Source organism: Lygodium microphyllum, chromosome 17 (genome assembly GCF_053477565.2).
Source record: "Lygodium microphyllum isolate KBCC chromosome 17, Lygodium_microphyllum_v1.1.10, whole genome shotgun sequence".
Taxonomy (NCBI): Eukaryota; Viridiplantae; Streptophyta; class Polypodiopsida; order Schizaeales; family Lygodiaceae; genus Lygodium; species Lygodium microphyllum.
The window spans coordinates 68,932,941-69,077,119 of NC_141151.1; the positions used below are offsets into that span (position 1 = coordinate 68,932,941).

Sequence of the window (144,179 nt, forward strand, 5' to 3'; positions counted from 1 at the left end):
CAAAATTGCATATTGTATCTTATTGTTTAAGAGAGAACTATACTAGTGTAATGTAGGATCTTTGAGAGTAGAGTCTTCAATCTATGTGCCAAAGCCTTAGCTACAAGCTTGTATAACATGTTAAGCATCATATGTCCCATAGAGAGACCTTTGGTCATGCAATTGACTTAAGAATCACCTTAATTAACCTAACATTAGCTTCCTTGGGTATCTCACCTTTCTAGAAGCAATGATTGATAAAATATATTAAATCATTGCCACACATGTCCTGTAAGGCTTTGCAGACCTCAATAGAAAGTCCATCCAAACCTGGTGATTTATTATCATTCATCTTCATCAAAGCAAAGTGGAGTTCATTCTTTGTGAAGGGGTGGCTCAAACTTGTATCTTTTTTGCTTTCAATTGCACTCCCATAACTTGTCAAGAAATCAACCACCTTTTGTTCATAGTTTGCCGGCTTTGAGAAGTCCTTACCAACTATGGGTAATGCTATATGAAGGACGTTGTTGTCATCCTCTGTACAACTTATAGTTTCTTGCTATTTCTTTTCCCTCAATGTATTGAATAAAGCTACAAACAAATCACTACTTTTCTTTGTTGCATGTGGATGGGGTAGATTACAAACGGGTCATCGCTTTCCTTTTTAGTTGAATTCCATATGCACTTTAGCTCATGGCACATATTGAATCCTAACAATGAGGTTTCTTCTTTTGATCTATTGAGTATCTACTACATACAAGCATTTGGAGGGTACGTTAAATAGGGAATTATGCGATTCTACTATCTTTATTAGAAAGCATAGCTTACCATCAAAGGACCATTGTGATTGGCATATAGCCTATCCAAAAGCAAAACCAGCTAGTTCCTTCCCACCTGATGATTGTACTAGGTGAAGGACAAATGATAATCATATCTGCATATCTTTGTTGTGACTTGGATGGCATGATCTACTTACAAGACACTCCAACTTTCCTTTTCTTGTTGACCGATTGTTAACCCACCTTGAGTACTATTGTTAGGTTCCTTTGTCATAGTCCAATCACCCATCAACAGGATTGGTTTATCATTTGACAGTGACTTGATGAATTCCCATTGGTTAACTCTTTCCCTTGAAACATTTTTAGCATAGATAGATATCATTGTTAATTTCTCCCCTCCCCAACTTGTTCTAATAGCCACAATGGATCCATCTTCTTTAGCCCATAAAGGTTTTGACTCCAACTCAAATTCGATAGGTAGCTTTGTGCCACCTCATACAACCTCTAGCATAGGTAATTCATCCCGATGCAAGAAAACATTGTGCCTTTTCCTCCCTAAATTTGATAATTTGTAGGGCTAATATTGGGGGTTTCTTCTTCGAATTTGAAGCTCAAGACTTCTTACCACCTCTTAGAACACAAACCTTGGATGTTCCATGTTATGGTAGTAACCTTTCTTGACTCGCAATCCATTCTATAAGTAGCATTCTTCATAAAACTCCTTATTGCCTTCAATTCTAGCATAACAACTTTTGTCGATCAACGACCATTGAGAAAGTTGCTTGATTGAAAAATTGGACTCAGTTTTCTTCCTCTTTATTTGTGATTTCTTGGTGGTAGGTTCTCCTTCATTGCTTCAGAGGTACCTCTTGCTTTTGAACTAGTTTGGTTAGTAGCTTTCTACACCTATAAGAAGGAAGAGTCACCACCTTCGTTCTTCCTTTCATCTATACTATTAGTTAAAGGGAGGTGGGGGGCAGGTGCCACGCGTCCAGCACCCGTCCTCGCCGCGAAAATCGCGCTTGCCCCGGTGCAAAACGCCAGGCGAGTCTAGGCGCGGAGAGCCTAGTCAGCCTTACTAGGAAGAGCTTTCTCTTTCTCTCTAGTTTTTGAGAATAAATCAATTCTAAAAGCCAGAACGAGCAAAGGTTTATAAGACCGTAGGAGGGAACCTTTTGAAGTGGAATGGTGTATTCAGTCCTACGAGCATGAAGCGCTTCTTCCCTGTGCTGGAACGCGATAGCTCCCTGAAGAGGCAGCTCGTCTCTCAGGAGGAGGCCGCCATTGGCTCGCTGAACAAGAACCTCGTCTCTCAGGAAGCGAATGCTGGCCTTTTCTCAGTCTCTGACGTCGCAAATACGGCTGATCCCCCGACAAAGGAAGATGATGACCCCCCTCCTCGCAAGAGCCCTTCCAAATTTATGTCGTGGAACGCTAACAGTCTCATCCTCAGGCTTAAGAACAACCTCCAGGAGATTATTGGCTTCCTGCAGCAACACGATCCTGATGTGATCGCAATACAAGTCCGTTTCTCCGAAATCTTCTTGTTTTACTGGCATTGTTGTAATGCAGATATATACGTGGCTCTAACAAAGGCAATGCATGCATACAGACATGTCGGATTATGTTTCTCAATTGTCTACCTATGTGATGAGATAATCTTGTGCAGTTTTGTCCTCGCATGTACCAAATTGCATATAACAAGTGGATACAGATGAGCTTATTTAACTAGATGAGGTATAAAGAAAATGCCATTTATGGACTTTTTCAACATAGTTATTGTGTTATACAGAAACTGGTCACAAATGACAGATCATGCCCTGTTACTACATGAGAATGGCTTATCAACTGCGATCGTCAAAAGCACATGAAGATGATTTATCATTTGAAAGCAGCTGATTCCATCTAGCTTCTGAAGTTGATCTGTTTACAACCTGTTTGATTTGACGAATTAGGGTGAAAGCCCACTTGTGCATAAAGATATTTTGACATTCTAGAAAAATTCCATGTGATACTATAATATTATATCATATTGGAATTGCAATAATGTCGAGGGTTAATGCACTTGAAATAAGCAAATTGGAAAGGGAGAGGGATAACCTATCTAAGACCATAGTATAACCATATACATAGGAGAGAGTGGTAGAGGGGAAGGCAATACACAGGTGGAAGAATGAGACAAGAATAGGTTGAAATGTGGAAGAGGGATTAACACTTGTAGAACATGAGTAGTGTGGTGCAAGGCATGTTAAGGCTTGAAGCAAGCCCCTTGAGCTTGATATCATCTTGTCGACTTTCTTCTTTTCATAGGGATTCATCCATAGTAATTTGGATGCCAAACGATTCTTTACTTTGCCCTTTGTCTTCTTCTTTTTCTTCTTTTTCTTGTTGTTGGGTGGTGGTGGTGGGCTCTTTTTGCTATCTTGAAAAAGGCTCTTGTAAATGATGCACATTCTATTTTTTTATCAGTAGGAGTTGCACACGTAATTAGGAAGCACAATGATAAACATTGCTAGGATTGCTCAAAGAATATTGTAGCATTTGATGTTGATCTTAGGCTGTATTGCTCTTGTCATTAATTTAAATATCGTATGAGCTTCAAGAAATGATGATGTTGAGCATCTAGTCCCTTTGGGGGTAAACTGATATATCCAAGATTCCAAGCTACTCAAAAAGATTTGAAGGAAAGAGATTGTATGAGATAACGTTTGATCATGACAAGGAAGACATGAGGTTGGCATTTTTACCATGAAATCTTGTGAGTAGTTAGAAGAGGGCAACAATTGACAAAGTATATCCGAATTTTGTGCAGTTCTATCATGGGAGCATGCTTCTATAAAAGCAAAATTTTAAAAAGCCCTCATAAGGCTAATGAGTAACACAACATGTTGATTACCCTTCATGTGATTTTGGTAGATATATTGACATCTTCCAAGTGGCTAAATCTAGCATCTTTGATCCATTCGATCGACTAGGCTAATAATAGAAGGCAAAAGGAGGCTCATGGGGGAGTCTATGGAGCATTACATGGATCAAACAAGCCGGGAAAATCATCTTTTTGACATGTGGAACAGGTCGTGTGATAGTTGGGCATACTGGTGTAGCTCCCAAGGATTGGGAAGAGATCGAGAGAGAGTAACTGCCAGCAACATTATAAAGAGAAGGTGAACACAACAACGAAGGGTACAAGTTGTCAGAGTGAAGTAATATGGAAGCGAATGACCGAGACAAAGAGTGAATAGAGAGAGGAGAGAGAGAGAGAAAGAGACAGTGAAACACAAAAAATCTGCAGTGAAGAATGTTGTATAAGGATGTGGAATTATACACGGGTGTAGAGAGAATATTTGCGTATGTCTCCGCCTCAAAAGATCTCGGTCTCCTTCAGCCCCGAGGGTAGTCTCTACGGTCTGCAGCGTGAAATCTGTGAGACACAACTAACTGAGGTTGTTGAAGACAGCTTATAAATAGGCTGAAAATAATGGCCAGAAAAATCCAGGTTGGCTGCAATTAATGCAGCCGATTGCTGCAGTCTGATTGCTGCCACGTGGCACCTAGTTGGTTGCTTGCCACGTGGCCTTGCCTGTCCAAGTGATGACTAGCTAACATCCCCTCTCAGATCCTGGACAAGGCATAAGGCGGAGGGATCTGGAATGTCGGCGAAGTAGAGCTTGGGGAAGTGCCTTCATAAACAAATCTGCAAGATTGTCCTTGGTCTTATAGTATTTCACATTGATGGTCTCATCCAGAAGCTTCTTCCTAATGAAGTGGTACTGGATCTCTACGTACTTTGTTCGGACATGGAATATGGGATTTTGTGCCAAGGCAATGTAACTCTCTTTGTTGCATCGCAAAATAGTAGGACTAGTTTGGGGGCAGCCAAGCTCCTTCAACAATTACCGAAGCCACACAGTCTCACATGTGGTAGAAGACGTGGAACGATACTCTCCCTCAGTTGTCGAAGATAGGGCTATTCTGGGCTGCTTCTAGCTACTCCAAGAGATAACACTTGTACCCAAGGTAAAACAATAGTCTGTAGTAGACCGTCTATGGTCCACATCGCCAGCCCAATCCGAATCACTCCAACTGTAGTATCCTTTGAGCAGCCTACCAATGCACCTGTTGAGGTGCACTCATGAACCCGGCCAAGAGACGTATAGCGAAACATAAATCAACTTGTGTGTTGAGGAGCCAAATCAATGATTCAATCAACTGATGGTAGTGGGTAGCATCCGCCAGAGTGTGAAGTGGCCTTCTAGTTTGGATCCATAGGAGTAGAAATGGACTGACAATTCTCCATCTCAAAAGTCACCAAGAGCTCCTGTACATATCTTTGCTGAGAGATGAAAATCCCCCTTTGAGTTTGATAAATCTTGTGGCCCAAAAAGAAATGGGGAAGTCTTATATTCGTCATCTCGAACTTTTGATGTAAGGTTGCCTTCGTCTCTTTGACCTTCTAGACATGGTCATCTGTAACAATCAAGTCATCAACATTCAAAACAAACAACACACGACCACCCTCGGAAGTGTGCACATAAAGTTGCGGATCGGTCCTAGAGCGTCGATATCTCAACTTTGCTTGGAGAAATGAATCAATCTTCTCGTTCCAAGCATGCGGAGCCTGCTTCAGGCCATACAAGGCCTTCTTCAACCTGTAAACCTTCCCATCCGAGGAACCAAAGCTAGGAGTCTGCTTTACATAGATCTCCTCTTTCAAATCACCGTTCAAGAAGGCCGACTTCACATTCAACTAAAAGATGAGCCATCTTCTATGACCAGCCAAGGCAAGAACAGCACGGATAGTTGCCATATGAGCAATGGGGCAAAAGTATCATGGAAATCAATACTTGGGCATTGAGCAAAACCTTTAGCAACAATGCGAGCCTTGTGCTTGTCCAAAGAGCCATCACTATGGTAGTTGGTCTTGAAGACCCATTTGACATCAATCACCTTCTTATGAGGGGGATGAAGCATAAGGTACCAAGTGTCATTCCACTCAATAGCCTCCAACTCGGCTTCCATCGCTTTCCGCCAATGATTAGACTGTAAAGCCTTCTTCACGGAGGTAGGCTCTCTATCCTGCATAACACGGGACATCAAACAGTAGTTAGAGCAAACAAGCACCATAGAATGTGCCTGGTGCCTTTGTGACCTCCGTGGTCCATCTTGCGGCGGTTGCCACTCCTTAGGGACCCCCTTGATCCCTGAATCTTGGAATGTGTCATGGGCCCAACGAGGGGGAGGCCGGATCTCATCTCAGTGCTCTTCATCTGCTGAAGTTTTTGGAAGGTCCACTGACAGCAGAGGACCAATCGGTGAATTCGGTGGTTGGGTACTAGGCTCCTCATTCAAAGTAGAGTCCTCAAGAGACACAGGCTCGAGAGGAACAATCTTTGGAGCCCAGCTATCGCAGGGATCTCCAAGAACATGGTGGTCCTCACTCCCTTGTGGGGTTGGAACCTCCATGAACCGAACGTTACGGCTCATGTAGACATCCTGCTTAACAGGATCAAACAATCGGTAGCCTTAAGATTGTGAGCTATAGCCTACAAACACCTGTCTTTTGGAAGCCGCTTCAAATTTCTCACGCTTGTCTTTGGGATGTGAACATAGGCATCACACCCAAAAACCCTGAAATAAGAAACATCTGGCTTTGACCCAAAGAACGCCTCATAAGGAGTCATACCAACAACAGCGGAAGTAGGGGAACGATTAAGGATGTGAACTGTAGTATCCATGGCCTCAGCCCATAGACACTGAGGTGTCTGACGATGCTCCATCATGGTACGGGCCATTTCGATCACATTGCAATTCTTTTGCTCCAAGATGCCATTCTCCTGAGGGGTATTTGTATTGGCAAACTCTTGGCAATACCACGATTTGCACAAAAATGAGCAAACTCATTAGAAACAAATTCTCCGCCCTTATCCGATCGTAAGGTCTTTAGCTTTCGCCTCGATTGGCTCTCCTCAAAGAGCAACCAATCCTTAAAGCTGGAGAAAGCCTTCGACTTCAACTTCAAGACATAGGCCCATGTCATCCTGTTGTAATAATCTACAATGAGCATGAAATACAAGCTCTCTCGAAGGGATTCTGTCCTCATCGGTCCACAAAGATCGATAGAAACAAGCTCCAAGGGTGCTGAAGACTGCCTCGAAGCCTTGCTGGGAACATCACGAGTTTGCTTCCCATGGATGCAGGATACACAAGGATGCTGGCTCACCACAATATTCGACAAACCTTGAACAAACTGGTCCTTAGACACCTTCCGAAGGTAATCATAATTGAGATGGCCAAACCAAGCATGCTAAAGCTTGAACTGAGTTTGAGAGGTAAGAAGAAGAGAAGTCAAGGCAAAAGAAGACCACAACTTGTAGACTCCATTCTCCTCATAACTTAAAAGAAAGAACCTGTCTCGATCCTCGATCCTCGATCAAGAATCCGAAAAGAATCCACATCAAATTCAACCAAAAGGCTGAGGGCACAAATCTTGTGCACCGAGAGAAGATGATATCCCAAAGCCGGCACATAAAGTACCTTGGATGCATGGGCACCACCACACTCATCTCGAATAAGATGCATGTTGTCCCATCCCTGAATAGGAATAGACGAACTATCACCAATGAGAAACTGACCATGAGAAGGCCGCAAATGAGTAACACCTGCAGAAGAAGGGGTCATGTGTTGAGAGGCACCACTGTCAACAATCCACTCCTGAGTGAATGGGGCCGTCGACGCAGCATCAAAAGCTGTCAGGGTCGAATCCTCAACCTCCTCCAAATGGAGGAAAGTAGCTGATGAGGAAGCAGCCACCGCTTTAGATTCCTTTGAAGATTTCTCATTCTTCTCCTTCTTCTCCTTGTTGGGGCAATCCTTCTTTCAGTGACCTGTTTTGCCACAAATGGGACAAGCAGACTCCTTGTCTTTGTCCTTTTTAGATTTGTCCTCCTTCTTTTTCGTTTGGTCCTTCCCCTTCTTTTGAGAGGATTGACCTACCAAAGCCTCAGATTTCGAAGCATTGGTTCCTTTCAGTTGCTCCTCTTGGTCCAAGACCATAGGAACTAACTCTTTCCACCAAAGAGTCTCAGACCACCGTGAAGCAATCAAGGTGGAACAAAAACCATTGAAGCGAGGCGGTAAGTATGAAAGGAGAGTTATCACCATGTCTTCAGAAGTGATCACCTTCCTTTTGTTTTGAACTTGCATCTAAAGCTGCCTTAGCTTGTTGATATGCTCCCGCATGGATGATGACTTGTTGACACTCATGGTCTGCATTTGCACTTCCAAAGAGACTCGCTTCATGATGGTCATCCAATTATACATTTGATCCAACTCTTGCTCCACCTTAGATTTTGCAAGTGGATGTTAAGATTGAGTTCTTGGAGTCTTGGTATACTAGTTGATGACTAATTTGCTCTTTCATTGATCTTGTGAGCCACCTAAAAGTGTATTTGTTGTGGGTTTTATCTTTATGCAAACCTATCTATGTAATGCAAGCAAGTCATATATTGGATAATTTGCCTTGAATGCTAGATTGAGTCAATCCATGTAGAGGGTTTTGTGAAGTTATGCTAGGGTTTGCATTTAGAAAATATAGAATCTACAAACACAACTAAAACACAAGAACTCAAAAAAAGACGCAAAATGCAAAAACACAGGCACAAACAAAGGAAGAAAGGGAACTTTGAAGTGAATGAATCAATGTTGTAAATGATGGAAAGAGAACTTTGAAGTGAATGAATCAATGTTGTAAATGATTGAAAGAGCATACAGAATGCTCAAAGGCAGAGTAATGGATGTAGTTGGAGTGTGACGTCCATTGGAGATAGATCCAAAGTGCTATAACTACCAGTTGAAGTTGAAAGAGTGTTGTACCACCCATCGGAGGCTAGAAACTTGATCACCAATGTTGTAAACAATACGCGATAGCTGAATGAAGGTATGCTAATGGTAGATATAGCGTGACCTACATAGCCAAAAAGTGCAGGCTGAAAATTGACGCTTGATGATGATAGGAAGTCTTGTTGCAAATTTCAAAACCCAATTGTTTGGCACCCCTTTGCAATAGGATGGCAGTAGGAAATTGGGCACTAGGGATTTGAACAGTCTTGGTTGTAGTAGGTAAGGTTGGACAACATATTGATGTGGGTTGAAGGCTAAAATGTGGGTGCCAGTAGCAGAGTAGAGAGGGTGAGGACTGATGTGACTTGCTAAACAAGGATGGGCTGAATGGTGGGCAGCCTGCCTATTTATAGATGAGTCGATCCTCGCAAATTAGGGTTTGGCGTATGGACATAGAAACTTTCTAGGAATGCACTAAAAAAAGAAGGAAGTTTCAATAATTACATGTTTTATGGTTGTTCAAAAGAGCTAATTAGTTCGAATGCATTTTTAGCTTAACGTCCCATCTTAGACCCAAAACTGGAACCAAAAGGGACAATTAGAAAAGCTCAAGCCCAGTTTTGTCCCAAAGTGTCCCACCCCAAAGCAGCTAGGGTATCGGACAAAGGGCCCATCTTAGACCCAAAACTGGAACCAAAAGGGACAATTAGAAAAGCTCAAGCCCAGTTTTGTCCCAAAGTGTCCCACCCCAAAGCAGCTAGGGTATCGGACAAAGGGTGCACCTTGGCTGCTTAGTGGCCTACCAAGACTACAGACGCCATGGATATCTTATCAAGGGAGCCCAAGTGATCACCCCAAAGAGGCCAAGGCAGCAGACAAAGGGTGTTCGTCGGCTGCCCAGTGGCCTACTAGGACTTGCAAAGATTGATGGAACCGTATTGAATCTAAAGAAAGAGAAATGGTTGTGAATAAGGTTTTTGTCTTGTTAAGTAACTATGCCCCAAGGGGAGAATGAAAAGGGATGGTTAGATCCACCACATCACAAAACAAACAAACTATCCCCACCATCTATGGGTATCAATGACAAAGGAAAAGGGTGAAGAGATAAAGGGGTGGAGAAGTATGGTGTGGTAGTGAGGTGGTAAAAGAACTGCTGGTGGAAATAGCTAATGATTTGCTCAGGGGATGAGATGCAAAGAGTAATGCTACATGATGAGAATGCGTATGCAACAAGGTGACACTTGGACAGTGTCCCTCGTGGGAAAATTGTTCACTTGCCCAAGAGTCCTTTTACAAAGATGATTATGATCATGCAAACCAAAATTTGAGGGTTTTTAATTGTGGTCCAAAATTCTTAAAATTTTAATAAAATTTGGGGCTTTTAAAATCCGAGTGTGCTTTCTTGAAATTTCTTCATCAAAATTTGGCCCTTTTTCAAGTTGAGTTCTCTCCATGGCATCTACCATTGGGATATCAAGATATAGCATCACAATTGAAAAATTCTCGATTGTTGGGTTTTCCATTTTAAAGATAAAGATTTAGCTCATACCTATGTGAGAAGGATCATGGAGGGTTGTATCCACTAACGATCCGGAGAACAATTGGGAAACCCACAATTTGGTCAGGAATGGCTCAAGAAGAATGAGAGTACGCTCGCCATCATCAGCTTGGCCTTTTTGACAACCTTCTTCATTACCTTGATCTCACAGAAAAGGCAAAAGAGATATGGGACGGCCTTCAAGTCACATTTGGGGTGATATTAATAAAGCCAAATTATTTTTGAAGATGCAAATGTTTAGTGTCTCCTACAATCCTTCGGAGACTCTTAAGCAACATCTTGATAATTTAAGTCTCCTTTACCAACAATTGACTACTCTCAATAGTCGTTTGGATGATGACAGGGTGCAGAGAGAATATATGCGTGTCAGCCCTGAGGGCATTCTCCATGGTCTGCAGCCTGAAATCTGTGAGAGACAACCAAGAGAGGTTGCTGAATAAAAAGCCTATTTATAGGCTGAAAATAATGGCCAGAATATGCGGATTAATTGCACCGGACTGGACACTTGGAGTTGGAGAAAGCCTTCGACTTCAGCTTTAAGAAATAGGCCCATGTCATCCTTCTGTAATCACATACAATGAGCATGAAATACAAGCTCCCTTGAAGGAATTCCGTCCTCATCGGTACACAAAGATCAGTAGAAACAAGCTCCAAGGGTGTTGAAGACCGCCTCGAAGCCTTGTTGGGAACAACATTACGAGTTTGCTTCCCATGGATGCAGGATACACAAGGGTACTGACTCACCACAATATCTAGCAAACCTTGAACAAATTGGTCCTAAGACACCTTGCGAAGGTAATCATAATTGAGGTGTCCAAACTGAGCATGCCAAAGCTTGGACTGAGTTTGAGAGGTAAGAAGAAGAGAAGTCAAGGTAGAAGAAGATTGCAACTTGTAGACTCTATTCTCCTTATAACTTGAAGAAAGAACTTGTCTCGATCCTCGATCATGTTGCGACCGGTGGCGTGAGGATCGAGACACACACTGCTTATATACAGCAGAGAGACAGAGAGAGAGTGTAGAGTAGAGAGGAGAGTGAGCACGACTTGTGGGTACAATGACGAGTGTACCTCTTTAGGTTACCAAGAGTACGTCATTTCCACCATCATTGTCATGAGTGACTACATTCACCTCTTCAATTTCGACACTGCTCTTTTTAGGTTGACTCTCTTTCTTCTCTTCCTTGCTATCATCTGTCTTCTTGCCCTTTCCTTTCTCTTTCTTCCATTTGTAGCAGTCACATTTAAAGTGGCCCTTCTTGCCACAATGATGGCATTTAATATCCTTACCACGTGATTTACTCCGTCTCTTGCTATCAAATTTGCCTTTCTGCTGTGATTTGCCCCTAGTATGCAAAGCACTGGAAGACTTATTGGATGCATTGTTATGCCGATTCATTTCTTCCATGAGTAGAGCACTCTTTACATCATCATACGAAAGGATCGTATTAGAATTACTCTTAGCAGTCCTGAATGTATCCCAACTCTCTGGCAGAGTGCAAAGCAAGAACGTAGCCTCAAATTCCTCATCAATCGAGAACTTCAAGGCAACCAACTGGCTGAAAATGGAGTTAAACTCACTCAAGTGAGTAGACATTGCTGTACCCTCTTTCATACGCAAATCCATAAGCTTTTTCAGTCAATACACTTTGCTTGCGGCACTCTTCTGTGCATACAATTCTTCCAGTTGAGTCCAAATAGCATAGGCAGAATCCAAACCTTCAATGTTAAACAGCAAGGCATTAGAAATTGATAGCTCAATGGTTGAGCGTGCAAGCTCATTTAACTCATCCCAATCTTCCTGTTCCATATGTGCGGGCTTTGTCCCTTTGGTCTTAATTGGCTTTGCCTGCTTCTTCTGCAACAGGATTTCATAGCACTGTTTTTGCCAGAATGCAAAGTTATGTGCTCCTTCAAGCTTCTTAATGTGCATGAGATTACTGCTGTCATTGCTGCCAGCCATGATTTTCAGCCCAAATGTGACCAAAAAATTCAGCAAATGCAGGCCCAAATTGTCACAAGCAAGTACCAACCAGCAATAAATAACTATGTAAAAGCAGAAATTTCAGATCTGCAAATAGATTTTCAAAAGCACCAAACCTTGTGCTACAGCACTCCACAATTGATTACAATTGTTCCAAGGACAAATACATCACATTACATGAGAAGTCCCAAATTTTGGCTGCAATTTCTGTTGTACACGTACCCACGGGCACAAAATTTGACATGTACGGTCAAAAGCCCCAAAATTTTTTGTGCTCAAAGCATCAACCATACATCTGCATTGTCTTTGACATGCATAGAATGGACCAACTTTGCCAATAGAGCGATTTCAGCAAAACCCCAAAATTTTCCAAGTGCTAGATGTCCAAATTGCATGGAATTAAACCCGCATGTATATAAAATGACCAAATGGCGCACAAATGTTTCCCAAACAGCAAAAGCCCCAAGTTGCGCGGGGTCCAATGTGTATCGATGTCGAAAAATTGGGTAAATTTCAGTCCAATTCTTGCATGTACATGAAAAGCTTCAAATGTCGGAGGCAAAATGTCACAAATTCCTGCAATTTCTGAGACAAATATAATTGTTGTGTCTTGCTTGCACCAAATCTGGACAAATCCCCAAATTTCTCGGGTTCGGTGTGTACAAATTTCAGTGAAATTGAAAAAAATTCACTAAAATGTGAAAAGTCCCAAAATTCGCAGGCAAATGTGCACTGATTTTGCAAATTTGTGAGTCAAATTTTTTAGTTTTGCATTAAAATCCCTAAATTTGAGAAAATTTCCAATTTTCTGGTGTAATTTTACACAGATCTAGGATTTGTGCCTCCAGCGTGTGAACTCCTGCTAAGACAAGGGATAATTGAAGGGATCAAAAGAAAAGTTTTGATTTTTAAAAAAACACTGACAGGGGTTTGTTGACCCGCCAGATCGTTTGTTGCATCGTGCGCCTGCAGACTTGGTTTAACTCGGCTTGCCCGCTACATCGCTCCCGCGTTGGGCGATGGTCAGTGGCTTGGTTGCTCGTCAGCCCACCGTCCGCTTGATCACGTCGATCTACCTACAGTATCCACGACTTGCCGTATACCCTGCAGTGACGATTACAAACTATTGTCTGCTACTCGTCGAGCCCACTTGGGACTCCTGCAGCACCTGCCCGCTTGCAACCCTGCAATACTTCCTCCTCCCCCGCGACACCTCTCTTGCACCTACCAAATGTTGACAACTGGTTCCAGCTCCGGAAAATGTGCACAACCTGTGAGCTCTGATACCAGTTTATTGCGACCGGTGGCATGAGGATCGAGACACACTGTGCTTACACACAACAAAGAGACAGAGAGAGTGCAAAGTAGAGAGGAGAGTGAGCACGACTTGTGGGTACAATGATGAGTGTATCTCTTTAGGTTTTTAGATAGATATATATATGAAAGTTGAAGTGTGCTAAGGGTGTGTTCACACTCGAGCACATATAAAAGGCACGAGGGCCCTTTATTCCCAACAGATCAAGAATCCACATCAAATTCGACCAAAAGGTTGAGGGCACAAATCTTGTGCATTGAGAGAAGATGATATCTCAAAGTCGGCACATAAAGTACCCCTGATGCATAGGCACCACCACACCCATCTGGAATAAGATGCATGTTGCCCTGTCCGTGAATAGGAATAGATGAATTATTACCAATAAGAATCTGACCATGAGAAGGCCGCAAATGAGTAACACTTGCGGAAGAAGGAGTCATGTGCCAAGAGGCACCACTCTCAACAATCCACTCCCAAGTGCATGGGGCCGTCGACGTAGCATCAGAAGCGGTCGGGCTTGAATCCTCAACCACCTCCAAATGGAGGAAAGCAGCTGATGAGGACCTTTTTTCGACTGGAACTACAATTTGATATGATAGCCCTAATCCTTCTCTTTTTTCGCACACTTTTCCTTTTTTTATCCCCTCCTCTCGATGCATGGATTGGCCGTTATTTATTTTTGCGTATTTGTCGATTTATTTTTACGTAACTTTTTCATTTTACCATATGAACACGATCTTCTCTCGTCGGAATGGCATTCTGGCTGTGGACCACAGGCGGTCTACTACAGGTTACTGTTTTACCTTGGGTGCAGGTGTTATCTCATGGAGTAGCAAGAAGCAGCCCACGGTAGCCCTTTCGTCTACTGAGGCAGAGTATCGGGCCGGTCTTCCACCACATGTGAGGCTGTGTGGCTTCGGAGATTGTTGGAGGAGCTTGGCTGCCCCCAGCCTCGTCCTACTTTGCTGCAATGTGACAATGAGAGTTGCATTGCCTTGTCACGGAATCCTGTTTTTCATGCCCGGACGAAGCACATATTCTGGATGAGACCATCACTGTGGAGTACTGCAAGACGGAGGACAATCTTCCAGATTTGTTTACGAAGGCACTTCCCCAGGCTCTACTTCGGAGACATTCCAGATCCCTCAGGCTTCTGCCCCGCCCAGGAGTCCAGTCGGCTGCATTGAATGCAGCTGACCTGCCTGATTTTTCGCCTAGATTCTGGCTATTTATAGCCGAGTTCTTCAGCAGTCTCCCGCACTTTTCTGCTCGCAAATTACAGACTGGTGGCACGCGCAGATTCCGTCTTTGTTCGCCCTTCTGACAGGAGACAGTGTAGACTGCAACGGACTTCGAGGTGAACAGCAGGTTGCATCGTCGAGGTGGAGACACGCAGTCTAGTGCACTGCGCCCGTGTACATATCTGCATATCTTTGTATACAGCACACTTTATACAGCAGATCTTCATCTTCCACTGTCTCTTTCTCTCTCTTCTCTCTTTGCGTTCTCTCTCTCTCAGTCCCACGCTTCCGCACCGCTGCACTCTGACACGGGCTTGTAAATTTACTCTAATCGTAGTTACATCTCATATGTGCAACATTTACTTAACCATGTGATTAAAAATTAATCCACATGTTAAGTAAGGTTTCAAAAATACATGTCCTCATGACATAATCCTCAGCAAATGTGAATATATAAAAAACTGGACTAAAAATAAATTGCATGCTCTAGAAAGAGCTGCCTTCTCCATAAAAACACATGATAGACTTACTGCAGTTGAAGATAGCCCAAAGTTGCTCCAATCCATTTACATCATCATCCTCCACTCCTCCACCATCAAATACCCCCATATTTCCTCTTCTTTAGGTGCTATTTTACAAGACAATAAACTTGTAGATTTGTTATAGCCCTTCCTCCTCAAGCTCATCTTTCTTTCCAAGAACAAGAACTAAGCCATATTCATGTATTGTTGATCAATGATGGAGAAAGGTTGATTTTTCCTTTCTCTACTCACATCTTGTAAAGAAATCTCTTGTTTTTATTGCATAGTAAGAGATGCATGCGAGTATGTACATCTTTTTATGATCTTGTGAGAGTGAGAATTACTTCATCTTGTGAGAGTGAGAATTACTTCTCCTCACTCTTTGGTTGATTGTAATTGAGCTCTTCCATGAAGGACTTGGGTTGAGCAGAAATAAATTCCTTGAGGGTAGGGGGGGTTTGCCCAACTTCAATCTTGTCTCCATTACATTTACATTTCTATGGCTATAAATTGTCGCATTTAGCTTTAAGTATTTGTTCTAACTTCTCTCTATTTCTTGAAACGTTAAGTCCTGAAAACAAACAAATATTATAATTGTTGAAACTTGAGCATACTACGTTGTTCAGGGTGTTTACACAGAAGGGCATTGATTTGATGAGACCTTTGCTCTTACTTGCCATATGACAAAAATTCTTAGCATTTGTGCACTAACACCTCATAATGGTTGGAATGTACATCAATTGGACATTAAAACTATATTTCATATTGCGATTTGGATGAGGAAGTATATGTATTTTAGTATCATGGTTTTCTTTAGAGACTCTAACTAGAATAGCCATCGTCCAGGTCCAAGAAACCATTATTGCTTCCCCGGACTCTAGACAGATTTACCTTTCTCTAGACAGCTCCACCCATCCTTGAAATCGCCATGATTGGGCCAAGACAGCTCCATCTTGACCAAGCACAACATGAACAAGAAGAAGAAGATCCATGATCAGCAACTATAAGTGCTGTGGGAGGCGTAACCTGCCCAAATGAAGGCCTCCTAATGAAGGAAAGTTGCATTTCATGCTTTTCTACAATTTCCAGCTTGTCCTCGCACTTCTTTTTTTCAAACAAAAGAAATATTCTATCAATAAATCCCTTGTGACGAAGTATCTCAAGGCAAGACGCAAAAATAACCTTGTAGGGAACTTTCAAACTAAAAAATATTCAACAAAGGGGAAGTTAATTTTAGGTGATATCAACAAGGCTGGGCTCTACTTGATAGAGAATCCTGTATGTCCCTCTCCACACCAAATTGAGCTGCTTCACACCACTATAGACGATGCTTTGGGGTCCCCATGCTGCCGTGGGTAATGGTAGTAGACCCCATTCTGTTGCATTTGTACCAACTGGTTATTTGTTGCAAGACGCTCATGGGCCATGGTGATCAGCCATAGCTATAAGGATATCCTCCTCTGTTGCTAGCTGTCCTATAAGTGCCTCTAAAGGTATATTTGAAGGGGTCTGTGATGCTCTGGTTTGTCCACTGTTGGTTGCGAGGAACGGGCCTAGTTCATAATACGTATCCTGCATTAGGATGTTTACCAATCCACTCTCTTGGATCCTAGTGGGTTAATGGTCCTCAAGCAGGGGAAATTTGGTGGCTCTATAGGCTACAATGTAGCTTTTCCCTTCCTCCATATCCTGTATCAGATGCCACTCTTTCAAGGAGCCTGGAACTCTTGTTTTCTTTTCATTATTGTACCAAAGAGGGGAGTCTTTAAAGGTATCAGGAACCCAAAACAATAGACAGATCTTACGATCTAATATCCTGAAAACTTATAATTTTGGAACTATATTCCAAGGAGAAACATAACATATTTAACACCAATGTAGGGTTTTGGCATTTGATTACTTTTTGTCTTTCTGATACTGTAGAGTTCACATCTAATCACTGTCAAATTGGTGTTTGTAGGAGGTACGCATCCCTGCTGCTGGTCGCAAAGGTGAGCCCAAAAATCCAGGGGAGATGAAGGATGATACTAGTGCTGCAAGGGAAGATAAGCAGGTAATGCAAGTTCCTTTCAAATTTTTGTACTCATAGAGAACTTCCTGAATGCCTTGTTTTGTGGCTCTTGGTCATGAATCCACAATCTGCAAGGCACATAAGTTTCATTTTTAGGCCTTTTTCATTTTGATTGAGTTTATATTACAATCACGTTAAGATGCAGTTTTCAATTGAGCCTTTAGTTCCAGCAGGTTGAAACTTACTTGGTATGCATGCCTTATCCTGGTCACCCTCAGACAGGCCTCATTAGCAGTTTATATTATAATCAAGTTAAGATGCAGTTTTCAATCAAGCCTTTAGTTCCAGCAGGTTGAAACTTACTTGGTATGTATGCCTTATCCTGGTCAGCCTCAGACAGGCCTTTTTTAGCACTACTCTAACTATAGTAATTGGACCCTGTCTATTCCAAGGTCTGCAGTGGAGGTGAATGTTTTGTGTGGGTCTTGCAGGAAAAAATAAAGGATGTACACATTGGCCAAGCTGTAACAGGTGAAGCCAGAAGTTGGATGGTGAATTTGTGCCAAGGCAAACAGTTGATTTCAAAAACTCACTACTTGGGCTTCAAAGAGTTTCTTCAGGCCATGCATCAGATAAGCTGTCTTTTGATCAGTCTCCATTGCACAAGATATGATTGCAGGCTTTCTGAAGAAGTGGAATTCCCTCTGCTATGCTAATGCAATTGCTGGACAGGGCTGCATGCAGGGAGGAGGGGGCCTGAGAGGTGAAAAGGGGAGATGAGAGGTGTCAGACCTCCTCCCCTCTCCTCTGTCTGCTCCATCTTGTCCTGCCCTCTTTTTCTTAATATATGATTACAGGCTTTCTGAATAAGTTGAATTCCCTCCACTATGACTCCACTACTGCAATTCTCAGCTTAAGATTTGTCTTTCTTGTTATGATTTTTCAAAGACAGCTAGACAGGGCTGCATGCAGGGATGAGGGGGGACTGAGAGGCAGAGACGGAGATGATAGGCAGTGGACCTCCTCCCCTCTCCTCTGCCTGCTTCATCTCATCCTCCCCTCTTTCCGCTTGCCTGCTCACTATTTCTTTTCACAATCCGATTCCAGATCCCTTGTGCTCACATGCTCCTTTACAGTTCCTCCATTGTCCTTCTTCCTCTGCACTGCAGCCCTCCAGCCTCTGCTCCTCTGTCCTTCTCGTCCCCCTCTCTACTTTGTCCCAGCCTATTTCCCTATGACCCTGTTTAAGCAACCTTTTTTTCTTTTGCAGAGAAGAGAATAAATTCTATTAATAAGACTCCTAAAAAAGGTATATCCCAAGGCAAAATGCGAAATACAGAGCAGCCCTGTAAGGGACTTCCATATAAAAAAATATGTAACAAGGAGGAGGTCTGTTACAAAGCCTGAATGAATAACCAGTTGGGAGGTCTATAATGCCAGACCATGTGTGTTTGGAGAAGGAAGAAAGTGCCGGAATCCCATGTTCTCAGAAAAGCATCTCTCCTCCTCCTCCTCCTCCTCATATCTCCTCCTCATATCTCCGAACCTCCTTCTATTCTCTCCCATCTCCCACAGAGAGTATGCACAATCTCAGTCCAGATTCTGGAGAACATCTTTGCAGTATATATGTCCAAAAAATCAGTACTGTGGCCTCATCTGGCTGTTCATGTGTACCAAGCTATAGTGCCAGCTATGAGCTCCCATTGGCATGATAGTCCTGCTCACAAGCTGACCTGAAAGAAGATAGGCATGATACCCTTGTACGTCCTCATATCCAAAAGTTGGGCCTGTGTTTGTTGACTGTAGCAACCATCCTCCATATAGAAATCATAGAGCTTGCAGTGCTCTGAAACACCATCCTAAGGGATCTTCTCTGAACCTCTTGATCCCTTGGGCAATCCCATATGCCGTGCCTTTGTGCCTCCTCTTACTGCCCACATTCAGGGAGAGGATCTCCACCATAGCCTAGCCATGTTCCGGTTAGTAGACTCGTGTGCTAGTAACCAAAGAAAGAGAGATCTTTCTTGGATTGAAGCTATCCTCCAATCTCCTCCAGAAGTTTGCCAAGAAAGGCTGTGATATGCCTTGAGCAACCCAATGCTCAGTTGTAGCTGTCACCACTCTGATCCTGCTCATCTGTATATAGGGCTTATCATTCTAAATTATGGATGGGTAGTGGTTGATTTGTGGGCAGGGTCAAGTAAATTTTTACTCCATGAATAATTACTGCTGGAAATTCATTTCTAGAGGTTGAGCTATGCATGGGTGGGTGTGCCACTTGGCAAAATGAGAGAGAACATGCAATGCAAGGCTAATACAGACTGTTGGGAGCCATTTGGGGCTGGCTGAGGGTCACGGTCTTGAGCTAAAACAAGCATTACATGCTGAATTAGCCTCTTAAACAGCCCCAAAAATGCTTAATTAATAAAAATCATAAAATGGTGCACAATTTGAGAGAGTTTTAAAACGGTGCATTGTAGGAGGTCCTAAAACAGGTTTCAAGCCCTCTAGCTTCGTGGTGTTCACTACCAAGAGCTATCGCCAGCTATCGCCAGCTATCGCCCACCTTTCAGCACCTTGTGTTTCAGCTTGGTGGCATCATACTTTGCGTTTGCTGCTCTAACGTCATGCCCATCTGCAGGCGACCTCTCTAGAAGGCTGTGTTTTGAATCAACAAGTTGCGTTTGTCACTATTATCACTCCTTGGTGCTCTCTTGCATGTCGCCCTGCTCTTGGAGGCTGCAGTTGCAGTTTTGCTCTCTTTATTACTTGTCTGCCACCAAATCCAACATCCTTTGTTGCATTTGCTGGTGTGTGATACTTAGAGGTTGCCCTGCTACATTTTAGGATCCATCAGGAGTATGACACACTCTTTTGCTCATCACCTTTGTCTCGGTCCTCAAGACATGAGAGTTGAGAATACAATTTTCATACCTTGCATGGTTTGTTTGTTGCATGAGCATTGTGTATTCAATATTCATGCATTCATTTAGATTTCCACTGTGTTCATTGTCTCTAAGTTACCCTGACCTTGACTGTGTTTTGTTGAGTTTATGCTTTGTCATACGCTTTCATTTATGTTTTTGCATTAGGGTGTTTCTTCACATGGTATTAGAGCAAGGTTCTCTTCCACGAGACCCTAGCCTTCGATTTGAAAGCCTTTCACAAAAAGCAGGAACAACAAGAGACCGAGGGCAAGATGACTTCGAATAGAACTTCACCACATTATCATGATGTTTTCAAGCCTAGCATATCAAGACACGAGATGGAGTGGGCTTCATAGCTTGCTTCTCCTTCCAATATGGTTGGAGAGTCTTTGGACTACTATGGAGTCCATAGACTATATGAGATCTCACAAGCTAAACACGATCTCATCCTCGTATATCGAGCTCAACAAGAGATTGAAGGTAAATGTGAGTTTTCCCCTTTAGATTCAATGCATAGGTCTAATTTTCCTCAGCTAGGTAGTGCCTCCATGATGGAGGTTCATCCTTTCATCCCCATACTTTTGGATTCTTTACGGCTTGGGAAGGCCACCTAGCCCTCACCGAGTGTGGATCAATTGGCCCCATAGTTTGCCTCCATGGCATTAACTAGTGGATCTTTTGGTCGTTTTGCTGTGCCCTAGCTAACCGTTGGACAAGGCTTACATGTCATGATGCCTTTATCTCCATTGGCACTTTATGGAACATTCTTGTTCCAATGCCTTTGCATCAATTAGTACCCATTGGGCATTTTTAGCCTATTTTTACCTTCCCACCTTTCCCTCCTACTTATCCTCCTCCACCACCTCCTTATCCTTCTTATTCCACTTATCTGACACTTCATAGTTCTTCCTGATTACCCATATATTCTTTCAATGACAGTATTTGTTTTAATGGGTTGAACTCCACTATGTGGTCAAACTTGATTAGACATGCCCTGAACTCCCACCTATGGGATCTTGTGTAGGGGTTGGAACTCCAACCTGATCCCGTACTTGTTTCATATGAGGCTGTTCGCTCATGGAAGGTTAGGAATGCCTTTGTTATTATCGAGTTGATGCAAGGTCTATTACCTGAATTTCATTCATAGCTTTACAAACCCAAGGAAACTCCCAGTCATCCCCTAAACCCGGGTGGCAGAATGTACCATAGAAAAATCAGTATTGTCAACATTATGAAAAGGTTGGCTACGTTGGCTACGAGTGTCGATCAAAGGCAAGAGACACAACATCAAAGGCTAAGACCCAGACCCTTGTCCTTGAGCCGGGCAATCCCAAGTAGGGGAGGTGGGGTGCTGGCAATCCTCAATAGGGGTAGTGGTGAGATCAGACCCACACTACCATCGGTCAACCATCACAATCGACAACGTTCTCAATGACAGAGGGCTTGTTTGACAGGTTTGCAGAGGTCCACATCATCTCTGTAGAGACATTTGAGGATGTGAGTCTCGTCCACATTTGCGAGTTGCCTCCTCACGAGGTGACTATAGAGGCCCACTCATCACAACCAAGTTCTTTAGGTACTCCTGAAATTGTGGATAGTGGAGCTATCCACTATATGACCCCCATTGAGGACATTTTCATTTCCCAAGCCCTTGTAGCTAGGCGAGTCCGAGTTGGGAATAATTCCTCAGTCAAGATTTATGCCCACGATCACATCAATTTCGCCATCGACCAGGACATGGATCGTGCTACATTGGATGATATATACTATGTTCCCCCATCTTAGGAGGAACTTATTATCCATTCAACAACTTTGCTTGTGGGTTGGGTAGTCTTCTTCATAGTGACCATAGTTGAGGTCCTTGACTCTCAGACAACCAAAGCTGTCCATTGCTGTCTACATCCATCAAGCATGTGTTGCTAGCCTCATCTTCGCAGTGTTCACACCCAACATTTGTCGCCAGCTGTTGCCCACCTTCCAGCACCTTGTGTTTCAGCCTAGCAGCATCATACTTTGTGTTTGCTGCTCTAGCATCATCCCCATTTGTAGGCGACCTCTCTGAAAGGCTGCATTTTGAACCAACAAGTTGTGTTTGACACTGTTCCTTGCATTTATTATGTCATGGTGCCACCTTGCTCCTGGAGGCTGCGTTTGTAGCTTTTCTGTCTCCTCGCTGCCTGTTTGCCACCAGATCCAATGTCCTCTGTTGTGTTTGTTGGTGTTTGATACTCGGAGGCTGCCTTGCTACGTTTCGAGACTCGTCAGGAGTGCAACAATCTCCTGCTCATCACCTTTGCTTTGGTCCTCCAGACACGAGAGTTTGGGGTACAATTTTCATTCCTTACATAGTTTGTTTGCTGCATGAGCATTGTATATTTAGTATTTAGGCATTCATTCAGATTTCCACTGTGCTCATTGTCTTTGAGTTACCCTAACCCTAACTGTGTTCTATTGAGTTTATGCTTTGTTGTATGCGTTCATTTATGTTTTTGCGTTAGGGCATTTCTTCACACACAAGAGGTGCTTTGAGGCTATGCCATGTGGGCTGAAGGCTGCCAGACATAAATTTGCTGTAGGTGACATAATTTTGGTGATCATCCTTAGTAGACAACAATATTTTGATTCTCTAGATCAGCAAGAGACCTAGTTGTTCCCCTTTTGGACAGCAAATGATAGCAATTTTTCTTGTCAAGGCAGTAAGCTATTGCTGTTGGTGATCTCCTTTGGGAGGCTTTGGCATCAGACCAATCATTACTCTCTCTTCTATTGTTCCTCTCTCTCTTTTCAGCAAAATTAAAGATATTCAGCATTGTTTTGGTTTATAGATCTAGTTTACTACTATAATTAGGGTTTCTCAGCAGTCTTGGGAAGCGTGACCACAAATGTTAGCCTTACTGTGGGCAATAGGGACAGCATACACTTCATTGTCGGAAGGATTTGCATACAATTGTTGGAGACCCAAATTTTGCCCGAAATCTTCAATTGATAGCATATCTTTAAGGAAATGCCCATCTACAATTGGAAGGGTTTGCATGCAATTATTGGAGACCCAATTGTTGAGCTAAAACATGCTGCACAACTGATTAGCATCATTAAACAGCCCAAAACACGCTTAATTAATGAAAAATGCAAAATTGATATGTGGTTCAAGAGAGTCTCAGTGGTCCCCCCAAAACCCTAATTTTTTGGGGCACCCTTCAATATCTATAAATAGATAGGCTATCCACCATTCAGCCTTATCCTTTTGTGTAGGTTTCTCACTCTACTGTGTAGATTTCAGCCATCAGTCACCCACCATCTGCTGTCCAGCCATCATCGATTGCAGCCCATCACTATGCGTTTTTAGCATCTAGTGCCAGGCAATAGGCTACTACTGTGTCTTCCATTGGGCGGCTATTGCAGTGCTTGCGTTTTTGCTGTCCAGCAGGCTGCCTACATTAGCACACACCTTTCATATTGTTGCTTAACAATTCTCTTTCTCAGGTGATCAGTTTTCAGCCTTCTCTGGTGGTACAATGTTGTGTTTACCAGATTTCAGCTTTTGATTGCTATGTTTTGGTGACGAGCCATCTACCCTTCATTATGCAACACTCTCCCACACTCCAGTTGATAGTGATAGCACTTGGGATCTGTCTCCGGTGGATGTTACTCTCCAACACTCCATTGCTTTGTCCTTGGGCATTCTGTACACTCTTGCATTCATTTACAACATTCGTTTACTTCAAAGTTTCTTCTCTCCATGTTTGTCTCTATGTTTGAGTTTTGAGTTTTACGTTTGTGTTTTGTATTTTGCGTTTAGGGTTTGAGTTTTGCTTGTCATTGTTTGAGTCTTTGTGTTTTAGTCTTGGTCATACATGGTGTGTTTTCTAAGTGAAAACTCTAGCATATTTTCACATGGTATCAGAGTCGGTGCTGTTCTAAGGAGTATCCTATGGTGGTTGTGGAGGCTAGTCATTGTGCGAGGCTCACACGTGACTCGATTTTGACTCATAATGTCTTAGGCACCTTTTTCTGGGGATCCCATAATACCCTATCAAGCTTCTTCAACGTTGGACGTTCTGAGAAGGCATTATGGTCATCTTATAGATGAAGAGTTTGAGAAGTACGTGCGCATCACATATGGTCAAGTTTATACCTCTCCAATAAGTGCTCCTACTCTGTCCAGGTTGATTAGTGAGACTAGCCATCTCTTTGAGCTTGGAGAGACCACAACATTCGCTGTGCGTGGCTATCTATCTCCTTCATCTCAACTAGGCCTTATGTTAGGTTTGTATACCCTTTTGAGTTGTATGACCCAAAACCCTCTTGTGTTTCTTCTTTTGGTGTGCGGGATCTAGATGGTTTTTAGTATGTTAACTTTGATAGAGGAGGCTCTCAAAACAGATATCCTTCATCAAGTATATCTCTACTATCTCTAAAGAGTATCTTGTGGTGATTGTGGAGGCTAGTCTTTGTGCAAGACTCACACGTGACTTGATTTTGACTCATAATGTCTTAGGCATTTTCTTTTGGGATTCCATGATGCCCTACTAGGCTTCTCCATCATTGGGCGCTCTAAGAAGGCATTATGGTGTCAAGGAGGAGGTAGATACACCTTTATCTCTACCATCTCCTTCTTCACATTTTGGTCATCTTACAAATGAAGAGTTTGAGTGTACTTGCGCATCACGTACGGTCAGGTTTACACCCCTCCAATGAGTGCTACTACTCTGTCTAGATTGATTGGTGAGACTAGCGATCTCTTTGATCTTGGAGGGACCATGACATTCGGTGAGTTTGGCAATCCATCTCCTTCATCTCAACCAAGCCTTATGTCAGGTTTGTATAACCCTTTTGAGTTGGATGAGCCAAAACCCTCTTTTTGTTTCTTCTTTTGGTATGCAGGATGTGGATGGTTTTCAATATGTTAACTTTAATAGAGGAGGATCTCAAAGTAGATATCCTTGATTATGTATATCTCTACCATCTATTTCATTTGAGCTAGTAAACCATACTTCTCAGCTCTCTTTTATCCCACCACTACCTTCGCCACATTTTGATCTATTCACATTTTCATTTCAAAACTTGGGATTATACTCCACTTTCGCTTAATGCATACTAGGGGTTAGATCCTCCATCTCAGCTCCTAGTATTTTCTCATTTTCCATCCCACCTTCTATCTACCATTTATTCACTCCACCTCTTGGTGCATCGTTAGGGGGAATGCCACCCCTTAAGACTATACCTTCCACATACCCCCAGTTTACCGCATTCTTATACTCTGGGACAATTGTGATGGGCATCCTTCTCACTACCTTGGACACTCACATCTCCTCCACACGACTTTTCAGATGCAGGGATATCCATCTTTTGCTATAGACTATCGTCGATCCCTTTGGTAGCAAATTCCTAAGAAAAATAGGTTTTGCACATCCTGCTAGAGGTCAAGCCATGTGGATGAGGAGTGTCATACCAAGGGCCAAGGTCTTCCACCTAGAAAACCATAGTAGAGTGTTATTGCTGCCTTCACTCCGACTGGTCAAGTCCAATAGGGCTACACCTCCCAGTGTTGCACCCTTTGCTTCATCTGCCCCAATGGCTACTGGACATGTGGTACGCGGACAGCCTTAGTAGCCTGTATCTTTCACTACTCCTAAAGGATTAGCTGATTGGTTTGCTAGTGGCTCACCTATTGCTCTTTATGTATCTATTCCTAGGGTATCCATTGCACCTTCTAGGATTACTTTCCCACCTCATTATACACAATGGTTGCCCCACACTTAGCCTTTTCCTTTTTAGTCTTCCGCCGCATACTTACATACTCATTGCATTGCACTTAGCTTTGTTTTCCTCTACTTTCAATCTTTTTTTTTGGAGCATCTCACTACTCACCTCTGTGCTTGCAGATTTTGAACTCTTTTGCAGGGTTTTGTATTTCATTGTAGGGCTAACATGTAGGTTTACACCAGTCCTTCCTGAGCTAGAGATAGGAGTTGTGTGTTGTTCCTTTCATGATTCTATCTACTTGGAGTTTTGCTCTTCTACTAGCATGGAGACTTTCCCTCCCGTGGTGGATTGTGCAACATTTCTCTTGATGCTATCATGGCAGTGACTCCTATCCTTGCTCTTCTTGTAGGGATGCTTCATTTTCTTCAAAAACGTGGTTCCCGGTACCACACGAAGACCGACATCCTCAGGCTCCTCTTCCTTCTTCGGCATCGACATCTAGGTTGAGAGGGGGTTCTTACTCTTCTTGGTATTCTATAGGTTTTAGCACATGTCTTCGACATTGACCTTTCTCTCCCAGTTGTACCTTCTTCTATGCATTGCATGATTTTATCATCTTTGTAAAGGGCGCTTGGGCAAGTGAACTATTGTATGAGCATTCTTCAGCATGTAGCATTTTATGCATCCCATTGTGTTGAGCACCACTGGATAGATTCTAAGCTATTTCCACCGGCGGATTACATCACCCTCCTTCACATGATACTTCATCATCTTTTTCTCGTCATTGACATCCTTGAGGTGGATGGGTAGGCTTGTATTGTTTTGTGATGTGTTAGGCGTACTATCCCTACTCCCATCTTCTGGATCATTGTTACTTAATTGGCCGCTACCCTTCAAATTAACTTTCCAAACAAAAACTATCATAAAAAAACACAAAAAAAAAAAAAAAAAAAAAGGTCCAATGTGGTTCCATTCGCCTTTGTAGGGCGTGGTAGGCCGCTGGGTAGCCAACAAGCACCCTTTGTTCGATGCCTTGTCTTGTTTGGGCTGACTACTTGGACTCCCTTGGTGAGATAACCATTGCCTTTGTAGTCTTGGTAGGCCATTGGACCATGGACTCTTTATTCGATGCCCTGGCTGGTTTGGGATGGGACGCCTTGGGGTAAATATTGCTGGCCTCTCCTTTTGGCTTAGTTTTGGGCTTGAGAGGGGTGTTGAGCTAAAACATGCTTTACAGTTGATTAGCATATTTAAAGAGCCCCAAAACACGCTTAATTAATGAAAAGCACAAAACTGGTGCGTGGTTCGAGACAGTTTTAGTGGCTTCCCAAAACCCTAATTTTTTGGGGCATCCTTCAACATCCTTCAATGTTTATAAATAGATAGGCTGCCCACCATTCAGCCTTATCCTTTTGTGCAGGTTTCTCACTCTAATGTGTAGATTTCAGCCTTTAGCCACCTACCATATGTTGCCCAACCATCATCGACTGTAGCCCATCACTATCCAGCCTTAGGCGGTTTTCAGCTATCGCCTTGTTGTTTGGAGCTCTCCATCTATTGCGTCATCATAGTATTTGATCAATTTGCGTTTTCAGCATTTGGTGCCAGGCGACAGGCTGTTGCCATCTCTCCCAGTAGGGACTATTGCAGTACTTGCATTTTTGCTATCCATCAGGCCACCTACATCAACATACACCTCTAATGTTGTCACTTGAAAATTCTCTACCTTAGTCGATCTGTTTTCAGCCTTTTCTAGTGGTACATTACTACATTCAGTCTCCGACTGTTGTATTTTGGTGACCAGCCTGTTGGCCTTCATTATTCAGCACTCTATCGCACTCCGATTGGTGGTCACAGCACTTGGGATCTGTCTCCGGTGGATGTCACTCTTTGACACTCCATTACTTTGCCCTTGGGCATTGTGTACACTCTTACATTCATTTATAGCATTCATTCACTTTAGAGTTTCTTCTCTCTGTGTTTGAGTTTTGCGTTTTGCATTTGGGTTTAGGGTTTGAGTTTTGCTAGTCACTATTTGAGTCTTTGTGTTTCAATCTTGGTTGTACATGTTGTGTTTCCTCAATGCAAATCCTAGCATATCTTCACACCAATTTTTGCTCGAATGGCATAGAATCAAGGGGTAATTCAGGGATTTGTAATGTCCTCATTTGACTCAAATTGAGGCTCTCGAGGTAGATGATTGTGCAAGAGACACATGATTGCTAACCCTTAAAGCCCAGTTTTCGTTTGTCATCCGATGAATGGAGTTGGTCTTTTGACACTCTTTATCATGAGGCCATTGAATCTCTCAATTATTTATGTCACACCAAATCAAATCTTCAATTTGTAGTATCCCAGCTGAGCAAATTTATGCACAGTCCTTTTGTTTATCATCGATGGGTAGTGTAATGTGTTCTTAGACACCTTAAAGGCACCCAAGATTTAGGCCTTTTCTATAAAGTTCATGCTTCACTTACTACATATGGATTTACAGTGATTGGTTGTGCCTCTCACATTGGCAACTGTTTTATGTTGGGTACGTCTCTTATTTTTTGGTTCAACAAGTAGACTATAATTGCTATTTCTAGTTGTGAAGCTGAGTATTGAGCAACTTGTACAGCTACAATGGAGTGTGTTTTGGCTCTGCAAGTTACTTGCATATCTTAATTGACTAGATATCTTTGACCATTGATTCTTCAAAGTGCTTTAGCCATTGCATAGAATTCATTATTCCAAGCCCACACAAAGCATATTGAAAGCAAACACATCATTGACTTTTCTACTCATTGAAGATTCTTGGTAGATTTGTTTATGAAGGCTCTTCCTCGACTAGAGTTCCAGGATTTTCCGCAAGCTTTGAACTTGATTCCATTTGTAACTTGATTTGTCATTTTTGCACAATCATAGGTTGCTAGATCATATGGATGAACTTGTGCAACAATGACCTTATATATGTCTAGGTCTTGGTATATTTTCCTAGATTTATCGGTCATACCATGGAGGGGAATTTGTTGGCCATCTCATGGGCTCCTCAATAATGCCCTTTGTGCCTTGGTATGGGCCTCCTAGGCAGAGTAACTGTCACTTACGACAGTCAGGATAATTATTAGGCTTAGGGCTACGGTTTTTTAGGACAATATAGTTAGTCCTAGTGTTTGTGCCATACACAGAGTCTGATGACATCAGGAACAACAGGGTGGAGTATGCTGTGGCTCGTACTGATCTTGGATGTAATAGCCAGACTAACACTTGGTGCCCAACTATGAGGATGGATGCTGATGATGATGATGAAGTGTGTTTAGGCTACAGTCTATTGCCCAGGCAGCACAAGGTTTGGCGACACAGGCTGCATTTAGCGCAGAAGGATGCTATGTTTTTGCTGCAGGCAGCAGCGTGGGCAGCAAAGTACTCTAGTTGATGAAGCAGTCTAAGGTAGCAGGATGCTGTGTTTGGGGCTGGAACCTCTGGTAAGCTCGAAAGATGTTGCAGTAGCAGTTGGGATGATGTGGCAGATACATTTGAGGCTAGAACAGCAGTGTGGCACGTTTGGAGCAGTTGTGGAAGGCCTAGACTTTCATGGCAGGCTGAAATTTCTTGGAGGCTGTTTGCTGATCAGGAGAGATGATAATATTGTTGGTGCTTCGGGATGATGTGGCAGATATATTTGAGGCTAGAACAGCAGTGTGGCAGGTTTGGAGCAGTTGTGGAAGGCCTGGCAGGCTGAAACTTCTTGGAGGCTGTTTGCTGATCAGGAGACATGATAATATTGTTGGCGCTGAATGATTAGATGGGATCAATGGGCATGAAGTGTGGGCTGTGTGGCTGTCCCCTTTGGCCCCTTTTTATGGAGTCTGTGTGGCCATTTGTTTCACCAAAACTTAAACTGGAAAGTTGTTAAATATGGTGCTTTGGGGGCTGTTTTTACTGAATACAGTTGGTGAACAGGTTTGTAATTGATTAGCAGTAAATTTGTAGCAGTGGGATTTTATGTTACTACAATAAGCATTACTAGGTCTCTGTTGGTCATGGCTGGTGACAACATGCCTTATGCAAGTCAAGAAACATGCCTTTCACAAGGGTCTTATGCAAGTCAATAAACATTGCTTTTATATGGCATTTGCTTGATTGGATCATTTCCACCTGGTCATGAAGGTTTCAAGGTGCATTAGCAAGTTGTTTGTGATTTTTCTATTTCCAATTCTACTCATATTTGCCGCTTCACACTTTACAAAGCTCGCAACATGATTTCTGTTTTGAAATAACATATAACTGTCTGATTATGAGTTCTGTTTATATCTAAATGTCAATTAAATATGTGTGCATTTCATAGGTTATGATGCGGATCCTGTCACGTTCACCTTTTAACAATTACAGAGTTTGGTGGTCTTTAGCTGACACTAAGTATGGGGGAACAGCTTTATTTGTCAAGCAATGCTTCCAACCATTGAGTGTTAACTGCTCGTTAGATAAGTGCGGTAATAAATTTATTACTTTGTTTTTCCAAGGAGATATATGATTGTTAATCTATTGGATCTTGACCATCCAGGTGCTAAGATGACATCTAATTGTGAAATGGTTTAGGTGTTAAAATCTTTTATTTGGTTCAATATTAACCACATTTGTATATGTTTCAATTCTTAGTTTGATTCTGAATTCTATCATCTGCATGGCTCAAAGAGCTTATTGATAGTCTGGTTGCTAATTATACTATTTTGTACCGGTTTTGTTCTTTCATTTTTGTGCTTTAAGTGAACATTCTTTTTGGTTGTTAATTTGCATGAGCAATCCGGTTTCAGTTAGCAATGAAAATCATGCAACCTCAAATGAGGAGCAGATGTTAGGATGAACCTAGAAAAGGTGGGTTTTTGTAACAGTATTTTGAGGCCTTTTGCAGATTCTCCCAATAGGTTACCTTGTCAAAGCAACAAATAGCATCTTTGCATTGGTCTTGTGACCTGTCCTTTTGCTCATTAAATTGTCTCAATGGAACATCACAAAGTGTGGTAATGTGTTTGATTACAAATTTGTAGACAGCTTTGTTGTTGTTGGATTAAGAGATGGCAAGGGTTTGGCTGTTACATTCCAGAAAGTATGTTAAGGTTAAAATTGTCAAGCGAGATCTGAGGAAGTGTATTCGACAGATTGGATTACAAGGTGTGTGTGGCAACACCTACTTCTGGCATGGGATGTGTATTTGACGTGTTTTGTCAAGAGCAATAGTTTTTCATCGAGCTAAAATAAACAAAACAATAACTTTCCCTGCAAAGCTCTCCTTTTGCTTGCGTCTTTCAGTTCTTTCTATAAGTTTTTAAAGCATAGATCCACAGGGAGAAATGGCTGTTGGTGCAGGGGCCAAATGGGTTTTCAGAGATTCTGTTTCTCTTTGGATGATGTTTTCACTATGATGGGGGTGATCATTGGGGAAGCCTGAACCAGGCACGTTGCTGCTTTCTTACACACCATATGTTAATCTTCATTTGGTGGATCCTCTAGAGCCACCTACCACATTCCAGTTCCCCAAAGAGGACCGACTTCCTAGAGCACACTTCAGAGTCTTAAACCTACAAGACTCACATACCTACATAGATATATATCACATTACTTGTGGATCTGTGTCTAGGGTGACTCCCCAGGTTGGGGCCACCAGTTGGTCCACGGCCCCGGAGAGAGAGAGAGAGAGAGAGAGAGAGAGAGAGAGAGAGAGAGAGAGAGAGAGAGAGAGAGAGAGAGAGAGAGAGAGAGAGAGAGAGAGAGAGACTTAGATTGTCGTCATGTATCTTGTAATCAAGTAATCATGTACTTTTTTTCGTAATTAATACAATTACCTTTTACGAAAAAAAAGAGAGAGAGAGAGAGAGAGAGAGAGAGAGAGAGAGAGAGAGAGAGAGAGAGAGAGAGAGAGAGAGCTTTTACGGAAAAAAGAAAAAGAAAAAAAAAGAGAGAGAGAGAGAGAGAGAACTGTCGGGCGATGGCACTTCCTGGTCGCGACCTGCCGCCGCCCCTCTTTCACCATCCGTCGCTCGCCACTAGTCTGCGCTGAGGGCGGGGATCCCTGTCGTCGCCTTTCAGGCCCGTGGGCCTTTGTCTTCGTCTGTCCCAGTCCGGAGCGCCGCCGTCTCCTGTTCCGCCCCCTGTCCCGTATCCCGCCTTCTGTCCCGTGTCCTGCCGCCTGTCAGAGCGCCGTCGTCTCCTGTTCCGCCTTCTGTCCCGTGTCCCGCCGCCTGTCCCGTCGTGTCCTCTGCCCAATCGCGCTGCCACGTCACCAGTCGCCCCGCTGCCTTCGTCTGTGCTGCTGTTTGCGGCTCCGCCTGCCTGTGCGTGTCCTTTTCTGCCGAGGCGTCCAGCTGCCGTGAAACCCTACGTCCGTCAATTGTCAGAGAGACAGCGTCTCAGCCAGAGTGCCCACTGATCTGTACAAAGATAAAGAGAGAGAGAGAGAGTGCAGCTCTTCACTTGGCCTCTAACCGGCATACGCAGTGATACAATATGGCTGGTCTGGATCTGGCTTTTATAGACCAAACGGTGGCAGCTCTTGGTCCGGATTCGGATACCGAGGAACCAGAGGATATCGTTCCGTGCACAAAAGAGATGCCCCCTGGTCGTGACTTCCAGCCTGCGGGCAAACGCACCAAGCATACTTCGGAAGAGACAATGGATCATCAGGATCGTTCCTATGCTTAGGTTGCTTCTGATTCTGTGGACTCTCAGGAGGCTGACTGGGAGCATTTGCTGGATTTTGCCAACACTCTGCTTGGCGATTATGTTTAACATAATCAGGAAGTCTTTTCTGATTCTGCAACTGAAGATGTTCTGGATGCCACTGTGGACCCGAAAAATGTCTTGCGCTCCTTTTCAGTGTTCTATGAACGCGCCGTGATTCTCTTCTTCACTGGTCGGATCCCATAGCTTTCCCGTATTCGCCAGTGGCTGCACAGTCTGTTACAAGGGGAATGTGTGGAAGAGATTTTTGTTGGGCCTCGAGGCTTTTTTGAGGTGCTGTTGAAATCCGAGACGCACTGTGCTGCTCTCCTGTCTAAACTGCCTTTGTTCTTAGATCGCCGTTTGGTCCATGTTGTGCCATGGCGCCCAATGGCGGATTTTCAGCGTCTGTTGCAACGTGAATGCCGTGTCTGGGTTGAAGTGGAAAACTGTCCGGCTGTCTATTGGCCACTGTTAAAGGACGCCATGGCCGCTGTGGGCACTGTTCTGGTACCCCCAAGCCTGAGGGCTGTTAATCGTAACCGTTTGTGTATGTTATGGGACACTGCTATAGGAAAAGGCCTGTGTGGTTACGTCTTAATTGTTCCGGCATGCATCCTTTACACTTTCGTTTGAAATGGGGCAACTTTGCAGGACATTGCTTTTCGTGTGGTAAATTGGGCCATTTTATGGCCGAATGCCCAGAGAAGCCCCACACTTCAGAACCTGAGCATGTTGCGTTGTCCATGGAAGATATGGTGTGTGATGCTCCGTCGCAGGATGCCACCCAGCCATCTAAAGTGTTGGATAAAGGTAAACAACAGGTTTCGGGTTTGGATTCCCGTGCCAATGACTGGATCGATGTACGCGGGAAAAAAGGCAACAGGCCTGTTGCTGGCATGGTGGATACTATGCCGACTGCCTCACAAGATTCCATGCATACTTATATGCGCAGGAAAGAGATGTCTTCAGAACACTCTGCTCCTGCTATGGTTTCCGCTGCTCCCCGTCAACAGCCCACAAGGAGAGTGTATTCGGATGGTCCAAAGGGTCCACCTGCTAAGCTGGCTTTTGATTCTAGAGGTAACGTCATTACCCCACGGGATCGTCGTTATCCCCGTTCCATCCCCAAGACAGCGGATATGCCGTCTAGCTCCAAATCTGGTCTTCCGAACTCTTTTGCTGTGTTAGCTGATTTTTTGGACGAGGGAGTCTTGGACATTCTTGCAGAAAAGGTCAAATCGAGGCAAGCCGTGCCTTGTACCTGATTTTCTTTTTGAATATACATGAAAATAGCCACGTGTAATGTGCGAGGAATTTGTTCTCGCCACAAGCAATATGCCATGTGGATTGTCTTGTATGAGAATCAGTGGGATGTTTTGTGTGCTGTTGAGCACAAGAGTCACGGAGAAGCAGGAAAAGTGGTGGATTGCCATGGCTTTCGTTTGTTCTATGCAGGGACACATGCCATGCATTATTCTGGTGTGCTCATGATTGTCCATGAAAAATATCAGCCTGCTCTTATTAAAAATGATGTACATGGCCGCTTTGTGGTGATTGAAATTTTATTCGAAGGAGAGATCTTATGGTTACTTGGGCTCTATGCTTCGAATGATCCTTTATCTCGCCGGGAGCTTTGGCATACCTTGCAGATTTCCTTGATACTTGGCAGACGGGGTTTTTTGATGGGGGATTTCAATATGTATGTCGATTCTTCGCAGTCCACATCGGAGCATTCGGTAATGGACGCGCCGGAAAGTCGTATGTGGCATGAGTTGGCTCTTGCCGTTCTTAAGCAAGATCTCTGGTCTTGGCTACACCCTTCTTCTACAGGGTTTACTTACCATTCTGCCCAGTATGCAACAACATGGTCGCAGTTGGACCGTATATACATCATGCATAATGATGATTTCCTTCTTGAGATGCTCGAAATGAAAGTGTTGCAGCAATATGCCTTGTCGGACCATTTCCCTCTACAGCTTGAGCTGCTTGCACAACCCATTGCACCTTATAAGCAATTTCTGGAGAAACTTCCTTTGCGTTTCAAGTCGTCTTATTGAAGCATGCAATCTTTCAGGGCTACATGCAGCAATTGATTGATAGATTCTTATTGGACTTCTCCTCTCAGGGCACTGCTTCGTTTGAACGATTGCTTTCTAATGTGCAGCGGATTGCTCGGCAGTATGGGATCCATCATGCATCTCTTTGTCGCCGGCGTCGAAAAGCAGCGGAGGACCTGTTGGCTTTGGTTCGTTCATTGCTGGTGGACACTCCAGATGATGAATTTCTGCTGTCACTGGCAATGCGTGTGGCCGATCTTATTAAAGAGTTTCGGTTGAAATCTTATCAGCAAGCCAAATTGCAACATCTGACGGAGACTTTGCAAGATAGTGCTTATGAGACTCATAAGTTCTTTTGAGCTCTCCATGCCTCTCCTGCTCGAGAGAATATGACTAGACTCCAGGATGCAGAAGGTCAAATGGTCCTTGATCCGCAGACTATTGTGAATATGTGTAGGAATTATTTCATCGACCTTCTTGGTTCCACTTCTTCCCCTTCAGGCCAAATTACTCATGCCCGTTCAGTTTTTAATGATCTGGTCCGCAATCAGGTTCCGCAGGACATGCAAGCTACTATGGAGACATATATTTGTGAGGCGGAGGTTATGGATGTTTTGTTACACTTGCCCAAGGATAAAAGTCTTGGCTGGGATGGTCTCACCAATGAGTTCTTTGAGGTTTTTGCTACCCAACTGGCGAAACCATTGACGGCTCTGTTTCAGCAGGTGTGGGAAACGGGGATCATGCCTTCCTCCTGGAAAGAAGGGCTTATTAAACTGCTTCCAAAAGTTCCTTCGCCGTCTATGTTGAAACATTGGCGCCCAATTTCTTTGATGGGTTCTATGTATAAAATCTTTTCCAAAGTAATGGCGAATTGGCTCCATAAGCATATTCCTGCCATTGTGCATCCTCTCCAATATGGATTCATTAAGGGCCGAAACATTCTGCACAATGTATTAAATGCGCAACTGGCGATTGATTATGCAAAACATTCTAATCAGGAGGTTGTACTGATTCAATTGGACCTGGAAAAGGCTTTTGATTATCTGGACTGGTCTTTCATTGCAGAACTTATGTCTATTATGGGCTTTGGTGCTCGGATGTCTCGTTTGATTTACACCATCAGTGCTGCGGCGTCTTCGCGAGTCATGCTGAATGGAGACGTTACCGAGCCATTTGTGCTTGCCCGCTCTGTCAGACAGGGGTGCCCTTTGAGTCCTCTCTTCTTTGCCCTTGCGACTCATTCAATTCTTTCGATGTTATCTCATATGACAGCTTCTACTTAGTTGGCTGGATTGTCGCTTCCTTCTGGACAGCAGTTCATTAGTCAATCCTTGGCTGATGACAGCTTTATGATCCTGTGTGCGGACAAGGATAACCTTTGCAAAGCATGAGATGTTTGAGCTCTCTTTGGTCAAGCTTCCGGTCTTCGCATGAATGCTTTGAAATCAGCCATTCTCAGCTGCATGTAGTCGGATTTGCAGTCATTGGACTGGCAGGGTATGGTTATTCCCCGTGGCTCCATTGTCAGGTATCTTGGGTACCCTTTGGGTGTTGATGTTCCCCCAAAGCAGCTACTACAGTGGATTTCACAGAAACTGTCAGCTAAGTTTCTGTATTGGAAGTCTCAGGCCTGGCCCTTCCATGTTTGCCTCAAAGTAGCCCAGACAATTATGTTGCCAATGCTCATATACTTCTTGCCATTGCTGCCCTGGACTGCTACTACACTGAATGCTCTTACTTAGTGTATTCGTTTCATGTTATGGAAGAAGGATTCCCTGCACGTAGGCATTTCCTGGATTTCTTGGTCGCATGCGTGTACCCCCAAACGCATGGGTGGAGGGGCTATTTTAGATGCCCAAACTCATATGCTGGCACTCCGTTGGTCTCTTTTCCGCGCCATGTGCTCGATCATCATCTGTGGGTCCTTATAGCCCGTTATTTTCTAGAGGATCACGGGCTTCTACATGGTAATACCCAAATCCGGAGTTCTTGGTAGCATGTTCTTAATGCCGATTCTCGGTTCTCCAGTCCTTCTTCATCACTGCTTTCCCATTTGGTATGTTCCTAGAGACTGGTCCTTCGGAAGGCTCAGTGGCATCCAGCAGAGAATCGCCTGGCTACTAATTCTTTTCAATTGGAATTATTGGCGGTCTCGCGGTTGCTTTCGTGGGAAGGTAAACATGAGCTTCGACCAAAATTCAATCGCATGGCACGTTTGGGATTAACTTCAGTCGCGGATGCCACCCTTGCCAGTCGCAATGTCTTTATATCCTTTCGTACAGCTAGGAGGCTTTTCAGGATTCCTCATGGATATAGGCATTTATGGGAACAGCTTTCGATGGTGCTCGAGAGCAGACACCCCTTTCCTGCCCTTGCTTCGGATCGTCCCTGGCAGGACTGGGACTTGGCAGGCCGACTGAATTTAGAAAAGGCTTCAGCTAACCAGGTGTATCATCTTCTGATTAAAGATCATCAATGGCTGGTTACTAAAGCTAATACTCTATGGGGATTGGGTAAATCCCGGTCATGGTGGAGGGCAACTGTGATGGACGGCTGGTTGAACAAGACACCCTTCAAATATAAGGTCTTTCTTTGGAGGATGATGATTGGTGGTCTTCCGCTTGCTTCAACCCTTTCCAAGCGCCGAATCTCCAACGGCAACTGTTTCTTTTGCACCACCAGTGTGGAATCCGCCCGTCACCGATTTATTTCTTGCCCCATCGCTAAGAAAATCTGGTCATTCTTGTTAGCCATTTGGCGAGCGGTGGTTGGTTTATCGCTACGTCCGTTTGATTGGGTTTTTGTGCAGCCCAAATACCCCACACCGACACAGCCACATATGAAGATCATGTTTCACTTTCTACGATATTGGGGCTGTTGGCATAACTGGACCTTTCGGAATGCTTTTCTTTTTGATTCCGCCTATAATGTTCAGCGGCATATTGCTAGGCTTAAGGGTCTCTTGTACTGGCATATAGATCTTCTCCGACACTCTGACATGCTCTCTTGGGATGGCGAGCGGTGGTTGGTTTATCGCTACGTCCGTTTGATTGGGTTTTTGTGCAGCTCAAATACCCCACACCGACACAGCCACATATGAAGATCATGTTTCACTTTCTACGATATTGGGGCTGTTGGCATAACTGGACCATTCGGAATGCTTTTCTTTTTGATTCCGCCTATAATGTTCAGCAGCATATTGCTAGGCTTAAGGGTCTCTTGTACTGGCAGATAGATCTTCTCCGACACTCTGACATGCTCTCTTGGGAGGACTTACATCCCTGGCATATGGCAATTTCGTCTGCGTCTTTGCCATGCCTTTGTAACTCTTAGGTCATCTGGTTCTTGTAAAGAGATAGTGTCCTCTTTACACACGATGGGGTAGACCCATCGTGTATCTTGTAATCATGAAAACTTGTACCTTCTTCGTAATTAATACAATTACCTTTTACGAAAAAAAAAAGAGAGAGAGAGAGAGAGAATGGGTTTGCTTTGGGATACAGGGAAACCTCGCCCGACCAAAATACACTTTGAGGTTCCAAGGCTGTAAATGTTGGTATATGAGTTGAAATGGGGTACTTTTGCTGGACATTGCTTCAGATGTGGCCAATTGGGCCATCTCATTTTTGAATGCAACAAAAATCGTGAGGTATTGCAGGGCTCTATGGATCCTGATATGGTTATGCAAGACCACCATCCTCAGCAGATGCTTTAGGAGCCAGAAGCTGATCTTGAGCAGCTTCCCCAACATGGTCGCGATGATGGAAAAAAGGACGTTCCAAGTTGGTGTGGAGCATGCGTCGCTTGCGGTTGGGTGGAATTTGTTCCCTTAGTAGGATTCTTGGGTCACTGTGGTTAGAAGTAAGGCGAGATAGGATTCTCGTTTGACTCTTGCCCATCCATCGTCGCATCCAATCACTCAGACCTTTCAACACAGAGGTAGGGGGTTTTATATGAAATCTCAATCTTCACATACACCGACAGTGGATGATAAAAGGTCTTCTGATCTTGCTTTGCGCTTTGATGCGCGTGGGAGGCTTGCGCCTCCTCAAGATGTTCTCCGTTCACAGCAACAACAGTTTCCTTCCTGTACTTCGATTGTTGGTTTATAGAGGGTAGATCTTGTAGATGTAATTCGAAGTGAAATGGAGAGATTCCAAGCAGCTAAAGCCATTGATATAAAAGGGAAAGGGAAAGCGGTGGTTCAGTAGTTTGTCTCATTTGTGATTTATCATGCGAATCGCCTTGTGGAATGTGAAAGGTATTTCTTCGGGCAGTAAGCAGTATCGGTTGTGGAAAGTTGTGTTAGCTAGAAATTGAGCATAAATCTGGAGTTATGTTGGTTGTCAAATCTTCCTTGCAACCATCGTTGGCTTCTCAGGACCCTTGCGGCCGATTTTTGATTCTGGAAATACTTTATGAGGGAGAGGTTTTGTGGTTGGTGGGCGTATATGCACCTTCTACTGCAAGAGAATGTTGTCAACTTTGGGATGACTTGCACTGCCTTGCCATGGCTCATCAAGGCTTTGTCATGGGTGATTTTAATGCATGTGTTTTTGGAAATCAAGCAACTTCTTCGCATTCAGTCATGGATGCCCTTGAGAGACAGGCTTGGGATGCTCTTGCAGTTGTGTCTTTGAAACAGGACACATGGTCCTAGATGTATCCATCACAATCAGGATATACTTATCGTTCTTTTCAGCATCTAAATACCTGGGTCCAGATTGGATAGGATCTACATTTGCCAATCTGATTCTTTTCTTCCTGTAGTCATTGACATGTGGGTGGAAAGATAGCACGTCTTGTCAGATCATTGCCCTTTGGTCTTGGAAATGAGTCACAAACCTGTTAATGCTTTTAAGGCTCTTCTTGCTCGTTTGCCTCTTCGTTTTAATCAATCTTTTCTGCAACAAAATCAGTTTTCGGATGGTGTTCAGCAATTGATTGCTTCTTTTAGCTTGAGGGTCCTATCTGGAGGGATGGATGCATGGACGGTTTTTAGGGACAATGCCCGAGCGTTTTCTAGACAATATGGTATTCAGCATGCTTCCTCTTTACGAGCTGAATTGCAGCATGCTCAATCTTTATTGGCTCATTCATTGTCACTATGTTAGGCAAGAGATTAGAATGATGACTTGCTCACATGCATTGAATGGTTGAAAGGTGGGGTTCAATCTCTTCAGGAAGAGGAATATGCAAAATACAAATTGCTGGCCAGGGCTGAAGCTTTACACGACAATAACTGTCAATTCCTTCAATTTTTTGCTCGTCTGCACCGGAAATATGCCCGGGAAAATATAGTGCGTTTAATGGATGGACAAGGTATTATGGTGACCAATCTTGCTTCCATCATTCAGATGAGTGTTGAATTTTATAGATCCTTATTTGGTCCGCAAGAGATTCTTTCTGATGCTATTCATTCTACTCGTAGATATATTTGTGGGTTGGTTAGTAATCAGGTCAAACCCGAATGGGTGGACTTAATGGAGGCTAATATTTCAAAAGATGAAGTGGAAGAAGTACTGTCCCACTTGCCTCGAAGGATTGGAAGCTTCTGTAATTACTGCATACACTGGTTGGGTCGATCCAAAGGGTCCTCTGTTCTGGTTCTGATTCAAAGCTCCTGTTGAGACTTGGGGTTGTTGATTCTAGTTGGTAGGATTCCCCTGTTGTTGAGTCGCCATTGGAGGAACTATTTGAGGCCACTGTTGTTGTGATTGAACCATCATTTGAGGCACTGTTGTCTGTGGTGACCACAGTGGGTTAGGTGCATTATATTGCGGCACCGTTTGCATATGGGAATAGGAGTAGGGAACTGTCCCTGGGACTGCATTTGGTGGGTATCCCATTCCTGGCATGGGAGGAGGTAAAACTCCTCTTCCTAGAGTCATTGACAGCTTTGCTTCAACTTGTAGATACCATTAATTAGGGTGCTATGGCTCGTATTGCACTTAGTGGAGGGATCATAGAGGAAATTGCCTTATCCCGGTCTCTTCGGCAAGGCTGCCCTGTCAGCCCTTTGCTGTTTGCTTTAGTCACTCACCCGATGCTCTCATTGTTGGATAAGTTGGCTGATCAAGGTGAGATAGTTGGCTTGTCTCTTCCTTGTGGTACCCAACTTGTGGGTCAATCTTTGACAGACGATTCTTTTATGTTTCTCAAGGCGGATCGCACTAATGTTCATCGGGCAATGGTGGCGTGGAATCTTTTTGCTTTGGCATTGGGTCTTCATATTAATACTCAGAAATCTACTCTTCTCTCTTGTACGGAGAATGATCTGTAGCATTGGGCTAGCGTGGTATTGTGATCTCAAAGGGAAATATAACTAGACACTTGGGATATCGTATTGGTGTGGAGGTAGCCCCTCGTGCCTTGTTGGATTGGATGGACTCCCAGATTCATGATAGGTTTATGTACTAGAAATCTCAAGGCTGGCCTCTACATGTCAGACTTAAAGTTGCTCAGTGTATTATGATCAGTATGATTTTGTTTTTTCTGCCATTGCTTCCTTGGACTAAGAAGTCCCTTTTGGAATTGGTTTAGCCTATCAGATTCATGTTGTGGAAAAAGAAAGGCAATCGTTTGGGAGAGGTGTGGATTTTGTCGCAGCATGATGTCGTTTGGGAGAGGTGTGTATTATGATCAGTATGATTTCGTTTTTTCTGCCATTGCTTCCTTGGACTAAGAAGTCCCTTTTGGAATTGGTTCAGCCTATCAGATTCATGTTGTGGAAAAAGAAAGGCAATCGTTTGGGAGAGGTGTGGATTTCGTTGCAGCATGTGACTACTTCGAAAAGGATGGGGGGTGCAGCTTTGTTGGATGTTAACTTGCATATGGCTACTTTGAGGCTAACCCTTTTGCAAGCCCTGTGTGTACAGAGTCATCCTTGGTCAAATATTGCTAAAATTTTCATAGAAAAGACTGGCATATCTCATGGTAGCATGGTTATTCATGCCTCTTGGTGGCATGTGCTCAATTCCTTGAGGCCTATTAAGGTCTCTTAGTCTTTTCTCCTTTCTTATTTGATTGTATCTTGGCAGGAGATGTTATGTTTTGCAGTTTGGCACCCTTCTGATAGTCATAAGGAGGAGAATTCGCTGCAAGCAGAAGTATTGGTCTCCTCCAAGTTGTTGGATTGGACGGATAAAGATTTGCAGAGGGACAAGTTTAATCGGATAGCTCGTTTGGGGTTGCAGACTGTCCTTGATGGTGTTATTCCTGGGCAGCCTCATCTTTATTCTTTCAGGCGTATTCGTCAGTACTTCCGGGTGCCTTGTGGATATAGTGACATTTGGTCGTCCATATAGAACAGACTTTAGAGGATCTCTCCCTTGCCTGCATTACAACCATTGCAACCATGGTGTGACTGGATGTTTGTGCTTCTTGATGATTTCAAGAAGAGGTCAACTAATTAGATATATCTTCAGATGGTGGAGGCCAAGAAATGGGTCACTAGGAAGGTTAATAAATCATGGCATATCCGGGATAGTAAAAAGAAATGGCAAGAAAGATTTATCCAACTTTGGAAATCTAAGGTTCCATATCAGGGTAAAGTGTTTGTGTGGAGGTTGCTCATTGGGGGTCTTCCAATTGGGGATGTGCTATGTGCCCGAAAGATTTCTGTTGGTCGTTGTGTATTCTGCACTACACGTGATGAGACATTGCTTCATGTTTTTGTCTCTTGCCCTGTTGCTCGACAGATTTGGAGTTTTATTTCCCACGTGTGGTCTTCAGCGACAACACATCGGATGCTTGCTTGTTCATGGATTGTGGGAAACATGCCCTCTATATCTTCTTTGCATTCAGATTATTCTTGCCTTTTCCATTTCCTTAGATGGACAGCCCTATGGCATATTTGGTGTACTCGTAGTGCCTTTATTTTTGATTCGGTATCAGGCATCCATGGTCATGTGGCCCGTGTTCGTGGTTTAGTGCTATGGCAGATCTCTTCTATGATATCAGCTGACCTGGTTCTTCCTGACATTGCTGCTCCCTGGCTGGCTATTGTTTGCTCTACTCCTGCTGTCCTTTCTGTGTGATCTCTTTGTGGTACTCATGTAGAAGGTTGTTCTGATAGCCTGATGGCTTCATTACAGTTGTTTCCTTCCTGTTTGGTTGGCCTGAAGGCCTGATGTAAATATTTCCATACATTAATATACTCTTATTCACGAAAAAAAAGAGAGAGAACGGGTTAAAACAAGTGGCTTACTGCTAGGGTAGCCACTTCATTGTGGGGGGGAAAAAAACATTCTTTTGCATTACGAGCGTGGAATCTTCTCACCATAGATTTATTTACTGCTAGGGTAGCCACTTCATTGTTGGGGGGGGGGGGGGGACATTCTTTTGGATTACGAGTGTGGAATCTTCTCACCACATATTTATTTCATGCCCCGTGGCCAAAAGAATCTTGTCCTTCCTGTCTGATATTTGGAGAGTTGTAGTTGGGCCATCTCTATACTCCACTAACAGGGTCTGTGCTAAGGAAAAATTTCCCACTCTTGCGCTGAAGATATTGTTCCATTTTCTCAATTTTGGGGATGTTGCCATAACTGGGTCGTCCAGAATGCGCTTGTTTTTGATTCAGCCTCTGGTGTCCAGGGACATATATCTAGGCTCAAGGGCCTTCTATATTGGTAGTTAGATCTCATTCAGCATGCTGATATTCTCACTGGGGAGGACTTGGTTTCTTTGTATATGGCAATTTCCTCTGCTCCTTTGCCATGACTTTTGTATTCCTCATGTAATTTGACATAACCCATTATGAAAAAGAGAGAGAGAGGAGTCATGGTGTGGTGGTGGAAGGCTAGTGTAGAGGTAGCAGGGTAGTGATCAAGGGGTTGTTGGATGCAGGCCCAGACTGTGACTGGGGGCAGCTGCATGCCCAAAGTAGGACAGGTATCATGCAGTAGGCTACAGGATTTGGGCAGGCAGCACCGGCCAGAGGAAGGTGGCCATGCAGCAGGCAGCAGACGTGGTGCTGGCAGCATATGCTTGGGGGAGTGTGGGCGAAGAATCATCATGCAAAATATTGAAATTAGAGTACATAAATATTCAAGGTTAAGCAAGTAACAAATGAGAATCCATACATCAAAGATGGCTTGTCTACTATGGTGGTAGAATCTAGATGAATGTGTCCATCATTTCTTTCAGTCACTCCATCCTTTGGGAGCATTTGTACTTCGTCTATGCTGATCGGACATGGTCGAGGGCTATATCAATTCTCCCCTTCTCTTCACCCAGCTTGTTCGTCCTCGTGTCCTTGTAGAAAATGCTGGTCCATCCCTCACATGGACCCACATTTGTGATTGCTGTTACCATCTTCTTCTATTGCTCTTGCTTGAGGACATTGAATGTGAGCTTGCACTCAATAATGGTGCATGCAATCTCAATGTCCCCAAGCAGTTGCATTTCTCTAAGAAAGACAACCAACTCTCTCATGTTATTGGGGCTTTGGAGAGGGTGGATTGCCTCTACTATTGTGCATGAGATGCTATCCTTTGCCTTTTGTCAGAGTGGATATGGGTGCTGATTGGGCATCACCAAAGGTGGAGGTGTTAGTGGAAGATAAGTCAATATTTGAGGCTTCATGATGGGTGGACATCAATGTCAACGTGTGCCTACTCTACGAAAGGTGAGAATCTCAGCGAGATATTGTGGGGAATCTCTTTGCATGGAGCAACTTGTTTCTTGTTCTTTGAAAGGTGTTGAGGTTGAATGACCCCACTTATGTAGGGTTTACCACAATATTTGCATGTCCAATGGTGTGAGTTGGACTAATTTGCATCCTTCTTCACATCGATGGCATTCTACCCAGGTAGTTTCAAAAATAAATCTATCATGTTTTTAAAGATATGGATTGTGGCATAGTAGATCATATTGTAAGATAGATTATGTATATTTAGCAATGTGCAAAAAGAAACTACTCCGTACAATCAGTAAAGTAGGACTTGATGTATTCCAAGGTATGCTAACATGAATTAAAGGTTAAATTCTAACCTAGAAATTGAGACTTGGCAAGGGAAAATTGATCTTCAAAGGTTGGACATTTAACAACAAGCAGTTAAGGGAAGCATAAAAAATATTCAGGAATGCAAGTAAAAATCTATGTATGTTAGTAAACCATTAAGAGAGAGAAGAAAGAAAGAAAGTTATATTAACGTCTACAACAAGCCAAGTTGGCGTATGAGACCAAAATGTTGCATACAAAATGTCTGGGAGGTTTCAAAAGTCCCAGTGAAGCTAACGTTTATGCTATGTTGAACTAAATTGAGTAGGTACAAAATGATATCTAGACTAGATACAATCTAGAGGTACTCCCAGTGCGGTGTGGAACTGCTCCTGGGGTGTTCATCCTAGGATGTCCCGCATGGGTCGGTCTAGCATGGAGAGACTAAAGCGGCGGGGCAAGGCCCTCTGATGGCGGCGTAGTATCCCTTGTATCTTCGACATGTGTCTTCTGCGGGGATGGGGGCCGGCGGGGCGTGGGCGCCGGGCTTTGCCTCTCGCTGTGGCTATTTCTAAGGTGGTCCCCCGGGGTCGGGAGGCCGGTTGGGCTGGTGGGGGCTCGGTGGTGGGCAGGGTAGCTGGTATTTGGTAGAATTCGTTGAGTGTGCGTTGGTTGGTGGCTCCTTGTCTTTGCTCCGTGGTTCGTAGGAGGTGGTCTCTGTGGCGTCGTATTTCCAGTAGAAAGAGCCCCAGGCATCTCTGGTCTTTGAATTCCATCACCTTGGAGAGTGATCCGAATCCTTCGCTGAATAGGCAGTGGAAGCGTCCCCGGATTTCATAGTACCCTGGGCATCTACAGATATAGTGTTCCTCTGTCTCTGGCTCGAGATGGCAGAGTTGACAGATCCGGTCTATTGGGGGGAGGGGGTTGGCCCCGTATTTGCCCGTTTCGACCCGTAGTTTGTGTGAGGACGTGCGGATCTGTCCGATGGCACTTCTGACCCCGTGAGACAGGTGTGTGTCCATGTAGCTTGGGCGGGTGATGAAGCCATCCGGGGAGATGTGCAGGAAGTGCTCTCGGTAGAAAGCCTTCTTGGTTCCGACATGGGGGTCACCCATGTCCTGGTTGTGTCTGTCTGGATGATATCCATTCTGATGATGTGATTCACCTCCTCTCCGCTGAGCTCCAGGTGTGGGCAGTCTAGGCTGTATTGTAGCGGGGGGAGGTGGTCCATGTGCAGGCCATGGAGCCGTAGCCAGGTCTCTGTTCGGGCATACCAGCACTCAGTGTCCCCTTGTGTTGCTAGCTGTTTGGATGACTTCAGGGCGAGTCTGGGGTATCGGTGCCGGGGCAGGTCCCATATTCGGCGCAAGAAGGTCACGGTCTGGAAGAGGGCCTTAGCCACGAGGGGCAGTGCCCCCAGCTTTGCGCGGATGATCTCGTGTGGTATGGAGGGCTTGCTTCGGATCATCCGTGAGGTCATAAGTATTAAGGGTCTCTCCATCTTCTCCCATCCCTCATAGGTGGCCTCCTCCTTAGGCAATTGCTGATCCTGTGGGGCCCTCCGCGTGTGGTAGAGACTGGACCCCCATATGGGAGCCCCGTACAGGAGGGTTGGTGTGACCAAGGTGTCAAAAAGCCAGAGCTTTGTCCGGGGTTCCTGGAACTGTATGCAGGCACATTGGTTCTCCATTGACCCGAGGGCTGCATAGCCTCGGGTTAGTCTATCTTCTGTGGCTTTTCTCAGGGTAAATCTCGGTCTAGAGAATGTAATCCCCAGATAGACGTATCTTTGGACCACGTCCACTGTCTCTCCGCCGTATGTGAAGGGGGGTACCGACCGTCGGAGCCATTGGGTTGACGTGTAGAACACCATGACCTTGGTTTTCCCCAGGTTCACAGTTAGGTCGTTGTCTTGGCAGAAGGCCTGTAGTGCGTCCAGTTGGCGCTGTAGCCCTTCGGGTGTGCTGGAGATGAGGACTATGTCGTCCGCATATAGTAAGATGGGTATCAGTGTCCCTCCCAGGCTCGATCCCTCCTCGCCCAATCTATCTATGTACTCTGAGATCTCATCAATGTAGAGGCCAAATAGGGTGGGTGAGAGTGGGCATCCCTGCTTGACTCCGATGCTGCTGATTATCTCCTTTGACAGCCCTCCTGGTGCCCGAACTCGGCCCGTTACCGATTCGTATAGTGCCAGTATCCCCCATCGCATTTCGGCAGCCAATGTTGGTGTTGCTCTGCCCACTTGCTCAGCTCGTGGTCCAGTATGGATCCATAGAGCTTGGGTAGTACATGGCCAACCATGACTGTTCGGTAGTTCGTGGAAACCATGGGGTCTCCGGCCTTCAGGATAGGTATTATGGTGTTGGCTGACCAGCTGGCAGGGAAGCCTTCGCATAGGGCTCTGTTGAACATGTGTGCTAGGAGAGGTGCCAGTATGTCTCTGGCATGGGTCAAATGCTCTGCTACCAAGCCTTCGTGGTCTTGGGCACGGCCATTTTGGAGTCTATCAATGGCGTCTCGAACCCGCCCCGTGCTGAAGAATGTGGATGATCCGGGTTTGCTCCCTGGGGGATCGGGGTAGCTGGGGCTGCTTGGGTACTTGGTATAGTGAGGTTGCATATGCGTGCCAAGTGTCCGGGGAGGTGATGGGCGTCTGGGCTCGGGGTTCCTGAAACGCCTTCCATGCCTCTTTGCTATCCTGTCCTAAGAATAGCTGGTAGAATTCGTGTTCCACTTTGGAGAGGTAGGCTCGTTTCTTCCGTTGCACTAGACGACAGAAGATCAAGCGTGCCTGTTTATGCGTGTGTACTCCTCGTGCTTCGTCTTGTTGAAGACGGAGCTGGGTTTCCCTGCACTCTGCGTCGTACCAGCTATTCTGTGGGACATTCTTGTTCGGAGGGGTGGAGTGGGGGGATGTGTGGGGAAAGTATTCGGCAGTCGAGGTGTGGAGTGTGCTCGCCAACTGTGCTATGACCTCCTCCAGGGGTGCGTGGGGGTCCATTTCCTGCAGGCTCCAGTAGAGATGGTCGGAGTATGCGCTCGCAGTTAGCCTGGTAAAGTGGTACCTGGGGAATCTTGGGGGGTTGCTTGCTGGGGGGGGTTAGGTCATACCTGCAGGTTATGTCAAATTGCAGGTAGGCATGGTCAGCAGCCACTGCGAGTGGGCGAGGTGATATTTTAAAGGATTGGATGTCGGGGATAAGTGATAGAGGGCGGAGGATATAGTCCACTGTGCTTGCTTCCAGTTTCTGTGTGGGTGCTCCATGTGCCCCCCGTCCGATGCAATTGGCCGCGTGCTTGTGTGGGAAGCATGTGAGGGCATCCGACCCGGGCCATCTGTCGAGACCGTTGAGGATGGCTAGTCCGTGTGCCCCCCCAACGCCAGTAGGTGTTCACCATATTCGGTGCATTCAGCTGTGTCCTGTGATGCCCGGTTGAGTCCTATCTCCTCCGGTGCGATCTCTTTGTACATGTGGTCTTCGCTCTCGAAGAAGGGGGTCTGCCTCTGTGCTGTGCGTGCGTTGAAGTCTCCGGCCAACATGACATCCCCCAAGCTGGAGTAGTGCATGATATCTTCGTACAGTGGTAGGTATGATGACTCGCCCTTCGGTGGTGCGTATGGGGAGTGTGCTGGTGGGAAATAGCACACTGCCATGTATATGTCTCGGGGGCGATCTGTGTGTATCCGGATCCACATGAACTGGGCTTCCTCATCTTTCCGCATGACTTGTACCATGGGCTGTAACTCCTCCCTATACAACACAGCCACCCCTCCAGACCCTCAGGTCCCTCCTTTTGTTCGGGCTCTAGGGCGGCATGCCGTCTCCCATCTATATCCCCTCACTTCTGGTAAGTAGGTGCCTGGGCTTTGGTGGATTTCTGTGTAGAGGACGATGTCCTTGCCACTGAAGGTCTCCTAGAATAATCCTGCATCTGTTTTCATAGCTCCGTTGCAGTTCCACACTGCAAACCTCAGGTGGGTCTCATAGGTCGCGCCTCGTCATTGGCGTTTATCTGTGATGATGACACGACCATCTCTGTATACTGCCCATTTTCCCGCTTTGCGAGCCTCCAGGATCTGTGGCATGCATTCTTTACGGTGTGCCACCTGTGCGGGTGTGAGGTCATCCTCCAGGTAGACTTTTTCCCCTTTTAGAGCTGTCCTTTTAAAGAGGAAGGCTCGTCTGGATTCTAAGTTGGCAAATTTGAGGATAAGAGGCCTTCCCTTGGTGAGGTCTTTCCCTACGCGCCATGCATTCTCCACTATTTGAGGGTGTTCTACTCCCAGCTTTTCACATATCTGCTTGGCGTCTGCCAGGGGGCTATCCCCTTCCTTCCATCCGACCACCCGGATGTGGAGCGCTCTAAGCTTTTTCCTTTTCTCCTCCTCCAGTGCTGCATTCACAAACTCCTCCTTCTTTGTTGGTGAATTCTTGGCTACCTCAATCCATTTGGAGTTCTCGGCCACTTCGGCTTGTGCTTGTTTCACTATATTCGCCCATGTGTTGAGCTCTTTTGTTACTTGTGTCTTCAGCTCGTTGATCTCGGTTTGCACCTCGGTGGGCGTTGTTTCGGTGATTTCTCCTTCCTCCTTCTTGAGTAGGTCCAGTTGGTTTCTATATTCATCGAGCTCGTGCCTCAGTTCTTCGATCACCCTGTTTCTCTCCTGGAGGGACGTTTCAATGTCCACCTTCCAGGAGGTGAAGTGTGATGTGATCTCGGCATAGATTTCGTTCTTCCATTTCCTCCTTGATTTGGTGTGCCGTTTCCGCGCACATTGCTGCCATGATTTCCTTGATGTTGCTGATGTCTTGGTCATGCGCCTTGCATACATCTCGGAGGGCCTTCATGCCTTTCCTTGTGTGGTAGTCTGTCACCTTGTCAATGCTGCTCCAAATCGCTGAGTATTTCTCATTTTTCTCCCCTCTTGTGCGGTTGCTTGGTGACGGGGATGTCTTGCTCGAGCCCATCCCTTGCTCAGTGGATGTGTGCATCTGGCCTCATTGTGGTGGCGGATGCGTGATGGGCGGTGGTGGGAGGTGGCGGAAAAGTCGGGTATTGATAGGGCTAGTGGCGGTGGTGTGATATGGGTGCCGAGTCCGGGGCGTGAGGGAGGCTTGTAGCAGGGCGGGGGAGAGGGGGGGCGGCTGCTACAAAGAGAGGAGGGATGGTGACTGCTCGGACGAGGAGCGTGGACACGTGGAGAGGGGGCGTCCGATTGTGTGGGGACTCGGACGAGGGACGTCCGGTTGTGGGGACTCGGTCAAGGGGTTTAGTCCACGTGGCAGAGTCGGACGAGAGGGCGTCCAATTGTGAGTGGACTCGGACGAGGAGTGTCGGGGATTTGGATGAGAGGTTTGGGGGCTCGGACGAGCAGTTGGTCCGAGTGGGCGTCGATGGCGTGATGGCGGAAGCAGGTGAGTAGGGCGATGGCGGGAGCGAGATGAGCCGTGGTGGGAGCAAGTCGCCACTATTATCCATAGACGGGGCAAGTGACGAACAGGTCGGGCAGTGACGGAGAAAGAGAGAGAGAGAGAGAGAGAGAGAGAGAGAGAGAGAGATGGCTAGCGGGGCTGCCTGAGACCCCGTCGCCTGAGCCCCCGTCGTCTGCCTGCGCCCCCGTCGCCTGAGCCCCTGGGCCCTCGCTTGAGCCCCCGTCGTCTGCCGGAACCCCCGTCGTCTGCGCCCTCGTCGCCTGAGCCACCGTCGTCTGCCCGCGCTACCTCAGTCGCCGTCGGCCTCTGCTCGTCTGCGTCCGCAGGTACGCGTCTTCGCCTGGATGCCTCTGCGCGTGCCCGTGAGCGAGACAGAGCTCGACAGAGAGGAGTCGCCTGTGCCCTGGAGCCATAGCCTGTAGTCCCGTTGCCTGTTCCGTTCGCTGTCATCTGCAGTCCCGTCGCCTTCTCCTGCAGGCCCGTCGCCTGCATCTCAGAGGCCCGCCAGTTGCGTGCTTTGCCCTGCTGTCGCCCGTCGGATCTGCGGCCTCCGCTAAGACAGCAGTATGGCCGGCCTGGATATGGATTTTCTCGATCGGACGGTGGCAGCCCTTGGCCCTGACTCCGACGCAGAGGAGCCGGAGGATATGGTGCCATGCACGGAGGAGCTGCCTCCGGGTTCTGAACTGCCGGGTTCTGAACTGCCGCCTGCCGGCAAACGCTCCAAGCATACTTCTGATGAGCCAATGGGTCCTCAGGACCGTTCCTATGCGCAAGTGGCCTCTGATCCTGTGGATTCGCAGGACATTGACTGGGAACATTTGCTAGACTTTGCCAATACTCTGCTTGGCGATTATGTACAGCATAATAATGAATCTTTTTCTGAAGCAGGAACGGATGATGACTTGGAAGCCACGGTGGACCCCAAATCAGTCTTGCGATCCTTCTCGGTATTTTATGAGCGTGCAGTTATACTTTTCTTCACTGGCAGGATCCCAGTGTTGTCGCATATTCGCCAGTGGATGCACCATGTATTACAAGGGGAGTGTGTTGAGGAGATCTTCCTTGGACCTCGCGGCTTTTATGAGGTGCTGTTGAAATCAGAAACGCATAGAGCTGAGCTCCTGTCCAAGTTGCCACTATTCTTTGATCGCCGCTTGGTCCATGTTGTGCCATGGCGCCCCATGGCCGACTTCCAGCGTCTGCTTCAGCGAGAATGCCCGGTGTGGGTGGAAGTCGAAAATTGTCCGGCGGTCTATTGGCCAATGTTGAAGGATGCGATGGCGGTTGTGGGAACAGTGCTGGTTCCCCCCAGCCTCAGGGCAATGAACCGCAACCGTTTATGCATGTTATGGGACACGGCCAGGAAAAGGCCTGCCTGGCTTCGCCTCAATTGTTCAGGCATGCATCCTTTGCATTTCCGCTTGAAATGGGGCAACTTTGCGGGACACTGTTTTTCATGTGGTAAATTGGGGCATTTCATGGCTGAATGCCCTCAAAGGCGACCGTCTTCGGAGGATGCGCAAGTTGTGCTGCCCAAGGATGACATGGTGCTGGATGCCCCGCCCCAGCAAGACCTTCAGTCACCTCATGTCATGGATAAAGGCAAACAACAGGTCCTGGGTTTTGACTCCCGTCACACTGACTGGATTGAGGCACGTCCCAAAAAAGGTAAACAGTTGGATGCAGGCCTGGCGGATCTTGGGCTTACTGCTTCCCCGGATTCCGTGCGCACGTATACGCGCAGAAAAGAAATGGTCACTTCACAGCAGGCTGCGCGTACTACGGCCCCCTCTGCCCCCCGTAATCAGTCTCCAAGGAAAGTCTCTACCGACGGGCCCAAAGGCCCTCCTGCTAAGCTGGCATTTGATGCCAAAGGTAATGTGATTACACCCTGGGATCGGCGTTATCCCCGCCCCACTCCCAAGGCAGTGGATTTCCCTTCTACCTCTAAAGCAGGTCGCCAGAACTCGTTTGCAGTATTGGCTGATTTTCTGGATGAGGGCGTCTTGGATGCTCTCGCGGAAAAGGTGAAATCGAGGCAACAGGCGCCTCGTTCTTGACTTCCTTCTTTGAAGATATATGAAGATAGCTACGAGGAATGTGCGAGGCATTTGCTCTCGCCACAAGCAACATGCCATGTGGACCGTCTTGCATGAGAACCAGTGGGATGTATTGGATTCTGGGGATTTTATGAAAGAAAGAGATATACTGGGGATGCTGGCACAATTGGACCACTCGGAATGCCTTTCTTTGGATTCAGCCTCTAAAGTCCCGGCACATATTGTGAGGGTTAAAGGTTTCTTGCATTGGCAGATAGATCTCATTCGGCACTCAGGCGTACTCCCTCGGGAGACCTTACTTCCCTGGCATATGGCAATTTCCTCCGCGGCTTTGTCATGACTTTTGTAACTCTTTTGTAGTTTAGTACTGGAGCCTTTACACATGATGGCTTAGTGTCATCATGTATCTTGTAATCAAGTAAACTTGTATTTTTTTTTCGTAATTAATACAATTACCTTTTACGAAAAAAAGAGAGAGAGAGAGAGAGAGAGAGAGAGAGAGAGAGAGAGAGAGAGAGAGAGATCTATGCTAGGATGGCCTGTGAGACCATAACCAATACAACTGGTATAAACGTATGAGAGATATATAAACGTCTACAAAATGCGAAATCAGCCTATGAGACCAAAATGTTACATTTGAAAGTCAAGGAATTTCCCAAGTCCCAAAATAGCTATCATCTAATGCTATGATTAACTAAATGGAAAATAAACAGTAAGCAATACATAGGTCATGAGCGCAAAATGATGTTTAAGCCAGATACAATGTGGAATTGCTCAGGAGGCACTCTTATCCCAAGATATCTTTGATGGGTCTATCTAGCATAGAGAAGTTGAAGCAGCGAGGTAGGATCCCCTGATTATGATAAACAGTAAGCAATACATAGCTCATGAGTGCAAAAGGATGTTTAAGCCAGATACAATGTGGAATTGCTCAGGAGGCACTCTTATCCCAAGATATCTTTGATGGGTCTATCTAGCATAAAGAAGTTGAAGCGGTGAGGTAGGATCCCTTGATGACGATGTAGTACCCTTTGTATCTGCAAATGGCGCTTCCTACAGGGGGCGTGGACTAGCTCGGCATGGGCAATGGGCTCTACATTTCTGTGTGGTTGTATGTATTGTGGTTCTCCATGGTGGGGCCGTTGGCTGGTTTGATGGGGGCTATGTGGTGGAGGGAGTAGTTGATACTCTGTAGAACTCTGTAAGTGTATGTTGGTGTGTGGTTTCGTGTCTTTGCTCTTGGGTGTGTAAAGATGTTGTCTATTGTGACGTAGCTCCAATAAGAAGAGGCCGAGACATCTTTGATCCAAAAAATCCATCACCTTGGATAGTGGCCCATATCCCTCGCAATGGAAGCACCCTCAGATTCCCTTGTATGTTGGGCATGTGCATAATCAATGCTTCTGTCTTTGGCTTGAGCTGACAGAGCTAGCAAATCTTGTTTTCCAGGGGGAGTTTGTGCCATATCTACCTGTCTTGATCTGGAGTTGGTGTGAGGATGCATGGAGTTGTTCAATGGTGCATTGTACACCATGAGATGGGTACATATCCATGTATCTCGGGTGGACAACATAGGCATAGGGGATGTGTGTAGAAAATGCTGCCAATAGAAAGCCATCTTCGTCCCTAGATACTTAGTTGGTGTTACCCATGTCCTGGTTGTATGTAGCTGAATAATGTCCATCTTGATGATGTGCTTCACCTCCTCTCAATTGAGCTCCAAGTGAGGGCAATCCAAGCTATACTATAGTGGTGGGAGGTGATCCATGTGTAATCCATGTTGTTGTAACCATGCCTCTATCTGAGCATACTAGCACTCAGTATCCCCTTGTAACGCTAGTTGTCTAGACGACTCTAGTGTGAGCCGGGATTATGTCTGCTGTCTTAGCAAGGTTGAGAGCCTATGTAGGAAAGTCACTATTTGGAAGAGGGCCTCTGCTACTATGGGTGGTGCTCCCATCTCTGTTCTGAGAATGTTGTGTGGTGCAGAGGGCTTACTTCGAATCATTTGTGAAATCATTAGTACTATGGGTCTTTCCATCTATTCCCTCCCTTATACACCTCCTCTCCCCTCGGTAGTGGCTGATGCTATGTGGCTCTCCTCATGTGGTAGAGGCTCAATCCCCATATGGAGGCCCCATACAGAAGTGTTGGTGTGACTAGAATGTTGAAGAGCAAGAGCTTCATTCAAGGCTCTTGAAATTGCATGTGTGCACCCTAGCTCTCCATTGACCTAGAGCCGCATATCCTTGTGTCAATCTATCCTTTGCTGCTCTCCTTAAAGTAAATCTCAGCCTTGAAAATGTAATCCCCAAGTAAACATATCTCTAGACCACCTCCACTATCTCCTCTCCATATGTGAAATGGGGTATTGATCACCGAATCCGTTGGGAGGAAGTGTTAAACACCATAACCTTGATTTTCCCAAGGTCCATTGTGAGATCCCTATCCTCACAGAAGGCTTGTAGTGCATCTAGGTGGTGCTACAATCCCTCCGTTGTGCTGGAGATTAGGACTATGTCATTGACATATAGTAATATGGGTATCAATGCTTTTGCTAGGGCAGCTCTCTACCCTCCAAGTCCATCAATGTAGTCTAATATCTCGTCAATATAAAGGCCAAATAGAGTAGGTAAGAGTGGGCATCCTTGTTTCACTCCAATGGTGTTGGTGATCTCCTCCAAAAGTCCTCTTGGTGCTTGTACCCTTTGGTGCTAGTATCCCCCATCTCATCTCCATGGGGACCTCTAGCTCTTATAGTCTTTGCATGAGCCTAGCATGTGGTATTGTGTCAAAGGTCTTATCGAAATCCACAAAGTAGCAATATAGTCACCTCCCTTGTGCCTTGCTCTCCTCGATGATGGCTTAGAGCATGAGAATATGATCAAGAGTGGAGTAGCTGCTCCTAAGCCTTGCTTGTCCACATGTTCAATGTCGGTGCTTCGTTGCCCATTTGCTGAGCTCATGCTCTAGTATTGATCCATAAAGCTTGGCTAGCACGTGGCCAACCATGATTGTCCTATAGTTCGTAGGAACCATGGGGTCTCTAGCTTTCAAGATTGGTACTATAATATTAATTGACCAACTATTAGAGAAGCCTTCACAGAGGGCCCTGTTGAATAGGTGGGCTAGAAGGGGTGCAAGGATATCTCTGGCATGTGATAGGTGCTATGCTACCAGTCGCTCATGCTCCTAGGCTCGGTCATTTCAGAGTCTATTGATGGCATCGTGAGTAGATGATGTGGGTTTGTCCTTTGGTGGTTAGGGCAATGGAGGCTGCCCATGCACCTGATATAATGAGGTAGTATATGCATGCCATGTGTTCGGATGGGTATATGGGCTTGGGGCTCTTGGAATGCCTTTCATGTCTCCTTGCTATCCTGTCCCAAGAATAGCTGGCAAAACTCGTGCTTGAATTTGGATAGAAATGCTCTCTTATTCCACCGCACTAGGTGGCGAAAGATCAAGCATGTCTGGTTGCACGTGTAGGTCCCTTGTGCTTCACCTTGCTGTAGATGAAGACGGATTTCTAGACACTCCTCATCACACCAACTATTCTATGGAACATTCTTGCTTGGAGGGGTGGAATGGGTGCGTGTGTGGGAAAAATACATGGCAGTTGAGGTGTGAAGGGGTCTAGCAAATTGCGTTGTAAAATCCTCCAGGGGTATATGGGGATCCATCTCTTGCAAGCTCCAATAGAGATGATTTGAGTAAGCACTTGTTGTCAATTTGGTGAAGTGGTATCTGGGGGATCTCGGGTGGCTGCTCATTGGAGGGATTACATCATGTCTACAAGTGATCGTGAACCGTAGGTATGTGTGGTCGATTGCCATTGCTAGTGGACAAGGGGACACTCTGAAGGACTGTATGCTGAGAATGAGGGACAAGGGCCCTAGGAGAGTGTCCACCGTGCTTACTCCTAATCTTTGTATGGGTCCTCCGGAGGGGGCTCCTCTTGTATGTTTGGATACATGCTTATGTGAAAAGCATGTGAGGGTCCGATTCGGGCCATCTATCCAAGTTGTTAAGGATGGCTAATCCATGTGTGCCTCCCAAGGCTAGGAGGTGGTTACTATAATCTATGCACTCAACTTTGCCTTGTGATGTCCGATTGAGTCCCATCTCCTCTAGTGCTCTCTGTCTGTACATGTGGTCCTCACTCTCGAAGAAGGGAACTTGTCTCTGTGTTGTGTGAGCATTGAAGTCCCCAGCCAACAGGATATCTCCAATGCTAGAATTAGAATAAGGCATAATATTCTCATATAATGGTAGATATGGTGACTCTCCCCCTTGTGGTACATATGGAGAATTTGCTGGAGCAAAGTAGCACACTGCCATGTATATATCACAAGGGCGATTTGTATGTATTCAAATTTTGGATCCACATAAAGTGAGCCTCATCTCTCCACATGACTGCACCTCAATGTGCTTTGTTCTAGCATGATAGACTGGGTTATTTGCCAAGTGTATACTGCTCATGTTGTCACAATAAATACCATATGCTGTAATCCCTCCCTATATAGCACAACTACTCCTCCAGAGTCCCAGGTCCTCTGGGCGGCATGCCGTCTCCCATTTATAGTCTCTCACCCCTGGCAAGTGTGTGCTCGGACTTTGATGTGTCTTTGTGTATAGGATGATGTCCTTATCAGTGAAGGTCACGAAATAGCCTTGGCTCCATTGGAGTTCCACATTGTGAACTTTAGGTGCATCTCATAGATTGCATCTTGTCATTGGTGCTTGTTTGTGATAATGATGTGCCCGTCTTTGTATACTGCTCATTTGTCTGCTTTGTGGGTCTCCATAATCTATGGCATGCTCTCCTTGTGGTGGGTTACCTAGGCAGGTGTGAGACCATCCTCAAGGTATACTCTGTCTCCTTTGAGAGCCTTCCTTTTGGAGAGGAAGGCTCCTTGTGACTCCAAATCGGCAAATTTGATGATAAGGGGCTGGTGCTTTTCTAGCCCCTTCCCTACGCGCCATGCGTTTTTCACAATGGAGGGGTCATCCACTCCCATTTTTCTACATATGCTCTTGGCATCTTCTAGGAGGCTATCTGCTTCATTCCACCCGACCACTTGGACGTGCAAGGCTCTAATTTTCCTTCTCTTCTCCTCTTCAAGTGCTGCATTCACAAAATCGTCTTTCTTTGTTGGCCTCTTCTTTCCCATGTCGATCCATATGGAGTTTTCAGCCACTTTTGCTTGTGCTTGTTTCACTAGGGTTTCCCATGTATTAATCTCCTTCATTGTATGTGTCTTCAGCTCATCTATTTCAGTTTACACATTGTTGGGCATTGCTTCAGTGATTTCCCCTTTCTCCTTAAGGAGTTCAAGTTTGTTCCGATATTTGGTGATCTTATCTCGGAGTTCTTCAGTTAGCCTATTTCTCTCTTGGAGAGAGGCTTCAAGGTCTGCCTTCCAAGAGATGAATTGTGTTGTAATCTCCTTGTGTATTTCCTTTTTCCATTCTTGCACCTTCTTAGCCATCTTCTCCTTGATTTGCTGTATGGCCTCAAGAGATTGAAAAGGACGAGAAAAGGTCTTAAGATGGTCAAGACATGCCAAAGAAACTTTCCATTGGATGTGCGAAAGCAAGAAGATTTTTATTTTCACCATCATCTGATAATCCTTGTCAAGCAACACAGTTCACTCAAAGAATTTAATTCAATAGGTGGAAGTGTATCCATAATGTAGTTGTTGACCATGTTGGTACTGGTGGAGCATGATTATGCAAGGCAAACGTTTGGAAGTCTTTAGGTATGATCTTTAAGTTTTGTGATATGTGGGTGTGAAACTCACATGACTATCAAACCTTCAAAATAGCATTGGAGGAGTTTACTTATTTCGTACCCTTGCTTCCTTGGACCAAGAAGTCTCTTTTGGAATTAGTGTAATCTATTTATTTTATGTTATGGAAAAAGAAAGGCAATCACATGGGTAAGGTGTGGATATCTTGGCAACATATTACTACTATGAAATGGTTGGGAGAAGTTGCTTTTTTGGATGTTAATCTTCACATGATAGCTCTTAGAGTTGCTTCATTGGCTAGATGAAGATTTGCAACGAGATAAATTTAATGAGATGGCTCGATTGGGGTTGCAATTGGTACACGATGGTGTCATTCTTGGGCAGTCCCATCTTTATATTTTCCTGTGTATATGCTAGCACTTTCGGGTGCCTAGAGGCTATAGCCAGATTTAGTCGACCTTGCAGGACCAACATCAACAGTATAATCCATTGCCTACTTTTCAGCCTGCTTCACCATGACAGGATTGGATGCTTGTGAAACTAGATGATTTTCAGAAAAGGTGGGTTAATTAGATCTACCACAAAATGGTAGGGGACAAGGTATGGGTCATTGTGAAAGCAAATAAAGTCTGGCGTGCTTGGGATAGCAGAGAGAAGTGGCGGGATAGATTTCTTCAATTGTGGAGGTGTAAGATTCCTTATCAGGGGAAAGTTTTTGTGTGAGGCTTTTTATCGGTGGTCTTCTTATGGCATGTCCTGCGTGCCTGCAAGAACTTGCAGGGTCATTGTGTCTTTTGCACTAGTGATGAGACACCGATTCAAATCTTCATCTATTGCCCTTTGGCGAGATAGATTTGGAGCTTTGTTTCCTGTGTGTGGACCTCGGCGATTCGTCAGCAGTGGATGCCCATCCGTTCTTGGGTCTTGGGCAATATGACTTCATTGTCTTCTTTGCACTTGGATTATGCCTGCCTTTTCCAATTCCTCAGATGGACAGCTCTCTGTCACATTTGGCATACTCGTAGTGCCTTTATTTTCGATTCAGCCTTAGGTATGCTTGGTCATGTGGCCCATGTTTGAGGATTACTCTTATGGCAGATTTCCTCTGTGTTTTCAGCAGACTTGGTCCTCCTTGAGGTGGCTGCTCCTTGGCTGGATATTGTTCTCTCTACTCTGGTTCTACAGCCTGCATGATATTTGTGTGTTATGTTGTACTGGCCTTTTTGCTTTAGCCTTTGACTACTGCTTGACGGACTTTTCATGGCTGGCTAGAAAGCCTGATGTGAGACTTGTATCCTTTCTGTTTGGTTGGCTTGAAGGCCTGATATAAATATTTCCATACATTAACATACACTCATTCACAGGAGAGAGAGAGAGAGAGAGAGAGAGAGAGAGAGAGAGAGAGAGAATGGGAGCTCGTCGTCGGACCTGCGCAGGGTTCGTTCGGTGCCCTGCCGTTGATTTCTCCCGCCCGGTCATGTCGTCGGTTTGTTTGCGTGCCCCGTCATGTCCGTTCGCCTGTTCGTTCGTTCGCGCACCCCGTCAGTTCGCCTGTTCGCCCGCTCGCCCTATCACGACTGTTCCCTCGTCCGCCTTTCCCTGAGAGCGCCTCCCTGCCCTGTTCGTCCGTCCGCCTAGTTCCCTGACAGCGCCTCCCTACACTGCCTGCGACCTGACCCTGCGACCTAACCCTGAGACCTGACCCTGCGAATCTGCTTCCCGCACGACGACCCCGACCATCTGTATAGCAGGCGGCTGCACTGTTGACTCCACCGTCAGACTTCACCGTCAGTCCCCCATCTCGTCTCGCCTTCGAAGCCCTTGTACTAAGAGCGACTGGCACGCAGTCTTCTAGGTTTCCGGCACAGCAGAAAGAATTCTGTGATACAGCAGAGGGTCGGCCTCCGCCGTGTGAGAAACCAGCTTTCAGGGGTGCAGATTTCTGACTCAGCAGACAGAGACCTGTGCTGCAGCAAGACACACAGAAAGAGAGAGAGAGAGAGAGAGAGAGAGAGAGAGAGAGAGAGAGAGGAGGGAGGGAGGGAGGGAGGGAGGGAGGGAGGGAGGGAGGGAGGGAGAGAGAGAGAGGCCTGTGCGCCCTGTGTTCCACCCTCCTGCCCCTGCACTGTTAAGGTTGTGCCCTGCCGCACGCCCTCTTGGGACAGGTCGTGACAGCGGCGCGGACAAGGTCGCGTCTCCCGCTCTTCACCGCGCATCAGCCTCCTTCGGGTTCCAATCGTGATACAATATGGCTGGTCTGGATCTGGATTTTATAGACCAAACGGTGGCAGCGCTTGGTCCGGATTCTGATACTGAGGAAGAGATGCCCCCTGCTCCTGACATCCAGCCTGCGGGTAAACGTACCAAGCATACTTTGGATGAGACAGTGGATCATCGGGATCGTTCCTATGCTCAGGTTGCTTCGGATTCTATGGACTCTCAGGATGTTGACTGGGAGCATTTGCTGGAATTTGCCAACACTTTGCTCGGTGATTATGTTCAACATAATCAGGAAGTCTTTTCTGACTCTGCACCTGACGATGTTCTGGAAGCCACTATGGATCCGAAAACTGTCCTGCGATCCTTTTCGGTGTTTTATGATCGCGCTGTGATACTCTTCTTCACTGGTCGAATCCCACTACTTTCCCGTATTCGCCAGTGGCTGCACAGTCTGCTACAAGGAGAATGTGTTGAAGAGATTTTTGTTGGGCCCCGAGGGTTTTTTGAGGTGCTGTTGAAATCTGAGACGTATTGTGCTGCTCTCCTGTCTAAATTGCCTTTGTTTTTTGATCGCCGGTTGGTCCATGTTGTACCATGGCACCCAATGGCAGATTTTCAGCGTCTGCTGCAACGTGAATGCCCTGTCTGGGTTGAAGTGGAAAATTGTCCGGCTGTCTATTGGCCACTGTTGAAGGACGCTATGGCCGCTGTGGGCACTGTTCTGGTTCCTCCAAGTCTAAGGGCTGTGAATCGCAACCGGTTGTGTATGTTATGGGACACTGCAAGGAAAAGGCATGCTTGGTTACGTCTCAATTGCTCTGGCATGCATTCGTTACACTTTCGTTTGAAATGGGGTAATTTTGCAAGACATTGCTTTTCGTGTGGACAATTGGGGCATTTTATGGCCGAATGCCCGGAGCAGCAACACACTTCAAATGCTGGCCATGTTGTGTTGCCCATGGAAGATATGGTGTGTGATGCTCCGTCGCAGGATGCTATCCACCCACCTAAAGTTCTGGACAAAGGTAAACAATAGGTTTCGGGTCCGGATTCTCGTGCCACTGACTGGGTTGAAGTACGTGCAAAAAAAGGCAACAGGGTTGTTGCTGGCATGGAGAATACTGTGCCTACTACCTCACAAGATTCCATGCGTACCTATATGCGCAGGAAGGAAATGTTGTCTTCCTAGCGATCTGCTCCTGCTATGGTTTCCTCTTCTCCCCGTCCTCAGACCACCAGGATAATGTATTCGGATCGTCCAAAGGGTCCACCTGCTAAGATGGCTTTTGATACCAGAGGTAACGTCATTACCCCGTGGGATCGTCGTTATCCCCGTTCCATCCCCAAGCCAGCAGATATGCCATCTACCTCCAAATCTGGTCCTCAGAACTCTTTTGCTGTGTTGGTGGATTTCTTGGATGAGGGAGTCCCGGACATTCTCGCAGAAAAAGTCAAATCGAGGCAAGTTGTGCCTCGTACCTGATTTTGTTTTGAATACACATGAAAATAGTCACGTGGAATGTGCGAGGAATTTGTTCTCGCCACAAGCAACATGCCATGTGGACTGTATTGCATGAGAATCAGTGGGATGTCTTGTGTGCTGTTGAGCATAAGAGTCACGGGGAAGCCGGAAAAGTTGTGGATTGCCATGGCTTTCGTTTGTTCTATGCAGGGACACAGGCCATGTATTATTCGGGTGTGCTCATGATTGTACATGACAAATATCAGCCTGTTCTTATTAAAAATGATGTGCATGGTCGCTTTCTGGTGATTGAAATTTTATTCGAAGGGGAGATCTTATGGTTACTTGGTCTCTATGCTCCGAATGATCCTTTATCTCGCTGGGAGCTTTGGCAGACTTTGCAGACCTCCTTGTCACTTGGCAGACGGGGCTTCTTGATGGGGGATTTCAATATGTGTGTTGATTCTTTCCAGTCCACATCAGAGCATTCGGTAATGGACGCGCCGGAAAGTCGTGTGTGGCATGAGTTGGCTCTTACTGTTCTTAAGCAAGATCTCTGGTCCTGGCTACACCCGTCTTCTACAGGCTTTACTTTTCATTCTGCCCAGTATACAACAACATGGTCGCGGTTGGACCGCATATACATCATGCAGAATGATGATTTTCTTCCTGAGATGCTCGAAATGAAAGTGTTGCAGCAATATGCCTTGTCGGACCATTTCCCTCTGCAGCTTGAGCTGCTTACACAACCTGTTGCACCTTTCAAGCAATTTCTGGAGAGACTCCCTTTGCGTTTCAACTCGTCTTACTTGAAGCATGCAATCTTTCAGGGCTATATGCAGCAATTGATTGATAGATTCTTATTGGACTTCTCCTCTCAGGGCACTGCTTCATTTGAAAGATTGCTCTCTAATGTGCAGCGGGTTGCTCGGCAGTATGGGATCCATCATGCCTCTCTTTGTCGGCGGCGTCGACAAGGAGCAGAGGACCTGTTGGCTTTGGTTCGTTCTCTGCTGGTGGACACTCCGGATGATGCATTTCTGCTAGCACTGGTAATGCGGCTGGCTGATCTTATTAAAGAATTTAAGTTGAAATCGTATCAGCAAGCCAAATTGCAACATCTGATGGAGACTTTGCAAGATAGTGCGTGTCAGACTCATTAGTTCTTTCGAGCCCTCCATGCCTCTCTTGCTCGGGAGAATATGACCAGACTCGAGGATGCAGAAGGCCACCTAATCCTTGATCCGCAGACTATTGTGCATATGTGTAGGAATTATTTCCGCGACCTTCTTGGTTCCACTTCTCCACCTGCAGCCCAAACTACTCAGGCCCGTTCAGTTTTTTATGACCTGGTCCGCAATCAGGTTCCGCAGGACATGCAAGCTACTATGGAGTCAGATATTTGTGAGGCAGAGGTTATGGACGTTTTGTTACACTTGCCCAAGGATAAAAGTCCCGGTTGGGATGGTCTCACCAATGAGTTCTTTGAGGCTTTTGCTACCCAACTGGCGAAACCATTGAAGGCTTTGTTTCAGTAGGTGTGGGAAACGGGGATCATGCCTTCCTCATGGAAAGAAGGACTTATTAAACTGCTTCCAAAGGTTCCTTCGCCGTCTACGTTGAAACATTGGCGTCCAATTTCTTTGATGGGTTCTATGTATAAAATCTTTTCCAAAGTAATGGCGAATCGGCTCCATAAGCATCTCCCTGCCATTGTGCACCCTCTCCAGTATGGTTTCATTAGGGGCCGAAACATTCTACATAATGTATTAAACGCGCAACTGGTGATTGATTATGCAAGGCATTCTAATCAGGAGGTCGTACTGATTCAACTGGACCTTGTTCAACCCTTCAAATATAAGGTCTTTCTTTGGAGAGTGATGATTGGTGGTCTTCCTCTTGCTTCAGCTCTTTCCAAGCGACGAATCTCCAATGGCAACTGTTTCTTTTGCACCACTACTGTGGAATCCGCCCGGCACCGATTTATTTCTTGCCCCATCGCTAAGAAAGTCTGGTTATTCTTGTCAGCCGTTTGGCGAGCGGTGGTTGGTTTCTCACTACGCCCCTTTGATTGGGTTTTTGGGCAGCCCAAATACCCCACTCCGGCACAGCCACATATGAAGCTCATGTATCACTTTCTTCGATATTGGGGCTGTTGGCATAACTAGACCATTCGGAATGCTTTCCTTTTTGATTCCGCCTATAATGTTCAGCGGCATATTGCTAGGCTTAAGGTTTTCTTGTATTGGCAGCTAGATCTTCTCCAGCATTCTGACATGCTCTCTAGGGAGGACTTACGTCCCTGGCATATGGCAATTTCCTCCGCGTCTTTGCCATGACTTTGCAACTCGTAGTACTGGAACCTCTTCACATGATGGCGTAGCATCATCATGTATCTTGTAATCAAGTAATCTTGTATTTTTTTCGTAATTAATACAATTACCTTTTACGAAAAAAAAAGAGAGAGAGAGAGAGAAGGGGAGGGGGGGAGGCTTGGGAGAGAGAGTGGAGGTTGATGCTTGAGGAGGGGAGAATGTTAGAGCTTGCTTGCTTAGAAGAGGGAGAGTGACAGGCTAGAGCTTGCTGTTTGGTGAGTGAGGATTGAGTGAAAAGGGTTGGAAAGAGGCTGGAAATGGACAGAAAAGGGGGCACAATTGGCAGAAAATGGTCTCCCCAATGCCAGTCTATGGTTGACAGGTGTGCAATGGTCAGGAGAAAAAGAGAGTCTTTTTGTGTGAAACCTTACAAATACATTTGGTATGATCTGTCCGTACCACGTACGAGTGCAACCATGGTACACGATGACATATACTTCAATTTCTTTGACATAGCCTTTAAATTATCAACTGGCAGTACTGATAGCCTTCATCATGAGCAACAGTCTTCTGATCACCAAACAGAAAGCATCACTGTGGTTGTGTTGCTCTTAGCACCCTGGCCTGGAGGGCAATTCCCACCGGTCTTTTGGCAATTGGCCATAAAACTAACATTGCATGATTGTGCTGATTTACTCTTTGATCCCACCCCTTTGAGGAATGAAGGATGCTCTGCAAGTTTAACTGGAACACATAGCTGCTCTTGCATCACTGCTCTCTCAAACTCAGCCTGCACTTCAGACCTGAAGTATCTGTCTCCTCAGAAATCCTTTATGACAGACCTCACCCTGACTTTTTGCCTCAAAATTCAACAGGCTCATTGCTGCCTCATACATGGGAGCAACTCTTTCAACTGGCAGCTACTGTTATTGATCTTCAATGCTCCATAAGATGTGATGAGGGAAGAGAAGAAGAAAAAACCTTCTTTGATCTCCACGACCTCCACTTCCTACAGGCATACACATGCTTGTTTCACCTCGATTTTCCCCTTGCAACATCAGGGTTGTCTTCCACACGTTTTCTGTTCTCTTCCATCCCCTAAGAAAACCTATGTGATCTTCTATATTTTATCTCCTCTCTCTTTCAGCCTTATGTACAAGCCTTTATTCATAGTCTTTTATTGCGTAACTCCCTTTGCTTACTTAAACGTTTACTGGGGGGTAAAACTTTTACATCCAAAGAGTTCTCTTTGTCTAGCATCAATTGCCTATCCACGGCCCATGCCCATATTAAGTGGTCAATGATCTGGTTTACAACAGACTTAGTGATGAGGTAACCAGGATGTACATAATCAATTATGTGAACCAAGAAGATAGTAAGTTATGAAAGTGCAAACTTGAACTTCAAAAGTGACTAGCATTATTGAGATGGTCTTTGATGTGGTCCAATGCTGTATTTCTGCATATGGTGTACTTAAATCAAATACACCCCCTTTGAGGTTAACATATAGAAGGTTCACATTGAAACTCAACTTCTTGCTGTAAAGGGATGCAGGGAAGCATGAAACTGATGGAAGGGTGATCCTTGTTGAATTTGAAAATTTTCGGCTTCTGAATACATATGCTCCAAACAATGGGTGGAGAGAAGAGGAACTGTCATTCCAGCGAAGGAGAAAATGGGATCAGAAAATTTTGGAGTTTGTTAGGAAACCAAGTGACAAGCCTCTAATATGGTGCGGTGACTTGAATGTGAGGTAATTAGAGCATCTTTGCTACCATCAGCCACAACTTACTGATTCTTTTCCTTAAAGTTTTGGATTCTCAGCAATTATTGCCTTCTTCTCCTTGTTGTTGATGTCTCAGTCATGAGGATATTGATGTAAGCCATCCAGAGTTTTTTAAGAATGCAAAGCTCCAAGGATATGTACCTCCAAGGATTGAGGTAGAGTTCTGTTCCTATTTTACTTTCCTTATTTGTTTTTTTTTTTGTAGAGGAGCGGGTTTTTAGCTATAGTTTCTTGCTTGGGCAAGGTATTGTGCTTTGTGGGCAATTGATGCTGATCATAATTATAGGATTTTGAGGTTATCAGATTTGACAAATAACCTTATTCTTGTCAATCTTTGCAGCAATCCTTGCATGACTTCGTTAGAATTTAATAGATAGACGAGTGTCAAGTAGATTTTTTAAAAGCTGAAGTCTATGAGTTTGCTAGTGTTTATACTCTTCAATGTTCTGTGGAATAGAATCTTTATGGAAATCACCCTCTTCTTTTCAGAGAAAACAAAGAGTATATTAATCCCCTTGGGACAAAATATCCTAAGGAAAAATACAATTAGCCCTGTAAGTTCCAACCTCCCAAAAAGCCCACTAAATGTGTGTGCACTCCCCAAGCTACAACCTGTCTCTATCCCTTACCTGCAGGTTTCATGAATGGCTGTAGATAATCTGCTCCTGACAACATGGGGGCCTCTGTTCTAACACCTTCTGCAGGATCTACCAGACATGTAGTGAATTGCAAAGGAAAGATGATTTTGTGGGGGGGTGGGGGCTGCTCGGGGTTGTGGTGATGATCCATCTCAGAGATGGCTTCCATTCTCCTCTGAGATGGAGATGACATTTCTGAAAGCCCTTGTGAAGGAGAAGCTTCCAGGTCTGCCCACTTGGTGTGAGCCCTTGGATCACCAACATGCCCAAAAGGACCTAGCTGCGTGCAGATTTCATGAATGGCTGTAGACAATCTGATCCTGACAACATGGGGCCCTCTGTTCTAACACCTTCTGCAGGATCTACCAGACATGTAGCGAATTGCAAAGGAAAGATGATTTGTGGGGGGGGGGGGGGTGCTTGGCGTTGTGGTGATGATCCATCTCAGAGATGGCTTCCATTCTCCTCTGAGATGGAGATAACATTTCTGAAAGCCCTCGTGAAGGAGAAGCTTCCAGGTCTGCCCACTTGGTGTGAGCCCTTGGATCACCAACATGCCCAAAAGGGCCTAGCTCTAGTACTCTGGACAAATCATCCCCAAGCCTCCCTCTGAGCAGTGCTTGATGATGGTTTACCTGGCTGCTTTTGGCTCAAGGATCCCTGGAACCATCTGAACTGGACCACAGGAAGTTTCGAACTAAGTGTCATAACCAAAAAAACACAAGACACATACATGAAGCTACTGGCAGCAATTGCAAAAAGGGAATGCGTCCTAGGCCTCCTGCTCTCCATCTGCAATCCCTTGGAAATCCGTGCCTTTGCCTTGCTGGTCCTCTCAGGTCTCTAGTGTCAGAATATGTGAGCAACGATGATGCAGAGAGACAGTAGGTTTTGCTGGGAGAAACAGTGTGTGTGTATGGCAAACACTAAGAGAAGTGAAACCCAATAACACAAGAGAACAAGATGATGAAGCATTGAATCATGCTATGTGAAGAAAAGTTGATATAGTGGAGCCGAAGCTCAGAAGATGACTGCACTGTCCTGTTTGTATCAGGCGGCAGCACCTGTGGGGAATTCGCATAGTGAAGGGAGTGAAACACAGTCCTCCGGGCAGTGGGCTATCAAAGTAATCATTGGAAGGTGAAGGATAGCTATGGAGGGAGTGAACCACAGTCCTCAAATGCCGTCAAGGAGGAAGAAGATGATCATCGGCTATTGAGGGAGCAAAGCGTAGACCTTTGACACCAAGAGATGGGCCTAGTAGCAAAATACAAATGCTTGGATGTGTGGGAGTTGTCAAACGCAAGGAAAGCAGTCGAGATGTTGAGACCTAGAAGAAGATACCGATATTGGATGAGTGGAGTGTGCCCAAGCTGCAAACACAAATGTGTGGGAAGGTGTGGATGACACTAGTTGTGTGGAGACTGATGCCTGGATGGAGAATGTCGATGCCTAGTTGGAGATGATGATGCCAAGTTGGGTGAAACCAGCCTTCCTTCTTGGAATGGGTGGTGATAACCTGCTTTAAGAGTTAATTACAGCAATAAATAAATGCACATAAAATGGAATACACACTTTACCGTAACATTCTTGGACAATAGACACCCTATTGGCTCCAAAATTGGCGCCCCTTGCGGTATTTCTTTAGCTTTCATTCAATTGGAAGGATTACAACTTGAGATTCTTCAATCTCCTCCTGCTAACCAATTGCTCTTGCTGTCATAAATGACCAGCAAGCCTTTTGGGTCATTTGCCCCTTGATTCACCCAAGACTTCTTCTCCAATTTGACCTTTGGCTGGCCAAATGCTGTCCCAAATCAATTTGGAATGGGCTGGCTCTTGAAATCCCTTGATAATGTTCAATTATCAGCTGTTGATTTCAGTTCCTTAATCCTTCAATCTCTGGCACGGATCCCAAGGTGGCTGCTAAACCCTTATTTCTGCTGTAAATTAGGGTTTACTGCAGAAATTACAGATCAGCCCACCAAAAATGGCTGAAATCTCCTCCAAATGGCTGAGAATTACTGAGAATGGCTGAGCATAGGCTGAAGGAGATGAGAGAATGCTGTAAAGAGAGAAAATTTTGAGATTTGTCGCGAAGAACTGATCAAAATCAACTGCTGCCCTGCTGTACCAGCCCCAAACGAATGCACCAACAACAATAGGAGCATCAGAGACTGTGATCTTCAGGAGAAAGTGCATCAGTAGCAATTGCCAGCTTCCCAAGGTTAAGAATATGCAATCTCCATCACCAAAATGGTCTCCAATGGCTGGGAATTGGCCCCAAAAGCTGGCAGGAACAGTCCAACACCTCTTTCCAACAGCTCCAAAAATGAAAAAACGAGATTTCCCTCTCCCTTTGGCCCTATTTAGCCTTTCCCCCACTTGCATGGGAAAGTTTTGCCAAGTGGCAGCTTTCTTAATCCATTTTCAGCAATTTCCAGCCATTTAATTAATTTTCAGAATTAATTAATTCTGAAAAATAATTCAGCCCTTAGTCCATGCCCAGAAAATTGACCTTGTCCATCCAAAAATTAATTGGCTAGGCCATTTGCAACCCAAAGTGATCCCATGCATTAATTAACCCTTGGATAAGCATTAATCCATTAATTAATGCCTAGTCCCTAGTGTCACCAATTAATGGTCCTAGGGGTAAACTGACACCAAAATTCACTTAGAATCTAACAAGTGTAACTTGTTACAACTTTTGCCTTTAACACCCATTTTTTTCACAGGGTCCTTGGACCTTCAACTGTAAAAAAAGTAGCTTGCACCTCACATGTGCAACACGTGCATCTTTTAATTGCACATTTGATTAATCCTTTAATCAAATGTCAATTAAATATAAGCAAAACATCAAATTTTCATGTCCTTGTGACATTGGGAGAGGACCTAGAGACTATCAAACACAAAAGTTGAGTGACGCTTGAAAGGGAAGGAAGCTGACGCCAATGTTGTAGATGCTGATGCTAGGTTGGGAGAGCTGCAAATGCAAGAGCTGATGATGAGAAACAGGGTGCTTGAAGCAAAGGATGAAGATGGTGTGAGCCAACCGTGAGCCTCAAATTGCAATGTCCTCTTCAAGGGGTGTGAGCAACAGGGGAGAGGTTGGAGAGAGAAAGGAAGGTTGTTGGAGTGACGAAGAAAGAGTGCCAAATGAATGAAAGGGATGTGTTGAATGAATGGAGAGGTGGTCTACTTATAGGCCTCAACTATCTAGGGTGGTGCAGCATTGAGTGGACACCTATCGATGAAGTGCTCAAAATGAGGACACTAGTCCTTTTTGGGGCTGCCAGTGCGAAACCCTAACTGAGGTGGATACATGGAAGAAGTGGTTTCTCAACACCCCCTCTTAGGCCCAAAAAGGGATGAAGAAATAGGAGTGAAGAGAGGTAATGAGAAGAGGTAGGGGATCCTTGGGATCCAAGATTGCCACCGGAAAAGTAACATGTAGTAAGAAACGGTAGACAAGATGAATTGGAGATGCGGCCATTTTTAGGTGTTCACAAAGTTATATCTTGGGAGAGAAGCCATTAGCTCCATAACTCCATGTTTGAAGGATTTCGAAGGCCTTGTTACCAAGTAGCGGTTGAAACTTGAAGGCCGTGATCTAGGTGTACTTGAAGATCTTGGGTATTAAGAGGAGAAATGACGAAGATAGCCATCCCCAAAGAGTAAATGGTGGGTGAAGGACTTTATGATTTGGAGAGATCTCCTCTGAGGGTGGAGGTGTAGGGCCCCCCCTCTGACGCAGAAGTAGGAGAAGCCCCTGCGAAGGGCAAAGAAAGTACACCCCCCTTTGAACCCCCTCTCGAGAGGCGGGGAATCTAAAAACTCATGGATCATGGATTTTGAATTATCTGATGGCGAAGAAAGTGCCACTGGTCGTGTCGAAGAAGGGATTCGGGGTGCTAGAGATGTCGAAGAACTCCTAGAGGTGGCCTCTCGAACTTGAGTGGTCAAGGGTGGGAAAAGGGTAGAGCCAAGGGTGGATAACAATTGCGGTCTTTCAATGGAGTGGATTGTGGAGCCGAAGTAATGGAAGGTGTCGAACAACCACTGTCTCTCAAAGGAGGGGACTGACGAGCATACGGTTTCCAACAATCACCATCTCCTAGTGGAGCGGATGGGGAATCGGGGGTTGTCGTAGGGGTAACCACTGAACCCTAGAAGTAGTAGAAGGAACCTTTGTAGCCCATTGCAGTGGTCTCATAGAGTATTCTGAGTAGGTGAAGGAGCCTTTTGGGAGCACCTTCCCGATTTTTTTGGTGTGAGAGGAGGAGAGCTTGTGCTTGTGGAGTAACAAAATATTGCTATCAACCAAGGGTTGGTTGTAGCTTGTGCCAAATTCTTGGTACTCACTTCTCCACTAAAGTGATGGCTATTATGTTTCATGATGCTAGATTGTATACTCATGGGGAGACTCTAAGGCTTGCTAAAGAGATTCCAATTCAATGGGATCAAATATGAGGAAGAGCAGGAATTGGATGCCATGCGTTGATGGTTGGTAACTAGTTGAGAAGACAACCTCCAATGACCTTTACTAGTCTATGGTTATAGTAGGGGTGTGATGTTTGCCCCATGAAGTGAGTGTGCTTTCATTAGCCAAGCTATCAATGGAGTCTCTATTAACATATAGTATTGAGTTGCTTGAGCGAGCAACCACTCCAACATGTCCAAGGGAATGTGCCATTGGTACGTGGTATGTATAAGAATATTGAGGTAAGGAAAATCTACTCTAGATCTCCAGTTGGTGTCTAGATGCATCTTAGCTATTGTTTTGAAAGCATCTCTAGTGCAACACCTTGTAGCCATTGGAACACATGGTTGCGGATGAGCTTTAGCACCTTCACCTCAAATCATTTACTAGAGTGTGTGGTCTATGGAAAGGGCTAGTACTTGGGTCTAGTTGGAGGAGCCGATAGGTGTGCCTTGCTATTGTAAGATTTGCAAATCATGAAGATTCCCATCTCTAGTGGAAGTGAGAACTCCCCATGGCCTGTAAGTCTCATGTATGACTATGGTCCATAATGCTAAGAATCTTCTAGAAGAAGCTTGGTGTGATAGGGGAATTCCCAAGCTGCTAAAAGGAAGACATGGAGTCTCTCGTTGGCCAAGAGAGGTTGCTTTGTTGCTCTCGAGAGAAGTCATCAGAGAATGGTACTTATTCCCTCTTGCAGGGAAAGTACTAGGGCTAAGAACGATTGGGGGAGGGGGGGTGGAAAGGGGTGACATTTGGGTGGGGATAGGATAGAGGAAACTTGGAACTGAGAAGACAATGTTGAGTTGGCTGTGAGGGAGGGGGTGGGGATAGAGGTGGGGTGGAAGAGGAGGTGCAGAGTAGGAGGGGAAGGTAAGGGTGGACGGTGACGATGTGTGTGATGAGGGGGCATACTAATGTTGGGGGAAGGGGATATGCTGGGAGAATGCATGGTTGTAGGGGATACTAGACTTTAATGAATTCGTTAGGTGGTCTAATGTTTGAAAGCATGGCATGCAAGACACTAACTAGGTCGTCCTTGCCCTCCTGTAACAATGATTTGTTGACTAATTGAGGAGTTATCGACCACAATTTACAACTCTTTGCGTATTTCTTACATCTACCTTTGTTAGCAGGATTATCAGCTCATGTGTGAGTCTGTGCATGCCTATCAAGACTGGGGACATTATCATTATTTTAGGCATTATTGTAGTGATTTATTTGTGGCCTTTGTGGCATTTTATGAAAATAGACAAGAGGGGAGAGAGGTGAAGAGACTAAGAGTACACACACAAAGCAATGGAGACTTGAGCACATAGAGAGATAGGGTTGAAATCTTCTTCAGTTTCTTTCTTCTTCACACAAAAGAACTAAGTCTACAACATGATAAATACTAATATGAAAGTACCACAATGTATGTAGATGCAGTCACCAAGTGTGAACATGCTAGGAAAAAAGAGATGGCACAATAAGTATGCCATAACCAAGGATGGACTACGTGGGTGTAGTCCAGTTGTAGAGTCACTAGTGTATTCTCATGTTGGTCACCTAATACACTAGTGAATAATATTGTGCCATATCACCAAGGCATGTAGTGGATGTGAGATCATGTAGAGCTTGACATCTCAACACTCCTCCTTGAACTCAACATGAGCTTATGAACTCCAAGCATAGTCTTGAAATGTTGAAGCTTCTTAGCTACCAAGGCCTTGGTAAAAATGTAAGCAGCTTGATTCTCTATGCTAATATAAAGTCAATATCACCCGCTAGGATCCACTCCTGAATGAAATGTAGTAGACCTCTATGTGTTTGGTTCATGCACGATAGATTGGGTTCCTAGCCAATTGAATGCTACGAAGGTTATCATAGTAGATGATAACCTTCTTATCCATGTATATCCCCAAATCACCAAGTAGCTTGCGTAACCAAGCTACCTCACATACTGCAATTGTAACGCCTTTGTAATCTGCCTTTGTACTAGACAAGGTAATTGTTGGTTGTTTCTTGTTGCTCTAAGTAACAACGGCACTCCCAAACGAAAACATAAAATCACTAGTAGATCTCGTGTAAAATACTATTAGCTCAATCTGCCTATGTAACCATGCAACTCTAATGGTACACCTACATTGTAGAATAAGGCATAGTCTAATGGTACTTGACATAGCGCAATGTGCGCTGCACTGCATCCAAATGTGGCTTCTGTGGAAGCTGCATAAATCGATTCTTCAAACCAACCGTGTAGTTTAGGTCTGGCCTAGTGATCGTCAAATAGATAAGGCTGCCCACAATCTTCCGATACATAATAGTGACATCGTCAATCAGGTCACCTTCATGTGTACTAAGCTTAGCATTAACATCCAAAGGTATAGAAATAGACTTGTAATCAGCCATACCATACTCCATTATCCAATGCATACTATCTTTGTGACAACCATATACCCTTTGAAGTCCTGATTATCTCTATGCTGAGAAAGTAGTACAACTCTTCTAAGTCCTTCATCTCAAATTCAACCTTGAGAAGACCCTTCACATTGTCAATCTTTGTCTCACTATCACCCACAATGATAAAATCATCCACATATATAGCAATGACCACAATACCTGTATCACTCTCACATACATAGAGTGAGTGATTAGCTTGTGCTTTGCGAAATTCAATGCTGACAGTGTATTCTGCAATCTTGTTATGCCATGCCCTAGGTGCTTGCTTCAGCCTATACAAGACCCTATGAAGCTTGCATACATAATTTGGATGATTCTCATTCATATAACCAAGTGGTTGTTGCACATAACTTTCTCTTGTAACTCCCCTTGCAAGGAGGCATTCTTAATATCAGATATCTCTCGAAAAGAAGTTGCGGATGCTCGCTATTGATGATAGTCCTTCCATGAAGGACCACATCAACAGATTACAGGATATGAGGGATGAGCTTGCATCCCTCGGTCGGTGAGAAGCTTCTATGGGAGGAGCTATCCCCGCTTGTCTTGGAGCATGACGAGCGACTCAGAGAGGTCAGTGCTAGTGGATCCGACTCCACTAGAGCCTTTGTTGCAGGTTCGGGAGGACAGAAAAAGAAGAAGAAGTCAAAGGCTAAGAAGAAGGATAGTTCTTCAGGCTCTGATGCAGATTCAGAGAAACCGAAGTGCCCACACTGTGGGAAAGGGACACATCTCGAGGAGAAATGCTGGAAGAAGTTCCCTCACCTTCGTCCGGGAGCGAAGGGTGGATCCACATCGGAGCCTTCTTCTACCTCTACACCAGATATTACCCATGAGTCAGTGTTCCTTCATATCCATGCTTTGGAGGAGGATCCTTCTTCCGTGCATGCAGTTTCTTCTGCGCAGCCTTGGTTAGTGGACAGTGGTGCTTCGAGTCATATGACTCCCCGAGGTGATTTGTTACAGGATCTCCGTCCATCAGAGGGTTCAGTCACTGTTGGTGACATTTTATCGGTGCCTATTAGTGGTGTTGGCACATTGCCTTTGTTTACCGACCGACCTTCGAGCTCCTTTTCATAGGCCCCACATGTTTTGGATTTGGGCCTTCCCCTCCTCTCAGTTTATGGCCTTACGAGGTTGGGCACACGAGTGATCTTCACCGAGCATGCCGTTGTTATTGAGGATTCTTTTACAGGAGCTGTCTTATCTACATGTTGGCAGGAGCGCGGGCTTTACAGGCTCCATTCCCCTTCTTTGATGCAGGGTCCTCCGAGGCAGTCTATTGCTACACCCGTTCCCGCTTGTGCACTTTCTACTCCACAGGTTCCTTCCCATCCCCCACCTTCTCCTCCGGTGGTTCCCTCGTACCCCCCATCCCTTTTAGCGGGGGACGGTTTCGGTGATGCGGCTGTGGATTCCCTGGCCCCTAGTGTTTTAGAGGGGGATTCCCAGGATCGTGAGGAGCTCCTTCAGTGCAGTCTACATTGATGGACTTCATCGACATTGGCATTTGCCACCCTAGGATCTATTTCTTCTTCGGCCTTTAGCCACATCCAGGATCTGAGAGGGGGTATTAGCAGTCATGTTTGTCATGCCTTGTCATCTCCTGCCTGTGAGTCTCAGTCTGAGTCAGACGAGGATGTTAGGAGCCCTGACATGTCTGTCATGTGTTATGATGGGGGAGGCTAGTCACTCTTGACTGGCTGTCTTAGGATGTGTATTTCTTTTTGGCCTCTTTTAGTGGGCAGCCACTGGCTGCCCGGCCACTTTTTGGTCACTGTTGTGGGGCGCTCATTTTAGGGCATTTTTAGGGTTAGGGTCAGGGTTTGTCCTTTTGCCTATTTATAGGCAGCCCCCCTCCCCACTTGATCACTTGTCTTCTTGCAGATTTCGACACTCCTTCTCTGTGGTGGTGCTGCCATCATCATCAGCTTGATCTGGTGCCCTCACTGACACTGTGGGCTGCGTGCAGGGACTGATCAGTCTCCTTCCACCTTCCCGTTTGTATTCAGCATTCATTTCAGTCAGTGCAGATTTCTCTTCCTTATTTTCTGTTTTCTCTCTCTCTCCCTCCGTGTTCGTATTCCCTCTTCCGCAGCGCACTCTCACACTTTGTGCATCCCATCAACTCTAAACTTAGGCAAGCTATCCACAATCTGTTTTGATTGCATGTCTTTTAGCCGTTGCACATTCACATGACTAAATCTCTTATGTCAAATTTCAATATCAACCACAACACCTAAATATTGTGCAAACATGATAGTATCCATTTTAGGTAGACTTACATTAAGAGTAAACAATGTGTCAGCACGTTTTCCTTTTGCAATTAACTTGTAGTCATTTTTTAGATATTCTACATAACAATCATCAAATGTGAACCAAACCTACAATCCTTATTTTACCATTTGATTAATATAAACCAAGGTTTTTGTAATATTTGATACATATAGCACATTAGCCAAGTACTTAGTTTTGCCATCTTGCATACTCAAAGAAATATTTCCAACATGAGTAATGGAATGAGTGGTATCATTCTCTGTCTTCACATAGCTTGAAGACTCTGCACTGCATATCTCTCTAAACCACTCTCCATGAGAAGTTATGTGGTTATAGACACGTGAATCTATATACCATACATCATTCTTTAATGAACCATCAACAATCATAGTATTCATAAAGTGCTGCATAACAAACAACTGTTCACTTTTGTTATCTTGTTATTGGATGCATAGTTATCTTGTTGCTTTTTTCCATTTTTAATTTCAGTCTTCTTTTTGAAGCAATTTTTAGAAATGTAGTCTTTTTTGACCACAATGCCACCATTCTTTGTTACCACTAGAATTTTGTAGCCTATTAGAATTTGCAACTTGTCCTCTTTTGCTCTCATTTCCTCGGGACTATCCTCCTTTATTTTATTGTGCATTATAACTTTGACCACGACCACCACCTTGACCTTTGCCACGGCCTCTTGAGTAAAACCTTGTTCAGACTTGTTCGTGCTTTAAGAAGAAGAGGAATCCAAGCTAGGGTTCTTCTCCTCCAGTATCAATATAGAAATCAAATCTACAAAATCAAGAATATCATCCCTTGTATTCATAGATAATGCGAAGCTCTTCTATTAATCACCAAGTCCATCTAAGTATGCACGCATATCATCATCATCAACACTTATGGATCTAAGAGCTTCCACAATACTCTTGATCTTCAAGGCATAATCATCAATGGACAAGTTCCCTCTTTTCACTTGATTGGGCTCTGATTTGAGTTGCAACTATGTGGCCTTTGTACTTGAACAACCTTGCGAAATTCTTTCACGCAATAGTGGGGGTTTCAAATTCCCCAAATAGCCCATCATGTTATCTGGGACACGTACAGACAGCTAATACATGACTTTACTTTGTGTCTACTTCCAATCTTTCTCAGCCTTTAACTGTTTTGAAATAGCATTTTGTGCAAAAACTTTAGGTGCTATTGCCATAGTATATACATTGTTCTTTGTACTCACAAAGTTTCATTGCAATCCGAGATTGCAGTCGAGCCAGCCTCAGGAGTCTCCCTGCAGCTATATCCTAAGGTGAATCGAGTAAGGTGGAACAATTTCTTACTCATTGCTTGCTTGCTTGCTTGAAGACAGACAAGAGGGAAGAGAGGTGAAGAGACCAAGAGCACACACATAAAAGCAATGGAGACTTGAGCACATAGAGAGATAGGGTTGAAATTTTATGCTTCTTCTTTTTGTGAACCCAACAAAGTTTTAGAGCAATCCAAGTATATCTGAATGATAGTTTGAGGCTTAGTAACTATAGCCCTCGAGTGTCTAGCAAGTGGATAATATTTTTGTGTGCATATTTTTGAGGGAGAAAAAGAATCATGAGTCTGGCAATTGTTGTCACACAATTTTTTTAAAGACCCCAATAGTTTGTATTTTGCATATGGCTCAACTTAAAGAGCCTAAACTCTACATTTCAACCACTTAGTATAAGTGACCAATTCATCAGAATTATCCCCAGTCTGCTGCAAAGTTAAAGAATGCTCCAACAAAGATAGCAGCTGGAATTCAGCTCTAACAGCTGACACATGTTGAATCCCATATTCTCGGGACAATGCACATGCATTCTCCGGAAAAATCAACCATGCATGTGTACCCTCAGAAAGGACCTGCCTACCAAGTGAAGCAATCAACTACAGCTTATACTCTGAAAGCTTATCATGCAACAAAAAAGACTGATAGTATCACAAAAGAAACAGCCCAGCAGGGTGTTGAAAGCATCCACTGCTTCATGTTGACCTTTGAACCTTGGAATGTTTTGGCTCTTAGCTCCTTTATTGTTACATGTAGATAGGATACTATGCTTTCCAGTTCAATTTAGTCATGTTGTATCTTGAAAATTTGCAGTTGTGATGTATACAGCACCACCACTTTTGAATATTTTCTGATCTTTTAAGAAAAGGACCACCTTGAGCTGTCAAATATGTATTGCAGCTCTTGAATAGTGCCATTTCCAATTTCTTAAAAACAATCTTTTTGCAGGATTATGGACAGCCCGGCTTTACTCAAGCTGAAAGGCAACGCTTCACAACTATTTTAAAGGAGTATGCTGCTGTATTCCTCTTGCATTTGTGCACACAAAACCACACATCATCAATTTTTCTGTAGGCTCTTGCAGTTGTCTTTAAAAACTGTTAGACATGCAATATGCTTGACTTGTGATGTCAAACTTTATAACTTACTGCGTTTGCAAAATTAATGCCATGTTTGTGAGATCAGTTTGTCAGCCCAAGAGAAGAAACACTGAGCCATTAAGACTCTTGGAAAGTGTGCTCACCAAACATGCATGAAAGGCTTCACATAATATATGAACATGCCTTGGCCATGAATCTAGTTTTCCTACAGTACATGTTGAGCAAAGCAATCTTGGTCTATTGTGTTAGTAGTTTTATCTACTGGGTTTGTAGTCTGTATAATGGTTTATGAACCATCATCCACTGGATTGTACAAAAATACCACTTTCTATATTGAGAGGTGTCAATATGCTGTCAACTTGCTCACGATTGGAAGTATAGTATAGATGGATACAGCAGGGCTGACAGAACTATGAGGCAACTCATTATCCATCCCACCTTTTGTTCAAGAACATAGCACCTTGTGCAACATCTTCACCTTTTGGGAGTCCACTGCTTTTTCTCAGTCTAGGAACCAAGGCCTTATTGTGCTCCTTGAGTTTGAGAATGCTTTTGACCATGTGGATTGGGAGTTCATGGAGGGGATGATGTTGAGGATAGGATTCCCAGAGTAGTGGGCTAGGGAGTAGCAGCTCTCTATGCATCGGCACATAGTCAGGTTATGACCGAAACAGGGATGCTCATTACCTCCTCCTTGTTTCTATTTGTTGCAGAGGCCATGAGCTTTGACTCGAGAGACAAATGCATAGGTATCAGAGGCCTTAGGTTTCCCGTCCTTGAGTTTAGGAACTTCTTGATGTGGAATTCATTTATGACACAATAGTTTATTTAGACAAGAATGGCAGTTTGAGGAATTCAGATGGGTTCCCCATGAAACCGTGATGAGATATCTTGGATGCAATGTGGAGATTGACATGACCTCAGAGTAGAAGTTGGCACCTCTTCTTCCGGGCATCACAGAGAAGCTCATATATTGGAGTTAATGAGAGTCCAATGTTTACTGGATTTTTAGGAGATTAGGACCAGAGACTTAGGGAGGAGCTTTGAGATCAAATTTGCAAGTGCCATTATCAGAGCATGGAGATTTGTTTCATGTGGCCTTCACCAGCTAGCACTGACTACAATGGAAGAGAAGCAGAGGTTGCCCCTTCTCTTCAATCACCATTTGAGATTAGAGTTGGGCCCCACTCTTGGAAAGAGGATTTATCTATCTTGGGAAAGATTCTTTGTATAGGTTGCTGCCTCAATGGGAGAATCGTCCACATTTTGAGAGCTACCACAAGAGATTCAGAGGCAAAGACTATAGGGTCTCAAGGGATCCAGGGTCACGATTAAGGATGTGACAGAGGGACTACCTCCTGATTGGCAGTGGATACAAGCACTTCTTAGACTTGGGTTGGTCCCTTTTCCAAAAGTGCCATCCTTCTAGCAGTCACTATGACTAGCGAAGATACGATATTCACTTTTCTGGTATCTTCAATCACTATTTGAGATTAGAAATGGGCCTTACTCTTGGAAAGAGGATTTACTATCTTGGGGAAGATTCTCTCTATAGGTCATTGCCTCAATGGAAGAATGGTTTACATTTCAAGAGCTACTACAAGAGATTTAGAGGTAGAGACTATAGGGTCGTGATAGAGGGAGTACCTCCTGATTGGCAGTGGATACATGCACTTCTGTTGTGACACAACCTCATGTTTGCGCTTCAAAAAAGAGCTCTGTTGGACATGCCGCTGCCCACTCCCCTGCCATTGCAACCGTCGAACCCCCCCTCTCTTGTTGACTGACATCGCGTGCCCCCCCCGCCCCCGCCCCCCCCCCCCCCCCCCCCCCACGCCCCCAATCATCGCCATCATACCTCCCCCCCCGTTGCTCCCTCCACTTGCAGCAACAACACCCCCTCCTTCGGCAGTACAACAGTGTGTTTGGTAGGTTCTCAGAATGGATGCGCAATGAAAACCTTTGGCTAGACGTCGGCGCATTCTGCGAGTGCCCTCCAGTCAAACACCTTGCGCGTAGTCCTCTCTGAGGAACAGATCTTAGCAGTTCGTGCCACAGAGCTGGAGCAAAAAGAAACACTGATCTTTGGTCAGGTCGTAGGACACTTCCCCTCCAGGGCTCGGCTTCGGGACTGGCTTCACTCCATGCTGTGCATCGGCACGACGCAGATTGTGGAGGTGATTCTCATGGGGCAAGGGATCTTCATGGTACAACTCACCTCGGTAGACGCAACCCAAGAGTTAGTGGCCAGTTCACCCTATGCCTCCACGAAGGGTCCCTTGGTACAGTGGTTTTACAGTGGAGGCATTGGCGCTCCACAACAATTTCCTTAGACACCCGGTCACCCTACTCTTCCTCGGGCTAGCGATAGAGTATCATCAGCTTGTGGAAGACTTTGGACAGCTCTTGAGCACTGTCCTTTCTGCCTCTTTTGCGGACGCGGTGATAGTTGCAGGAGTCCCAAAGGTACGAGTGGCAGTGAAAGAGACAAAGAACATACCACAATTTTTAGAGATTGAGGCAGGTGCATACTCCTTTAGGCAGCAGGTTATTGTGACGGGGCAGCGCGGACAGTGCCTGCGTTGCCATGATTTTGGGCATTTGGCAGCAGAGTGTACGCGCTTTGGAGCCAAGGCAGCTTTGCCGACAGGTCCACGGGTGGATGCGAACGGCTTCACACGGGTCTAGAGAGGGCAAGGAGGACCACAATCAGCCCTTTAGACACAATCACATCATCAGGGAGGAGGAGGGCGAGCGTCGCCCCCCCAGCAGAATACCACACGGGCCCCCCGCCCGCCCTCGCCCTACCCAACAGGACCACATGCCTACACATCCACTCCCCACAGAGGCGTCACAGGCGACCTCACCCGAGCATCCTCATCTCCCACCCCCTCACCCTCCCCATCCTCCCCATGGTCCCCCTCCCGACCCTAGTCCACAGTCGCCACCCTCTAGAGCTACCGACCCTCCCCTACACATGCCATGTACCTCGGACCATCCCACCACCCCTCAATCCTCCTCCTCTCCAGCACCACCCTCGCTGACGAGTACCCTTGATCCCCACCCAGCACAAGTGAACCCCCCTCACACCCCTCTCCCCTCCCCACAGGAGGTGAGGACCCCCATACATCGACATCCTCCACCCACCGGCAGTCTAGCCCCCCCTCCCTCCCCACACAGCCACTAGCTCCTCCGTCCATGCCGCCCGTCACACTTCCTCGAGACAGGCGTAGCTGCTATCACAGTTCTTTCGCAGTGGGCCGTGGTCTTACTTGAGAGTTGCGGAGCGTGGAGAATTCGCACTACACCTGGAGGTGGGAATCTTCGTGGTACGCAAGTCAAGGAGCGGCAAGGTCCATCTACTAGCACCATTGGATGCACCAAACTACGCTTTTTTCCTTCAGATGTCTCACACAAGAGATTGGACGTCGACCAGATAGAGGAGGAGGTGAAGAGCGAGGTGGCAGAACACATCTCCCAGTGGATGGGAGAAGGTGGATTGACACTCTTTTCCCAACAGTGGCTAGGGTGCATGATGGACATTAACTGGTGGGTGGGGGCTGAGGTCCCACATTTGAGCATTATCTTTCGAGCCCCTCCGCAGTGGAGAGCCTTGATGGATGTGATTGAGTGGCCCTTGGCACAGGCGGTCTGCTTCTACCAGTGCATAGAGCCTCGCCTCTCAGCTTGGCTGATAGATGCCCTGGTGGTACCACCAAGCGCATCCATCAACCCCATGGTCCGCCCGAGGGCTACCATGGGGGAATGGAGCTCACCGTCCAGGCCCACTGCGAAGCGTATCCGCCTGCCTCATAGCTCCTTTTCCTCGTTAGCAGCTTCCACACCGAACAGATATCTATTTGGTGAGTCACAAGTATCCCCATGAGTTTACATCTTGCATCCTGGAATGTGAACAGCCTCCACTATAGTGGAGCATGGTTCCAGGAAGTTGATTGTTCGGCAAGAGCTGGAGCTTGCTCTTGTCGGATGGATTGACATCTTACTTATATAGGAGCACAAGCTCACTCCCGCTCAGGCCCAACGGGTAGGAAAGGTACTCTCGGGCTGTTCACACACTTACTGGGAGTACGCCATCGGTGCCCATGGTAGGAGTGGAGGCGTATGCATCTTTATTGGCCCGAGCCTCACTACCTGTGTATGAGACCACGAGACGATCGTGGCAGGGAGGGTTCTATGGATCAGATTGGATATCGGGGACTCGTGCCTTGGAGTCCTCAATGTTTGTGCCCCTATGAGGTTAGGGCACGTAGTAGGTTTTGGGTGGAGATCGCAGTAGGACTCCTAGAGGTGGACTGCTGGATCGTTGGAGGAGACTTCAACAATTTGGAGGTCTTAGAGGGCCAGCAGAATAGAGGAAGAAACTACCAGGGCATGGCTAGGGAGGAGTAGGAGGCATGGGAGGTCTTCCTACTGGTAGTAGGGGCATGTGATGCTTGGAGAGACCCATCTTTCCACAGGAGGGAGAGATTGTTGGATTTCTCTTGGGGATACATGCGGCTAGGCAGAGTCCTATTGGAGTAGCTAGACAGGTTCTATGTGGGAGAGTGGGGATGCTCTCGCGGAGGCGAGGTAGGACAGTTGGTGGGCACCACTTTGTTCGATCACTGCCCGGTTCTCCTGATACTTGAGCCCCCACCATTTGCCCTAGATACGTGATCCTGTCGGATCCTTGACTCGATCTATAGGAGGGAGGAGGTGAAGAGACAGATTGAATAGATCTAGACTAGGGAATGGGGCAGGAGGGACCGGATCCGCAGAAGAAGTTGTAGAGGTCCTAGCCGAGTCGAGCAGTATTTGCCAGGAGGCAGCCTTATAGGCTAGGCAGCAGAGCTGGGAGGAGGAGAGAGCACTTTGACGGGACCTAGCAGCCACGCAGAGATTACTACAGGAGGCACTAGGGGATCCCATCCTCCACGCACAGGAGGTGTGCGCACGAGCAGCCATTGTCGGCCTAGAGGCAGGCGCTCGGAGTTCTCATTCCGTGCCTCAACAGCATTCTGGGTGCGGAAAGGAGACACAATGTGCAAGGAATTTTTCCAGGTGTATCAGCCCCGCACTTCAGGAGAGTAGATACGCAATCTTCGGGATCAGTATGGGAAGACTCGTTCTAGCCCAGACGAGGCGATGGAGATTGCCACCAACTACTATAGGTGCCTGTTCTAGCAGGAGACATCTTCGGCTAGTGGACAACGATGTAGATAGCAGGTTTGGGATGACATCCCGTCCCTCATCCATAGAGGAGATGGGACGCTCCTTCTTAGCCCCCTTCGCAGAGAAGGAACTAGAGGAGGCTTTCCATTCACAGGACGGGCAGAAATGCCTGGGAGAGGATGGCCTCTCTAAGGCCTTTTTCACTACCTACTGGGAGGTGGTGAAGGACCCCTTACTGCTGGCCTTCCAAGAGATTTTCACTTCTGGACTGATGCCAGGGAGTCTTTCTGCAAGTCTTATCAATCTCCTTCCCAAAGGGGGAGACCGGTTGGAGCTATCCTAGTGGAGATCGATAACCTTGTTGGCAGTGGCCTATAAGGCACTGGCAAAGATGATTGGTAGGCGACTCCACCCTGTGCTTCCAGACATCATTCATGACACACAAACAGGCTTTGTCCAGGATAGGAGCATCCTTGACAATGTCTTTACTTTCTAAGGTGACATAGTGGGCCTAACATAGTAGTCAGGGACTGGTTGTACTACTCCTGGATTTCGAGAAGGCCTATGAGAGGGTGGACTGGGACTTCTTAGAGGGCACTATGGTGAGGTTGGGCTTCCCCGAGGCATGGATCCGTGGGGTCTTAGCACTTTACAGATCGGCTACCAGCAGGGTTCTCATAGGTGGTAGGCGAGGGGAGGAGTTTCGACTGGAGAGATCGGTCGAGTAGGGTTGCCCCTTGGCCCCGTACTTGTTCATACTCTCTGCAGAGGCGATGTCTCACTTCCTCAGGTCACGTGTGAGCAGGTTATGCGGCCTTCACTTTCAGTGAGAGAGGAGACGGAGTTGTTAGACTCAGAGTATGCAGATGATACAAGACTCTACGTAGAGGACGATGAGTTGATGCTGGAGAGACTGAGACTAGCTCTCGAGGTGTTTTGTACTGCAGCGGGAGTGAAAATCAACTGGTGAAAGTTGGTTGGTTTCCTTACTACAGACCCAGACTCTAGCACAAAGTGTGGTGTTCACTTGGGATTTAGATGGGTGTGCAGAGGGCAGACCGTCCGTTATCTAGGGTTCCAGATGGGACTTGACATCACTCTCGCCCAGTAGTTTCTTCTAGTCCTTGATTCTATTCGGAGGAAGCTAACCGACTGGAGTACCGCTCGCCTTTCCCTAGCGGGCCAAGCCCTGGTGGTTAACCAGGTCCTCCTAGCGACGGCCTGGTACATTGCCTCGTGTTGGTGCTTCGCCTTGTCCTGTGTAGTACAGCTTCATCGCCTAGTGTGGAACTTCCTCTAGGCTGGGTTAGACGGCTCCAGGGATTCCTGGGCCAAGGTGGCGTGGGTGATCATCATCCGGCATCGGTCAGAGGGAGGGTTGGGGATCATAGATCCAGAGTATCAGAGTATGGCCCTCTTGGGCAAGCTAGTAGTTTGCGGCCTCACACCAAGAGGGTAGACCTAGAAGGTCCTATTGCAGGAGGGTCTCCAAGAGTGTAGACCGAGGCTTGGTGGTGAGTGGAGGCCATCCTTGAGATGGATCTTCACGACAGCCCAGATCACCGCCCCCCCCCCCCCCCCCCCCCAAATCCCCCTTCCCACGCAGTTTGCTTTCGTGTGTGGCAGGGCCTCTGTAAGGCCCTAATTCAGAGCCCCCCCCCCACCCCAAGGCTGCCAGGAGCCTTAGGAGAACTCTGGACCTCTATCATCCACTCCCTCTACGGCCAATGGGACCAGGTGCAGGGTGAGTCTAGAGCTCGTCAGAAGCTCCGTTCTCATTTCATGCGCACTTGGGGCAGCCAAGACCTGTTTTTTGTATTGCAGGCAGGCAGCTCCAAATAGGGATACACCCCCCCTCCATGGCTTCTTGCCCCCATCCCTCCTAGACCGCTGTGAGAGGCTTGTACATTTGATATATGTGTGACTCTGCATCAGCTCTAGCTAGTCTCTTGAGCAAGAGCACTTCTTTTTACTGAAGTAATTTAATTAGCCACACTTTATTTCCCAAAAAAAAAAAAAAAAAAAAAAAACATGCACTTCGTAGACTTGGTTTGGTCTCTTTTCTAGAGGAGACATCCATCTAGCAGCCACTGCGACTAGCAAAGACAAGATATTCACTTTTTCAATAGAGGAGAATGGATGCCTTCACTGAGAGGACTTGGACCTCACAGAGTTCATAGGATGCTCCATATAGGATTAGGGTTGTGGTGCACTTTGAGAGGAAGTGACACATTGATTTAGACCCGATCACCTATCTTGTAGGTGGATGGAGATTTTGGGCTTGTTAGAGGAGTCCCTATAGGGATTATTGTGTGATCTAGGAGAGAGGGTGTGGAGGGATCCATTTCTTGATTGCCCATGTGACGTGGCCATCTTTGGCTACACTAGGCTAGGAAGGAGAATGCTGATGAGCAAGGTCAAGGCACAACCAACAACTGCTTCCCATTGGCATATACAAGGCCATAGTTGCCTATGTACGTAGCACGGACCTGTTCTTATTGACCATATGGTACCGTATGTATCCATACAAATTTGTACATAAACAGGCATGTTTTGGCTGCCGCGTCTGCATGCATCCCCATGTGATCTTGCATTTTGGCCGCATGTTTTCTGCCTATTGTTGCCTGCATGGCACTTTTGGCCCCCCTTGGATGCCACAGTCCGCAACCTTTTCCAGCTGTGTGCACCTTCCCCAGCCCCTTGGATTCCAGCCAGTTTTTCAGCCTTGACCCTGTTTCAATTTGGACTGTTTGATTTCAAACATTTGAAGCTCCAGTGTTGGTCCTTGGATTCCATCATTTCAGCCCTTCAAGCTTTGAATCCAGCTATGATCCATCTTTTCTATTGGGTCTTGGGTCCCTCTCTTCTCCCACACTCTTCTCTAGTCTATAAAGGGTGCTTCTCCCCTCCATCCTTCCACACCAAATCAGCAAGCATTCTCATTTCCCTCTCCTATAAATATCACTTGAATCTTGGCAGTCAAGCTTTCACACTCCTATAAATATCACTTGCTCCATGCAAGGAAATCCCTCAAAGCATCATGGATGAGATTCTCACAAAGTTGAGAGGGGGATCCACTAGGGGAGGCGGAAGTAGGGCATTGGCACCAACATCTATGGCCACTCATGAGGAAGCCTCGAATGTAGGCTTATCTTTGATCGATGCCTCCACCATTGGTGGTGCATAAGACAAAGAGTGGAGGCTCATGCAACATCAGTGAAGCAATCCTCTCTCTCAAGATCCCTATCATGTGCTTTGGTTAATTGCGTTTCTTGGAGAAAGGCAATGACTTGTGGACATTGAGATTGCATGTACCATGATTGAGTTCAATCTTGCATTCATCCTAAAGCAAGAGCAATTGAAGAAGATCATAAAAGCCATTGCCAATGTAGGTCCATGCGAAAGATGGACTGGTGTCACCTATAATGACATGAGGGCCAAGAAGATTGATGAAGAGAAGTGGATTGATAGAATCGTCGATCCTATTCGGGCCGCATGGACAAAGTATGGTTGCTTCATTCACACCATTGGATTGAGTGACCGTAAGAAATGGGCCATCATCAACATACTCGTTTCATGTCTACTTGGCACATACTTTGTGTGGACCGTAGACACCGGCAAGAGGGGGAGTAAAATGATGGGCATGTTCATCTACCGCCACATTTGACAAGTTGTCTTCAACTTTCATATTATAATTTGTTAAATGATCATTATTCATGAAGCCTCTCTCTCTCTCTTTCTCTCACTCAGATGCCTTTCTATTGAAAGCATCTTCTGCACATATCCCTTGATGCCTTTGTTATTTGTCCGAGATACATGGATGCACACTTGTTTCATGGGGTACAATGTGCCATTGGATGGCTCCGTACATCCTCACACGTGCTACGGATCGAGATAGGTAGATACGACGCAAAGTCCCTCTTCTCAGAGGACAGGATTTGCCAACTTTATCAGATTGAGCTAGAGACAGAGGAGCACTACTTATGTAGATGTCGAAGTGTATTATGAGATCAGAGTGCGCTTCCATTGCTTGTTTAGAGAGGGTTTGGGCCATTATCCAAAGTGATGGATGCAAGGAGGCCATATGGTTGGGCCATTTGGTTCATAACCTTGGGATTAATACTATACCTACACTGCACTCATTTTGATGTACTTTTGGGATAGTTGGTCATTTTAGTAGTTTCTCTTATTTTCAGCTTGTTTTGGTAATGGTTTTGTAAAAGGTGTTATAAAGGCGATATACCAATGAAACCATTTAGATAGAAAGATGAAAAAATGGAGCCCACAAATGGCCCAAGAAGTGTGAGTGAGTGGAGATTCAACACAAAAAGTCCATTTGTTTTTAGTGATATAACTAGCACAAGCTTCGCAGAACATGAAAACTCAAGTGAACATTATTTTTCTAGCAATTTGAGGAGGAGATTTTGAAGAAGCGCACCTTTGGATCCATCTCGACATTTGGAATGCCAAATGATGAGAGGTGTCTCGGCCTCTTCTTAGTGGAGCTATGCTGTTATAGAGACTACCTCTAACGAACCCAAGAACAGAGAGAGGGAGCCATATGCAAGTATTCACTCATAGTGTTCTATAGACTATCGACTACTCCCTCCACTACAAAGTCCTCATTGGATCGATTGGCAGCCTCTCCATAGGGGATCACCCTAGACACAACCATAGAGAGATGTAGAACAGATGATAGATGATAGAACAGATGTTTAAAGTCTAAATAGCAATGCTATTGGAGTATATAAGATGAATACTTGAGGGTAACACGCCAAAACCTCTATGGTATGAGGATGCTCAGTGGAGCCTGTCTTCCCTCATTATTGGATAGCATTTGAGTAGGGTCCCCACACTAGACTACTCATAGGTACAATGGACCAAGGGATACTCTCTTAGATGGGAACTGATTGCCATGCCATTGACCTCCAGGATGTATCCATAGCTGAGACTTTGTTGAGGATTTAGATAGAGATAATTCACACTCTCTATGGTAGATGGTAGAGGTTAGACAATCTCGTTAGAGTTCTTTGTACTTTGTATAGTACCTCAAGAGGATTTTCTTGGAGGTGCTATTAATAGATTTTTTTTCTTGGAAAAAAAAAGAAGATTTCTTTCACACGGCCAAAATACTCCAGACATGGTGTATAGAGACTCAAGGGAAATGATGGATCCATTGCACAAGACTCTGGAGCTGGAATTGGGATTGGGATCCTATGGAGGGCACAATGTTGAAGATGAGATTCCCTGAGCAGTGGATCAAGAGAGTTGTGGCTCTTTATTCCTCAACACACAACCAGGTTATGGCTGGTGGGGCTAGAGAGAGATTCAACATCATGAGATCAATGAGATAGGCTGCCCATTATCCCCATTGTTCCTTTTTGTAGCAGAGACCACGAGCTCCTTCTTGAGAGATGATGGCATTAAAATACCCTGGAGTCCAAGGAGATTCTTTGTTTAGAGTCTGCTGATTACACAATGGTTTATTTAGACGAGGGTGAGAGTAACGTTAGGGTTTTTGTAGTGGCCATGGAGATGTTTTGCTAAGCAATAGATGCCTTAATTAATTGGCACAAGTTCTATGGATTTTGGGTACATGACATTAGGCAACCAAAATGGTGACCGCATAAGGGCTTCAGTTGGGTTCCCCAATTGATCACATTGATATAACTTTGATGTGGTGTGGGGATTGACATTACATCTGACTGGTAGTTGGTACCTCTTCTTCTGAGTGTCAGACATAAGCTCCTTTATTGAAGCTCGACAAGACTTTCACTATCATGGAGAGTGGTGGTCACCAACCAGGTTCTTCTTGCGACCATGTGGCTCACTGTACATCACTTCTTGTTGGGCATTCTTGAGGCCATATATTTGCCAAGTCAAGTGTCTTATTAAAAACTTGCTTTGGCAAAGAGGAGATGGGAGGTCAGTGAGAGCAAAGGTGGCTTGGGATGTCATCATATGGCCCAAATCTAGAGGAGACTTGGACATCGTGGACCTAGATAGCTAGAGCAAAGCCTTATTGGTTAAGCTTATTATCAAGGGTCTTCATCTAGGCCAGGTACCTTGTAAGAAACTTTTGATAGGGAGGCTTCATTCCTCACACCTATAGATGGAGGTCCACAGAAGCCCAACTTCACTGGATCCTTAAAGGAGATCAAGACAGAGACATAGGGAGGAGTTTTGAGATCAAATTTGCGGTTGCTGCTATTATCAAATCATGGAGATTTGTTTCACCTGGTCTCTATCGACTAACATTGACTACCGCTAAAGAGAAGAAGAGGCATCCATTCACTTCAATCACTATATGGGATCAGAGTTGGGGATCACATTGTTGGGGACAATTGACTTACCTATTTTGGGGGAGGTTCTCTACATTGGTTGCTGCCTTTGTGAGAGGCTGATTTGCATTTCAGGACCTACCACAAGAGAACACTTCTCAAACCTAGGTTGGTTTTGTCCAAAGGAGACATCCTTTTCCTAGTGAGTGTGACTAGCAGAGTCATGACGTTTACTTTTATGGTTGAGGAGGATTGCAGCCTCCTCCAGTGAGAGGACTTTGGCCAATTAGTTCACAAAATGCTCCAAACATACAATCAGAGTAGCGGCACACTACCTATTGGATGGATGGAGACATGGGCTTATCAGAGGATACCTCTCCAGGTATTACAACAAGAGCCAGGAGAGTGGGTGTGGAGGGATTCATTAATTGATAGGCTATGCAACTTAGCCTTCTTTAGCTACCTACTAGGTTGGGGAGGAGGATTTAGATGAGCAGGATTAGAGCACAACCAGCAGCCATGTCCCATTGGCATAGACACGGCATCAGCTTTAGGCCTACAAAGATATCCCTCTTCCTATGGCTATTAGCTCATAGGAGCATAGCAGTTGGTACTCGACTGGTATGCAGCAAGGAATCAATGGCAAGTATATGGTGAGCCAAAGGATACATAAGAGTCATTGTCTATGGGATTTCTAATGAGCTATGGAGGAGAGTCCTTAGGATGATATTCCACAACACAACAGTGACCATGGTCGTGACTTGGGGGCCTGTAGCTTAGGTTACAGGCCAAGGCCCACACGTGGCTATGCGAATGTTTAGGGGAGCCTTTCATCATTGGACATCATTTGAGCAGAATCTCCACTCTATATTACTTGCAGGTACAGTGGACATAAGAGTCATTGTCTATGGGATTGCTAATGAGCTATGGAGGAGAGTCCTTAGGATGATATTCCACAACACAACAGTGACCATGGTCATGACTTGGGGGGACCGTAGCTTAGGTTACAGGCCAAGGCCCACATGTGGCTGTGAGGATGTTTAGGGGAGACTTTCATGATTGGACATCATTTGAGCAGAATCTCCACTCTATATGACTTGCAGGTACAGTGGACCCGAGGACATTGTCATGGATGGGAGCTAATTGCTAGTATCATAGCTTGGCACATTTGGACTGTAAGGTGCAGCCATGATATATGAGGATTGTTTTCAGGAGAGTATACCAAGAGAACTGGCACTCGAGAGGGTTGAGCATCATGGTATACATCTAGTGCTAGATAGTTCACCATCAAACAGACCACTGTATAGGGTTAGTGCAAACAATAGGAAACCACAAGTTAGGTGAATCACTTGTTGGAGAAGGAGATGATTCTGCCTAGTTAATCACCCTTCTGTTCACCTACAAGTTAGACTACTTTCTAAGATGAAGTTCAAACTTGACATGTAAATAAATGAAGGAGCAGAGCATAATGTACTGCCTTACGATGTAGGGACTGAACTAGGACAACTTGAACTTGTATCCACTAACGCTCAGATCCTACTCGATGTTAGGTGAATGTAAGGTTATGATGATGGTGGAAAGCAAGAGTATTCCCATCCAATTATTTGTATTGCCTAACTGAGAGGATGTAAGGAGACTCATGCTTCCATAGGAGAGACTTCTTGAGGATTTGGATAGAGATCATCCTCAATCTCTGTAGTGTATGGGAGGGGATGCAAGGTGGTTCCAAGAGGAAGAGGAGGAGGAGAGAGGCCAATCATTGGATTCACAATGTACTTAGTTGCTCTTTTACTTTTCTTTCAAAGCATTCTTATATCTTTGTACTTAGCTACCCTTTACAAAGTATTCTTATATCTTTGTAGGTGTATATATATGTGTCTTTCATCTTTATATGAAGATGAACATGCCATGACAATCTACAATATGATGCTAAATGGGTCGGTCTAGGGTACACATGCCTATAGGCATGTGCCTCTAGTAAAGATAATGTAAGTTGGCCTATGTTCAAGCACATAACCTTGATCATAGTTATAGGCCATGTTTGGGAGGATATTTGAAAGCCATAGAGGAACTAGTTATAAATGCTTGAGGAGCATAAAGGAATTTGTGCTTTTGTGAAGGATGTTAGTGCTATCTCAACTATTGGTGGCATTGTCCTAGGCTCTAGGGATATGGAGGAGAACCCTCAATATAGTCTTTCATGGCACAATTGAGACTATGATAGCAACTTGAGGGGCAATAGCTAGAGGAGGAGAGGTCTTCTAGTGGACATGTGGTTCTGGCATCTTTTTCCATACTGCTCCTTACGTGGTTTGGTATTATAGCACGCTAGATTGGTTGTTTACACAATCATTGGATTCATGACATACTTAGTTGCTCTTTAACTTTTCTTTCAAAGCATTCTTATATCTTTGTACTTATCTGCTCTTTACAAAGTATTCTTATATCTTTGTATGTGTATATAAACATGTCTTTCATCTTTATATGAAGATCAACATGCCATGACAATCTAAAATATGATGCTGAATGCATTTAGGGTAGACATGCCTATAGGCATGTGCCTCTAATAAAGATCATGCAAGTTGGCCTATGTTCAAGCACATAACCTTGATCATAGATATGGACCATGTTTTGGAGGATATTTGAGAGCCTTAGAGCAACTAGCTATAAATGCTTGAGGAGCATAAAGGAATTTGTGCTTTTGTGAAGGACATTAGCGATATCTCAACCGTTGGTGGGATTGTCCTAGACTCTAGGGGTATGGAGGAGAACCCTCAATATGGTCTTCATGGCACAATTGAGACTGATATAACAACTTGAGGGGCAATAGCTAGGATCACAGACAGAGGCCCAACATGTGGATTTTTAGGGAAGCTCCTCCTTCCCCATATCATTGGATAATAGTTGAGCATAATTCTCGCTCTGGATTACTCACGAATAGAGTGGACTGAAGGGCATTGTCACGGATGAAGTTGATCACTAGCATTATTGCTTGGCTCATTTGGATTGCAAGGCGTAGCCATGCCATTGATCTTCAGGACACCTCTACTGCAAAGACTCTCTCTAGGATCTAGAAAGGGAGTGGTCATTTTCTCCATTGGGGATGGGAGAGGCTACAAGGTGAATCTGAGTGTACGAGGAGTAGAGATGCTTTTATGCAGATATGGAACTTGACATGCTCTTGTGCTTAGAGACAGATATGGTCCAGCATTACAGCCTGCCAGATTGTTTGTTCACCCAACCATTGTATTAACAATATACTCAGTAGTTAATTATATGGCTTTTTATGTACTTGTATTTTATCTGAAGGATCGATTCCAAGGTGCTGTTCAGAGAGTTTTATGTTCTTGAAAGAAAAGAGACTCACAATCAATGACTGAGGTACTTGGGGTTTCGTTGCAAGTAGGCACTATGGAAGAAGGGTGCCTAGACAGGGAGTTATTGTGCATAAGGAGATATAAATGTATGGCTAAAACATATAAATGTTTGGCTAAAGCAAAGATATGAGGTTCACATCATACCATAAAATGTATAGTTCTGAGGGTTGTTTCTCACATAATCTGATATCCTTGTAGTGTGCCACAAAGTACTAGACAGGTTTTTGTCGTAGACTAATCAAATATTGTCAAAATATAACCATGTGAGGACATTCACAAAATGTCCCCCTCGATAGCCTTTTGTTGTGAAGCACATGTGGTATCTAATAGTTTCTAGTGCTCATGTTCTGTTATCTTAAGCTACCATGTGTTCTTTTTCGTTCAAGAGATTGAGAGGATTAATACTCAAATTAAAAATGTTTCTACATACAGAGGAGACTTGATTGATACGTATCGATGGATGCATAAGCAGCAAGACATGGAGGGTGGGTACAGTTGGTCTGGGCATCCAATTGGCAAGTATGCATAGTCTTTTCAGACTAAATATGTTGAAAATCTGAGGTCTTTCACATAATGGTGTGATTGGACTGGAAATAATCAAGTGGTTTTTTGTCTAATGGGAAAATGTGAGAGACGTTGGCATGACACATTTAAACAGTTTATCTAGTATCTTTGCCTTTGTTTGGTTTTTGCAAATGCTAAAATTGATTGAGAGAGATCAAAATATTTAGAGGTCCCTTCTTTGAGAAACAAATGTGAAAAGTGTAGGTTTAATTAACCAATCTACCCCTGGCTGTCAATGCTTACAGGAGAAAATCCCCATATGAGGCATTCCTTCTTTGAGAAACAAGCATGAAAAGTATAGAGAGTTAAATAACCAATCTACCTCTGGCTGGCCTATCTGTGGTGTGCAAGGCTGTGATGTTCTTTGAGTGTGATCATATGGGCTCTTGAGGGTGCATATGAGATTTGCTCTAGTGTGATGCATTGTGTCTACTAGAAGGAAGATCCATTACTCCTGCTTGTTCAACTACAGATTTCCAAATATGCCATCATTAAATGACAAATCTAATGACAAGGTCCCTAACATATACAATGGGTGGTGGCCAGAGTTTGAACCTATCAATGATGTGGCTGGATAGTTGTATGTGACCCACCTTTGTATGTTGCTAGATCACTCAGTCTGTCTGTGCCTATGAAGAGAGGTCATCAGTCAGAGTGTAGAGCCAGGCCAAGGCCACTGCCCACATGGCATCATGCCACTAGCACTAGCCTGCTGGAGCCTAGAGCACACACACATGATGAACATGCACATAAATGAGATGAGAGACTGTAAGGAAAGATCTGTCTTCAAGTTGTCGTACACTGAGTTGAAACACATGTACTAGCAATACATTCATGAATGTCTCGAACTGTAGCTGTTAATAGAAGACTTTTTTTTTTCTAAATACCGAATGTTAGCTGAGTGAGCGGAATAAATGCCTTCTGAAAATGTTAAAAGTACTCCAAAGATTAGAAAAATGATCGCACATGGCTGTATTGACACAATGTGTAAATTAACAGAACTATAATAGCCCCAAACACACATTTTCTTTCTGCCTAGGTTCGCCTTATCTCTCTGTGCAAACCTAAACCTTCACATATTCACAAGAAGTACATTTTCCAATAACTGTTAGGTACATGGTAGACATTATTGTTAGGAAGGGAGCAGCTAACAGCTCTTAGTAAGTGGGTCAGCAAGTAGGAGACTAAGAGAAGAGGCACTCACACACCTGCAAGTTTTATTTCTTTTTGTTCAGGTTCTCCACTTAAGAACAAAGTCTCCGAGACTTTTGTTAGTTATCTACCTCCATGTCTGAACACACCTTAGTTTCTGTGTTAGAACTTAGCACCTGAACAAAACTAAATGTACGTAGGTTTAGGGTTAGGGTTTGGGGGAATTCCTAAGCCTGTAAAATAAAGGCCTACATTTGTACTTTCATCAATCAATCAGTCATTTTGCCTCCACCCACCAAAACCCACACACCCAATATGGAGTTCCATCTGCCTTAGTTGCTGGTCTTCATTCACGTTGTCATCAACCATCATCATTAACCTCCAGCCTAACATTTGACATACCATGTCATCAACCGGTCACTCCACAGGCCCTCATGCACACATCATCAAGTAAGGCTTCACATTTTTGAATTAAACATTCAATCATATATTTATTTAAGGAGGGTAATTTACATGATAATTTTGGGCTTTTTGATTTTGATCAAAAGTTCTCCAAATTTCTTCATGGAACTCTTGGGCTTTTCATGTTAGAGCATACTGCCAACAAATTGAAGCATCCAACAACACATTAAAAGCTGCCTGATTTTTGAGCCTTCACTATTAAGTACAAAATGACATGGCAAATATCCATCACTTGGCGACGGCATGGCAAATGGGTGACATTGACTATGTCATCCTTGACATCCATATCAAGTGGGAATATTTATCCCGTTAAAAGTTAAAAATATTATGTAAAAAATAATTAAACACCTAAAGAATTATAAAATGCGATCAGAATTAGAGACTGGCCATGTACATGCATGTGCTAACATTTCCATGACATATATATTGAATAGTTTTATGGAACACTCTACCCATTTGTAAATCCAAAATGATTTGTGCTTCTTTCCTTTCTTTCGATTCTTGAAGGAGTTCTCTCTTTCAGGAAGGTTTGTACCAATTCCCATGGCCCTTACATTGAACTTGAGAGTTATACTTAAGTTTGGACCCTTGCTCACATGGATTGTGTCTCTGCATCATGTTGGCTTTTGATTAGCCTTTGAGCCATGCACACGCACCTCTGACTCAACTCTAACTGTAAGTCCATGAGCTTGTCAATGTAACATGCCATGCTCTAGCTCAAGTTTCAAACATCTCTCTATCTTGTACATCTCTCTAGGATCTATTGTATGGGATTAGACATTGCCTCTTTTGAGATAAGATCTTCTTGTGTTTTCTTTCTTTATGTTTTGATTGTCACAGGATGAGTTACCTATGACCTGTAGGGAGACTTTGTCATGTACCACCTTTGTGTGTGAACATGCTTTAGTGTGCATGTTAGCACGTCAACACACTTTAGTGATTGTAAGTTCAAGGTTAGGGTTCAAGGGAATCCCTAGGCCTATTTAGTAAAGCCCTACTTGTGCAAATCATCATTGGGGAGAATCTCTGCATGCTGCGTCATATCAAGCTACTAGTGAACAAGACCTCTTAGGGAACCCCAAAAAGCATAGAAAATGAAACACAATCTTCATATGTGATTTCACAGGACTCCGAAATTTGGGCTTGCCTAGTATCCAATCATGGGGAATCGGGATGCATAATAGTTTCCACCACATTGCGCCAAATGTTAGACAAAAGGGACCAGATCTTTCTCACCAGCGGGCAAGATATAAACCAATGTGACATGTATCCATGCTTGTAGTGCAAAAGAAGCACAAACCATTAGAGATATTGTATCTAGAAAGCACAGAAGCAAGAGTGAGGCCACCCAACAACATTCGCCAAATAAATACTTTGCATTTTAAGGTGGGTTTGTTGATCTCCATTACCATTCATTTCCACCATATCATGCCTTTGTGGAGCCTCCAAATGGCCCAAAGATGGGAGTTTTATCTGCCTTAGGTGCTGGCCTTCATTCACAAGTTCCACCACCCAACAACTTGAAAACATTGATTCAAGTGGGCATCTTCCTCTTCATCATCATGCAAGTGTTTTAAAACCCCAAATTCCCGTAGATTTTTCAGGGAAACATGAAAAGAAAAAAAAATAGTTCCAAATATCTATTAGACAGACATGGTATAGACCTTCAGGATGCACCCACAAGAGAGATTCTTTTTAGGATCTGGACAAAGATCATCCACACTCACCATGGGACATGGGAGAGGATACATAGAAGCTCTGAGAAGATGAAAAGGAGGAGAGATGCATTCTTGCGGACATGGGACTTTGGTACCATTTTTTGCACCATCGCCCAGATGGTTTGGCATTATAACCCACCAGAGTGGTTGTTCACACAACCATTGCAGATGTACTTAGCTACTCTATAAATGATTCTTTGTACTTTCTATTTTAGCTCGGGCGGATTTTCTCCAAGGTGTTATCAATATAACAGTCTCTTCCCACCTTTCCATCACATGCATATATTTTCTATTCACCCAAAAAGACCTGTTATTTGAAGTGCAAGTTAATAGTGGGTCCTTTGTGCAGGTAGTAGCTCACTGTATATCAAAAATTAGACTGGAGGCCCAACTAAGCTATGGTGTCTGGAACATTACGACTGAAAGTTAGATTTTGAGGGGCCCTCTAAAATTGGAGGCTCATGCTTAAATAGGCATGCAATGAAGGGGGGAGAGCATTCCTTTGCTGATAAGCACTTGCAAACAAAGATGACTTCTGAGTGAGGAGGTTTACTAATGAGAATATTCGCGTTGCTTCTGATAGAGGATTAAGATCATTGCTTTATGGCAGTGGGAAATGGTGTATTGATCCAGTTCCAGCCACATGCACATTATGGATGGTTGTCATGGGCGCATTAGGTTGACTGTTACAGAGGTTTTGAGTGTGACCCTAGCAGCTTTCAACATTGGCACTGACAAGGTATTATCCAGCTGTTTGTTGCAGGTTTCTAGAGGTTAGAGGACAATTTAGGCCAAGGAAGATCTCATTTTTTTCTTTGTATCTAGCTTATAGGTTTCTTGCAATAGGGACTAATGATGGGGATATGGCACAGTACTAGTGTGCTCAACATGCAGAGTGGTTGATGAGATATTGCATTTAGGACTCACCAAAAGCCCAACTAGTGTAGAGGGAAATATTCTAGGTGCTCGTTGATGGACAATTCCGATGTAGGGAGTGGTCAGCAGATTGTAGTCCAGGACAACCCGTCCTTGTGACATTCTAGTCATGTTGAGTCATTTCAGAACAGCATACATCAGTTTAGGCACAACCTTTCCTTCTCTGTTTTTTGCCTCTCATGGATACATGTGCATAATATGTGTGTTTGCATGTTTACGATGCTTGTGTTGGAGTCTTTCAGAAGGATCGGGCCCCTGCTGCATTGGCAGTGGGTACATGCAACATGGATTCCCACTCTTTGGCATGGTGGGAGATAGTGTCCAATAGTACCCTGTCCAATTTCTTGCAATGCATATACTAACAGACACTTTCAGGGTACTAGTGCAATCTTTCCTTTTGTTAGTCTAGAATAAAAGTTTAAGCTGGATGCAACCTAAACTTTTAGAAGGTGGAAGTGTAACCTTCTTATTACTAGTAAAAGACCACACAAAGTATGCATGAGTATAAAGACCAGCGGGTATGAGACTAGGTCAGATATGGATAGATATATACTTCAACAATTTACTTTTAAGACTCCAAATAGTGGTTCTTTTTTGTGCTTATGAATCATTACATGTTGGAGTCTTTTGATCTCCATTGCATCTTAAAGCTTTCTTTGCAACCTTCAATTAGGATATTTCTTAAGCATATGTTAGTGCAAGGTGTCATGGATTTTTTCACATGGCTTGTTTTCTCTCTTGACTCTTTCATTAATAAGTTGCAATTTGATTGAATGTGTCCAATAGTGATCCTTTGTGTAATTTGGTACAGGTATCGTGGGAAGCGAATGAGGATAGATTACTTTCTGATCTCAAAGAGTCTACTCCCAAAACTGCTTGCAAGCAATATACATGGTCGGGGTATTGAATTGGAAGGTAAGGCTTGTGAGCTGTCCTCACTACATAGTAAGATCTAGAAAGTCTTCCTATTTGTTTTGTGTTAAACTTTTAGTTCTGTTTTTTGTAATGGGCACCTATGTAGCATGTGCCATGACTACCTTTATTGAGTCTTTGGAGTTCCCCTTACTGAACATGTTCTTGTGTTGAGATGGAGATGCATTAATGTTCTTCCTTTATATTAAGCTCTAGGTGTAGTTTGGTTCCTAGCAGGGTAGGTTAGACTGTGTGCATTTGTCCAAGGTCCCTCTTTGTAGTCCTAGTTGTAGGAGCTCTACGAGTCTATACGTAGTATATCGAAGAGATTGGTGACCTTCCTCTCTCCATGGTAATTTATTTAGTGGCTATTTCCTATGATCATTTGTATCTTTGCAATCCTTGAAAGAAAATCCTTAAATCCAACAAGTGCTGTTTTGCATCATGAGCAGCGGTGCCTACACCCTGTGGAAGGAGGTCCATCTTCTTCATCATAAGGAGTCCTTGTAGGGAAAGGAAGATTTCACTATATTATTCATTTAATCCCTAAAATACACTTGTCAAGACAGATTTCAGCTTTGGTTCCTTTTAAGGGCAACTCATATGCTGCAAAGTTTCCATAGCTTTTTCGGGTGCAATCAATCACCAATATTCTTGACCAAGACCGACAGCTTTGGTATTTCCTACTGTGCTTTCTTACACAGGTCACATTTACGCAATTTTACCTCTATATAGGCCTGGTATGGCTAAATAAACTAATGCCTATAGTCTTAAAATGTAGACCTTATGTGTCATCTTATGCCAGCACAATGACTTACATTTTTATGAACTCTGTGATAAAACATATAGGTCATATGATTTTTAATTCAATGCATAGTTCATATTTAAAAGTGGACCAGCAAAGTTGTTGCAACAAAAGGACCTATCGAGTCAATTAATGGCCCGTGTTAACAAAGAAAATGCGATCTCCCTACTCCAAACCTTCCCAATATTTATCTACCTGTACAAAAACAATCTAGACTCTTTATCCACCACAATCCATTGTATCAATACATTGTGTTGTTTACTACCTGCCAAAATGATATCATATCAGTACATCACAGTTTTAACTGCAACACAAGCTGTTTGTGGGTGTGTGGTTGTTCATTGTCATATGACCTTGTGAAGGCTGCATGAACAATAGTTACTCTGATCATCATCTTTGTTGCGTCCAGCTTGTACTAGCCTAAGCTAGTAATCATCTCTTCTATGTAGGTGGCCTAGTTGTAATTTGCATTATCTCACACATGCTATCTTGCTCAATGTAGGAGTTTTGATTCTCCACTGTCCTTAGGCAGGGTCACTTGACTTCCAATTCCGTAGTTTGCTTCAAGGTGGGGCTTCTGAATTAACTGTGAAGCCTTTACAGTTTGCACAAAGTGGGCCCAGCTCTCAGATTGATATTACAATTAATAATGCAATCGAATTGGTTGTATACTGTAGATAATAGTGTCTAAAACATTAAAACATTACAATGCAAACCGAAAGATAATTAATCCTTCCAAATATTCCTGGCACATTACACCTCTACTTAACTTGTATCCTTCTTTGCCATTTGTACTTAACATTACCCCCCCCCCCCCCCCCCCCCCCCCCCCCCCCCCCCCCCAAGATGATGTGGAATGCTAGGGACGTTGGGATGTTGACCTTGGGGGAGTTGTGGTAATTGTTGATGAGTCATGCTTGGTAGTGCTCATTGGTGGTGGTTGAGGATATTGCTTGTGGCAAAATTATTGAATAGATTTTTTCTATTGCAAGTACCTTGACAAGGAATCTGTTTTAAGTTTTGGTGGACAAGACCTTATTGGAATGTGGGATTAGAGATTGTGGAGGGTGGAAGAGGAGATGTTGATGAAAAGGTGCATACAAGAGCCTTCATAATCTTTTGTGCTAGTAGTGGAAAACCTCTCATAGTATGTTCTCTCCTTAGGGGGAGTGCTAGTGTTTTCTCTTCTCATGCACAAGACACATCTTATTGGTTTGGGAGATGGATCGAACTCCAAGCAAGCTTGGAGTGTTGTCCTACACTTGAGGATCCAAAGTATGTATAGGTCATTGTGCAAATATGTATGTGAGTATGCGTGTGTACCTAGGTTTTACTTACTTAGAAGACAACTCCTCTGGTTCTTCATAGTTATGTGGTTGATGAAGCAAGGAAACTCAATAGGTGGAGAAAATTATCGAAGTTGAGGAAAAGGATGCTTGAAGAAGGTTATGAGAGACACCATTAGTATATTGGACGAGGCATTGTATCATAGTTGAAGGATTTGGAAGATGAGGGTCTCCAATAATTGTAGCTGCTTGCAGCATTTGGAGAGATTAGTTTCATTTTCAGTGCCTTTCTACCTTGCTTTGGTTATTACTATAGTGGCATTGAAATGTATGAAAAGTAGAGAGAGAAAAGTGCAAGTGACTCAAGGTGACATGTCTAACTGTAAGTGAGTTGGGCTCCCTAGGTATGTTCTTACCTTGATGTGCCTTGAGCAAATGTAGGGGGATTGAAGAAAGGGCCAGGGGATTAGAGACAAAGCTGGTCGACCAAGGCCATTGGACGTACCTAACTTGAGGATCCCTACATGCAATGTCATGATTGCCTATGCTTTTTTTTTTTTTTTGAATAATGTACAAGTGCCATATCATGAGGCTTCTAGCTTGATGCAATTGAATGAAACATTAAGGATTGGGGAATTGGTTTTTTGAGGTTGCTTAGGATTGTACTTTTGACTTATTTTTGTTGCTCATTTAGTGATTGTTTCCTCTAGTGATTGTTTTGGTGGTTTGTGTAGTTTCCTCGAGAGGTATGGAATTAAGATGTAGACGTTGATCTACTCATTAGGAAGGGGTTTGAGTAAATTGCTCTACCTCACATCGTTAGATGAGGACTAGGTTGTTCTAGAGCAAAAGTAGACAATAGATTATATTTACTGTCATTCAACATGGGACTAAATCACTTAAAGAAGTCGAGATTGTATTGGAGTGGAGCATAGCTATCAAGAATTTGTGGGTCTTGGGTAAGGCAAGAAATGTATGTACTAACATTAAGTACCATTCATCCTTGTCCATCCTCCTAGCCACTTTTAGCTCCCTCTTTGAAAGGAGTTTATCACACGAGGGATATTGTTGGGAAAGTGTAGAAAGTTTGATACCCTGGATCATTACAGGCACCATTAATGATGTGGGGGTTGCATATGTTGGATCATGAATTGAAGTCTAGAGAGCTTTTCTTTGCTTAGTGATTGTCATTAGTTGACTACCAATTTGGGTTGCTAAACTTTGACTAGAATAGCATTTTTGTTCAAACACTTCGTCCTTCTCCCTTTCGTTCTAGTGCTTCTATTTTTGTCTTGCTCACCTCACAATACTCACTCCGAAACAAAGGAATCAAGTGTAATTTTGGTAGCTTTAGCTTTGGCATGTCTTTCATGACTTCATTGAAAATGGTTGTATAGGGAGAGTAGATAGGTTGCTGCTCTTTTCATGTCAGTGACTTTTCCAAGAGCTTTATATACTCTTTAGTTGGATTTCCAATGTCGGTATGGATGTAAGCGCATGTTAGTGATATCAACATGTTGTCCAGTTTTACAAAGGCATTTCATTTCAGGTTCATTAGTTTGTTGCATTATCTCCTGTGCCATTTTTGAGAGGGATCTCTTGATTTGCCTAGGCTTCAAGTCTACCTTTCATGACTTCAGAAAAAATGGTTGTATAACAAGAGTAGATGTGTTGTTGTTCTTTCCATATCAATGGCTTTTCCAAGAGCTTTGTATGCTCTGTAGTTGGATTTCTAATGTTGGTATGGATGTAAGTTACGTTAGTGATGCTAGCATGTTGTCTAGTTTTACAAAGGCATTTCATTTCATGTGCATTAGTTTGTTGCACTATCTCATATGCCATCTCTGAGAGGGATCTCTTGATTTGGCTAGATTTTGAGTATGTCGTGTTGGGATAAAGGCCCATTTTCACCTCCGTGCATAGTACATGCACATTATTCAGTTGTACATGTGAATGAACCCTTATATGCCCTAAGTATAAATACATTTTATTATTTGTGTACCAACACATTGTTGGTACACTCAAATCTAATCATACTTGCACTCTCTCTCTCTCTCTTCATCGCTCTCACTTCTCAAACACTTGCTCATTCCCAGCTGAGCTCCAACAACTAGTATCAGAGCACAGTTTGTGCACGCTTCTTAAGATCAAACCAATTGGCGACACGACTGCAGACTGACAGTCGACAGACACAATTGACAGGCAATACGAAGTCAGCAAATGAAGAGGCCGTGAAGAAGACCAGGAGATGAGCAAAAGACTGCTCGAGGTGACCAACAAATGTGTGACGTGACTACGCTGCAAACCAGCGATGACGGGGCAATGGGCGCCAGCTGCAAGGCACGTGCGTACCAGATGGGACACGCTAGCGACCAACATGCCAGCGGGCAGGGAGTGTCGAGTCGCCCACAGGTCGGTGCCACATGAAAGGTCAGGTGCACTCGTAGCCAGGGGTGCCACGCAACAGGTGTAAAGGAAACTGCTAGGGTTTGCATCGAGGACACACAGAGTGTACGACCACAACAAAAACACAAAGAGACAGACACAAACACAAAGGGCAAAACCGTAAATGCAAAACTCAAAACTCAAACCCTAAACGCAAAACGCAAAACTCAAACACAAACAGAAGAAGGGAGAGAGAGAACACAACTATGAAGTGAATGAATGCTGTAAATGAATGTAAAGAGTGTACAGTGTGCTCAAGGGCAAAGCAATGTCAGAGTGTGACGTCCACCAAAGACGGATCCCAAGTCTGTGACCACCAGTCGGAGTGTAGGAGTGCTGAATAGTGAATGGCAGCAGGCTGGTCACCAAAATGCAGCAGTCTGGAGGCTAGAAACTAGTAAACGTAGCAATGTACCATCGATCGGAGGCTGGAAACTGTGCACAGTCTGCTGTAAACAGCAGGCTGAAACAGTGTCTGAGAGTGTCAGGGCCTGCAATGCTGAAAAAGCAGGCTGGCTGACCCTGGAGATGATGGATAGTAGGTTGAACAGCAATTTGGGACAGTCTTGAGCAGTCGTTAGCAGCCGAGAGCTGTCGCCTACAGCAATGGACAGGCTGAAGATAATGTGGCTGCAATCGATGATGGCTGGACAGCAAATGGAGGTGGGCTGCAGGCTGGAAACTGGGCGCCAATAGCAGCAGCAGAGGGTGTGTGGGCTGATGTAACCTGCAAACAAAGATGATAGCTGAAGGGGGGCAGCCTGTCTATTTATAGATGTGGAAGGGCGCCCCAAAAATTAGGGTTTCTACTAAACTCTCTCAAACCGCTCCCCGTTTTAGGGTTTCCACTGAACTCTCTCGAACCACTCCCTATTTTAGGGTTTTACTCTAAAAGAGCATTTTTAGTGTGTTTTGGTGCTATTTAAGAGGCTAATCAGCAAGTAATGCATATTTTAGCTCAACAACAACCAGTTACTTCACGTGACCCGCCTGATGGGTCAACGGATCCCCCTCCCCCTTGTGGGTCATTTTTCCTCAAAATCAAAAAATTGATCTTCTTTCAAATCTCTTTTAATTCCTTTCTTTTGATTAGGTTTCACTCGTGAAAGCAGGGTCACAGATTTGTGCGAATTTGGCCCAAAACATTTGGGGCTTTTCTTGGATTTGATCTCGTCCATGCTTGGCAACGACATTCAGGTCAGAAATTGCAGACATTGCACGTGGTGACCTCAATCAAATTGGGGATTTTGCCAAATTTGTCGGAATTTTGCTCTTTTGAGTAAAATTTCCTAACATTGGACCCAAGAAAATTGGGCTTTTCATGTATTGGTAAAATTTTGCCCAGTTGGGTCAGATTGGCTGACATTTATGCATTATTGGACCTGAAATTTTAGGGCTCTGTGCAGAATTTGGTAAATTTCTCAGTTTTTTGCCCATGTGGTGGCTGGTTTATGAATAAACAGCAGAGATTTATTACTGTTTGAGGAAGAACAGCAGTGTGTTTGTTGGTTCAGCTTGTGCTTTTGCAGTCTAGGGCATTTACTCTTGTGTTTGTGATAAAATGGCTGCAACTTCTTCTAGTTCATACATCAAGAGTTTGATGGAAATCAAACGGTTTGATGGTCATGGATTTGACCTTTGGAAAGACCGTATGTAGGGCGTATTGTTCCTAAAGGATTGTGAGGATGCTTTGCTGGAAGATAAATCCGCATAAATGTCTAATGCAGATTGGGCCAAAGTCAACAAAAGGCTGTGGCTTACATTAAGATGGGTGTCACTAATGACATTTTGATAGACATGAAGGCTTTAGATATAGGTTATGCAATATGGGAGAAGCTGAAAACTACCTATGAGATCACCACACCTGTTAATCAGGTGCATTTAATGTGCAAGTTGGTGAATATGCGATTGGATGAGTCAAAGCTTGTAGCTAAGCACTTGAGTGCATTTACAGGCATTTTAAATCAGCTCAAGGATGCAAATTTGGATTTTGATGATAAGTTGAGGACGGTCTTTTTTATCATGACACTGCCTGATTCTTGGGAGACGGTGGTGGTTTCTCTCAGCAATAATCCCAATCTCTCATATGATGGGGTGAGGGGTTCAATCTTGAATTAAGAAATTAGACGTATGTCTAGTAGAGAAGGCAGCAACTCAGCTTATAATGTAAGAGGTAGGACTAAAAAGAAAAATGCAAATGCAGGACAGAGAAACAAAAGCAAAAGTAAAAGAAAGGAAAAGAGTGACATTACTTACTATCACTATGGTCGGAAGGGCCACAAGAAGCGTGATTGCATATATTGCAAGAAGGAACAAGACAGAAAGAAGAATGTAGGAGACAAAAAGAAAAAGAAGGATAAGACAGGTGTATCTAAGGCAGCCAAAGGCAAGGAAAAGGCCAATGTGGCCTCTAGTGTAGTCATAGAGGAGTTTCGGATAGAGAGGTGATGTATTATGTGCAGTTGATTATAATGCCCTTGTATGTCACATGCTAGATATGGAGATTACCAAGGCTGATGTTGATGATGGTGTCACTCAGACTTGGATTGTAGACTCTAGTGTCTCTTTCTATGTAACTCCTTGCTTGGAGTGTTTTGCTATGTTCAATGCAGGCAATTATGGAAAGGTGTATCTTGGAAATAGCCATGCTTGTAGCATTGATGGGATTGGCAGTGTACACTATTCTTTAGATAATGGGCAAGAGCTTGTGTTGAAAGATGTCAGATATGTGCCTAGCATTAAAAAGAGTTTGCTATCTATTGGTCAGCTTGACTTGCATGGTTACATTACACTGTTTGGTGGTGGTTTGTGGAAAGTGAAAAAGGGCTCCATGTTGATTGCAAAAGGAACCAAGAAGGGCACTTTGTATTGCTTGCACTGTAAAGCTTTGAATGGCAAGTTTCTTGCAGTGGTTGGGTTTTGGAGTTATGGCATAAGAGATTAGGCCATATGAGCCAAAAAGGACTTGATGTCCTTACCTCTGTGAAGAGGGTTGATGGAAAAGGCTCTAAACTTGACTTTTGTTATGAGTATTAGTTTGGAAAGTAAATAAAAATTTCATTTTACTCTTGTGTCTCTCGTAAGTCTAATGTCTTGGACTTAGTGCATTTTGATGTATGTAGTATGCCCTTGAAATCGTTGGGTGGTGCTGCATATTTTATCTCTTTTATTCATGATTGTTCCAAAAAGATTTAGGTATACCTGTTGTTAAAGAAAAGTGAAGTGTTCATTGTTTTTAAAACCTTTCATGCATTTGCGACCACTCAAACAGGTAGAAAGCTGAAATGCTTGAGAACTGATAATGGGGGTGAGTTCACATCTACTGAATTCAAGTCCTTTTGTGACTTGCATAGAATTAAGAGGGAGCTTATAACTCCTTACAGCCCTTCTTCAAATGGGGTGGTTGAAAGATATAATAGGACTTTATGTGAAAGAGTGCGGTGCATGCTCTCCACTGCTAATCTCCCTCATGAATTTTGGGAAGAGGCACTCAAAACCGCGGTTCACATTTGCAACCGCTCTCCAAACAGGTTCTTAAATAATGGCATCCCTGAGGAGGTTTGGTCTGGCAAATTAGCCTCATATGACCATTTACGCATAGGAACAAACTTGACCCAAAATCCACCGAAGGCATTTTCATGGGCTATGGTGATGAGGGTGAATTTGGCTACAAAGTGTGGTTACCTCAATCCAAGAAAATTATTCGCAGTCATAATGTTGTGTTTAACAAGGTAAAATTGCTGAAAGGTACTTTAGCCTCTAATGAAGATATGAAAAAGATCAAATTTCAGAATTTGCAGCCACATATTACTACAAATGATGAGCCTCATGGTGTGGTACCACAAGCTGAAACTGATAATCAGCCGGTTGTCTTTGAGCTAGATGATGATAGACAGCAAGATAGACTTGATGATTATGAAAATGCAGGTGCTGGTAATGAAAATGAAGGTGTTGTACAACATGAACAACATATTGAAAATGGCTTACAGCAGCCAATAAATGCTGAAGATAATATACCTCTAGATGTAGACCCAATTCCTGAAAATCTTGATCATTGGGTACACAGGTCTACACGCGTAAGAAGGCAACCACATAGGCATGACCCCTCCTTGCATTATGTGATGCTTACATATGAGGGTGAGCCTCTTACATACAAAGAGGCCAAGTCATGTGAATTCAGCGGTAAGTGGGAGCTAGCTTTGCAGGAAGAGATTAAATCTCTATATGCTAATGATACTTGGGATCTTGTGTCGTTGCCCAAAGGAAGGAAGCCTCTTCCAAGCAAATGGGTTTACAAAGTAAAGACAGTTGATGGGAAACCCAAGTACAAGGCAAGACTAGTTGCTAAAGGGTATGCAAATAAGGAAGGGATTGACTTTCAAGAGGTCTTCTCACTGGTTGTGAAGATGACCGCACTATATGTGCTTTTTGCTCTCACTACTGTATTGGATTTAGAGCTGTACCAAATGGATGTAAAAATAGTTTTCTTGCATGGTGACATTGATGAGGAAATTTACATGAAACAGCCCGAAGGCTTTGTAGTTCTTGGAAAAGAGCAGATGGTGCGCAGCCTGTATGGGTTGAAACAAGCACCACGACAGTGGTACAAAAATTTTGACACTTTTATGCTATCCCATGGGTTTACACGCAGCCTTGTAGAACATTGTTTGTACATGAAAAAGGATACAAATGGCAGCCCCATTATACTTGTTTTGTATGTGGATGATATGTTGTTAGCTGGGAAAAGAAAGACTAGCTTGGATGCTCTCAAAAATCAGTTGAAATCAGCCTTCTCCATGAAATATTTGGGGAATGCAAAGCATATTTTGGGCATGAGGATTTGCATAGACAGAATGCAGAAATTGTTGTTTTTATCTCAAGAAAAGTACATTGAAAAGGTACTTGACAGATTTAACATGGCTGAAGCTAAGCCTTTTGGGGTACCCTTGCCTCCTTATCTTAAGCTTAGTAAAGCCAACAGGCCAAAAGATGACGTGGAAGCAAATGCTCTAAAGGGAGTCCCTTATGTATTGGCTTGTGGCTCTCTTATGTATGCTATGGTTGCTACTCGTCCAGACATTGCTCATACAATGGAAGTTGTTAGTAGGTTTATGTCAAATCCTAGCAAAACACATTCGGAAGCTGTCAAGTGTATTCTTCAATAATTGAAGGGTACACAAAAAAAGTGTATTTCCTATTTTAGCTTGCAGGGTTATTGTGATGTAGACATGGCAGGTGACTTGGACACTCGTAGATCCACTAGCGGGTATGTCGTTACAGTTGCTGGTGGGGCCATTTCTTAGTGCTCCAGATTATAGAACATCGTCTCATTGAGTACTACTGAAGCTGAATATATATCAGCTATACTGAAACTTCTAAGGAAGCTATATGGTTGAGCAGACTTGTAGAGGATCTCAACATGTCTATGGGTACTGCAGTATTGGGATGTGATAGCTAGAGTGCTGCGTATCTGGCTAAGAATGCCATGTATCATTCACGCACAAAGCATATAGATGTGTGATGATATCACTTTATCAGACAGATTTTGGAAAATGGTCTAATCACATTGGCCAAGATCAAAATACACGACAACCGTGCAGATGTCCTCACTAAAAGTCTCAGCAAAGCTTAGCATAAGCATTGCATATGACTAGTGACACATTATTCAGTTATACATGTGAATGCACCCTTATATGCCCTAAGTATAAATACATTTTATTCTTTGTGTACCAACACATTGTTGGTGCACTCAAATCTTATTGTAATTGCACACACACACACACACACACACACACTCTCTCTCTCTCTCTCTCTCTCTCTCTCTCTCTCTCTCTCTCTCTCTCTCTCTCTCTGTCACTCTCACTCGAATTGTTGCTCATTCCTAGCTGACCTTTGGTGGGAGGTTGGGATAAAGGCCCGTTTTCACCTCCGTGTATAGTACACACACATTATTCAGTTGTACACGTGAATGCACCCTTATGTGTCCCAAGTATAAATACATTTTATTCTTTGTGTACCAACACATTGTTGGTACACTCAAATCTAATCGTACTTGCACACATACACTCTCTCTCTCCGTCACTCTCACTCCTCGAATTGCTACTCATTCCTAGTTGAGCCAACATGTCAGGGGTTCCAGTCAAGAAGAGGACATCTTGTGAAGCATCGGGCTTATCGTGCCCTTGGTCGCAAAGTTTGTATCCCTTTGTAATATTAATGTAGTAAAGGCTTGTTCTATTTTCTTGTATGGTTTCCTAAAAAACGTCTGGCTTTTGAGCCTTCCATTGAGACATCGGCCTAGACATCTCTTGTTTTCCTTGAAAGTGTTGGATCTTAAGTGGACTTGACCTCCATGAAAATCCATTTTCGAGAGTAGGTTCTTAGCTGTTGGGATCTCCTTCTCACTCAATCCACCTACGTTGAGCTTTGGCATGCACTTCAGGCCCTGATTGTGCTTTTGCACTTTGCCAAACTGTGGGTAAAACTCTCTTAAGTCTGAGATGAGAGCTGAAGGTTCTTAGCACTTTGCCAAACTGTGGGTAAAACTCTCTTAAGTCCGAGATAAGAGCTGAAGGTTCTCAGCACAAGTAGGCTTGTGGTGGGCGCGATTGCATCACCCTTCCATTCCACTTAGGCTAGCATTCTCTTGTTGAGTTGATTATTGGCTTTCCTTATGGGACCTTGGTGATTCCCACACGCAACAAGAATACTAACACAATGCAACCAAGGCCAAACTATGACAAAAGTAGCAACACCTCTCGAGTTTGGTATGTCAGGACATCAATACTATTAATCAGCTCTCCTACTCTTAAGGGTACCCAACCACATACATCCTATCCAAGCCAATTTGCTACGCCACTTGTACCTTAAGTGATACTTATTTTTATCCCGACCTAGTCACTATGCCCTCAATGACAAGCGCAATCCCTTTGCAAGAATGACACCTAATGCAGTTTGCAGATCAACACCACCCCAATCGCCTAGGCATCCTATAGTGGGTCGCTATTTTCTTTTCTTTAGTTGTTGATTTTTACCCCCAGAGTTCTCTTGGAATAAGCCGGGATCTTTGCATAGCTAGAAGAGGTAACCATTGGGACAAATTGGACTAATGGTTTGTGTAAGCCTTAGAATCAATTCCATATTAAATGGGCACTAAAGAATAGAATGCCAGTGGTTTGGGACTGTGTGCTTAGCCACTGGAGATGGTGCAAGACAATGAGCCTGGCCAAGATAGAAGATGCACATGTGAGAATGCCCATGGAATAAAAGTCACTGTAACTAAGCCACATTACACTTTTTGATGTGGTTGCAATGATAAAAGTTGCTCAGAACAACTGGAGGAATGCAAGGGTCACCATCCCTAAAATTTAGAGAGTTACTATTTTTGGATCCCAGAATCTGTTCGCGTCATTATCTTCGTTTTTGCACGATGATTAATTCTCAGGTCTGTCCCGAGGTCAAATTTTGCACAGATCATAGAGAGTTTTAGGAAAGCATTTTCTGTGACCAAAACTCGATGATTCATGTTCAGAATTGCAGTCTGCAGATCTCTGAATTCACTGTTCTTACTGTCCAACATGTCCAAAACAACACTAAATCAGAGCTGATAAACCCTGTTTCTGTGTGGCATGGTCATTACTTCCTTTAGTTCATGCATTGGAGAAGCCAACAACTGCTCCTAGACCTGGACAATGAGGCTCTTGCCTCAACAGAAGTGCAAAGAAAACACAGAATTGTATCTTTGATGGAATCAGCCCATCATGTAAAGCATTTCCTCTATATAAGTACAAGTGTCAGGGTAGCTAGGTCGTTGAGCTCTTCTCTCAACCTTTTAGTCTCTATGAAGGTCAAGTGTTTGAATAATCGAAAACTCGACGTATTCGATCAACAGAAAAGATAGCCATTGGGACAAATTAGACTAATGGTTTCTCTGAGCATTAGGACTGGTTCCATATTGAATGGGCACTGAAGAATAGAATGCCAGTGGTTTGGGACTGTGTGCCTAGCCATTGGAGATGGTGTTGGACAATGAGCATGGCCAAGACAGAAGATGCATATGTGAGAATGCCCATGGAATAAAAGTCACTATAACTGAGCCACATTACACTTTTTGATGTGGTTGTAATGATAAAAGTTGCTCAGAACAACTCGAGGAATGCAAGGGTCACTATCCCTAAAATTTAGGGAGTTGCTATTTTTAGACCCCAGAATCTGTTCGCGTCATTATCTTCGTTTCTGCACAAGGATTAATTCTCTGGTTGTGCCGAGGTCAAATTTTGCATAGATCATAGAGAATTTTAGACTGGAAGGTTTAAACAAGAATATTGTTACATGTATGCTATGTGGCACAAATTCCCAAAAGAGAGAGAGAGAGAGCATTTAAAAAAAACGTAATAGGCATAAAAAAGGGCAGATCTGAGAATGAAGCTTTGGAGGAGCTGAGGGCAGATTGTTGCAGTTTCATCAGCCATGGAGAGTACTTCTTCGTCTCTGACTCATGTACGGAGGTAGAGCTTGCTACCTTTGATAAAGTCTCTCTCTATTCTCAAAGGAAATGCTTTGCATGATGGGTTGATTCCATCAAAGGCACAATTCTGTGTTTGCTTTGCACTTCTGTTGAGGCAAGAGCCTCATTGTCCAGGTCTAGGAGCAGTTGTTGGCTTTTCCAATGCAGGAACTAAAGGTAGCTATGGCCATGCCACACAAAAACAGGGTTTATCATTTTTTATTTAGTGCTGTTCTGGACATGTTGGACAGTAAGAACAGTGAATTTAGAGATCTACAGATTGTAATTCTGCACATGAATCATTGAGTTTTGGTCACATAAAATGCTTTCCTAAAAGGGATGTTGTTTTGGACATGCTGAACAGTAAGAACAGTGAATTCAGAGATTTGCAGACTACAATTCTGTACGTGAATCATTGAGTTATGGTTACAGAAAATGCTTTCCTAAAAGGGATGTTGATCTGATCATGCTGAATTGTCCTTATGCAGCTGGGATTTACTCAGAAAAAAAATAAAAACCAATTGTTCACAGGTTATGTATTTTGGAGCATTTCATTTTTGTAACTTTCCATCTTTTAATTGATAAAGAAATACCGAGAGGGGGTCCGGTCTTCGGGTCCAATCTGGTATTGAGAGAGAGAGAGAGAGAGAGAGAGAGAGAGAGAGAGAGAGAGAGAGAGAGAGAGAGAGAGAGAGAGAGAGAGAGAGAGAGAGAGAGAGAGAGTGTGTGTGTGTGTGTGTGTGTGTGTGTGTGTGAAAAGACCAGGTATTAATTGAAGGAACTACCGCTTTATGTGAGTCATAGACCGGTTTCAAGCTATGCATTTACTAGATATCAAGTCTTTTCTCTCTTTCTACCTTGAGTGGTGCTCTCTTGGGCCATCACTGGCGTTCCTTCTGACAATGTTTTTGCAGTGGGGTCGCCCCTTTCTCTGATATTGGAGTCATTCCGACATTTCTTTTTCTCACAATATGCATTTGGTCCCATTAAATGTTTTATTTGGAAGATCTCTCTTTTTTTCGTGAATAAGTGTATATTAATGTATGGAATCTCTCTCTCTCTCTCTCTCTCTCTCTCTCTCTCTCTCTCTCTCTCTCTCTCTCTCTCTCTCTCTCTCTCTCACACACACACACACACACACACACACACACACACACACACACACATTCATGCTCAGCCACATATTGGCAAAGATATATGGAGCAGTAATGGAGGCAAAGCTCAATGCATGTGTAGATAGAGGAGCTTGAGAGCAGTAGGACATACTGGCTTCAGAAGGGGATTCTCTACACTTAATCTCATCTTCACCTTGAGGAGCATGATGAAGTAGGCAAAAATGAGGAAGAAGAGACTCTATTGCTACTTTGTGGATTTTCGTAAAGCCTTTGATACAATTCCACAAGATAGACTACTACAGAGGTTGCAAACATCGAAGACCCAATTGGACATGATCTGGGGTATCTATGCACTATATGAGAGAGTGGTGGATTGAATGAGATGCCTAGGACTTCCAAATGTGATGTCTAGCACCATTGGAGTGCCTCACTTTTTGGTCTCTACAGCAGCAAGGTAGAAGATCACATTACAAAGGAGGCAGCGATGGGGTGGAGTCAGTAAGTATATTGGTCTTTATTATGCTTTTGTTGACAGTATTGTTCTAGTCTCTAAATCACATGATGGTTTGTAGCAACATCTCCATGCCCTTCATGACTTTTGTGCATAGTGTGGATTGATGGTTAATCTTGGGAAAATGATCCAAATCTTCCACACATCGTCTCCAGTGAGAAGGAAATCAATCTTCACCCCAAGAGCTAGAGATGGAGATTCTGGGCTCAAATGTTTACCAAGGGGTCACTTTCACCATATCCACTAGAAGATTCACCATGGCATTGGCAACCAAAGATCGACTTAGACAAGGATACTTAGCATTGGCCATGATGGAGAGACAATGCCACCAAGCACACTTCCAGGGGCCTCGCACATGGAGGTGCCTATTTGATAGATATTCGGTGTGACACATTCAAGGCCCTACCACTCCCATTGGCATCTTTTTGCCACCCCTATCAATGGGTTCTCATTTGGAAAAGGGTTCATGTTGCTTAGATTTTCTACTTCTCTTGGCAGGTGTACTACGCTAGTGAGTGTATTGTCCCTTATCTTATTCCTTACCAAAAGAGGCATTTCAAGTTCTATTTGTAAATGTTGAACTATAACTATGGAAGTAGTCCCTCACATTTTGTGGTTATGCCCTCCAGCATGTTTTCTTTTGGATTGAATATCAACATTTTTAAAGACTTGGTTCCCTTCCCAAAGTTTGAACAAAAGTTTATGGATGATTAGAGCTTCCTACTTTGAGGATCTCTTTGCACTTTCTTGAAAGCATGTTGTCTTTCAGTACTCTTTGTTGTACCAGATTAATAAAAAATAGTACTCTTTATTATCACTATTGACATGACTTGTGTACACATGTATACAATGGTTGCACCAAAAAGAAAAATTGTGCACTTTTTTGTGCGTGCATGTGCACTATTCAAATGCAAGATCAACATCCAAGCAACTTAAGCCAAATCTAGCATAAAAATTGCCCATAAGGTGAGCCTTTTCATGCTTCAAATGGGTGGTTATTTTTCTTAGTCTTTTAGTTTTGTCTTTACTTTGTTTCTAGATTGTCACAAGTTTTGAAACCCTTATTCTTGTTTTCAATATGAGAAATGTCTATAAGTTCTAATTCTTAAACAAATGTTTCAGGTTTCTATGGAAGTGACCATTGCCCAATAACAATGGAGATGTTGACATGACAAGTAGTTGCCAAAGTTGTCTTAAACATTTTGTAAGGCTAATTGTTCTATCAATCTCTCCTTGCCCTTTGGAACAAACAAATGTCATTTGTAATACTCATATTTGTCAAAGTTCATGACCCTATAGCAATTGACATCTCAATGTTACAAATAGTTGCTCACAAACATAGACTTGTTCTAGCCATTTTCCCTCCTAGGCCAATATTAAGAAAAAATCTCAAAAGACTAGAGCTGAGAATTTATGAAGAAAATTGTATATTAGCTTGCCATATTTTGATTAGCAATATACATTTCATGCATTGTTTGGTTGCTACTTTAGCAACATATGAGTTGAGGGAATGCTTAGTAACACAAGGTTACATGCATGCATGCATGGAGCATTGTCCTATTTAAAGCTTTTTTTTTAAATGTATCTCTATTATGTATGTTGTTTTATAGGACTACAAAGTGAGTGGGTGTCTTATGAGTGGCTTGAGGGTGATAGTGAAAATTAAATTGAAGTAATATGAAAGTGGAAAGGGGTGTCTATCAATAGACAATTGAGGCGATGCCTTAGGAAATGGCTAAGTAAATTGTTAAGTACAAGTCGTTTGTAACCCTCTCAAAACCCCCCCCCCCCCCCCCCCAAAAACGCCCTTGCGTCAACAAAAAAAAAAGAAGCGAAAAGAACCTTGCATTGTATGTGAATGAGGGCCTTTTTTGAGGGGATGGGGGGAGGGATTAATTTAAGGAATAAACTTTAAATTTTCTTTAAAAACCTTACCTTTAAAACACATGCTTGTCAAGTGCCACCACCACACCATCAAGAAACTCCCATCAATTGGCTCATCCTTGCCATCTCCATCATGCTTGTTGTCCTCCTAGTTCACCACAAGCCTAGCAATTCTCTCCCCCATGTGACCATTCCTAATAGCCTTGATGATTACAAAGGAGATGAGCAATTGATTTTAATGAGAGAGAGGGAGGGGTAACACCCCCCCCCCCCCCATCACACACACACACCCCTTCTCTTAGGCTATAAAAGCCTTAGTACTCTACCCATTAGCATGGGTCCTTTTGCTTATTGTCTTACATTGTAGAAATTGAGAGAGAGAGAGAGAGAGAGAGAGAGAGAGAGAGAGAGAGAGGGGTGAACTTAGAGAAAGGTAGAGAGGGATAGGGAGAACAAAGAAAAGGAGGATGTGAAGATGCGAAGCTCCCATGAAAGGGTTTCCTTCCTTTGTCAAAACTCAAGTACCTTCCCTTGTCTTTCCATACATCACTTCTATAGCCTTGGTTTCCATCAACGATTCTCTTTCAATTTTCTCAAAGCGGAGTGTTGCACAATGGCATCTAAGATAGGAAGCTTGAGAATGAGTACGGGAGCGGAAGAAATAGTAGCAATTTAGAAAGGATTTTTCCTTGCAAAGCTTGAGTTAGATCAATCAAGTAAATCAACAAGGACATTGTAACTTTAATTAGACATATTATCTTTAAGGTATAAATCTCCCATAGAAATTACTTATGATTGTATTTATGTTGCATACATGTGGAATAGAATATGTGTTTTGGAATCCTTATTACTAGTGAAGGATAAGAAACTTGGTGGATTATACTTTTAGATTCGTCCTTATGGACATGAATGATATTGTAATAAAATAAACATTCAAAATGAATAAAGAATTATTTTATAAGAATACATTTACTTGTTTGAGTGTTGTGATTTTAATTAATGTAAATGAATCGTGTTTAAAGGTCAATTAAGGAATATGCTTTGACATGTTATCATAAATGTATAGATAATTAGATAACTAAAGGATGCCTAAAAAGGAAGCAAAAGGGCAAAACGCCCGACGGGTTCGTCTTAAGGCTAGTAGTCTCGTTAATCGAGAGCTTTCCTTCAAAGTCAAAAATCACATGTTTATCAATTAGGAAAGCTAGTACAACCTCGACTTCGTATCGTTTTAGGGAACCATTGTGAACTATGCTCTACAGTAGAGGGTTGATGTGCTACACTTCCCCTCTTTTCTCACTCTCCTTGAACCAAGTGCGACACAAGTCTGTTTCAATAGCCTAGGTGATAAACTCTGTGGTATTCCAAGGAGTCTCGGGCAGCATCACATAAAAATCTCTTAATGGACCACCAAAATTGTCACTAAAGGCTCTTCAATCAAGTACGTCACACAATCCATGTATCTCTAGTTTGCACCCCCAATTAGAGTACTACATGCAAATTAAAAAATGTGCTTAAAACATGAAATAGATGAACCTTTAAATAAGCACAAGAAACTTCCACAAATAAATAACCAGAGTTCATGATAGTCAAGGTAAGACCAACATTATAAAGCATTGATTAGTGTTCACCTGAATGTGGTAACCAATTGGCCACACAATGTCAACATGGGAATGTCCCAAGCTAATGATTATGAGTCATATCCAAAGGACCCTTGCAAATGATACATACATAAAATGTATGATCAATAGGAGGCAAGTAAAAAATACGTGCTAGATGTTTTTTATGAAAGCAATAATTGCTACATTCGATTTCATAATTAGGGTGAATGTGTAAGAAGACCCCCACTAGTTCTATATTACATATCAATAAGTGAATTTTTCATTGGATGCTTATGAAGCCACACTTTAGTGAGTAGATTACTTTGAACACCTACCAAGCATAGATCTTATTTCTTGGTAATGAATGTGCATGCACTTCACCAATATCACACTACCCTTTACTTGAATAATTACAAAATCCAATGTATATAAGGGTGTGCATGGCAATATTAACATAACCACTCAAGATAAAGACACATTCTTGCCAAGAATTGGTAATCCAAAATGTATCATTTCCTATCATAGTGTTAATGCCTCATATAATCTCTCTCCACCATCAAGTTCTTACTAAGTCAACATACCAAAGAGTCTTGATCATGCAAAGATTAGGGTTAAGTGTCTAGGCAAAGTGTGAAGGCGTATTGTTAAGTGTGGAGGCAAAGTGTGGGTATCAAGAGTCAAATGTGTGTCATGGCAAGTAAGCACTAGCCTACAACCAATGAGCATTGACCAAGCATATTGATAGAAGGTACGCACCAAGATGGGCACCAACCATGTACAAGTAGCAATGTTGTAGATATGGTGACATAGGTGCTTATAAAAAGAGGCAATCAAAGAGGGAACCTAAATAGGCTAGGTTGGCTATGTACATTCTCCAGTTAGCCAATACGTGACAATGTCTCTCCTTTGTAGCTAGGTTGGCCATGTACATTCTCTAGTTAGCCAATATATGACTGCCTCTCTCTTATAGTATGATTTTTGCTTCTAGATTATACACCCAAGTTTCATTGAGCACATTTATTAGGCAACATATATTTATTTTAGAAAAGTATTCTTAGATGAAAATATGTCATCATTGATGCATTGATTATTTTTACATGGTGATGTAACAATTAAACAAAGCTACCAAACATGATAAGCACATGAAGTTTGATTATAAGACAACTATGGTTGCAGGAACTATTTTTTTATTTAGTTTTTTCAATTGAGAGCAAGATAGGCATGTCAATTGTACGGGTGGGAAATTGACAATTGTAACAAAAGGCACCTGTTCCAATTGTATTGAGATTAAGGAGGTAGTGTATGGTACATAAAATATATTCTAGATCATTGAATTTGCTACATGTTCTATGTGAGTTTTCATGTACAATGGCAGTTCTTTGGGTAGAAGACGTGGATTTGGATTTGATCAATGCTATGATGTATGCTTGAATTAGATAATTATTTTGTTTACTTTATTTTAGAACATTGTTAGGTATTGGGAATAACTTGAACGGAAAAACAGTGTGCTTACTTTTATGTAGAGATAAGTGATCTATATTATGGCTCTTCATTACACCCTTCACTGGCAACAATTTGACTCTTGTTGTGGTTATTGTTGTTGTTGTTGTTGTGTGTGTGTGTGTGTGTGTGCACCCCTCCCACATAGATTATTCATGGAATCTGGAATCAATGATGTTTGATGACTTCCCATGGTACCATCCATTTGAGCTCATTTTCTTCACTTATTTGCCTTGGTTTGGTCTCTATCCTATATGACCCTAAGCATCCTTGGCGCTCTTCTTTAGCTAGTTCCTCGTGTGTTTCTTCTTGTCATCCGTCGAGGAGGCCTCCAATACATGCATAGAATGCAACCTTATTATGCAATAGAGCTTCATTAACTATTGAAAAGATTGTGTTTGTGAGATACCTTGCTGATTTGCCTTTGCGCTTTAATGTGTGTATTTTCTTGTTACACATGGAGCTACACATCAATTTTGATTTGTCTTCTCTCTCCTTTTCTAAATTGATCAAATCCTTTTTTTTAAAACAAATCGAAACGGAAGGCATGTGAATCGTCCTCCCCCTTTGTTTGTTGCCATTAGTGCCCTCCAAGATATCCGTCAGCGATTAGTACGTCTTTGATTATTATTAGCCGTTGCTAATCTTTAGCTATCAATCGAGTAGTGTATTAATCGACGCGTTGGTTTGATCATTTAGTGATTATTAATTATCTTTATTCATTCGCGATTATTAATAATCGGCTCATCAAGAATCTCATTGGGTGAGGTGTAGGTAGTTTTGAAAGGGTTAAGATAGCATGAAATGAAATGTTATTATTGAACCCAAATCTAGGGGCAACTTGAAGATCATTGACCCAAAAAGTTAAGAATAGGAGGGACTAATGTTGAAGCCTATTACCAAAGCCTTCTTTTGGGCAAGGTGTCATGGAACAAGTTACTACTATGGAGATTACAACCATTGTCCCTCTGTTATTGATGGCCTAGCATCTATTAGATTCTTCAATGCATCTATGTTACATGGCTTGGGATTGGATTTGAGTTTAGATTTGTTGCATCCATTATACAAGCTTGGAGCTTCCTATCTAAAAGACTTCACCAAATTAACCCAGCCATGTTGAAAAGAAGTTGAGGTAGCACTTCTCTTTAATCAACCTACTAGGACAAAGATAGCCCACACCATTAAAGATAGGACCCACTCATACTAGGGAGGTTCTCTTCATATAGCTTGTACAATGAGGAGTGGTTTGCCTTTCGTGAGCTACCAACTTAAGCAACAAAGGGCTAGCGACATATGAAGAGCATATGGGAGATGGTATCCATTGAGTGGAGGTCTAATATGAACACCTCTCAAATATGGGTTGGACTTATCACCAAAGGAAATATCCTCCTTATAGTGGTGGCTACCATTGGAGAGAGAGGGTTTACCTTTCTCAATACAAGAGGATGCCAAACTCAAGATGAAGTATTTGGATTAGTTGGAGTCTATAGGATACTCTTGGTAGAGGATCAAGGTTGTGTTTTACTGTGGCATGACTTAGTACCTAGACCTAAACCTTGCAGCATGCATAATGGATAGCTAGAGGCCTTTGGCATATAGGAGGAGGCCTCTCAAGAGACTATAGTGGAACCCTAGGGAGTAGGTATATAGAGATCCACTTCTGTTTCCAAAAGCGCTAGATTTTGGAGGAGGATACAAATGATTAGGACCAAAGTGATACTATCTAAACATTAGACTCAACAAGGTATACAATCTTGTTTTCTATTATAGTAGAAAAAGTCAAATTCAACTATGATGTGAACTAGCTTTCTACTGGGGGTAAAGGCGCCTCTGCCTAGCCGCCCGTGTATTACTACAGTGACAGTACCCACCACTGCACACTGTAGGTGGCGGGCGCTCGTCACCGTCACTTTATTATTTATTCCTTTGGTAACAGTTTGAATAAAGGAAAGCCCGGTCACACATTGTGACTGTTCGAGTTCCCATTTCTCTCTCTCTTTCTCTCTCTCTCTTTGCTCTTGCTCTCCGCCGCCATAGCTCACTTCCAAGCAAGCTTCAATCCTTCTCACCTTTCAACTGGTATCTGAGCATGGCTTCCCAACTTCCCGAGCTTGGTTCGTGGCATTCTTAACTTCCATTCAAATACCTACAACATTGGGTCTCCTTCTCGGTAGCTATAGCCAACCTTCTCGAGCTTCCATCACTCCTCGGCTTCTTGAGCACCTTCCTGGCCTATTGAGGCACCCTCAGGGCATTGCTACAGAGGTATTGAAGTGTTCTTTCAGTGCTTTTATTCAGTTCTCAAGTTGCAGTTAATCAGGGCAGCCATAGCTCAAACACTTGGAGCTTGTATCTTGCTCCCTCTTGCATTTGGGCACTTGAGGCTTGTTGTGTGCCTCCCTGGGTATCCCCTGGAGCCTCTAATCATTACCATTGAGGCCACGTGGATGCACAGTAACAGAAGCATACATCAACAAATTTGTATATTTTTTTGGTTGATCTGGACATCATAACACAAAAACACACCTACTCCTCAGTGATGGTTATGTCATGCCTCTTTGGGCTTGGCAATGCACTACTACATGCTAGTTATATTGTTTGGAGCCGATTGCTACTAGTGCCTTGTCTTAACTTACATTAGGATTCCCGAAACTTACTTGGGATATTTCTTGGCTTGCCAGAGTTGTATTTGGGATACAGTTGATGTCTATGGATGTTATAATTGGAGGCTACATAGCCTATATGCTCATGATGTCTTATTGATGCTTAGTCTTGGATCTTTCATCACTGGTGCTCTCATATGCCTTTCTTGAGCTTCTTGGCTTAATCCATACAACTTTTGTACTAGTGGGAGCATCGTTGGATGCTTGACAGACATTGAGTAGGTGGTTTATCCTATTGAGCTTTGAGTCTTCTAAGACTGGAATCTTCTTCACTTGGATGTTGCATGGTTGATATGCTATGCTCTGCATACATGTACTTGGACTAATTTGGGCTTTGCACTCCTTGAGCATACACCTCTTTCTATCAAGTCTTGCCAGTGTTATGTACACTTTGCCCCATTACAAAGGGGGTGTGCTGGCTTACTGATGGATTCATTTGATATGCTTAGGTGTTTGCTTGATGTCTATATGACTGTCATATGTTGATTTATGCCTGGTTGATGCTGGTTATGCTTTGACAGACAGTGGTTGACTTGGTGCATTGATTTTGCCTACAAGTTGCTCTCATTATACCTGGTTGTAATTTATTACAGCAAGAAGTTATGCATGGACTGATGTGGAATTTTCATGCTAAATCATCCTGATTTTATGTACTTTTTATGGTACTCAGTGGGCAGCATCATTAGCTATTAGTTCGTGGTCATTTTGCCTTGGCTTTGGTAGTATTTTGGCTATTTATAGCAGAAAACAAGCAAATTTGACCTGTCTGCACTGTTTTGGACTACATTATGGGTTCTTCTTCCACTCACAGTGCTATCTTCAACATCACTAAGCTTGACGAATTATGGCTATTGAAAGAGCCAAGTTTGGCAAGTATTGGTGCAGAAATCGTAGATAAAGCCATAAGGATGTATGGTGAGCAGCCTGAAACTATGATTGATGACGAATGGGATGAGCTTGATGAGTTATGCAAGTCCACCCTCATCTTGTCTCTCACTGAATAGGTGCATTACAATGTGGTTGAGGAAGCACAGAGTGCTTGGCAACTTTGGGATAAAATTAAGAACCTCTATGACAAGAAAAGTCTATCAAGTCAGATGTATTAGCTGAAGTAGCTTATGGACCTGCACATAAAGGAGAATATGACAATTTCTGCTCATTTGAGCCAATTCCATGCTATTCTCAAGAACTTGACTTTGCAGGGTATTACCTTTAATGATGAGGTTACTCCATTGTTTTTGCTTAAGTGAGTCATGGGATGTATTCCGCATTGCCTTATGCGCTCCTGCTACTATTTTGAACTTGCTTGATGTAGAGAGTACTCTTCTGCAGGAAGAGATCAACCGTAAGAACTTGGATGCCTCTCGTGTGTCGCATGCTTTGACTATTAGAGGTAGAGATGGTAATGGCAAGAATGACCATGGGAATGGCTGTGGTAGAGACTTGCAGAAGTCTAGGTCTATGTCGCGTGGTAAGTCGCACAGCAAGTCTTATGGAAGAAATGCTAATGTGACATGTCCATCATTGCGGCAAAAAGAATCATATACGGCCACAATGTCATGAGTTGCGCAATGAGAAGCGCAAAGAGAAGGGGAAAGGCAAAGTATAAGAAAAGTCCTTTCTTCGCAGCATTATGCCTGTGAAATCCAGTGTGAAGATTGAGGAGATAAATGTCATATAGACTGATAACTCTGATGGGAGTACATAGTTGTAGCTAGTTCTTGTGATGCTACGTCATTGGCTGATGTTCACTCCATATATGCCAGTGCTGCCTTTTGGATTCTTGTGCTTCGTTTCATATTACACCATGCCGTGAGTGGTTCCACTCCTACTGCACTATCTCTAGTTCAGTTCGCTTGGGTGATGACAGGTCACTTGCTATTGTTGGCATTGGGGATATATGGCTACAATTCTCTACTAGTAGTACTTTTCTGTTACAGGATGTATGTCATGTACATGCGCTTACACGCAGTCTTATGTTTGCAGGGCAACTTGATGATGATGGGTTTCATGTTTCATTTAGGGATTCTGCCTGGAAGATCATCCGTGGTAGACTTGTGCTTGCTAGAGGTGCCAAAGCTGGCAGCCTCTATCCTCTTGTAGTTGATAGGTTCTCTGTTGACCATGTTTTATCAGTGGGCTCCATCCCACATGTATCTCTTTGGCATGCCCGGTTGAGCCATATGTCCTTGAAGGGAATGAAAATACTTTCTGGTTTGCAGTACTTATTGCCCCTTGACTACGCATGTTTTGATTCATCTGAGCATTGTCTTTATGGAAGATAGACTAGGAATACACATAAGAAGTCCGGTAGGACACGCATGAGTGAGCCCCTAGCATTGGTACATTCGAATGTATGTGGACCCATGCCCTGTCAATCTATGGGTGGTGCAAAGTATTTTATGACATTCATTGACGATTTTTCGCGTAAAGTCTGGGCTTACCCCATTAAGCTTAAGTCAAAAGTCTTGGCTGTGTTTCAGAGATGGCTTGCATTGGTTGAGAACCAAACTAGGCATAGGCAAAAATGCCTTAGGACTGACAATGGGAAAGAATATGTGTCGTGTGCTTTTGAGCAACTATGTGATGAGAGGGGTATTAAGTGTTAGTTGACTACCCCCTATACCCCACCCCCAGAATGGTTTGGCTAAGCGAATGAATAGAACAATCAAGGAGCATGTACGTAGTATGCTTAGCCATGCAGGCTTACCACAGAGCTTTTGAGCTGAGGCAGTCAGTACAGGTGTGCATGTCATAAATAGATCACCTTCTAGCAGTTTAGATTTCCAGGTTGCAAAGGAGGTATGGACTGGGAAACCTCCGTCTTATGCACATCTACGTGTCTTTGGATGTGAGACATTCAGCCATGTGCCCAAAGACAAGCTACTAAGTTGGATCCTAAGAGTGTCAAATGCATTTTCCTTGGCTATGGAGATGCAGGCGAAATGGGTTACCGTCTCTGGGATCCGCAAGCGCGGAAAGTCATCCGTAGCCATGATGCAGTCTTCCATGAAGACAAGATGCATAGGCAGCCTGAGAAGGTGGTAGAGATATGCAGGGCTATATTCCAGGAGGAGCCACGTGCTTCTATATAGCCAATTGGACAGCCTACAGCAATAGTTGATATACATGACCAGGGTGTTGGACAGGCACCATAGCCTGCAGTGAGATGGTCTACTAGAGATAGACATCCGCCTAATAGATTTGAGTCCTCAATGTATTATGTCTTGGTTATAAATGCAGGAGAGTCTCTCACCTATGATGAGGCTATGCGTAGGGGTAACAATCACTCCTAGGAGAGGGCTATGCAGTCTGAGATAGACTCCTTGCATAAGAATATGACTTGGGATTTGATTGCATTTCCTCAAGGCAAAAAGGCTTTGCCATGCAAATGGGTGTACAAGCTGAAAAGTTACCCCTATAGACCCCAAGCCGGCTTATAAGGCAAGACTTGTCGCTAAGGATTTTAAACAGGAGCATGGAGGTGACTTTGATGAAGTCTTTTCTTTTGTGGTCAAGATGACTACCCTACGCTTGGTTTTGGCCTTAGTCGCGCAGCTTGACTTGGACATGTATTAGATGGATGTTAAGATTGCATTCTTGCATGGGGATTTGTATGATGAGATTTACATGGAGCAGCCTAAGGGCTTTGCAAAACCTGGCAGGGAGCATCTAGTGTGCAAGTTGAAGAAAAGTCTTTATGGCTTGAAGCAAGCACCTAGGAAGTGGTATCATAAGTTTGATGCCTTTATGCAGTCACAAGGCTACAGCAGGAGTGCTATGGATCCTTGTCTTTAAACGAAGAAATCCCATGATGGCTCATTGCTCATTTTGGTACTTTATGACTTGAAGTAAGCACCTAGGGAGTGGTATCATAAGTTTGAAGCCTTTATGCAGTCACAGGGCTATAGCAGAAGTGCTATGGATCTGTGTCTTTACACGAAGAACCGTGATGGCTCATTGCTTATTTTGGTACTTTATGTGGATGATATACTAATAGTAGAAAAAGCTCATAATGAGCTGGATGCTCTTAAATCTTAGTTGAAGAAGAGATTTGAGATGAAGGATTTGGAATAGGCCTCTCACATTCTTGGTATGTGCATTAAGTGCGACAGGCATCAAGGACTACTCTATCTCTCACAGAGGGAGTACATTCATAAATTCCTTGAGTGTTTTCGCATGTCGGACGTGAAGTCTATTGGTTTTCCATTACCATCTTATGTGAAGGTTTCACAGGCCGATTTTTTGCACACAAATGAGCAAAGGCCGAGATGGCCAAGATCCATTATGCACCAGTCATGGGCAATTTGATGTATGCCATGATAGCCACTCGTCCAGATATTGCCTTTGCAGTTGGTGTTGTGGCACGCTATATGGCTATACCTGGCAAGAAGCATTGGGATGCCATGAAGGGTATCATGAGATACCTAAAGGGCACAACAGATATGTGTATTTGTTATGGCAGTCAGGATGCAAGAGTTGTGGGCTACACAGACTTTGATTATGCAGGACATGTAGATAGTAGGAAGTCCACTTCCGACTATGTCTTCACCTGTGCTGGAGGTGTTGTTTCTTGGATGTCCAGGGTTCAGAAGTGTATGGCTCTCTCTACCACTGAGGCCGAGTATGTTGCAGCCCACTGAGGCTTGCAAGGAGGCCATATGGTTGGGCCATTTGGTTCATGACCTTGGGATTGATGCTACACCTGCGCTGCATTCGGATTCTATGAGTGTTATTCAGCTGGCCAAGAATCCACCAAGAATCCAGTCTTCCATGCAAAGACAAAACACATTGAGGTGAGGTATCACTTCATACGTGGGGTCGTGGAGGACAAGTCTGTTGACCTTGTCAAGATCTCCACTGACGAAAATCTTGTAGATCTGCTCACGAAAAGCCTCACTACTAAGCGCTTTGTCGTTCTCAGGAGATTGATGGCGTTGGATGAGATTATGTTTTTCCTCATCCTGTTGTACATGTGTACATTGTACTATCTTTTCTTTTTCTTTTCACTCCTCACTGGGGTAGATTCACCTTTAAGTGGGAGGTTGTTGGGGTAAAGACGCCTCTACCTAGCCACCCGTGTATTACGACACTGACAGTACCCGCCACTGCACACTCCAGGTGGTGGGTACCCGTCACCGTCACTTTATTATTTATTCCTTTAGTAACAGTTTGAATAAAGGAAGGCCTGGTCACACATTGTGACTATTGGATTTCCCATTTGTCTCTCTCTCTCTCTTCTTGCTCTTGCTCTCCACCATAGCTCACTTCCAAGCAAGCTTCGATCCTTCTCACCTTTCACTTTCTACATGTTACAAAAAACATCTCACTTTTACATTAATTCTTATCACAAGCTGAAATCTTCACATGGTATCGCAACTTTCATGGAAATGCAATCTACTTAAGGAAAGCAAAAGATATGCTATTTTTCTTCTTTATCAAGCTCTCTACATAGTAAAAGCTCTTAGTTCTTATGAAATATGGAGTTCAAGTCCTCTCACTTGATATTGGAAGTTGGTGATAGATTCACCAATCAAACCACTCCATATGGAAGATTAGAATGGAATTACTACTAGTGATTCATGATCTTTAAGATATTGTTCAAGGCAATGAACATAGACCTAGTTAAATCAATGAAAAATTCAAGTATGATAAGTCAACAAGGTTGGATATCCATGTTATCAAGTTGAATGTTTCCAATGATCTTCTAAAGGAAATTAGTGATGCTACCAATGCAAAGACTGCTTGGGAGTTCGAACTCACTTCAAACCCTTTAAAAGTCAAAGAATACATCTCACATTTTGGCTTTCAAGAGTGAAATCAACCAAATCTACAAGTTTACTCATGATTACTTATTAAGGGTATAGAGAGCTAGCTAACATTGATTATAAAATGGAAGAAAAGCGATTGATACATGTTTTAAATGGATTTAGTAAAGGTTATGCAAGAGGTTATGAGAATCTAGTTCAAAGTTATGCTATCCAAAATGAACATCCATGACTTCAAGACTTGGATAGTGTTCTATGTGTAGTTGAAGAGTGTTAAACTTGCTATTAAAAAGGTGAGAAGAAGACAAAGTAGTAGCAATAAGAAGTTCAATTAAGGAGCCTTTTCAACCTCGAGAGGAAGAGGAAGAGGCTCACATAGAGGGGGGAATATCCATATCCTTCTCACAACTAAGCAAAAGTTCCAAAAGACTCCTAGAGAACTCCAATTAAAAGGGCAAACCAATGTGACAATGCCATTATTGTGGCCTATATGGTTATTTTTCTTAAGAATGTCATAAGAAGAAAGGGCAAAGTTTTATGTAAGAGGTAGAAGACATGGCAAACAAGATAACTATGCTAATAGCGAAAGTGATGACCATGAATATGACTTTTTAGTAAATGATCCAATTCCATATATGTTCTTTATGTTGGAACAATTTGTAAATATAAAATATTTGATCATGCATATGCAACCAATGAAATCGCTCTTGATGATTACAAGAATATGTATGTATTGGCTCATGATGGACTGATATTGGTCCAAGAAACCACATAACTAGCCACCATAAGGTGTTCTTTTTAGCAAATGGTTGTGTATGAGGCCTCAAATACCACTATATAGACAAATAATAATAATGGTTGTGCTATCAAAGGGGTTAATGACAATGAATACTTTCTGATTGAGGTGATTAGCTAAAACATGCAATGGAGGTGATTTTTTTATCACAGGATGGTTATTCCCACATGGCAATCTAATCATTCTAATGGTCATCTTTCAAATACTATCCAAGTACCTTGAAGAGTTCATCTTTCAAATATTGTTAGAGTACCTTTGAAGTCCATATTCTAGATGGTTGTCTATTAGGGCGATAGAGGTGAAGCTTAGTCTTGACTATGTTGGTAGGCCTTTCAAATTTTATGCACTAGAGATGATGTTGTGACTGATGTGATTTTTTGACCCATTTTTTGTATCGCTTGAGATGATGGTTCATGTTCTAGACACTTTCTAGAAGACATTGATCACCTTCCCCCTTTTGCATGGTGATGTACAGTGTTGATGTGATGTTTATGGGGTTATGGAGCTATTGCGATGCATTAGAGGTGATGTACACTTGAATAAAAGAGATACAATGGAGATGAAGGATAGTGATCACCTTAAATGGAGGTAGTCCAATCAAGGTGTTGCAATTCAATGGAGGTGAAGGGATATAGTCACCAACTTGAGTAGAGGTGAAGAGTGGTATGGCCAAACAAGGTGACATCTAGTCAAAATGAAGCTAGTTGAGGTGATGCTAGTTTGATCCTGTTAACCCCAAGTCGAGATGGCGAAGAAAGATGGTGGAGAAATGAAGAAAAAAGTGAAAAAAATATGGAAAAAGAGCAAAGACATGCAGGTGGTCTCTAAAGCTAAGCTAGGGCAAAAAGTGCAATTTTAAATGAAAGGCACCTCAAAAAGCTCTAAAAGCTCTTGTAAAAGAGCGCCAGGCTCCCTCCTATGCCAATTCTAAAATATTAGACAGGTGTAAGCTAGAGGCATAAGGCTAGAAGAGGGAAATAGAGAAAGGGCCTTGCCACAACGGCCAGTCATGTAAAAAAGGGATGGGTGCCCATGGGAATTTAGGGTTTTGTATATAAAGTTCAAAAAGTGAATGAGAGCTCATTCTTTTGGTGTGTGGCTAACAAGAGTTCTCTTCTTCTTCTCTTCTTCTCTTCTCCTTGCTTGTGTGTGCTCTTGAGAGAGGGAGTGTGAGAGTGTGAGGGACTGAGTATATGGGAGTGAGGGATCAAGAGGGTGAAGCTCTTCACCATCTCCTATTCTCTTCTTCTCTTCTCTTCTCTTCTCTTCTCTTTTCTCGCGTGCACGGCTATGGTGGATGAAGCTTGGAGATGAAGGAGGCTTGAGGATGCTTGAGCTAGCATCTAGGATCGTGGAGCTACCGGCGTGTGCGAGAGAGGAGGCAACTCATTTCGGCATCAAGGTAAGCTCACTACACTCGTAGGATCGACGGCACATCGGCTAGGTGAGAGATAGCCATTAGAGCTCGCTTGAAACGCTTGAAACAATAAGCGGTCCATGGGTCTTGGCGATTGAGTGTGAGCTCCCTCTACATTTTGGTTCCATTGCCGGGACCAACGAATTCAAGCTTGAGCACTTGCGTTCCTCATATCGAGCATCGAAGTAAGGGATTCATCCCCGAACTAGAGCTTGAGATAGGTAGGAAGTTGGGTTTTTTTATCTTCGAAGCAAGTAAGTATTTTGGGTTATTTTGTTTGTTTGATGATTGGAAAACATGGAGAAATCATTTCAATTTTTTGCTTTCAATTCTTATTGCATTTAGCGTAGTTAGGATTAGGAAATCGAATCGAAAAAGGGTAGGGCTTACCATTGCAAAATAGGGCAAAACAAGGCACAAATCATGCAAAAAATGGCAAAAAGATTGCTTGGGATGCTTAATGTCGGCAAGTAAGTGATTGGGAGTGTCCAAACCTTACCCGGGAAGGGGTTTAAGAGCCAAGAGGCCAAGGGAGAGCTCATTTGTAACCCTTGCAGTGAGAGAGAGAGAGAGAGACAGAGACAGAGACAGAGAGAGAGAGAATCGATTAGATCTTGTCACCGAAGAGCCTACCGATCGCTTCAGGTATACCAATCACTTCCCCTTGCACCCTAGTTGTGATCTGGAAGGTTGTTTATGAATGATTAGCTAAATCGTCAGTTTCAATCAAAATCGCCTCAGCGTTGCCTCGTGGAGTGCAACTCGGCCCGTCCTAGTGGCCGATTTTTGGTGGGCCGAGTCCCAGAATCGGCCCTTGGCCCTTTGTCTTTTGACCAACTCAGCCCAAAACCCTACTCGGCATGTCCAAGTGACATCACTCAGCCCCACTTACAAACTCCACCCTCGGCCAACCAATCCGCTCGGCCCTCGACCCATCCGAGCGACCCAATTCGGCCCTCAGACAAACTTGATTTGGCCTTCGGCCCGTGTGCCTCAGCCCCGTCCAAGTAGACTCCCTCAGCCCATCCGAGTGACCTCGTTTGAGTGGACCTTTTCAGCCCGTTCAAGTCAGCACCTCGGCCCGTCCGAGTGCACCCTGTCTGAGTCGTCCATTCGGCCCTCAGCCTGTGCGCCTCAGCCCGTCCGAGTCACCCACTTGGCCCATGCAATTTGGGACAAGTTGGGTCAAGTGTGGACTTTTCCAAAATTTCCAAAAATTTGACCAGATCTAGCTAGATCTCAGCCGCACAACTTGTCGCGAGTCCTCTTGATGCTTAGAACTCGATTCTGGCGCAAGGAATCGGCAAAAACATAAGGCGCAGTCGCTTAGCAGCTTCCGTAGGCTGTCACGAGACCTAGATCCCTAGAGACAACCCGCTGAGCCATAAACCCTGACTGGACCAAGAATGAGCAAGGCAACGTAGTAGGAAAACCCGAAACCCTATCAAGACGGCCAGAGAATTGATCGACAAGCCTATCAGGCCCAAAACAAAGCGAGAGTGCATAAGATGCTTAGATATTGTTTGCCACACTCACCTTGAATTTCCGCACTTGAAGTACACTTAAGGAAAACTGAAAGCTTGATTGAGCACAAGTGCACGGGAAGGAACACACACACTGAGAGGAGATAAATTGAGGATTGTATTTAATAAGTCAAGGAACTCACTCAGATAAACAACTCAAGGAACCCACCAATAGGAGAAGACCCAAAGACATAGACAGACTATCGACACACAGAGTAGGACCAAGCAAGCGGCGCCAAAGAGGTGGATTTGAAAAACTTACTCAACCTGATCGATAGCTTGGTGGAGCACGAGAATAGGACAATGGCAGAAGAAAACCTAGACCGCAGGCCAAATGAGGAACTCGACTTAGGAGTCTTCCCAGAGGCAATTTAGCAGCTGTTTAGTAGCTACGATGCACACGCCCGATATGAGCACCGTGGCAAGACAATAGATGCCATCATCGCAAACTTAGAAGAGGAGAGGAAGCTAGCCCACAAGGCACTACAAAGCATAGTAGAGTACAACAGAGACCAGTAGGCTAGGAGCCAAAGGCAAAGCACAGAATTGCACGAGGTACAGTGGGTGCTGAACCTAACTGATCACAAGAGAGCCCTGGAAGGAGACTTAACGCTGAGCGAGATTCTCATGAAGCGACTGCTAGACAACACAACAGTAGAGCAAAGTGCCGCAGCACTAGCGACATCACTGCTAGCAGAATTAGGAGCAAACCAAGGCTCCAAGAGCCAGTCCAAAATCCCAATCGTTGCAAAGCACTAGCAACATCACTGCTAGCAGAATTAGGAGCAAACCAAGGCTCCAAGAGCCAGTCCAAAATCCCAATTGTTGCAAAGCAGCTCGACAAGTACCAGCCCCATGACAATCCATACAGTTTGTATAGCAATTCAAGCAAGTTTGCGAAGCCAACGGCCTCACCAACCTGACTCAGCACTCTCAAGTGTTCGGGCTTTGCTTAGGTGACAAGGGTAGGACTTGGTATACGAGTTTAGATGCCGTAGAGCGAACCAACTTCAACGGCCTCAAGAATCTCTTCATCAAGAGATTTGCCGAGCTTGGATACTCCGACAATCTGCTAGTGCGATTGATGAATATCAAATAAAAGGAGAAGGAGGACATTTACGATTACGTGACCCACGTGAGGAGTCTCTTCAAGAGAATCCCTACGGGTGAACGACCAACTGAAAGAGCAGTGTCAACTGTATTCATCAGCAGAATTTGAAATGAGGAATTGTATAAGGCTTTGACATGCAACTCAAGCTTGCAGCAAGACGCGCTAGCTAGCATTTTTGAGGAAGCCATCAGAGTTGATGACCAGCTGAAAGAGAGAAGCTCCAGGAACTTAAACAACTCAAAAGAAACCAACTCGCGGAGCTCAGAGAGAGCTTTAACCTCTAGCAAACAATCAGGCCCAACCACCCAAGATAAGGGGAAAGCCACCAAGACAAACCATGACTTAGCTGATGTAAAGATGGAGATAGCCAAGCTGCAAGACATGTTGAGACGACCAATGCACCCACACATCTGATGCGTGTACTGTGGCGAAAACCACTTGCCAGCTGAGTGTCGAGACCCTAGGTCAAGACCTTGCGCTAACTGTGGTAGGTTTGGTCATAATGTTGCGCATTGTAGATTACCAATAAGACTTCCGTACTCGCAACCATATGGCTAGCCCCACCTAGCAAACAGGCCGTAGCCATTCTTTGGAAGGGGAGCCCCATTGGCCCTTCTTGCGCATAACGACATTAAGCTGGCTATTCCTAAGATGGACATAAACCCTACAGGCATACCTAGACCGCCTGGTCCCTACGTGACCCATCCACCGAGTGACATTCCAATCCACTATGTGGAAGAGCCGAATGAGGAAGAGACTTATGTATACCCTTACATCTCGCACGACGACGAGGGCAACGCAGTCCTTATGGACTATTGACCAATACCGGTGATGGCATTAGGAAGAGGATGAGGTAGAGGCCTAGGAGGGAAGATGCAGGATCCAATCATCTGTTGGACTTGTGGTCATCCAGGGCATGTCTCATCACGCTGCCCTGAGAGGGAGCAACAGAACAGAGATAAAGCTGACCTAAAGTGCATTGAGTGCGGGATCACTCATCTATTCGTCGACTGCCCAAAGTGAAAACCATCTTCGAGTTCAGCCAACGTGCCATCTGTCCCATTGGGGCTGTTTGGTGTCGAGAACCTCGATGGGGAGGCCACACCTATCCCATTGCGGGTCATGACTCATGCCCAGACGAAGCAGGCCGGCATATCACTGCCAGGGCCTAGCAACCTCGATGCAGCATCGATAGGGAAGAAGATCCGTAGGTGGAGAAAGAAGAGGCTTGAAGCTAAGGTTGCACTGAAAACTGAGAGTGCTACTACTCTGCCTTCTAGAAAGAAGGTCACCGATGTAGAGGTAGAAACTTCAGCCCCTAAGACGGTCGAAAAGGGAAGTGCTAAGTTAGGGGAATACTCGCATCCAAAGCGCCAACTAGAGGCCATAGAGAAAGTGAAGGAATGGGTGAAATAGGCCCAAGAGCACCTAAAGGATGATGAGCCCATCCTAGAGGATGAGATCGATGATCTCTCCAGCATAAGCACGCCAATCTCACCCCCTCAACTAAATTTGAGGGATGCGACCGCACCATAAGCAGTTCCACTTAGGCCAAGTCTTGATGCTGCAGGCCCGCAAATCAATCACGACCATTGGCCAGGACAATCTGGATTAGGAGAGAGAGGAGCAGCCAATGACCTCCTTACCACGTTGGTGACCACCCCTCTGGGAGACTTGCTTAAGCAACATCCCACCCTATGGCAAGACCTGAAACAGTGGGTTGAAGGATCACAAGAGCAAGATGCTGATGTGCATGACCATGATGCAGAGATACAAATACCAATTTTGACACTGCACTCTGTGCCAAAGTCCTTGCACGTTAATGCCTTCTGGGAGGGCACCGAGATGCATGCAGTCTTACCGGTCCTAGCCCTAGGTGACACAACAAGAAAGGGGATCATAGACACGGGAGCTGGGGTTAGTGTGCTTAGCTACGCAATGCTTCAGAATTGGGGAAACCCACCTATTGAGACTGCTAAGTTCAATGTCACACTAGCAAATGGTATGAGAGTGAAACCATTTGGGGTGCTAAAAAACTGGCTAGTGAAAATTGCAGGTATCCACTTCTCCATTGACTTTATAGTCATGAAGAGTGTGGACTATGATATCCTATTAGGCCGACCCTGGATGCGCAATGCCAGAGTCATCGAAGATTGGGGTAACGACTTAATCTTCCTTGGCAATAGAACGAACGCCGTGAGGGTAGAGATGGACACCTGGAAGACCTCACCAGTCATTGGATTCCATCTCCGCGATGCTTAAAGGAAACACTCAAGTCAATAAGTCCTATGGACCCTTGACCAAGTATATTCCATGCCCAGAGGACGAGCGAGATTGGATGCATGTCCTTGCTATAATCGACCTGCCATTCTCGGATCATGAGGCATACGAGCAAGCCATAGACAATTGGTAAGTCTAAAGACGCATCCTTCGTACCAGTTTGCATGATGGCAGGAACCCTTCAGGGGAGACCTAAACCTGTCACCTTCCAAGTGCCAAATAACAAGAGGGAAACCCAGGAGATTCTGGAATATTTAACATGCAAGCTAGCTGGCAATCCAGTAGCAAACCTCAAACCACTCCAGGATCTCTTAGATGAGAGTCTTTGTGGCATCATCACTTCTCATTAAGGATGCTTCCAATCGTGAATTTTGATTATGGAATTGAGTTTGGAAAGAATACCTAAGTAAAATTGTATTGTATTGCCTACTTATATTGAATTGCATGTGTAAAAATTTGTGAATCGTGCATCTTTTGTATGCATATCATTACCTTGACTGCTCCAAGGTTGCCCAAATATGTGCCAAAATCACCTCAACTTTAATTTCCAAAATCTATGTCAAAATCAACTTGATTAATTAGAAATCATCATAACTAACCAATCTTTTCATCCAACAATTAATATATGATAGCTATGTAGGTCATCGAAGATTGGGGTAATGACTTAATCTTCCTTGGCAATAGAACGAACGCCGTGAGGGTAGAGATGGACACCTGGAAGACCTCACCAGTCATTGGATGCCATCTCCGCGATGCTTAAAGGAAACACTCAAGTCAATAAGTCCTATGGACCCTTGACCAAGTATATTCCATCCCCAGAGGACGAGCGAGATTGGATGCATGTCCTTGCTATAATCGACCTGCCATTCTCGGATCATGAGGCATACGAGCAAGCCATAGACAATTGGTAAGTCTAAAGACGCATCCTCCGTACCAGTTTGCATGATGGCAGGAACCCTTCAGGGGAGACCTAAACTTGTCACCTTCCAAGTGCCAAATAACAAGAGGGAAACCCAGGAGATTCTGGAATATTTAACATGCAAGCTAGCTGGCAATCCAGTAGCAAACCTCAAACCACTCCAGGATCTCTTAGATGAGAGTCTTTGTGGCATCATCACTTCTCATTAAGGATGCTTCCAATCGTGAATTTTGATTATGGAATTGAGTTTGGAAAGAATACCTAAGTAAAATTGTATTGTATTGCCTACTTATATTGAATTGCATGTGTAAAAATTTGTGAATCGTGCATCTTTTGTATGCATATCATTACCTTGACTGCTCCAAGGTTGCCCAAATATGTGCCAAAATCACCTCAACTTTAATTTCCAAAATCTATGTCAAAATCAACTTGATTAATTAGAAATCATCATAACTAACCAATCTTTTCATCCAACAATTAATATATGATAGCTATGTAGGTCATCACTATGCATACATGGCTAAGGTTGTGCAGGATATAGGGCCCACTAGTTTTGAGGATACAATGGGTAATGAGCATTGGGATAATGCTATGGATAAATAAATGGGTGCACTTCAAGAAAATGGCACATGGGATTTGGTGCCTTTACTAGAAGAAAAGAAAGCTATTGGCTACAAATGGGTTTATAAAGTCAAGCATAACTCTAATGGATCAATTGAGCACTATAAGGCAAGGCTAGTTGCCAAAGTGTATGTGCAAACTCATGGTATTTGTTATGATAAAATATCTCTTGTGAGGGCTATCATAGTAGTGGCTACATCAAAGGGTTGGATCGTGCATCAGATGGATGTTAAAAATACGTTCTTACATGGGGAGTTGCAAGAAGAAGTCTACATTGAGTAGCCACATGGTTATGTGGATGACAATAATCTCGATTTTGTATAGATTGAGTAGCATTGGATTCTATAGAGCACATTCTTTATCACTCACTTTATTTATGTGAGGGTGATGTGGGTATTGTGAAAATTGAGTGAAATCCACTATATATGTAGATGACTTGATTATTGTGGTGACAGTGAGACAGAGATTGAATGAGTGAAGAGTCTTCTCAAGGTTAAGTTTAAAATGAAGGATTTGGGAGAGTTGCACTATTTTCTTGGCATAGAGATAATCAAGACTCGAGAGGGTATATGGTTGTCACAAAGGCAATATGCTTTTGGATGTACTGAAAAAGTATAGTACAATTGATTGTAAGCCAATCTCAATGCCTTTGGAGGTCAATGTTAAACTTAGTATACATGAGGGTGATGTGATTGAGGATGTCACTATATATAAAAATATTATAGACATCCTTATTTATTTGACAATCAATAGGCACTATCTAAACTACACAGTTGGTTGGGAGAGTTAGTTCAACCAGCTTTCATAGAAGCCACATTTGGATGCAGTGCGGTCTCACTGGCACATTGTGCTACATTAGGTTTGCACTTGACAATGCCTTATTCTATTTAGCAGTTGTACCCTTGGACTTGTATGGTTACACAGATGCAGATTGGGCTAGTAGTATTTCAAATAGTAGGTCTACTAGTGGATTTATATTTTCCATTGGGAGTGGTGTTGTTACTTGGAGTAGCAAGAAATAGCCTGCAATTACACTATCTAGTATTAAGGTAGAGTACAAGGATGCTACCATTGCACCATGTGAGATAGCTTAGCTACATAAGCTACTTGATGATTTGGGTTGCATGTGGATAAGAAGGTTAGTATCTACTATGATAATCTTAGTAGCATTTAGATAGCCAATAACCCAATGTATCATGCATGGACCAAACAGATACAGGTCTATTACCATTTCATTCAAGAGTGGGTTCTAGTAGGCAATATTGACTTGGTTTATGCTAGTACATAGGATGAAGCTATAGATATTTTCAATAAGATGTTGGGAGCTTAGAAGCTTCACCTTTTTAGGACTATGCTTGGAGTACATGAGCTCATGATGAGCTCAAGGCGAAGTATTGAGATGTCAAGCTCCATATGAGCTAGCATCCACTACATGCCTTAGTGATGTAGCAAGACTTTACTCATTGGCCTGACATGGAGAATATGCTAGTGATTCGACAACTGGACTACATCCACATAGTCAATTCTTGGTCATGGCACACTTATTATACCACCTCATCTATCCTTAACAAATTCATACTTAGTAATCATTTGTCCATACGTTCCAATACTTTCATATTAGTCTTTTTTCATGTTGTAGATTAAGTCATTTTGTGTAGAAGAAGAAGAAAGAAGGAAAAAAAGATTTTAGCCCTACTTCTCTATGTGTTCAAGTCTCCATTGTGTGTGTGTACTCTTGGTTGCTTCATCTCTCTTTCCTTTTGTCTGTTTACAAGGAAGCAAGTGGACAGTCTTTCTGACGAAGCCATTCTACAATTGGGTAGACATGGTTAGCCGAGTGACTTTCCCCAAAGTTAGAACAAGGCTAAAAGTACGATCATCCTAGAGTCGAGTCTTTGAACTAACCAAGTATTATTTTAGGAAGCTTGTATGAGACTATGTCTTATGGGCAAAGGGGTTGAAACTTAGCTCCCCTTTATTTATCACTCTCATTGAACCAAGTGTGGTGCTTACTCGACTCTAACAGCTTACACAATAGTTACTATCTTAGCTCGATGTTAGATGGCTGCTAGAGACCATAGCTGTATCATTAGAAATCCACAAGTCGATCCTCATGAGATGAGATCAGACACTTCACTTGCAAGGTAGAGCTATAGGACACATCAAGGCATTCATCTAAAATGGTTGTCCTCATTGATTCAAGACAACAATTAAGAGGAAAATTTAAGCCTTAGCAAAACCTTGCAATATATTGGGTAATAGACATTTTTGGAGCATACTTTCAAAGGGTAACAAACCTTGAGTAATATTGGTCTAGGGTTGAGTCAAGTTGGTGAAGGCAAAAAACTCATCCATCTTCAAGGTTTCAAAAGACAATGGAAGATATCTTCCTCTTATCATAGCTTTTATCTAATTCCAAGTTCTTGGCCCTTCTAACATCACATTATCAAGGCACCACTATTTCCACCACAAATTGGCTTCACTAGTAAAGGTGCAAACACACTACCATAGATCTACTTGCTTTACTAGTTTTGGCAACAATGAAATAATCATCCATACTATCAATCCAAACTTCTTCACATACCTCGACTTTGGTACCCTCACATTGAAGTCTAGTGCTTCTATATGCGTGAGAAGGAATTTCTTTTGTTGGAGCCCAAGCATGGTTATGTTTATATGTTCTTAGGTCATACAAGTATTTTGTCTTAGGTTCTCAAGAGACTATGCTATCAATCTCAATAACTAATATATCCACAAACATTCCAATCCAAACACTTGGTTTCACTCTATTAACTCATTATAATTACTCCATCTATTTTCTTCCCTTAATCCAAGAAATTACTTCCTCACAAAAAGACACATCAATGTTACTTTCTCATTTGAATACTCTTAAAAATGTCCTAGACTAATTTTCTCAAAGCAATTTAAATGAATATATAATTTCTTTAATAAGTTAAGAACAAGACAATTATCTCTCATATTCTCAAAATTTTATTCTCATAAAATCCTACACTCTAATAAACTTTTGTTTTGATATGCTATGTGACATACTTGCCTCTAGCTAGAGGCTAGAGGGAGATATCATTTTGTAGTTATTCAAACACCTCTCCATGAGCAGTACTGTATGGACCCAATTTGGATGCACAAACTTAGCTAGCTGAGTAGTCTTCGAGTCTACCTCACAGTGAAATGTCATGGTCTCAATCCAAAGGATCGATCTATGGATTTTAACTTACAAAGGCCTCCTAACAATAGTCTAATGCCCTCCTAAGAAGGGTCATTTTGTAACCAATCAAAGGTGAGAGTGGACTAACATTGCACTTGGTTCAAAGAGAGTGGAGTTGTCTTTAGACTTCCATGGCCATTAGGACATGTATTCAATTGCACTTTGGTCCCCCAAAATGGTATTAAGCCTATTAAATATCCTATCCAATTAGGGGTTCATGTTCTAACAACTCAATCTAGTGTTTAGGAAAGGTAGCCAACTGATTAGGTCCACCCAATCATAGACTCTTAGTTGTCATGACTAAAGCTTTCCATTTTTCTTGATAAGTTTGTTTTAGTTATCTAATTTGCAAGGCATGCTACCACACTATGAGAATATATAAAAGCAACTTCCTTTTATTATCCTATTAATCAAGCTTTATTACACATCAGTTTAGGTACAAGACATAAACAATCAATAATGAAAGCAATTTTCTTTTATTACGGTTCAATTCCTTTATTATGCCCCACAAGGATATTGACTTTGGTAAAGCTATCTCAAACTCTCACAAAACAAGAAACCCTAACCCCTTAGGGTTGTTCCACCTCTTAGCTAGTATTTGAGCTTATCCATCCCTAACTGACGATGGGGATCATGAAGCTCTACATCCTTATCATAGGCTGCTAATTAGGGATTTGCTGCCTCAAAGCCCCTCTAAGCTTCTTTACCTAAGGTGATGTAGCAACAACATGCTTGGTCTTTTTCACCACTTAGCTCTCGGCCCTAGATATTACCAACTTGATACCAAGCAATGCCCTTCCATGTTTATCTCAATCATTCCAGCATTCTTGTTGAACCTTGGGATGAGTCTAACTACTAATGGCTCGTTGGTCCCATGAATCCTATATCCACATATCCGCTTTTTATTGATCTCACAATTCCAACAGCCACATATCCTCTTTAATCTTCCTATTAATTCATAACCAAAAGAATAAGTAGAAATATCAACACAAGGAATATAATTTTTTCCAATCAATAGACAAGTTCAATTAAAGCAACATTGATAATAACTAAACTAAAAATAAGTTAACATGAAATAAACAACTCAAATTCGATTATCACAAATTGGTATAATATTATCCACATCCTTGATATGATGTTCTATGTTCTTTACCGAAGCATCTTCTGGAGATGAGAGGATATGACAACAGCACTCTACAATGTGCACAGCACTCAAAAGGTAAACTCTTCACATAAGAAGATCTATAGAGTTATCACCTGTATGGATCTTGACAAGCTCAACATGCATGTCATTAAGAATTTCCCTAAGGAAGTAATACTTCATCTCAATGTGCTTGGTATTTGCAAGAAAGATCAGATTCCATGCTAACTAAATGGCAATGTGACTCTCACAATTGTAGGTATCTTTCTTACAATGCGCAAGTCTCCCACTAGACAAGTAAGCACTATAGCTTCCTTGCAATCCTTAATAACTACAACAAACTCTACCTCATTAGTAGATAAAGCTGTACATGGCTACAATCGAGAGATAATAGGCAAAATCTAGAATATACGTCCTTTTAGGCCATATCCTTTGGTCTTTCTTAAAGCATAGATGTAACTTACACTTTGGTAGGGTGGCTTGTCTTTCTTCCATGGAGTATTAATGATGACAAATTCACAAATGTATGGTCTAGTAAGTTGAATATCTGTGTTTAGATATGTTGGATGTATGCATTACATATCATATGTGTTTTTTTTATCAATATTTGTTTTTTATCAATATGATGTCTAGTTTTGGCATTCATCATATTAAACTTTTTCATCCAAGATAATTTTTTGCTAAAGTCATTTTCAAAAAAGAAGAGGTATAAATTGCACCACCATAAGGGAGAATATGAATATCCCATAGGAATACCTCTGCTTTGTTGTTTAATTGTTTATCCAACTCTAATGAATTATTTAGCAAGGACTTCATGATTGAGTTCAATAAAATTTTATTATGTTATTTGGATAGGTTTTTTTTTAATAACTATTTTCATACAATTTTGAGAACTTTTAGGCCCACTATACTTGAGTCTTTTAGAAAATCCTATGAGACTACTGGTAATATGTGGATTATTGGGATCGAGGAGACTGTCGAAATAGGTAATTTCAATTCATTAAGAATTGGGATCTCAACAATGAAATTAATCTCTCCCCATCTAAACTAGCTTCAACAAATTATGGACCATTTGATCTCTTTAAAGCTTCTAATTGAATTTATTTTTTTTCACATCAATAATGACATTTGGGTAGCTTCATCCATCCCAAAGATAAAAATGTGTTTAGTAACATATTTTATTCCATCCATTATTCTTTTGTCTAAAAACTATGGTTTTTTGAAAGAAGTAAGAATAATACTTTTGAGGTAGCTTTTATGTTCCTAGCATGTTTCAATATTTGATAGTTGACATAGCGACTTCTATTTAATCCAAAGTTCATCCACTAAGTTGAAAGGGTTTAGAGGAACTACCATAACCCCTTAAATTTTTCTTTCTAGAATGAATGGAGAAAAAATTGAACATCATTAGTAATAATGTGTGTACTTAAGTCATCTATTTCTCTATAGAATGGTCTAAAGCTTTTTTATAAGGCACAAATTTATCCATCATCAATATCGAATGGTTCCTCAAATACTTTGTTTTGTATATATGTTATTTTATTGATGTTCCCAACATATCTCCAACCAAAAGCTATTATACCATTGAGAAACATATGTTGTAAATTGAACTTAGTAGGAACATCAAAAAATATATCTTTTGGTTTTACAATATCAAAGCCCTTAATTGAAAATAGAATATGAATGAATCTTTCACTTTTCTTTTGATATTTATGGAAAGATTTTGACTTTTGTTTGTGGTTGAAATTTGACCTAATCTAAATTATCAATGTAATCTAACACTCTAGCAACTTCTAAATTAACTTCTTATTTTTTGTGATGAGAAATATGACATGATCTAAAATTGGCAATGCAATATGACACAGATTTCAAATGTTCATCGGTATTGTCTTAGCCTTTTGCTCAAAGATGATCCTCTGCTAGATGATATTGCTAAAAATTTTGTGTGGACCTGAGTATCATCTCAATTGACACAAAAAATTGAAGCTATAATAATTACATTGATGTCAAATAAGTGTGATAAAACAAAACCATACTAAACTTATCTTTTTAAGTGCATCATTTTTCATGTCTATATATTTTCATGGTGATTTATTGTTGCAAGTATGTAGATGGCAAGACTTTCAACCGCATCGATGAAGATCATTAACACTAAGTTAACTTCCCTAATTATTGTTGAGATGTCAAGCTCTACATGAGTTCGCATCCACTACGTGCCTTGCTGATGTGACAAGATATTATTCACTAGTGTGTTAGGTGACCCACATGAGGATATACCAATGATCCTATAGTTGGACTACACCCACCTAGTCCATCCTTGGTTATGGCACATTCATGGTACCATCTCTTCTTTTCTAGTAGGTTCTCACTTAATCATCATGTGTATATACGTACATTGTGGTACTTTTATATTAGTCTTTTATCATGTTGTAGACTTAGTTCTTTTGTGTGGAAGAACAAGAAAGAATAAGAAGAATATTTTAGCCCTATCTTTGTGTGTGTGCTCTTGATCTCTTCACCTCTCTTCCCTCTTGTCTGTTTTCATGGTATCAAACCCATCCCACAGCTGCATGGAGCTTGGTCTCTTCACCTCTCTTCCCTCTTGTCTATTTTCATGGTATCAAACCCATCCCATAGTTGCATGAAGCTTGATTGAAGGCTAAGATAAAGGCGTTGAAGCATGAAAGCAAGCAGCAAGTCTCTTTAGGACTTGCCCGTGTTGTGATTTTTGGCATCTAATATCATTTCAGCCTCCGTTCTAGACCTACAAGTGGTCTTGACACTTGAAGAGAAGTTTACAAGTAGAAAACCAAATCTGTCCCATCTGAAAGTATTTGGATGTACTGCTTATGTGCATATTCCCGATGAGTTGCATAGTAAATTGGATCCCAAAGCATAAAAATGTGTATTTGTTGAATGTTCTCTTAAGTAGAAGGGATATGGGTATTATAACCATGTTACACATGAGCTTAGAGTTAGCAGGGATGTTGCTTTTAATGAAGTGAGTAGCTGGTATAGTAATGTGTAGAATATAGTTGGGGTTGATGAGCATGAGAGTATGGTTGTGCAAAAAACAGATTAGCAATCTCAGACCACAAGAGTCTCCTAGTCATGGTTCTATTGATAGACCTTGGAGTGGTAGATTGAGATCACAAGTCATTCCACCAAGTATATCATAGATGTCAAGAAAAGGTAATGGGGACTCACCTACTATGACAGATGTATCATCAAGTTTCTCTCATGTTGATGTTGATTCAGATGGCTCAGATGAGGAGCTTGGGATTCCATGTATTAAAACACCTTGTGTGTGGATGGCACAAGAGGATGCTAAAGCACCTAGTCGTGATCCAGGCCCTCGCAGGTCAAGTAAAGTGAGAAAGCCATTGCAAACAACTGGCATATGATAGCTATGTAGACTAACATATGATAGCTATATAGAGTGGATGATCTGATAATTGTGGGTAATAGTGAGATAGAGCTTGACAATGTAAAGGGTCTTCCTAAGACTGAATTTGAGATGAAGGATTTGGGAGAACTGTGCTATTTTCTTCGCATAAAGATAATCAAGACTCCATAGAATATATGGTTGTCACAAAGAAAGTATGTGTTGGATATGTTGAAGAAGTATGGTAGGGATGATTGCAAGCTTATTTCTATACCTTTGGGTGTTAATGCTAAGCTTAGTGCACATCATGGTGACTTGATTGAGGGTGTCGCTATGTATTGGAAGATTGTGGGTAGACTTATCTATTTAATGAGCACTAAGCCAGACCTAAACTATACAATTGGTTTGGAGAGTCAGATTATGTAGCTTCCACAAAAGCCACATTTGGATGCAGCGTGGTGCACATTGCACTATATCAAGTTCACATTAGATTATGTCTTATTCTATGGTGCATGTGTACCTTTGGACGTACATGATTATATAAATGTAGATGGGGTTGGTATTATTTTAGATAGGAGATCTACTAGTGGCTTTATGTTTTCCTTTGGTAGCGTTGCTATTACTTGGAGTAGTAAGGAACAATCGATGGTTGCCTTGTCTAGTATAGAGGCAGAGTATAGAGGTGCTACAATTGTACCATGTGATATAGCTTGGTTATGCAAGCTGCTTGGTGATTTGGGGATGTAGGTGGACAAGAATGTTATCATCTAATGTAATAACCTTAGTAGCATTCAATTGGCTAGGAACCTAGTGTATCATGCTGGACCAAACACATAGATATACATTACCATTTCCTTCAAGAGCGAGTTCTAGCAAGTGATATTGACTTGGTTTATGTGAGCACAAAGGATAAAGCTACTGGCATTTTCACCAAGGCCTTGGAAGATGAGAAGCTTTAACGCTTCAGGACTATGCTTAGAATTCATGCTAAGCTCAAGGGGGAGTATTGAGATAGCAAGCTCTACATGAGCTGGCATCCACTATGTGCCTTAGTGATGTGACACAATATTATTCACTAGCATGTTAGGTGAGCGATATGAGGATACACTAGTGATTCAATAGATGGACTACACCCACGCAATCTATCCTTGGTTATGGCTTATTCATTGTGCCACCTCTTCTTTCCTAGTGGGTTCACACTTAGTGACTGCATGTACATACGTTGCGGTACTTTCATATTAGTCTTTTACCATGT

The 144,179-nt window shown here is 43.6% G+C and overlaps 1 protein-coding gene across 6 annotated transcripts; it reads left to right on the top strand.

Annotated features, from left to right (window-relative positions):
- Positions 1-1,900: 1,900 nt before the first annotated feature.
- Positions 1,901-114,648, top strand: LOC148022008 (DNAse I-like superfamily protein). 6 transcript variants are annotated; one of them, XM_087697567.1, is made up of 10 exons: positions 1,901-2,281; positions 17,176-17,268; positions 30,190-30,334; positions 65,376-65,574; positions 65,684-65,762; positions 77,696-77,757; positions 93,110-93,196; positions 98,321-98,424; positions 113,956-114,055; positions 114,212-114,648. In XM_087697567.1, the coding sequence occupies exons 1-9, from the start codon at positions 1,967-1,969 to the stop codon at positions 114,039-114,041; spliced, it is 1,170 nt and encodes a 389-aa protein (XP_087553693.1). In that variant the 5' UTR covers positions 1,901-1,966; the 3' UTR covers positions 114,042-114,055; positions 114,212-114,648. The 6 variants fall into 6 exon arrangements, with proteins under 6 accessions (XP_087553693.1, XP_087553692.1, XP_087553691.1 ...); XM_087697566.1 differs by lacking the exons at positions 113,956-114,055; positions 114,212-114,648 and adding an exon at positions 113,245-113,928; XM_087697565.1 differs by lacking the exons at positions 113,956-114,055; positions 114,212-114,648 and adding an exon at positions 104,051-104,466.
- The last annotated feature ends 29,531 nt before the right edge of the window (positions 114,649-144,179 follow it).

Coding starts and splice junctions, on each gene's coding strand:
- LOC148022008 (XM_087697565.1), top strand. CDS start 1,967: ATGAAGCGCTTCTTCCCTGTGCTGGAACGCGATAGCTCCCTGAAGAGG. Junction 77,758..93,109: donor TTCACAACTATTTTAAAGGA/GTATGCTGCTGT, acceptor TTCTACATACAG/AGGAGACTTGATTGATACGT. Junction 98,425..104,050: donor TCGGGGTATTGAATTGGAAG/GTAAGGCTTGTG, acceptor TCTTTTGATTAG/GTTTCACTCGTGAAAGCAGG.